The sequence below is a fragment of the Staurois parvus genome, unplaced genomic scaffold (genome assembly GCF_062004578.1).
Source record: "Staurois parvus isolate SC_StPar_1 unplaced genomic scaffold, SC_StPar_1.0 ptg000012l, whole genome shotgun sequence".
NCBI lineage: Eukaryota > Metazoa > Chordata > Amphibia > Anura > Ranidae > Staurois > Staurois parvus.
Window position 1 is genome coordinate 1496552 of NW_028317808.1, and position 144179 is coordinate 1640730.

The 144179-nt window shown below is 41.4% G+C and overlaps 4 protein-coding genes across 8 annotated transcripts in view; 2 read left to right on the forward strand and 2 right to left on the reverse strand.

Moving 5' to 3' along the window:
• The first annotated feature begins 10508 nt into the window (after positions 1 to 10508).
• On the forward strand, positions 10509 to 35808 carry ALDH1B1 (aldehyde dehydrogenase 1 family member B1). 2 transcript variants are annotated; one of them, XM_089674588.1, is made up of 3 exons: positions 10509 to 10581; positions 19735 to 21051; positions 32988 to 35808. In XM_089674588.1, exons 2-3 carry the CDS (start codon positions 19742 to 19744, stop codon positions 33073 to 33075), a joined length of 1398 nt encoding a protein of 465 aa, XP_089530714.1. In that variant the 5' UTR covers positions 10509 to 10581; positions 19735 to 19741; the 3' UTR covers positions 33076 to 35808. The 2 variants fall into 2 exon arrangements, with proteins under 2 accessions (XP_089530714.1, XP_089530706.1); XM_089674580.1 differs by lacking the exon at positions 32988 to 35808 and having other exon boundaries at positions 19735 to 22224.
• IGFBPL1 (insulin like growth factor binding protein like 1) lies at positions 24674 to 117268 on the reverse strand. Its single transcript, XM_089674600.1, has 5 exons — positions 116731 to 117268; positions 54912 to 55021; positions 46763 to 46879; positions 40920 to 41077; positions 24674 to 24819 (listed from the first exon to the last, which is right to left on the reverse strand). The coding sequence occupies exons 1-4, from the start codon at positions 117173 to 117175 to the stop codon at positions 40937 to 40939; spliced, it is 813 nt and encodes a 270-aa protein (XP_089530726.1). The 5' UTR covers positions 117176 to 117268; the 3' UTR covers positions 24674 to 24819; positions 40920 to 40936.
• A 12302-nt stretch (positions 117269 to 129570) lies between these two features.
• Positions 129571 to 137464, forward strand: EXOSC3 (exosome component 3). Its single transcript, XM_089674653.1, has 4 exons — positions 129571 to 129858; positions 134123 to 134272; positions 135061 to 135212; positions 137168 to 137464. The coding sequence occupies exons 1-4, from the start codon at positions 129613 to 129615 to the stop codon at positions 137376 to 137378; spliced, it is 759 nt and encodes a 252-aa protein (XP_089530779.1). The 5' UTR covers positions 129571 to 129612; the 3' UTR covers positions 137379 to 137464.
• A 1438-nt stretch (positions 137465 to 138902) lies between these two features.
• Positions 138903 to 144179, reverse strand: part of TRMT10B (tRNA methyltransferase 10B) — a 24422-nt gene continuing 19145 nt past the window's right edge. For 3 of the 4 annotated variants that reach the window (XM_089674614.1, XM_089674622.1, XM_089674639.1), the window contains one exon: positions 143377 to 143514. In XM_089674614.1, coding sequence (XP_089530740.1) covers positions 143405 to 143514 — 110 coding nt within the window. In that variant the 3' untranslated portion in view covers positions 143377 to 143404. Of the gene's footprint in view, positions 139929 to 143376; positions 143515 to 144179 lie in introns of those variants that run through there. The other variant, XM_089674632.1, reaches the window with a different exon arrangement.

Genomic DNA, 144179 nt, shown 5'->3' on the forward strand with positions numbered 1-144179 from the left:
AGTTTCAAGGGACACTGCCTCTGGAGAGTCATAACCCTAATCTACCCCATAGAAGTAACCCTCTGGCCTGGGAAACATTTTAAAAAATATATTAACATCATGAAAAGCAAAGTGGCAAAAGGGGGAGGGTCAAAGTCATCCCAAACAAGTTAAATTAAAAATATATACCCTCACAAGAGAAAAATATAGAGGGACAGACCCCAGAGAGATAACAAGGAGTAAGTGGAAGATGGGAGATGGAAAGGACCAATGGCGATCGCTCCAGATTGTCTGTGGGAGTATCTAATATCTGTCAAAGTGTAGAAGCTGAAGATATAGAAAATGAGTCGGTTATTGAGAATTCTGAAGAGCAAGAGAGGACCTCACAGATGCCTACTAAAGCTGATATAGCAGACATGTTTACGAGACTGGAAAGTTCTATAAAACAGGAGGCAAAAATACATAAAGATCTGCGACAAGTTTTGTCACGAGTAAAGGAGACTGAGGGGAAATTGGATAAACATGCCCAAGCAATAACAAAAATTAGAAAAACAGATGGAAGAAACAAGAAAGGAGCAAATTAATCTGCTATATAAATTGGAAGATCAGGAGAACAGAGATAGAAGGTGTAATTTGAGGATATGGGGCTTACCTGAGACCTCGCAAGGAGAAGATTTGATAAAAATAATGGTGAAAATGTTTAATACAATGACAGATCATCAACAGAGCACCTGACGACCGATAGAGTGCACAGAATACGAAGACCCCAAGGAAGCGGGAGTGAAACCCTAGGGATGTGATCGTACGATTCCATTATTACAGAGACAAAGTGGAGCTATGGAAGAAGATAAAAGGAAGACCAGTAATAAAATATGGAGAAGCAAATCTACAGATTTTTGTTGATATATCATCGGAAACATTGGCTAGAAGGAGAATGCTGAAACCATAACTGAAACATATGAGAAAACAGAACTTACAATACAGCTGGGGATTTCCAGCATGCTTAATTGGTTGGAAAGATGGTCGCTTTGCAAAAGATTCATGAAAGACTTGAGAGACTTTTGTGAGAGACTTGAATTACAGAATATAGATATTCCAGGATGGGAAGAGGGGGTAAAAGAGAATAGGGGAATGAGAGCTGGCAGTTAGCCCCCAGAGGGAAAAGGCACCAGAGATAAAACAGGGGAAGAAGAGTAGGAACAGGAAGGAGATTTGTGGAAGTCTGTAGATGACTTCCCCCTTTTTTTTCCTCCCCCCCCCCTTATTTTTGTTTCCTCCTCTCCTTCCCCTCCTCCTAAGTAAGGTAGAAAATTTTAGAAGAAATGTGGGAAACAGGCAGGATGTTGCATAGACATCCAGACATGCAGCTTAGGGTTTGGTAATGCGGTCTGGATGGGTGTATGTGGTCAGAGCTCCACCCTAGCTTGGAATTGATGGTAGGATTAGGACTACAAATGATTCAAAAGCAAGCTAAGAGCCTAGGAGGGAGTAGGGGTAGGTTATGGAAAGGGGGAGAGGGGAAGGGAAGGAGAATCTTGTGGGGGATAGCTCTGTGTTCCTTCGGAAGGATGATGGTACTCTCATTAAGAAGAACTTAGGTGGAGAGAAAAAAAATATATATGGGAAATGGAGGAGGTTAACTTTTTGACCTATAATGTTAAGGGGTTGAACATCCTGGAGAAAAAGCATAAGATCCTGAGAGAATTACAACAACGATCTATTACAAAAGCGTTTTTACAGGAGATTTATTACAGGAAACAAATGTGAAGTTAGATTCTAGATATTACCCAATCTGGTATTATGCAGATTCACCAACTAAGCATGCTAAAGGAGTGGCAATTATATATAGGCTAAAATTTAAGATTTAAGTTGGAAGATAAGTTGGAGGATCTCGAGGGGTGTTTTTTTGTTAATGAGGGGGAGACTACAGGAAATAGAGTGTACACTGGCAAATATTTATTGCCCTAACAGAAATTCAATGGCCTATCTGAAGAATATATTGAGAAGGATTCTGGATTTTAAAATGGGTAAATTAATTGTGGCAGGAGATTTTAATTTTTGCATGGACCCTCAGATTGACACGACGTCGCATGTGCAGAGAGGGGGAGGTAGATGTCTGAAATCTATGCGAAGAATGTCATTTTAATGTCAACTATTAGATGTTTGGAGAGTTAAACATCCCATAGATCGAGCCTATACGTTCTACTCTATGCCAGATTAGATTATATATTGATGAAACATAGACTCTTGGAGTCGCTGGTTAAAGTAAATATAGAAGTTACAACAATATCAGACCATGCACCTGTTATAATGAAGTTATCATGGGGAAGAGAGCAGAATAAGATAAATACGTGGAAACTAAATGAGACACACCTTCAGGATCATGAGACGGAATTGAGAATAAAAAAGAAATGAGACTGAAGGAGTTTCAATGGCCACGGTGTGGGAAGCACATATCATGGGAATTTTGATAGCGATTGGGGTAAAAAAAAATGGCAAAAGAAAATGAATGTGCTTTTAAGGGAACTATATGAACTAGAACAGTTACATAAAATGAAAATAACAAAAGAGATACAGCAGAGTATAATAAATAAGAGACAGGAACTACGTAATCGAATGGAGGAAGAAACGAGAAGAACATTTAATATGATGGCAAGAGAGATATGAGTGGGGGAATATACCTGATAAATATTTAATGAGAGCACAAAGAAATAAGAAATCAAAGAATTATATAGAGAAAATTAAAGATAAACGGAGAATTGGTTTACTCAAGCACTGATATTGCCAATGTATTTAACCACCTCCCGCCCGCGATATAGTAATATGATGGACGCAAGGTGGTTCTCTTATTCTGGGAGGACGTCATATGATGTCCTCTCATTCTCACCGCGCATGCGTGGCTCAGGGAGAGATCGGCGGAGCGCTGTGTTCCTCAGACGCAGCGGATCACATGTAAACAGGGAAATGCCGGTTATCGGCATTTCTCTCCACTCAAGCTTTCACGCTGACAGCTCATGAGGAGAGGAGAGCCGGTAATCGGCTTTCCGTGGAGGGGACATGTGCACTTATCAGGGCATTGATGATCAGTGTGCCCTGATGATCAGTGTAGCCCCATCAGTGCCTTGTGTCAGTGCTCATCAGTGCCACATCAATGCCACATATCAGTGCCTACCAGTGCACATCAATGCCACATATCAGTGCCCATCTGAGCTGCCTTTCAGTGCCACCCGTCAGTGCCAATCAGTGCCACCTATCAGTGCTGCCAATCAGTGCCACCTATCAGTGCTGCCAATCAGTGCCACCTATCATTGTTGCCAATCAGTGCCATCTATCAGTGCACATCAGTGCCGCCTATCAGTGCACATCAGTGCCGCCTATCAGTGCCATGTATCAGTGCTGCCTTTCAGTGCCCATCAGTGCCCATCAGTAATGCCTGTCAATACCCATCAGTGCCACCTACCAGTGCCTCCTCATCAGTGCCCATCAGTGCCACCTATCAGTGCAGCCTCATTAGCGCACATTAGCGCACATCAGCGAAGGAGAAAAATCACTTATTTACAAAATTTTATAACAAATACTAAGAAAAAAAACTTTTTTTTTTCAAAATTTTCAGTGGTTTTTGGTTTGTTTAAGAAAAAAATAAGAAACCCAGAGGTGATTAAATACCACCAAAATAAAGCTCTGTCACCAAAAAAATGATAAAATTTCATATGGGTACAGTGTTGCATGACCACGCAATTGTCACTCAAAGTGCGACAGCGCTAAAAGCTGGAAATTGGCCTGGGCAGGAAGGGGGTATAAGTGCCCTGTAGGCTTGTGGTTAAAAAATATTACAGTAAACGATGATGTTAACCTGAAACAGTTAAAAGGGGGGAGGCAAAAAGAACTAGAAAGAGACAGATGTATTTAATTTAGGCGGGACTACTGAGATTGGGAGAATAGTTAATGTTACGGTCTGGGTCAGGTTCAGAGACCAGTCGCTACAGCAGTGTAAGGCTTACCTGAAACACAATTATTCAGAAAGAGGGAAAAGATGGAATACAATGTGCTAGTTTTAGGCCCATCTCACTATTAAATATGGATACCAAATGAAACTAGGCAACTAGGTTGAAAGACCTAATCCTGGAATGGATTCACTTAGACCAAGTGGGATTTGTCCACGGGAGGGAGGAAAGAGACAATGGGCTAAGATCACTATGCCTCATACAAAGAAACAAGAGGGAAAAATCCCCCATACTGATTTTATCAGTGGACTCAGAGAAGGCTTTTGATAGAGTAGACTGGGTTTCTGGTTAGATACGTTGGAAGTTTTGGGAATTGGTCCCAAAATGAGAGAGTGGTTAGGGAAGCTCTATGGTCAACCCTCGGCAGCAGTAAGGGTTACTGGTTTGTTATTAGAGTTTTTTAAGATGTATAATTGGACAAGACAGGGGTGTCAGCTTTCGCCTCTGCTGTTTGTCTTATCCTTAGAACCTCATTTCGCAAGAGTAAGAAATAATATAAATATAAAAGGGATTCAGATAGGAGAGGCACATAAAGAGGCAACGTATGCAGATGACAAGCTATTTTATGTGGTTAATCCTAGGTTGACATTACCCAATTTAATGAAATTACTGAAATATTATGGAGAACTGTCAAATTTAAAAATTAACATGGTAAAATCAGAGATTTTAAATGTTAATGTCCTGACATCTGAGAAGAAAGCTTTGCAAAGAGAATTTCCCTTTTCATGGAGGGAAATAGAACTAAAATATCTAGGAATAAAACTGACCTAGTCTTTAAAGAACCTATATAAAATAAACTACATCCTATTAATAAATGAAATTAAGGAGGAATTGATGAGATTATCGGTAGGACCTCTATCCTGGATAAAATGAATAAATCTGATAAAAATGATAATTGTCCCGAAAATCCTATATAAATTTCATATGCTACCTATACAGATTCCAGGAACCTACTTTAAAGTAATTAAAAAATGATACTGAGGTATATTAGGCGGAATAAAAAAATGAAAATAAGCTACGAAGTGTTGTGTAGAGATAAGGAGAATGGGGGTTTAAGTGTGCCTGATTTTAAAAGATATTTCGACTCAGTAATATTATCATTATATATATTATTATATTTTTGATTGGATGCACAATGCACTAGGGAAAAGTTGGGTGTAGAAAACACATTAAGTGGGACACAATTAAATAGGATGGTGTGGTTGCCACATCAATATCGTGAGTTGGCAGAAAGCACAAGCACTTGTACACGAAATGTAATTAGGGTTTGGGATGTAATTCACAAACAAATGGGTTGGGAGTTCAATTCCATGTTGATGCCATTGGTGGCTACAGATTTCTGCCTGCCAGGGAAAGAAAATATTTCGGGTAATTGGATAAGAAAAGGGAATGCACAGTTAAAAGCTATAATGAACGAAGGAGAAATTTCCTCCTTTCAGGAGCCAAAAAATTAGGTTTTTTTTAGATTAGATGAGTGGCGATATTTTCAATTAAGACACTTTGTTGCAATGCTCCCTAAATCCTTAAGGTCAATGGTGGATTTGAATCCATTTGAACAACTGTTTAGCACAAGTAGGGAATGGATGCACGGTACTTCTAGAATTTATAAAATTCTTACTGTAATAATAGAAGTTAGTTCCCCTCTGTATATGGAGAAATGGGAAAGGGCAACAGAAAAAGAAAATATTTAGATTAGCACACGGGGCGATATACAGTATATGAAGGTGGTGGAAATGAATTACAAATGTTTAGCTAGGTTGTACATTACACCGAGTGTGGCACATAAGCAACAAGTAGACAAATCACCTATGTGTTGGTGGGGATTTGGGATTAAGGTCACAATGGCACATATATGGTGGGAGTGTCCTCAAATTCAGGAATATTGGGGGGGAAATAATTCACCAAATTCAGGAGATAACTGGGGTTAATATCCCAAAAGATCCAGGTGCATGTATATTTCATAAAACCGAGATCACAGTAGAAAAATATAAGAATTTGGTGATATTCCATCTTTTATTAATGCAGCAAAAGGGACTGATACCCACATTTTGGCAGGAACAAGAGGTACTGAAAATAAGATTGCATAAGTAGGGTAGATTATATATATAAGATGGAGGAACTCTACCATGTGGAAGAAGATAAAATGAAAAGATTGTGGGAAAAATGAGATGGGTTTAAAAGATCAAATAAATATGTTGATATGAGAGAAATAGAGAAGGAGGGGAAGAGAGGACATGTATAACTAAGTTGGGAAAAGTGAGATAGATAAGAAAGGAAGAAGAAGAGGGAGTCCCTAGAGTAATTAGGAGAGAAGAGGAACGGGGAGCTAAGGGAGAAAGAATTGGGAGTGGATGGGGTGGGACGGAGGGGAAGGTTGGGTATAGGGGGGATGGTTTTTGGGGGGAAATGTTTAAAGGAAATTTTGTTTTTAATATTATGATAATTTATGGATGTTAAGTTGAAATACTGAAAACGAATAAAATATTTATATATATCAAAAAAAAAATCAAATACCGAAAATGGCTGCTCATTAGTCCTAGGCACACAGCGAACTCTGATCTGGATGCTTGGCTATTACCAATCCTTTTGGCTCTGCACTCAGGGTGACTCTGTTCCTCAGCACTTCAGTCCCCAGGCTACAGACAATGAGTACACACACAGCAGCAGAGATGTGCACTCTGCAGCCCAGGAAAAAACTGTTCCTTTTTCCTCCTGTTAAGTGTGTATCTCATGGAGTTGTAATACATCACTCCATTTACTCTAATGGCAATGACCTTTGCAGCCTATATCTCCCAAACTTCAATGCAGCCTGCATTGAGCCCTTTCAGTTTCTCAAGTCCCACCAGCTCCCCCTGGTGAGTGGAGGCATTGTCTTGTATAGACACGCAAAGCAGCTGCAGCACAATGTTTTAGGGCCAGGTCACACCACATGCATGGAAAGTATGTTATATGGTTTTCAATGGCATAGTTCACACCAATGCAGTCAGTTTTAGGGCATTCCAGTTCCAGAAAAAAAAGTAGAACTTACTCCATTTTACCTGCACTGGACTGTAGTGGAATGCAGTAAAACGCATAAAAAACGCACCACAACGCACCAGATTGCATTAAAAATGCACCAGACAACAGTACAGTGAAAAAAATGGAAACAATTAAGAAAAAAGCATCTAGAATGCATCCAGATCAAAAACGCTAAAAAATCGCATCAGAAATGCGTTAAAAATGTGCATGCAGATACACATCTGGATTGGGATTGTTTTAGAGTTGGGAGTTGCAGAGATGTTTCCAATAACTAACCTGTCTTCCTTTATCCATGGTGCTTTAAATGGAAATATGTGCCAAAAAGTAACTTTAACAGCCAAAGGAAATGGTTTGAAGTGAACCACATTACAGCATTGCTACTAAATCTGCGTTAGCAAGATGAAATGTCAATGTAAGAGTAATTGAGTGCTTGTGGATAGGCAAAGAGGTACTTATGGTAAGGGCACACTATACAGCCTGGCAAATCTATGTGTGATAATAAGACTATCTATCCACATATATTTTTTTCTTGTTTTTATTCTATCTTTATGTATACACACTCATCCATATATTATTAGAGAGTCTGTGTGTAAGTATTTTCAGACAACTTTCACCAAGTATTCACACATTTTCCAGATAAATCCAATTAGAAAATGTTCAAAGGTTTTGTGAATCCTGAGTGAAAACATTTATAATTAGTGTTGCTTTAAGATAATAGCTCCCCTGCTCCCCCCCCCCCCCCCCGCCAAAAAAGAAAAGTGTGATCACCAAAAGCCCCTCTTATGGTGTATAATGACATATGACCAAATCCTAGTAATCCAAAAATGTTAATTATTGTAAAGCAATCTAAAAGCTGACCTCGATACATAGCTGCGAAAAAGCAGATGCCTAGTTTGTCTCCATAGTATAGATCAGCTATTCTCAATCAGGGTTTTGTGGACCACTAGGGTTCCTCCAGAGGCTACTAGGAGTTCATTCAGCTGTGGCTGATTGACCTTAGGTCTACATAGTTCCATGGTCAATACCACTTGGCAAAGCCAGCAGCATGACACCATTTGTCTTTTTTGGTTGTGTGTAAGGTTGGCACTCTGATAACTACTATATTGGATTCTTCCTACTGATTAACAATGTAGCCTAAAGACTGAAATTTGTAACTGTAATTTTGTAACTTTTGCAAATGCCAGTAAAAAGTTGGCTGCACCAGAAAATGTTGGTGTCGTGTCAGTGAATTTCAATCAGGTATGTTGGCAACACTGGGCTAGGGGCGGACTGACAACTCATGGGGCCCCCGGGCAATAGGGGATCATGGGGCCCCTGTGTCCTTGCCCACACTCAAAAAAGCCTATAAAAAAGGTACCAGGGTCATTTTTATGGGGCCCTCTACTGACCCCGGGCCCTCAGGCAGTGCTCGAATGGTCAGTCCACCCCTGCACTGGGCACACCCTGTGATAATGTGTGAGTCCCACCATTCACACAGCCCAAACCTCTGTTTGCAAAATGAGCTTTAGCACTTTAGTGGATCCACTTCTCCCTCATTCAATCCTGCCAGACCTCCAGGCTAGGTGCATAGGCTCCATGTGCTGTGATTCCTGACCCGGAGCTGTGGGGTACCGACCGTTAGGGAGGGGATCAAGCTCACCAACCCTCTTGCTACCAGAGTTGCCATCTCCAATACCAAATATTATGTTCCTGCTGGCTAGCTGCTATACAGTTTTGCTCAAAAGTTTGCATACCCTGGCAGAAATCGTGAAATCTTCACATTGATATTGAAAACATGACTGATCAAGCCAAAAAACTGTCTTTTATCTAAGAATAGTGATCATATGAGGCACTGTTTTATTACATATTTGTTTGGCTCCTAATTCATAATGATAGCAGAAATCACCCAAATTGCAATTAATGTCTGTGTATAAATAGCCAATGAGTTTGTTAGTTCTCTTGTGCATGTACTGAGTAGATTAGATAATGAGCCATGGGGAGCAGAAAAGAACTGTCAAAGGATCTGCATAACAAGGTAATGAAATTGTCTGTCTGTTCATCTGCAAGGTGACTGATATGGCCATTCTCTGGGTGGAGACCAAACCTGTTTTAAACCAGCCTAGCCTACAGTCTCATGCTTGTGATAGAGCTGGTTACATGTGCTCAAGCTGCCTGTTCTGCTCTGCTGTTTGGATTCCCTTGTTGATGACCTTGGATCGGATATCTGCATATTCTCTGAATTTTGCCTGCCTTGTACCTGGGTCTTGCACCTAGAACCACTCTGCCTGTCTGCCAACTGCAAGTACCTGTTTGCATTGCTCAGTTTGCACCTTCCCTGGCATGGTGGCCAGGCACTATAGCATTGTGTATATGTCCTGGGGGCAACTGAGTACCGGTAGTCCTGCTTGCTTAATAGGAAATGGGGCTGCTATAGGTGAAGAACGCTGAAGCCAGCTATAGTGTCTGACCACCTGCATTAGGGGTAGTATAAATATACTGTATGCTTCATTGCCTCAAATGTTGTGCATGTGCCGTTTTGTGATCCATACTCACTGTGTCCTATCCTTACTTACTCTCATATAAAAATCGTAATAAACCTTTCTGTTTAAAAAAAGCGTGATTGGTATGCCATTCAGTGCTATAGTTTGCTCTGACCCATGTGCCTTTTGTTAAACAGCTTGATCTTCATATTAAATTGAAGGACATATGAAATGAAAAAAGAAAAAGCACCATTACAGGTATCAGCCTGCATACAGCATTCAGAATATAAGGTTTTTCATGATATTTTTCTTCTAGGCTAGTTTCACGAATCATGTTGGACACAAGCATTGTATGTGTGTTTTGAAGGTCCTCCCATTAATTTCAAACAGACATCTGCACAGTAAACAACATCATTACCAGCATCTTGAACTTTTTTGTACCACTACATCTAAAAAACAAAACAAAACGTGAATGTTACAGTGTATTGGGAAAAAAAGGGTTAGGTATATTTTTTGGTGTGTGGACACTCACCGAAGAATTGAAATTAATGGATATGGGTACCAAAATGTGATGTGGATCAAGAAATACATATCAGTGATGGAGTGGGCACTTTGGTGTGAAGGGGGCTTTGATGGAACCTGAAATACAATTTCTAGGTAATGCCATCACTCTCTGTATTGGCTGATTGGGTCCAGAGGGCCACACTCCATAAAAATGATTTCTGAGCCTGATATCCACTTGGACAATTAAATGAGAAGCTGAGTCTTTTTGTTGGTAACTACACAGCTACGCTTTACATGCATACAGGGCAGATGTGTTCTTTTTGATGCAAATATCTCAGTGGTCTGACACATCAGACAACTACATGCTGTCCCAACCACTAGTCCAGAGCTTTCTATTTAATAAGACATAACAAATTACTTTCTAAATATAATTTCTTTATAAACAGAGACGAGTGGCAGAGCTGATTGCCATTACTGTTCTTTTGTGCTGGATTATGCACGTAACATGGGGGAGGAGAATGAAACCTGAAATTCTCCTCCCTTTAAAAAACGACTGAGACGTGAGACAGAAATGAGGCCTGGCTAAAACATTCATTCTGCAGCTGGACTTTTATTTGGTAAGTGTTTCCATAGAGCACACTTATTTTCTTGTCAAACCGTTTATTTCATAGAAAAAAATGATGTTCGCTATCTCAACAATGCAGTGGACAGCTGCAGGAAACTGCTCAATTTGCTTTGAGGAGATGTATTTTCCTGGGATACGCACAGAGAACGTTAATGCTTCACGAGTCAGCTACATTTTTCTTCTTCAATGCCTAATTTAACATTTTATTTCACAACCAGCTTCTTTTAGCATCTCAAAGAAAGTGTAAAACTGTTTGTACTGAATACATTTTGAGCTGTCAGGTCAAAGATCACATCAGTTTCCATGCACCCATAGCAACACTTATCTACAGGGCTGTTAAGATTACCTTTGAGTTACAATGAAGGTTGGATTTATGGGTTAGAATTCATACAGCCTATTGCTTCTACCAGTAAACAATATAACATTCTACTACTATAGATTCATAGGCATAGGCACACTACTTAAAAAGTCAGCATTTAAGGTATTATTTATGTGATAGATAGCCCAATATACTACCGTATAATAATACAGGGAAATGTGTTAACCTTTCTTTTTATGGCGCCAACAAGTATGTTATCAGATTACATTACATAAAATATGTTACATGTGTCTCAGAATGTTACAGTATCAAGGTCATCTGTGACATCAAATATCAATACGTATCATTTCTAAACAAGCGACCAAAGATTTAAAAAAAAATTCATTAATTGCTACCTTTTATCTTAAAATGATGTTATAAACATGCTGTTTTTCAAATATATTTACATTTATATATATGTGAACTGCGGTCAGCAGGAGGCAGTGCAGAACACTCTCAAGCTCCTACTGATCACAAAATTAGCAAGCGTAGATGATGGTTGCTACAAGGTGCTCTCTGCTAGAAGAATGGCTTCTGCTATTTTGCCAATATTCTCAGGATATTCTCATAAAACAAGAAGCTCTTGAATTAATTGAGGAGCACATTTATACCATATTTGCTGGCTGAGCATCTGCTTACATTTTCACCAGATGGGCTCATTAAAGTTGATGTTTTTGAAAAGCAATAGGAAGGGTACAGTTATAGTTTAATTTAAAAAATTTCTATAAATAAAAAAAAAGATGAGTGACGCCTTTCTCCCAACCCCTGTCACTCCAGGATAAAAAGCATGCAGCCCCTGCCATGTTGAAACTGGACCGTAAGCTGTGGTAAAGGATGCCTAAAAAAGTGGTTCCCTTTACATAGCATTAGGTCCAATACTGATAGACCCAACTTCTAGGAGAGGATGTCACCAGGTTATTGGTGGGAAAGTTATGTGGCACATATCTACACTGCAATAGGGCAAGTTGGAAGCTGCACCTTAACAGTAATGTGGTGTTAGGTTTATAGTAGTTATAATCAGGGGCGGACTGACCATTTGGAAACTAGGGCACTGCCCGAGGGCCCGTGGTCAGTAGGGGGCCCCATGAGATGCCCCTGGTACCTTTTTCATAGGCTTTTTTGAGTTTGGGCAAGGACACAGGGGCCCCATGATCCCCTATTGCCCGGGGGCCCCATGAGTTGTCAGTATGCCCCTGGTTATAATAAATGATGCTCCACAATACTCCATTTCTGGAATAATTTAGTGTTTGTGAAGTGATGTCAAAGGGAACTCCTGGCAAACACTTATCCAGTAAGCTGCATCCCATAAAGTTCAACTCCCATATGTGTTCCCATGTTAGCTTTAACTCAATAGAGATGACAGAGCACACAGTATTAGCATTTAAAGCGGATTTAATTCTCATGCTATGTCCTTAGTCTTTTCAATCACCACTCTCACAGTGTATTGAAACATTCACTCCTCCTTTCCTCTCTAATTTTCCATGACCTTCCATGTTATCCCACTGCATATTTAAGTGTTAGCCTTCAAGTCCTTGGTACCATGTTGGAGTAACATAAAAGACATCTTTTCTTGTGTAGTGTTTACTTCATATAACCAACAAACTAAAATAATTATAAACATTTAATAAAAATGTACATGTAGGCAGGTAGTGGTTAATACTGCCCCGGTTGAAAAGGTTGCGGTTAATTGTTTTTCCCAGATCTTTCTTAGCGGGTTTTCTGGGTGCGGCCCCTGGGTCCTTGTGTGCTATAAAACCCTGAAGGGGTTCTTTACAAAGGAAAGAATGGGTTCTGCTTGCTTGCCGCAGGTCTGCTCAATGCCGTTGCCAGAGTCTGGCTTCCCAGTGTGTTGATAAGGTTGGAGTTCCCACTACCAAGGGAGATTGGTGGGACTTCCTGAGTAAGCCTAGCATGGACTTTCATCCTGTGCAGGTATACTGGGGCAGCCACAAGCCTAGTTAGGGATTAGAGATGTTAGGAAAAGCCTGTATATTTTGTTCTGTTATGCTGAGAACTCTCAGTAAACCTTTAAAACTTTACCTTTGCCTTGTCTGAAGTTACTGAAGGGGTGTAAGTTACTGGAACACAGCATTGATCAGTAAAGTACATTGGGGTATGAAGACACAAGTGGTTTCCAAGGGTAACAAAGATTTCTCTAGGAGCCTCTTGTAACCGTGTAGCTGTCCCTTCTTGCAGTGACGGTGATGTTGTCTGCACTCCTTCTGTAGCAATCGATCTCTCACAATGAGAGCAGATCTGCACTATCAAGGACCTCTGCCTGCACATAGGTACAGAAGAGTTAAGTGAAGTACACACATGGAGTCCTCAGTAGGTGCATGGTGAGACCCCACACCATTACTGGGAGTGGGGTAGCAGTGATATGCTGGACAGGTGGAGAGGGCAAGGGCTCTGCATGTCCCTTCTTAATACACAAGTAACCGTGGTGGAGTGTAATACATTGAGATTGTTTATTAGAGTTCAATTGTCTGTTCCATTAAAGGTACCCCATGTGTAAAGCAAGTGATCCTGTCCAATGTGCCTAGCGCAGGGCTTGAAGTTTCCACTCGCCTGTTCGCCAACGGCGAGTGGAAATTATGGTGGGGGCGAGTGTGTCCCCGAGGGCTGTCTTGCTGTGCAGGCTCGGGGCTCAGGCTGGATCTGTCATTGGCACTGGGAGCCATCAGACTGCTCAATAGCTGAGCGCAGTGAAAGCAAAACAAGGAGTGTGTGCTATGCTCCCTGCCTCCCCCTAAAGTGCAGTACCCGGATCTGTGAGTGAACAACGAAGTACTGCAACATTTTATGGGAGGGGGGGTGGTGGTGGTGTGTGTGTGTGTGTTTACGTGTACATGTGTGTGTTTGTGTGTGTCTGTGTATGCATGAACAATTGTACGTGTCTGTACATGTATGTGTGTGTGTACATGTGTTTGTGTGTGTGTGCAGGAACAGGATTCTGCCTGTGTGAAGAAGATGGCGCTGTGTGTGGCTCTGATGGACAAACCCATTCCAGTGTGTGCACCCTCCATCTGCAGAACTGGAAGATACAAAGCCAAGGCAAAGGTACCATCCACAAGATCCACGATGGAGAGTGTACATTTGGTAAGTGTTTGATTTGCACAACTAGCTAATATAAAAGTTTCCATCAACTTACAATTGACAAAAAATGTAACCATACATACTGCATAAATTGAACTCAAATGCTTGCTTTGGTTTTACTAAACTGACCAATCTGCTTAATTGTTATTGTAACAATTGGGAAAAGTAAATATGTTTTGTTTTTCTTGAACTGGTAGCTATTTTCAATACATCTTTTCATTATAGTTAACAAGTGTGCATGGGTATCCCATAGTTATGTAACATTTTACGTTCATTAACAGGTTACATTGCTTTGAACACAATAAGACCATTGTTATTTTGTGTATGTGGCAGTTTGTATTGTCTTCCATATAATACAAAAGTACTGCATGGGAACTCTAGTGTCATGTGTGTAAAATTGCTGACAATGTGTATTACAAAAAGAAATTCATGATAAAGACAATGCTTTCTTGACTTTTTTAAAATTACAGATCAGCCTCACATGTGCCTAGGGCATCCCTTGTACAGAAGTTGTAGATTGATAATATGTCTGACATTTCACCACGTGAGCGCTCATGGTGCTGCCTTCATGATATCCCATAGTTCTTTTATTGTTGTTTTAGTGCTTTCATAAGCTGCCTCAGCTACTTTGGTGAACAAGAACTAAGGCTGGCCATATGCTATACAATTTTCTGTCCAATTTCTGCCCAATTTCATTTAGATTTACGTTCAACTATGTAGTGCAAGGGCCTGCCTATTTGGATACAACTGAAAGTGTTGTTTAGGTTTGACCTCATATTATATGGTTTTTGGTAAATCTAAAGCAAAATTCTCAAGAAAATTGTATAATGTATGGCCAGCCTTAGAGCTTTGCACAAAATACTGCTATTCTTTTTCTTCTGATCACATAGCATGATATCTTCATGTTTGATTTCATCTCCTATGCCATGGTATCATTTATAAGCCAAACTACCTCACCGACCTGATATCCAAATACCACCCTACACGTACTCTTCGCTCCTCACAAGACCTCCTACTCTCTAGCTCCCTGGTCTCCTCCTCCCATGGCCGACTCCAGGACTTCTTCAGGTCTTCCCCCTTCCTCTGGAACTCACTACCCCAATCCATCAGACTGTCAACTACCCTCCTCACCTTTAGGCGCACCCTGAAAACCCATCTCTTCAGGGAAGCCTACCCTGCCCTCACCTAACTGCTGATCTCCTCCACTCCTCCTACCACTCCATCCCCCACAGCCACTTCCTCCTGTACCACTATCCCCTCCCTCCTAGATTGTAAGCTCCAAGGAGCAGGGCCCTCGAACCTCTCGTGTATTGTATTGTTACTGTATTGTCTCATGTACTGTCTCCCACTATAATGTACAGCGCTGAGCAAACTTTTTGGCGCTATATAAATACTGTATAATAATAATAATAATGTACATGTGTATGTTTGCGTGTATGTACGTACATGTGTCTGTGTGTACATGTGTCTGTGTATGTATGTACATGTGTCTGTGTGTATGTACATGTGTCTGTGCATATGTATTTCTGTGTATGTACATCTATCTGTGTGTACGTGCCTGTGTGTGTATACATGTGTCTGTATGTGTGTGTGTGTACAGTTGTGACCAAAATTATTCAACCCCCAATGCTGTAAAGGGGTTTAGGGACTATAGTGTACATTTGGAATTGTATTCAGAATCAAATCCTACAAGGACGTTGTAACTACCCAAATGCAACTAAAATGACATCAATTGTTTATGTAATACAGTAGTAAATGGTTCTTATGTGGTTTCTTCATTGCCACAATTATTCAACCCCTTAAAGACTACCACTCTGAAGAACAGAGGTTCATACAGGTGCTTTCCATCAGGTATTGAAAACACCTGTGGATGTCACCGAGCAGCAATCAAGCATAATAAGCACCAATTAGGCAGCTTTAAAATGACTGTGATACTCAGCTCCTTCTAGACATTTACTGGTGTGGTTACAAACATGGTGAAGGCAAGAGAATGGTCCAGGAAGACAAGAGAAGAGGTGATTTCTCTTCACAGGAAGGGCAATGGCTATAAGAAGATTGCAAAGATGTTAAACATACCAAGAGACACCTTAGGAAGCATCATTCGCAAATTCAAGGCAAAGGGCACTGTTGAAACGCTACCTGGTCGTGGCAGAAAGAAGATGCTGACTTCGACTGCTGTGCGCTACCTGAAGCGTAGAGTGGAGAGAAGTCCCCGTGTGACTGCTGAGGAACTGAGAAAAGATTTGTCAGATGTGGGTACAGAAGTTTCAGCCCAGACAATAAGACGCACACTGCGTAATGAAGGCCTCCGTGCCAGAACTCCCAGGCGTACCCCCTTGCTGTCTCCAAAGAATAAGAAGAGTCGACTGCAGTATGCCAAAAGCCATGTGGACAAACCACAAAAGTTGTGGGATAGTGTTCTGTGGACTGATGAAACAAAATTAGAACTGTTTGGGCCCATGGATCAACGCTATGTTTGGAGGAGGAAGAACAAGGCCTATGATGAAAAGAACACCTTGCCTACTGTGAAGCATGGTGGAGGGTCAATCATGCTTTGGGGCTGTTTTGCTTCTGCAGGTACAGGGAAGCTTCAGCGTGTGCAAGGTACCATGAATTCTCTTCAGTACCAGGAGATATTGGATGGAAACGTGATGCAGTCCGTCACACACCTGAGGCTTGGGAGACGTTGGACCTTTCAACAGGACAATGATCCCAAGCATACCTCCAAGTCCACTAGAGCATGGTTGCAGAGGAAAGGCTGGAACATTTTGGAGTGGCCATCGCAGTCACCAGACTTAAATCCGATTGAGAACCTCTGGTGGGACTTAAAGAAAGCAGTTGCAGTGCGCAAGCCTAAGAATGTGACTGAACTGGAGGCCTTTGCCCATGAAGAATGGGCGAAGATACCCGTAGATCGCTGCAAGACACTTGTGTCAAGCTATGCTTCACGTTTAAAAGCTGTTATAACTGTAAAAGGATGCTGTACTAAGTACTAAGATTGAATGTCACTTGGGGGTTGAATAAAACTGATAATGCTGTGAGCACAGAAAAGACATTTGTGGTTATTTCATTATAACTGTTATGTTATATTTGTCTGACCTACAAGTGCCTCTTTAATGTAAATGTAAGCAAGATGACTGAATGATCAAAAGCAATGTCAAACTGGCCAAAACACTCAATTTCAGTGGGGGTTGAATAATTTTGGTCACAACTGTATACATGTGTCTCTGTGCATGTGTGTACATGTTTCTGTGTGTGTATGTACATGTCTGTGTGTGTGTAGAGGTATCTCTGTTTGTATGTGTTTGTTTATGGTGAGTAACTCTAAGGCCTGGCTAGTAGCTCAGGACTTGAAATTTCAAGCCCTGGCCTAGCGTAACCCAAAAGTATCCACCACGAGGTAGGTCTCCTATGTGACCCACACCTATTGGTGCCTGTGGCGCCCAACAAGGAGAAGAGAATGGGGGAAATACCACCCAACTTCCCTGCTCCTTACATACATAGCTCAATGCATTTAATCATTTGTGGACTTTTTGAAGAGCTATACATAGGGCCCACAGGGGCAGGATATGGACATGGGAGTTTGAGGAACAGGAGGTAAAGGGGAGTGATCAGTGCAAATCACCATTAGGCTGGTGTTTGCAAAACACCAGATAATATTACTTTTTTAGTGCGTCCTCCTCCAACAATGACAGGTCCAGTGGCCACTCCATCAATGACTATGCTTTCCCAGCTTAAGCTCATTAACTGGAGAAAAAAGTAGGCCATACAACACATCCTTCTTCCTCTTTTGTCAACCCATAAATACATTTACTGGAATCAAACGTTACAATATGGCACTATGAGAACACTGCAGGCATCTAATTTTATCTTCCTGATCACCCTGGAAGACCCTGAATTTAGGTAGTTCAATATACAAACCCACCTCAGAAGCTAGTGAGCTGCCATGATCTGCCACCCTTTCATCATCAAAAAACACTGCAATCCACTTTTTTACTTACCTGAGTACCTTGATCACCCAAAATGCCTCCTCCAGTAGGGGTGACCAGTGGTCTGTCATTAAGTCCAGGTCCAAGAGTTTGGGGCTTTTATAGTCATTCCATTGAACCATAACCAAGTGTATGTGTTTGTATGGGGGGGGGAGTAGTGTGTTGTTGTGTAAAGTGTGTGTGTGTGGGGGGTGGCAGTAATACAGAAACAGAGTAGAAAAAGACTGCATTTCTTGAAAACAGATATTTCATGTTCCTGTTTTTTTCATTTAAAGATATATTCCAAGTATGGATATTTTATATATAGTTACATTTGTCCACCTCATCCAGTTGGAGAATGCTTTTCCTCAGCATGGGACGCTGAAACAAGTGGAGATCACTGGAGTAGTAGTGTCTATTTCAGTGATTTCCAGCTTCCAGGGGCATTAGACATGTATGATGTATGCATAGTTACATTGGTCGAAGCAGAACCAATGTAACTATGTATAAAATATCCATATCTGGAATTCTTCTTTAAAGTGTATTTTGACTTTTGCAGCTAAATTAGCACAACAGCTACTTAATATTTGTTACCTGTTCCAATTCACATAGCATAACTATATATATATTTAAATATTGCTGCTTATCATTTCTGGTGCTCATTTCTGAATCAGGGGCGGACTGACCATTTGGAAACTCGGGCACTGCCCGAGGGCCCGGGGTCAGTAGGGGGCCTCATGAGATGCCCCTAGTAGCTTTTTCATAGGCTTTTTTGAATTTGGGCAAGGACACAGGGGCCCCATGATCCCCTATTGCCCGGGGGCCCCATGAGTTGTCAGTCTGCCCCTGTTTCTGATAACTCTACTAAAAAAATCTTACTTAGTTCTCTTTGTTTATATGGAGGCTGGAGAGCTCTAATAAATGCTTCTGTACTGTGCTGGCAGATCTCATTATCTGTTTTAACTAGACACAAAAGACTTTCACACAGGTGAAAGATTTAGAAGATGGACCACTACATTGTATGTTAGTGAGAAGAAGCTCAGCAAGGTCTTGGGACATAAACATTCTGAGGTTATTCAGAAATGCTTCCTGTCTGGCATCAAGCTTTCTGTTAAGACACTTTTAAAAGATGTAAATTTTTTAATTTTTAGGTACAATGTGTGAATGGGAACACATAATGAACATATCGTGGGTTCTTCTCATTTTTGACTGCAAAAGTGTAAATATACTTTAAAATGCACATCAGCCCAAACTTTCTTTTATAGTTTTAGACAGAGTAATAGGGCAAGTTCTAGAACTCTTCTTGGTTTTTATGCTATCTGAGGCTCTATTAGAGAGCTTCCCCTCCCTTTCTGCCCTGCAGCCAACAGTTTTACCAGACAAAAAGTGAGGGAAAATCTAAAATGGCAACACAAAGAAAAAGATGCATTTTTATTGCAAGGGAAGGCTAGCTTTTTATTGCCTCCTTTTTTCTTTTCCAAAATTTCTCTCACTTTCTTACCAATTTAGAAAGTGAGAGGAAAAAAGGTTCTTCATAGCAAAAAAAAGTGCTCATCCTTCTCCATCCTATCCAAAACCATTTAAAACATTATAGAAATGATGGCTGGACATTAGTGAATCTCTGTACAGCTAAAATGTTTTACCTCATGTTAATCATATATGTATTATAATATATTAATATTAATATATTATGTATATATTAATAAACATTTTTATTTTGTAGGGAAACCATGTTCCGCATTCAAGCCCACCAACATATCTCTACATTTCGTCACATGGTAGCTTCATACTCAAAAGTACAGAAGCCTTTAGAAGATGTGAGACACACCAAGCTATTCATAAACAATGAATGGCATAATGCAGTCAGTGGGAGGACATTTCCAACTGTGGATCCATCTACTGGAGAAATAATTGCTCATGTGGCTGAAGCAGATAAGACTGATGTTGACCTAGCAGTACAAGCTGCAAAACAAGCCTTTAGACTAGGATCTCCATGGCGTAATATGGACGCATCACATAGAGGTCAGCTTCTAAATCGCCTCGCAGACCTAATAGAAAGGGATAGGGTCTACTTGGCCTCTCTTGAATCACTGGACAACGGTAAACCTTTTTCAGTGTCTTATAATTTAGATGTTGGTGAAACGATCAAGATTTACCGATATTTTGGAGGATTTGCTGACAAATGTCATGGAAAAACGATTCCCATGGATGGAAGTTATTTTTGCTATACCAGACATGAACCTGTTGGTGTATGTGGTCAAATTATTCCCTGGAATTTCCCATTAATAATGCAGTGCTGGAAACTAGCACCAGCACTAGCCACTGGAAACACAGTTGTCATGAAAGTTGCTGAGCAGACGCCTCTCTCTGCTTTATATGTTGCATCTTTGATTAAGGAAGCTGGATTTCCACCCGGGGTGGTGAACATATTAACGGGTTATGGGCCTACTGCAGGTGCAGCAATAGCAAGACACATGGATGTTGATAAAGTAGCATTTACTGGTTCTACAAATGTTGGCCGGCAAATTCAGCAAGCAGCTGGTGAGTCAAACCTTAAACGAGTTACATTGGAACTTGGTGGCAAAAGTCCTTGTATTGTCCTGGCAGATGCAAACTTAGAACAAGCAGTAGAACAATGCCACGAAGCTGTGTTTTTCAACATGGGTCAGTGCTGTGCTGCTGGTTCTAGAACCTATGTTGAAGAATCAATATACAATAAATTCTTAGAAAAAGCTGTTGAGAAGGCAAAAGCAAGAAAGATTGGAAATCCTTTTGAATCAGATACAGAGCACGGCCCACAAATAAATAAGATCCAGTTTAATAAAATTCTTGACTATATTAAAATTGGAAAACAAGAAGGTGCTAAACTTGTGAGTGGTGGTGAGAAATGCGGAGATCAAGGATTTTTCATCAAGCCAACTGTTTTTGCTGATGTTAATGACAGCATGAGGATTGCAAAAGAAGAAATATTTGGCCCTGTACAATCAATACTTAGATTTAAGAAAATAGATGAAGTCATTGAGAGAGCAAATAATTCAAGGTATGGACTAGCTGCAGGTGTATTCACAAAAGACTTAGACAGAGCAATGTATTTAACACAGGCATTACAAGCCGGTACTGTCTGGGTCAACACTTATAATATTGTTGCTTCCCAGACACCATTTGGGGGCTATAAAGAATCTGGAAATGGAAGAGAGTTAGGGGAAGATGGCCTGAAAGCTTATACAGAAGTAAAAAGTATCATAGTAAATATTTCCCAAAAGAACTCATAAAATATAGGTGCACCTTTAAATAAACAACCTACACTCTCCCTCCACCTCTCTGAAGCTGCCAAATTACTCAGCACCAGGGGCGGACTGACAACTCATGGGGCCCCAGGGCAATAGGAGATCATGGGGCCCCTGTGTCCTTGCCCAAACTCAAAAAAGCCTATGAAAAAGGTACCAGGGGCATCTCATGGGGCCCCCTACTGACCCCGGGCTCTCGGCAGTGCCGAGTTTCCAAATGGTCAGTCTGCCCTGTTCAGCACTGAAGTTCAAGTCTCTGCAGCATATGCCTGTACCTTAATTAACAATTGAACAACATATTGGGAACTTTTCCCGTGAACTGTTTGCTTGTCCGTACGTATTGTACTCTGTTGTTTGCTTTGACCACCTGCCTGAGGACTTACACCACTCTAGCATCTGTCCTGTCTGTTCTTGACTATTGACTACTATTGAAACATAGATGGTCTATTGAACTCCATACAGTGCTGAAGGGGGGGGGCAGAAAAGGTAGCTGCCTCAGGTGCAGTTTTTTTATGTGGGATGAGGAGAACTACATAGCAAACTGCATCCTTCTCCTCACTTACATACTTAGAAGCACTAGTAGAAGGTGAGCCTTGGACCAGTGTACTAAAATCCAATCTAACCTTGCTGAACCTTAAAAAGCCACTACCCTACCCTGAAGTTTCAATTAGCATAGAACAGCCTGCAGTGTGCAGAGAACTTACTGACTCCACTGTGCTGCTGAAGTGCCAGATAGGAGTTAAACATGCCTGAATATGTTAACTGCTGAAACCTATTATATTTATATAAACCTCCCGCACTCAGAATGTCAACCTCTAAATATAGCCGCTAACACCCTACCACATACCACAATGGACAATATTGAAATATAGTAACTTGGTACTGCGCTAATAATTAATCCTTTGGAATAAAATAAGCAGAAAAATATCACAAAAAGAGCATATAAATCTCAAAAATAAATATAGAATAGCATACACATGAAAATAATATATAATCGTGGAACCCCAAAGTACTAGATCTAGAGTGTTACCTACATGCACATTAAATAGGTCAAGGCCTACAATTTCAAGTCCTGAGCTACTAGCCAGGCTTTAAGAGTTACTCGCCACCAACAAACACACACAGAGACACCTGTACACACACACAGTCAAGTACATACACACACACAGAAACATGTACACACACGCACAGAGACACGTACACACACACAGGCACGTAGAGACATGCATACACACAGATACATGTACATACACAGAAATACACACACACAGACACATGTACATACATACAGAGACATATGTACATGCATACACAGACACAAGTACACACAGACACATGTACGTACATACACACAAACACACACATGTACATACACACAGACACATGTACACACATACACATACATGTACATACACGCAGACACATGTACAGATACACACATGTACATACACACAGACACATGTACATGCATACACAGATACACACGTACACACACACCCTATAAAAAGTTGCAGTACTTCATTGTTCACTCACAGAGCCGGGTACTGCACTCTAGGGGGAGGCAGAGAGCACAGCACACCTTCCTTCCTTTGCTTTCACTGCGCTCAGCTATTGAGCAGTCTACATCTTTGTATGTAGTGAAGCGTTTATAAGCCACACAGCCTATAAACACAAAGAACAGGAAAGACAAATAAACTGCTTAATGTGACCCCAAATGCAGGGATAAAAATTGGAAATTTAACTTAAAGTGTTTTTTCGGTTAGTTTTCTTAGCAATTACCAGTTTGGCACGGAATATACCTGTAGGTATATTTTCTACATCACTAGTCATCAGTGCAATTTAGCAAAGTAGTGGTGGGATTTTATTTTATCACTCATTTGGCACTTATTAAGGATTGTCCCTTATAAATCACCGATTTAGGGTGTACTTAGGTTACACCTTAGATATATTTTGGGGGTTTCACCATCATATATGATTTTGCACATTCATGTGTATTCTATTCTATATATCTTTTATATATAATTTGATATCCATTAGTCACCTATTTAATGTGCATGTAGGTAACACTCTAGATCTAGTACTTTGGGGGTTCCACGGTTTTTCAGTATTTTCATATGTATTCTATTCTATATTTATTTTTGGAGATTTATATGCTCTTTTTGTGATATTTTTCTGCTTATTTTATTCCAAAGGATTACTTATTAGTGCAGCACCAAGTTACTATATTGCTGAAACCTAGTGCTTGCAAGGTCTGTGATAACAGCTCTACAATTGTGTCAGTACAGTGTCACGGGAACTGCTGCACCCCCACCCCAACTGCACATATTCATTCCTTCTTCCCCTTCACCTTCATGTGACTTACTCTACTTCCTCCCATTTGGTGGCACTGGCATTTGGTGACTGACTGCTCAGACATCTAGTGCTATCACACAACCTTGATCTTACATAGGGCTTCCTCTATTCCCTCCTGGCTGCCATGCAGAGTGAAAGGATGGTGAATATGTGCACCTGGGGAGAATGTCAGTAAATTGAACCTGTAACTTTGGCCAGGCAGGGCATTTTATCCCCTAATTCTCAACCTAACTTCTAACACAAACTATCATATAAATAAAATAGTTTTAATGTATATGACAGATTGAGCTTTTTCATGTGGATAATTTAGTATTTTTTGTTGGCTTCTTGGGTGTGGTGTGAATGGGTGTTATAACTACTAACACAACCTCTAACTATCCAGAACTCCCAAATTTACAATACTAGGAACTAAAATATTAGTGCCAACTTCATACAGTCCTACACTGCTAGCTTCATGCTTCTGGTGGCAAAAAGCATCTCTTCCACCGAAACGATGATTGAAATTAAATGATTTAAACATTCTACAAAAATTCTAGCCATGTGAATGCAGCTAAGAAGGATATTTAAATTACATGCCATATTATTATCTTCTAATCTGACAGATTTAAACAGCTACTTTATTGATCTTCCACATGAACTTTACTAATTTTTGTAATCATATTATTTAATGAAAATTAAAGTGTTAAATGTTAAGTAATTTCATATTACTATAAACTGCTACTTGCATTTGTCTACATATTTTCTTTAATATTTCCTGCCTCTCATGCATACTCTCCAAAGTTGCATTTGGTATGCTTTCATGTCATTATCTTGCATAATTTACATATTAATTTGTTAATAAATGAGCAACTGTTTTCTATTTTAATAAATAGCAATACAAATTGTGTTTGCATACAGCATCATTTGTAAAATATTGTGAGGGTAATTTCAATAAATATTGTTTAGTGTTTCTGGAGGAGCTAAGTAAGGTAGGTTGATGAGTTAGGTTGTTACTGTCAAATTAAAAATAATTTCAGTACAGGGTTGCAGCTATGAAACTTTATTCAGTTTGTTCTAGTAACTGTTTAATATTGTACAAAAATCGTCATAATAACAATATAAAACAAATTTCTACATGCTTTGTACATAATTATGAAACCAAAATGTTGCAAATTGAGTCTTTTTCAGTCCTGATAAAAGATAAAGGGAACAAGTTAGAATTAAGGTATTCTCGAACATATTAATAAATATAATGTATTACTATTATAACATATTATACTACCTTATGAACTTTCTGCATGCACTCCAAACATGAGCTTATAAATTACAAATAATACAGATAGGGCTATATAAGATATAAGACCGTCCTGGGGAATCTATTCTGAAAGTTAAAGTGGTTGTAAAGGCTGAAGATTTTTTACTTCCATGCATTCTATGCATGAAGGTAAAAAACCTTCTGTGTACAGCAGCTCCCCCGACCCCCTCAATAGTTACCTAAGCCTCATCGCGATCAGTGATGTGAATGACAGCCTTGGCTGTCCCGGGTCTCTGCCTCCTCATTGACTGCTGTCTATCACAGCCATTCAGCCAGTAAGAAGAGAGGGGGCTCCATGTGTGAATGGACACACAGAGCAGTGGGTGCTCCCATAGCAAACTGCTTGCTGTGGGGGCACCCAACAGGAGGGAGGGGCAAGGAGAGCCAGTGGGGGACCCAAGAAAAGGATACAGGCTGCTCTGTAAAAAAACACTGCACACAGCAGGTAAGTATAGACATGTTTGCTATTTTTTAAAAAAGAGACATTAGAATTACTTTAAATTGTATCTACAGCCACAAAGGTTAGAACCCCAGTCAGAATTTTCTGCTAAATTAACCACTTCCCGACCGGCCGTTGCATATAAATGGCCGGACGGTGGCACTGCAGGGTCGGGTGGCTGTTTATAAACGGCCTCCCCGCACCCTGCTTGTGCGCGCTCCCTGGGAGCGCACAGCACCGCGATCCGGTGCCCGCTGTGTCCTCCGGACTGGCCAATCAGTGATCACATGCAAAGTAGTAAGCAAGATGTCACTTGTGACATCATTGCTTACTACGTGTGAAATCTGTGAATGATCACAGAGGTCACATGGTACAAGGCTATTCACAACAGCCTTGTACCATGTGACAAGCTGTGACCAATCACAGCTCACTCAGTACTTCTCAATGAGTGCAAGAATGCACACAGAGAGAAAGAAAAATGATTGCTTTTACATCCTATATGGGTGTAAAAGCAATCAGTGTAAAAAAAAAAAAAAAAAATCTTCATCACCCCCCACAAGTAGTACAGTGTCACCATGGTGATACTGTACTGCTAGGGTGACAGTATATAAAAAAAAAAAAAATAAAAAAATAAAAATAATAATATAAAAAAATAAAATAAAAATGTAAAAAAAAAATGTTTAAAAATTATAATTTTTGGTTATAAACTAATTTGGATTTTTTTTTTTTTTACTAAAAAGATAACGGAATAAATTTTGGCCAAGATTTATGATGAAATATTATTTATTAGCAAAATGTTATAAAAAAAAACACTTTTTTTCAAAATTTTGGGTCTTTTCCATTTACATAGCAAAAAAAATAAAAATCCCAGCGGTGAATAAATACCACCAAAATAAAGCTTTATCTGTCTCAAAAAAATGGTAAAAAATTCATTTGGGTACAGTGTTGCAATTGTCATTTAAAGTGTGATAGCGCTGAAAGCTGAAAATTGCCCTGGTCAGGAAGGGGGTAAAAGTGTCCGGTCTGGAAGTGGTTAAGGAAACGTTTGTGCTCCCTCTGCACAAATGCAGCTATAGCAGAGCTCTTCACCTTAAATATATATAACAAAAATGTTAGAAAGTGCTTCTACCTCCCACTCATGACATCCAGATATATGAACATAATACATTTTTCCTAAATTTTAACAAAGTCACATAAACCAACAGCAATTTATACAACCTGTGTATCATAATAACTTCAACAAAAGTATCCTTTTCACAGTTGCGGAGGAATTCTCTAAATGTCTGATGCTGCACAAATAAAATACAAAGTTAGCGATCTGTCCTTCACCTCAATCAGTGAAAGTTTTAGGGCTCATTCACACAGGCATAAGCATTTTTTCTACATGAAAGAAAGGTTCTTGCTGGCAGAGGTGGAAGATCCTGCATAAAATACGTGCCTAAAGCACTTGCGGTTATGTGCTTTTTTGCGCATAGGTGCTAAAATCTGCAAATCTATTGATGTAGAATCTGCAGTTGTGTCCTAAATTTTCTGTGCACGGCTAAACGCAGCACACATTTTTATACGTAGACACAGCTGGGCTGGGCTGTTCTGTTTTGATGCGTACAAAACTATTTGATGTACACAACACATGTGTGATTCATTTCATTATGAATTGAAATTCTATAAAACTTTTATAATTCGCAGATTTTGATACATCAGAATCTCTGAATCATAACAACTAATTTCAACAAATCCGAGCAAAATTTTAATAAAACAACTAATTGATTTGCATTCATTTGTTTAATTCGTTTGCAACTTCAGAGGATTTTGTAGGTTCAACAATACACAGTAATTTCTCAGTTTGCAAACGCCTCGTTTAACGTAATTTTTGGTTTACGAATGAAAATCCATTGAAAATAATGCCTCGGTTTACGAATTTTTTTCGCAATACGAAGTGTATATTGGTGCCAATTTTTAAATGCAATAGCCAGCTTTTTTTTTTTTTCCTCACTATAGCTCACAGAATTAGCTGGCACTTTCCCCGGAGTTAATGGAAACTTTGTTTCTTTTAAAAAACTAAAAGGAAACATTGTTTCTCGTAACTCGGGGAAATAAACTAAAAGAAAACTTTCTTTCTTTTAGCTGGGGGGAAAGGGACAGCTGAATTTCTTAGCTATAGTGAAGAATTAAAAAAGGGGTAATTAAAAACCGACACCATAATAAATAAAAAAAATGGCATGGGGTCCCCCCTCCCATCCATACCAAGCTCGTTGGGTCTGGTATGGATTTTGAGGGGAAATTTAAACATAAATGGCATGGGGGTCCCTCCCAAAATCCATACCAGACTCTTATCCGAGCATGCAGCCCGGCAGGTCAGGAAAGGGGGGGGACAAGCAAGTGCCCCCCCCCTCCTGAACATACCAGGCCACATGCCCTCAACATGGGGGGGTGCTTTGGGGCAGGGGGTCTCCCCCCCAAAGCACCTTGTCCCCATGTTGATGGGGACAAGGACCTCTTCCCCACAACTCTGGCTGGTAGTTGTGGCGGTCTGCGCGCAGGGGGCTTATCGGAATCTGGAAGCCCCCTTTAACAAGATCCCAGCCCCCCCTATATGAATGAGTATGGGGTACATGGTACCGCTACGCATTCACAAGAAACAAAAAAGTGTAGCGTGAAAAAAGACAGAACACGGTCTTTGACATGTCCTTTATTAAAATAAAAAACTAAAAGGATGTTGTCATGGAAATTTTGTATTGTTGGTCGAACTTTAAATGTGTCCTATATTCGTGTTATTCATATGTCTCTCGTGTGGCTTAATTAAAGCTCTGAAGGCTGCAATTGGGCCATGCCATGTACAATGTATGTATTACAGTACTCAGCTTGGTAATGGATGAGATGGCAGATCTGCGCTTATAGACCGGCGTGTATACCACCACGGCATTCCATGCGAATGCTGCTGTCAGTAGCACGTGGGCCTGTATCCACATATCAGCAGCATGGTACCACGTGGGCTTCATAACGCAATGCGCAAGCGGTGTGAACTCCACGTGTAGGCTTATGCATATCTTACAACCCATTACTAATCTGAACTGTACTTTGGATGGATGTGTTTTAATAAAGATCGTATCGGGCCCATCCAGGTACAGACTGATATTTTTAGGGAGTGCTTGTGCAGAGAATTTTACATACCAATAGAAGCTAGTAGGACAGGAAATATGACCTCAGATGGCTCATAGGGGGGAAGGGGAGGAAGTCTGCTGACCTCAGAAGGTTCATGGGGGAGGACCAGTGATAGATAATAGCAAAGGCTATGCTCCAATTGGAATGTATATCCTCTGTATAGGCAATCCCCATTGTATTGTTCGGTGGGAGGGTTTGACTTTATTCATGTGGGGGGCATGTGTGTATTCTTAATAAAAACAGAGAGCTGAGCCTAAAGCGGGCCCTTATGTGAGTTGCAACCAGCCTTAGAGTGTCGTGTGATCATTCTAGGGTAACGGAGCTCCATCACCCACAAATTCAACAGAACCAAAGTATTTGGATGGGCAGGAATCGTGTAGTTTGGCTGCAGTCGTGGTAAGCGAGATTCGCACAGCTTTATGGGGGATTTCTGCGCATCCAACTGCGAGTACTCACGGTAAGGAGAAATTCGTTAAAGCGAATTTCCAAGACAGTTTGGCGAGCCTGGTGGATACTAACGCGTATTCTTGCGTAGCTAACCTAGAACGAGGGGGGAATGGCCATCATGAACTAGCAAAAAGTATGCCGGCACATTTCAGGTCTCTCTGCCATTAAGAGGATCGCTTTTTGCGTGTTCGTGTGGCTGATTTCGCTCTCTGTTAGCTAACAAGAAATACCGCTTAACAAGGACCTCGTTTTTTGTCCTAAACTCTTGATTTTGTGGGTGAAAGACGAGGGTTTGTCTCTGCGGAGAGCAGCAGAGGGGTGGGTTTTGGTTGGCTGGATTTGGTCAAGTTTAAAAATCTTCCAACCAAAAATTAAACGGGTATATGTTTTAGTGGGTAAAAGTTGTTGCATAGTGTTAGGTAAGTATTTGTGGGCTGTAGGTACTGTGGTGATTGCTTTACCCCCCTCCACGTGAGGTAATTATTACAGTGCTGAAAGGCTTAGGTTAATTGTTAACTGTTGTAAGATCTCTGTGTGTATGTGATCTGTACAATGTTTTGTGGTATTACTGCTCCCAGCAAGCATGCAGCAGGGGGTCCTTTCTGTTACATGTGCATGTTAGTGTGATATGTTGGTGTTTTATGTCCGTTCTGTGATTGTGCCCAAATTGTGTTGTATGTGTGCTTCATATTGTTGTGTAATTGTCCAGTGTATGTTCTGTCTAAAAGTCTGTTTTATGTAAGAGGCAATTTTGAGGCTAGAGGCTGCCGTGTGCTTCCCTGTGGGGGGCCATTCTAGCGTTACCATGTGCTTCCCTGTGGGGGGTCATTCTAGTATCTGCCATGTGCTCCTCTGTGGGGGGTCATTTTCTTGACTAAACCACATGGACTCCTTTTGTTTGGTGGCCATTTTGTTGGCTACCAAATGTGCAGTAATCTCTATGCAATGTGCATGAAGTTTCCTATATGCATTTGACCCATATTGTGTTTTTAATCCAAATTTTTTACAGTTTCATTTGTTTGCTTTTAGCTTTAAATTTGCGTATTGCCAGCCAATTTAAAGTGTATTAAGCGAATTTTCCCTTCACGTGTTCCACATTTAATGAGCGCGGTGTAGTCTGGGTTTTTGCACATAGATTTCTTGTATAGTGATTATGTTTTTCTTGTGTTTTTCCTGTTAAAAGTAGTTCCTTATTGTAAAGCGGGTTTGTTTTAAGCTGCTGTGTCGCGTGTTTCACGTCCAGCAGACTTTTTGTGTAAACGGTTCTAGGTGGTTGCAGTAAAGATTGCGTGTGTAGCGCAGATCGTTTAGCGGTGCTGATAGGAGTGATTTTTGCGTCAGCAACAAGGTTACTTTTGGCGCAGTTTTTCGGTTTACCTCTGTGTAATTGTTTTACTGTGAAACGTCCCGTGTTTTTCATAAGGATCCACTTTGTCCTTTTTAACAGTTTTTCAGGTTGAAAAAGGGTTTTTCTGTGTGTATTAGGAAAGTTTTTTTCTTTTTACACAAATTTCCTAAAGGTCAGTTAGCAGGTTTCTGCCCAACCAGTGACCCCTAAGTAACATCCAAGAACCCCTCTTTTTGTTTTGACTTGTGTTAGCTACTGTGTGCAGGGAGAGAAAAGCCACTTTCATCATTGTGCGGTGTGGCCTGCCAAACACAGTGGGTGATGAGAACCACATAAATTACGCTGTGTGAGTGGGCGGTCCAGGGAAATCCTGGTTACCACAAACACTTCGGGTGGTCAGGATCACACAAATTGCGCTGTGGGAGTGGGAGGTGTGCTCTCAGTCTGACCGCCACTTGATGCGCTTCGGGTGATCGATAAGTATCACATAAATTACGCTGTGCTGGGAAAGTGGTGGAATCAGGCCTCTCGGTAGGATCCCACCGAGTGCTCCAGGGGGTAAACAGGTACCCGGACGCGGGATATATACCAGTGACTAGTCACGATGGGCAGTAGTCAGTCCATGAAGAGAGAGGGGGAACCAGCCCTCTTCAGGGTAAGGACAGCTGCACAACTGATGAAGGTGAGTTTGGGGGGGAAGTCTACAGAACCCCTCAAAAGGTGGAATAAATGGTCGAAGGGTACCAGATGGGAAATCCCCCGGGAAGGTACATTTGACGCATGGAGGTGGGAAAAATTCATCTCTGAATTTGAACCACGGATGCAGGCGTCAGAACTAGAGATCGCACAGCTATGGCTTCACAGGTCAATCCGATTAGGGAAGCAAGGCATACATAAACTGGTGTCTGTCCGGAAGAACCAGGTGATGTATACCTGGCCTCCAGAGGGAATAAAACAGGAGGATCCGGTGTCAGAGGTGGAGGAAGCTCTTTCAGGGCTGACTCTACTAAGGCAGGCAGGATCAGGGTCTGCTGGGGTTCCCCAACAACCAACAGTGGCTGAGATAAGTATAACTGCACCTGTCTCTTCTGTTAGTGACGTCACTCTTGATGTACCTTCTGTCTCTATACCTCAGCCTCTACCTCTACCTCTCCTTTCTTCCTGCTTCACCCCAGCTCCTTCTGTTTCCAACTATGAAGCCTTCTCAACAACCGATTTGCAGACTATCTGTGAATCAAGGGGAGTAGACACCCGGTTAAAAAAACAGGGCGGATTGCATCAAAGCGCTACGAACCACTGATCAGACCCCTGCCCCCCAGCTATACCCTGATCTGAGGGACCTCAAACCTGAAGGTGCAGTAAGCGAGGTGGTTAATCTAAGCCCACCGATGATGCTGGGTCAGCCCTTGCACTCTTCCCGGACCGAGGCCTATCCAGTCAGGGTGCAGCAATTTGAAGGTCCTCCCAATGCACGGGGGGAACGGACTTTAGGGGAACGGGTAGTTTGGCATGTCCCCTTCACCCCGGCAGAGATCCGCACTATTCTGGCTGAGCTCCCGGACTATCGAGTCAATCCGAGAGGATTTGCTCGAATGTTTGGACAAAACCAGTTCAGCTATGGTATGAGCGGGTCAGATTGTGCACAGATCCTACGGGCAAAGGTGGGCATGGAAGTGGCCAGTACAGTGATTGCAGGGTGCTCTATAACCACGCATGAGGAGATGACTTCAGGGGGCAAAGAGTTCTGTACACAGCTAAAGGCAAAGCTTCCAGAAATGTATGGTGCTACCTCTACTACGGACATGATGAAGCTCACCCAGGGTCCTAATGAGGAAAGCGCCTGCTTCTGGCGCCGTCTCAAGCAGACGGCACTGGATGCGGATCTGGAAGTTGGACCTGATGCTCCAACTGAAGGGGTAAAGGTGACCGCGACGCACATTCTGTTGCGGGCCAAATTTTTGGAAGGCATCAATATTAAAATTCGGGAAAGGCTGGTTCTGGCCCGACCCGAATATAATGAGATGTCTATCCCTGCTATCCTTTCCACTCTTGCGGCAATAGAGAGGGAAATGGATAGAAGAAAACAAGACAAGGCCAAAGTTCTTATGTCCCAGACCCCACACGAAAAACCAAGGGATCTGGGTCACAGGAAGGATAGGCCCCCACCCAGGTGCTTCCAGTGCCACCAAACGGGGCACATGAGGAGGAGCTGTCCCCAATTACCTAAAGGTCGGTGGCAGTTCATTCCTGATGAGTCCTCCGCCCCTATGACCACCATGGTAAGTAACTCCTATGAATTCTCATAGGAAGTTGACAAATCGGTGTCGGCCCAGATCCATCTTTTTCTAGAGGAATTAAAATATCCCCTCCCTTGCCTCACCGACACCAGTGCAGCAAGAACGGTCCTGCGAAAACAGGACATCCAAGGCAAGGTACCCCTCTCAGGGGAAAACCCTCCTAACCCCTACTAACCTCACTATCAAACGATGCACTATTCTTAACCCAGCTTCTCTTCTTCCTGTGTCGGAAGATGAGAAGGGGGGGGAGGACAGCAATGACAGTGCTGAATTTTGCAACACGACTAACAATACTAACACCTCTTCTGCTAACATGTCTTCTTTGTCCACTACTAATCTCTCTTCCAAAGGACACGACTGCATCTCTTTGGTGGAACTGGAGTCAGCGGCGACACACCCCATATCACCCCGAGAGTAGCGGTGATTGGGTCGTCCTAAAGAAACATCAAAGAACCGGACTCGAGCCACGGTTCACCGGACCATACCAAGTCCAGCTGACGACACCTACCTCACTCAAGCTCGAGGGACGAGACAACTGGGTGCACGCAAGCCACTGCAAGAAGCTTCTCAGCTACACCAGAGAATGAGGGGTGTCATTTTCCTTTTTCTTTTTGTTTGTATGTCTTACATGTGTGTGAACGGAGGAAAAGATGGCAGATACCCCAACCTTTTATTTAAAATGCACCTGCGTTTAGCCAGAACCGCCAACAAAACCAACTGTTGGGTATGCTCAAAGCCCCCACCCAGTCATCACATGTCCGCAATGGCCGCTGTTCATGCCCTATATGACATCCGCGTCGGCATGAAAAAGCAAGGGACCCCTGGTCAGCCCCCACGTAGACATTTGTCGGTAGAACTTAATGACACATTTTTAGCAGGTAACATCAGTTTCAGCACCAATATTAGCTCTAGCTCCTGTAGGGCCCTCGTCAGTCCATTATGGGTAACTGGGCAGCTAGGCAGCCCTCAGGTGTGCTTTAACATCAGCTTTGGCACAGGTAACAAGTTTGTTGGGACTACCACCTGCGAGGGAGGTATAACTGTCAATCTGACTAACCAGACTTCCCTTCTGAGTAACCACACTGACCGACCAGACCACGTGTGTTGGAAGGACGGATGTGATGTGCAGACTGAGGGAGCAATCCCCCAGTCTGTGCAACTGTTGCTCAGTGCCAGAGGCCGAACGAGGAACTCCTCCTGCTCTGCTCTGACAGGTCCATACTATTTTCTGTGTGGTTCGGCAGCCTATAGAACATTTCCCCAGAACGCGAAAGGTTCGTGTGCCCTCATAAAGCTAGTCCCCGCATCCTATGTAGTGATGGACCATGAAGAGTTGATGGTCCACAAGAAGGTAAGGATGGCAGGGAGAGTTCGCAGGGAACTGTTCTCTGAGGGCGACCAGGCATGAGCTTGGTTCCCCTCATGGACAGGATGGGGAATAGAACTTATGAAGCGCCTGAACAATTTTTCTGTCATCGTGGATAGTATGTTTAACGAGACCGTAGAGGCTGTCAGAGAAATTGCCCAAGAACAACGGCAGATGGGAATTTTAGTGCTTCAGGAGAAGATGGCCCTCGATTATCTTTTAGCCGCCAAAGGGGGGTTCTGTGAGTTCATCGGAGAGGATTGTTGTACTTGGATAGAAGACACCGATGACAAGGTCCAGGCCCATATGGACAAAGTTAGTGAACTACAGGGAAAAGCTAGAGCTATAGCTAGTGAGGGTTGGAATCCGTTCAAGGGTTTGGGAGGATTGGGAGATTTCCTGTTCTCCATCGGATCTTGGTTGAAGGAAGTGGGAGTGTATATCCTGATGCTTCTCTTTTTCATCTGCCTTTTATATGCCGCGGTGAGATGTTCCTGTTGCCTCATCGACCGTGTAAGCCAAGCTCGGGCAGACGACCACATCTCCATGCCCGCTCCGGGGATCCCACTCCAACCACTGATCGGGGGAAGACCTCACCAACCAACCACCTTCTCTACAGATTACATCCTGGCTTCCCTCTAATTTATCTCTCTGAAGACCACATTCTCCAAGACCTTCAAGCAAGCTTCAAGCCTCATCATTGTTTGTGTCTGCGATTTGGAAAACTGTCTGGGTCGAGACCAGCCTTGTGTGGCCCCGTCTGCAGGGGCAATTTGAGAATCTATTGCTGGATCTCCCCAGACCACCGTGGGATCACAAGCTTTATTCATACCACAAGTCTGTTTGTGGTTTTTGCAAGAGCCTTCCTGTAGTGAAGGTTCCAACGCTCTTGAGGATCATCGCTTCAATCAAGCCTGTTTGCGTCGAGTCTGCGTCGGGTCTTGTTGTTTCAGGTACCCCGTGGAGCTTTATTCTCAGGGACAACTACAGGAACTCTTTGAAGTTTGAGACTACACCCATCAAGCTGAAGAAGATCAAGAAGAGACACGAGGAGAATATGATAAAACAGGAGGGAATGTCATGGAAATTTTGTATTGTTGGTCGAACTTTAAATGTGTCCTATATTCGTGTTATTCATATGTCTCTCGTGTGGCTTAATTAAAGCTCTGAAGGCTGCAATTGGGCCATGCCATGTACAATGTATGTATTACAGTACTCAGCTTGGTAATGGATGAGATGGCAGATCTGCGCTTATAGACCGGCGTGTATACCACCACGGCATTCCATGCGAATGCTGCTGTCAGTAGCACGTGGGCCTGTATCCACATATCAGCAGCATGGTACCACGTGGGCTTCATAACGCAATGCGCAAGCGGTGTGAACTCCACGTGTAGGCTTATGCATATCTTACAACCCATTACTAATCTGAACTGTACTTTGGATGGATGTGTTTTAATAAAGATCGTATCGGGCCCATCCAGGTACAGACTGATATTTTTAGGGAGTGCTTGTGCAGAGAATTTTACATACCAATAGAAGCTAGTAGGACAGGAAATATGACCTCAGATGGCTCATAGGGGGGAAGGGGAGGAAGTCTGCTGACCTCAGAAGGTTCATGGGGGAGGACCAGTGATAGATAATAGCAAAGGCTATGCTCCAATTGGAATGTATATCCTCTGTATAGGCAATCCCCATTGTATTGTTCGGTGGGAGGGTTTGACTTTATTCATGTGGGGGGCATGTGTGTATTCTTAATAAAAACAGAGAGCTGAGCCTAAAGCGGGCCCTTATGTGAGTTGCAACCAGCCTTAGAGTGTCGTGTGATCATTCTAGGGTAACGGAGCTCCATCACCCACAAATTCAACAGAACCAAAGTATTTGGATGGGCAGGAATCGTGTAGTTTGGCTGCAGTCGTGGTAAGCGAGATTCGCACAGCTTTATGGGGGATTTCTGCGCATCCAACTGCGAGTACTCACGGTAAGGAGAAATTCGTTAAAGCGAATTTCCAAGACAATGTCCCCTGCAGTAGATCCAACATCAATCAAGATGACCGCCGTCACAGCCGCTGCTGCCGCCAACCTGACAAAATATTAAAAAAAAAAAAAAGGCTCTGCTCCCAATGATGGCTTCCAGTCGTCTGCCTGTTCTGGGGGTTTGACAGTTCTTAAATATGTAAGGGGCGGGGCCACCCGGGGACATCACCTGAGTGACCCCGCCCCATGTGACATCATTGATGGGCTTGGTATGGATGGGAGGGGGGACCCCACGTCGTTTTTTAAATTATTTTTTAATTGTGGCAATTCTTTTACATTCAGCTGTCAGTGTCTATTGTACACATCTATATGCAGCATTGTTTTCTGCCTGTGTGAATTAACTTTTAGGGGTAGATTTACTAAAACCAGAGCACACAGAATCTGCTGCAGCTGTGCATAGAAACCAATCAGCTTCCAGGTTTTATTGTCAAAACTTAATGGATTAGCTGAAGTTGGTGGCTGATTGGTTTCTATGCAGAGCTGTACTAGATTATGTGTGCTCCAGTCTTAGTAAATCTCCCACTTAGAGTCAGCTTGTCATTTTGTAGTCAGAGATATGATCTGATGACCAGAGATCTACAAAGCCCAGAAGGTATTCTATTCTGTTGACGGAGGAAGGGGGGGGGGTTAAAAAATACAAACCCCCAATACTCACAGTCTGCAATCCTGAAAGTATAAGCCCCAATGTAGTAAGTACATGGAACACACAGCTCCTCATTGATGTCTGCTGCTTACATTCTCCCCTGCTCCGGAGTTCCCACAGCTCTTCTGCCTTCCACATCTCGATTCAGAAGTCCTTCCTTTCAGACACTCCCAGCAATGGGTGGCTCACACCAGTGTTCTCCCCTCCTCAATGCAGTCTCATCTTCCAGGCATCATCCCCACACCTCCAGACTGATATCTAGAGTTATAATACCACTTCTCCTCTAATATTACCAAACATACTGTATGTGTGCTATTAAAAAATTAGAAAATTACTCAAAAGTAAAATAAATCATGCGTATATCGAAATCACCATCTCTGGGAAAACCGTCAGAGGCTGGCACTTTATTAGTGGCTGTCAAGGTTAACTGGTTCTAAACTGTCACGCTCGGCACTCCATCACAGCCAATGTGTTTCAATGCTTAGTCATCTTCATCAGGGGTGGAGGGCTGAGATTCCTCACTTCTTTTAACCTCTTGTGTGGTTACACCTGTCCTGTTCCTCAACCCTTAAGGTATCTCATATTAGAATTATATCAGCCCTCCAGATGAAGACCATTAACTGTTGAAACATGTTGGTTGTAATGGAATGCTGAGTGTTACCAATTACTATTGACCATTGACTGCTGCTGATAGAATGATGGCCTCTGGATGACTCTAAAACTTTCATTGACAGCTTATGTTTGGCAGACCTGATTGAGCTGAAGGACATCCCTAGCTTTGTATTTTATTTGTGGAACATCACACATTAGGGAACTCCTCTGTAGCTGTGAAAAGGATGCTTTTGTTGACATTATTATGATACACAGGTTGTGATAGTCTGGATAAGCTTCTGTCAGAAATCCAGTTTTAAGCTGTTTTGTTAAAAGGGAGGATCAGTATATTATGCTTATGAGTCTAACTGTCATGAGTGGAGGGTAGAGGCTGTTTCTAACATTTGTAGGTTTTTACTGCTATCCAGGGCTCCGTTAGAGAGACTTTCCCTCACGTCCTGTTCTGAAAATACCATTTTGCCAGTCAAGATGTGAAGGAAAATCTATAAAAGAGAAACAGACAATACCAAAAAGCTGAAAAAGGTTTAAACATTCTCCTATTTTACATAAAAAAAGACTTCTGTCTGTGTTGCGGACATTCTCTCCCACTTCCTGTCCTGGGGACAGCCTTTCTACCAGACAGAATGGGGGTTATTTACTAAAACTGTACTATGCAAAATCTGGTGAAACCAATCAGCTTCCAGGTTTTATTGCTAAAGCTTAATTGAACAAGTTGAAGTTAGAAGCTGATTGGCTACCATGCACAGCTGCACCAGATTCTGAGTGCTCCAGTTTTAGTCTAGCCATACACTATACAATGTCTGCCCAATTTCCTTTAGATTTACCTTCAACTATGTAGTGCAAGGGCCTGCCTAATTGGATACAATTGAAAGTGTTGTTAGGTTTGACCTCCATTTATATGGTTTTTGGCAAATCTAAACCAAAAAATCTCAAGAAAATTGTATAATGTATGGCCAGCCTTGTAAATTTCTCACAAAATGAAGGAATCTCTTCATAGGAACCTCTGACTGCAGTAAAACTTGAAGGAAGTTCTAATCCACCTCCCCCCAAAAAAGGTTTTGGCTATAGATACACTTTAACGCTTTTGAAGAAAACTTGAAAATAACAACACATTCAGGCATCTGCCTCACAGCTGGATAAATGCGGTCAGAGCTCCTAGCTTTTACTGTTTTTTTCATGTTACATGATTTTTGTCATTGCCATGCACAGTTATAAGACTGACCCTCAATTCACACTAGTGTGAGTGGAAGCTGCTGCGGGACCTGTGCTTCATCCCACAGCTGCGACCATCCGCACACAAAACGAGGAACCTGGGGATGGGTGCCATTAGTCTTAATGGAACACCGCCTGCATTGGAAATCACACCCGCACTGTAGTGTGGGCTGCGATTTCTGGAAAGCTGAAGGGACCTTTTCCCTGAATTTTGCAAGGCATGGCAGCCCATTCAAATGAATGGGCTGCTGTGCCGCAGCCTGCAATGCAGCACTAATGTAAACTGAGGGTGAGGGGGGAATTAATAAAAAATGTCTGAGACAAACTTTTTCTCAATTTTGCCGACGTTATTTAGCATTTCATCTTTCATTACTATAAGCTGTGTGGACAAAATGAAACATAGAAACTGATTAGTTGCTATGGCTAACAGAGTCAGTTGGGCCATTCACCTAAAGTTCACAGCACAGCTGGAGGGGGCTATTTACCTCTCATGATGTTTTGCAACCTGGCTATTGTAAATTTAACATGGCATGTCGATTTGACAAGTGGCTACACACCTGTCTAACTCTGCCTTTCAAGTCAATGGGACCGTGTTGCAACTGCCAACCAAACAGTTGGCTGGAAATTGTGGCACATTAGTCCCATTGTAAATTACCGTTCACCAACTAAAAAAAAACAGCCTTCAGGAAGTGGAAGAATCCTCTTTTGAATGCATGACAGTGTCTGTATTCTCTTCAGAAAATGAGCTAGTGTGAACCTAGCCTTAGGGGGATTTACTCTCTCATCCTGTCCTGCTGATAATATTTCACCAGACAGGAAGTGAGGGAATATCTGCAACAGGGGCACAAACAGCAAAAAAGACCACAAAGGTTGTAGCCTTCTTCGTTTTAATAGTATGTTTGTTTGTGTTTGAGATTTTTCAGTGCTTCCTGTCTGGTGAAACCATTGTCACTAGAACAGTAGGTAAAGGTAAATCTCCAGAGCCCCAGATAACATTAAAAAGCTAACAGTAGTTCTACTCCTTTCCCAATTTACCAAAAAAAATAATAATAACTGGGCTGGATAAACCTTTTAAGTGCTTAGTTGACCAATCCATAGCAACCAATGAACCATTTGTCTTCACGGATCTGAAACTGAAATCTTATTGGCTTTTGTGGTTTTTAAATAAGCCTATTGGTATGTAGTAGTTTACCAACTTTACTTATAGCTTAAATTGGAACTTTCCCCTAAAGGGGAAGTTTGGCTTTATGCCCCTCCCCCTCTGTTTTTGGCACTTTTTGATTTTGACAAGTACCCGCTCCCACTTCCAGTCAGATCGCCACTGTGCAGTGGGCAGATGGCTGTTTGTGGAGCCGCAATTAATACCGGCAAAGAAGCTGTTCGGGTGAGCATGGGGACGGACCCCTGGACAGATAAGTGTCCTTCAAAAATCCTGAAGAATCGCTTAAATGTCACAGCTTCTTTACTGACCACTAAGACATCTCTGTATGACTCATTCAGTTGTCTGTGTAAACTGCAGCTTAAGCTACTGAGCTCTGTAAGAGACAGTAAAAGTTGCCAAAAGAGAGAAAAAAAAATAGACATGCAATGTGAAAAATAACCTAAAGCTAAACCCGTTGGCTGGCAATGAAAGCATAAAATATTCATATGCAATATTTCATATTTACCTAATAAAACAAAATATGGATATTTAGTTTTTTTCAGGTATTGACCAAAACATATTCAAGATATAGTTCTATAATGGATATGGGCTGAACCTGTGTCCAAATATATATAGACCTAACTGTATATAATGCCTGCTTAGCTTTGTAAAGCAAGTTAAATGTAAAACATTTTTTTTGTTGTGTTGTACAGTGTAAAGAGATTTGGGTTGCCCAATCCTACAATTCACTTGAATATTTCACCCAGGAGCACAGCTGAGTCAATAATACAGCTCAGACCTTGTGAAGTATAAGGGTGTGATGGCAGCTACCTCTCATCTTTTTTTTTAGCCCTATCTGCAGCACTAGTACCATCCCTTGTTCTTCAATGTGTCTGTGTGTGCGACTCTTGGTAGAGACAGAATTTTTGCTCATGAGAGCCTCCAGTGAGCAGAACAATAGTGACTAACAAATTTTACTACCTAATTTCTGAGACCAGCAGAGGCAGCAGTGCTTTGGATTTCAATCTGCAGATATACAGCTATGAGGTATAGGCACAGGAATGCCTAGGCACCATCATACACCTGGAAGACCTTCTATATTTCAGGAGGAATTCAAGACAATGGTACATTTTGTAGGGTACAATTCAATATTTTGTTAACATTTTTTGTGTAATTATAATGCAAGATCTGTCTTTAATACCTGACAATATGAAAATAAAATAACATTTTTAGGCATACTTCTTTCAGAAAATCTCAAACTCTTGACCCATTACCTGATTACATAGTAATTTCAGTTAAAATGATGGTTTTTCTTCATCCTGCGGGAATTGTGTTCAACAACCCTAATGGATCCTTCTGCAAATGCGTCTCCTATCATATTGGTTGCGTGGCATTGGTAAGTACCTTCATCTTCCTTTGTCAAAGGCTTTATCTGAAGAAAAGCACTGGTTTGTCAAAATTTGCACATAGTATTGCTAAAGAGTCAATTTGGAAAAAATTTGGCTAAAACCTTTTTAATTCAGTTTTATGTGAAATGTTACTAATGTTTTACAAGTGTAGTAATTGGTCCTTTAGCTCACTATTTTATTATGTAGTGCTGAATTCTGAATATTTGCCGGATGATAAAGAAATAAAAATTTACTATTTGTATTCTTTAGGGATGAGCATATTACATAAATTAAATAGGCATAATAATCACTATACAGTGTATCATATACAAATCCTACAAGCACCCTAAATTATCTTTTAAAAACTATCTGTAATACAGAGAAATTCAACATACAAATTCCAAAATATCTGGACCCACTAGAGAGATAGAATACATTTCACTGGATGTCACTGATATCACTGGAAACATTATCTCCCACTAGGTGGCTATTACTGTCTCATGTTCCTTCCATCCAGCAAATTTTCCACTGCTTTCACACTCTGTACTAACATATTCCTTTCAATCTTGTATTATCTCTTCTCCAAAACAGTATAGAGCCCAATTCAACAAAGTCATGTTCCCTATACCAGTGCACATTTTGCTTACCTGTCAGTAGCGCATCATAAACACTAGGCTCCATAAACACATGCAGTTATTCAATACTTAAGTTGATGTAGCACCCTCTTGTGTACATAGTTATTTAGTGTAGCTAGAGGCTTGCTTGAAGCCTGGGTTTAAACAGAGGGTTTACGTCAGGGCAGACTGGAGGGCTCTACAGGTCAGTCCTCTGGTACCTCCCCCTGCTCTGGAAGCTTGAAGAAGCTTCTAGAAGTCAGTAGGCAGAGGTAAGGAGGGGCTGATGTGCATATTAGTAGGAGTCTGACCAATCCCTGTCAGAGGCATGGTAGTGTGGCAGACTGGCCCATAAATATGACAGAGCCTGGCCAGCAAGGGACTTAGGTGGAAGATGGAAAATTTAAGTGCTGCTGTGTAGTCTGGGGGGGGGGACCAGAGAAGGGGGGTTCTGCCTCCAGGCTGGAGGTTGGAGGAAGGATAAAAGCTGAAAGAGGCCAATGGAGAGAGGGCTTCCATTGCGGCTAAGTTTCAGACTCCCCTGGATATGGGACAGAAGGAATCGGGCCCAAAGTAGCACGGGTCGCTGTAGGAGTGCTTGTCAGAGGTACACCCAGGAGCACAGCTGATGCAATGGAATGGTTTCTGCAGACAAGTGGCACCCGAGAGATATATGCAGGCCTTCAGGGTAGCAGAGGACCACAGAGTAGTCGGTTCAAAGCCAAGGGCAGATGCCGGGTGGAGATTGGAGCAGACATAGTCAATAGGATAGCCGGGATCATACACAGGAGAGCAAGTGAGAATATCTATTAGCCAAGCCGAGGTAAGATCAGGAGAGCAGGTGAGAATATCTATTAGCCAAGCCAGGGTCAGATCAGTAGAGCAGGTGAGAATATCCATTAGCCAAGCCAGGGTCAGATCAGGAGTCAGGCAGAGAAGACAGGTCCAGAAACAAGCCAAATTGGTAACAGCAGATCACAGTAGCAAGGGAACACGGACAAAGGTACAGGGGAGCCAGAGATAAACCAGCAATTTGAAGGAGTGATGGGCTTCCTTATAAAGGCTGTCTGGCACCAAACTGAGCTAATGCGTGTGTAACTATGCGCCAGCGCACATGCGTGTTCCAACTTGCGTCCATGCACCAATGCGCATAGAATTTCACCAGCATGCATTTCTGTTGCCATGCAAGGTACTGGCAGGAATGCCAGGTCTCTGAGTACCTCTGCTGTGGACAGAGCCCTGACAACTGCCCTGCAGTCCACTGGGGAAGAACAGCCTGCAAAGTGTGGAAAAGAACCAGGCCAGCAGAAGGCCTGAAAGCAGTTCTATTCATAGCTGCAGGATAAGGACAATGTGAGTACCTCTACATACCCAGGGCCTATAAGGGAGAAGTCTGCTAGATGCAAGTTCTAGGCAAGTCTTCAGGGGACAGTTCAGAGCTTACCTAATCCCTTGTCCTGGAATCAGATAATGTGGCTGCTGTGGACAGAGCCCTGACAGTGCCCCCCCCCCCAAAGGGCAGCCCCTGGATGTGGGCCATCTTCTCTGGATATTTGGAACAGAACTCTTGGAGAAGTCTGGGGGCACGTACATTGCCCTCTGGTTCCCAGGAGCTTTCTTCAGGTGGATACCTTTTCCATTTGATCAGGTTCTGGATTTGTCCCCCCAGCTTCCTGCAGTCCAGGATTGACTCTACCTCATATTCTGTCTCCTCTTCAACTGTTATCGGCGGTGGAGGTGGCTCCACTCTTCCTGCAAATGGAACAGGAACAGCTAGTTTGAGCAGGGAGACATGGAAGACTGAATGAATCCTGTATGATTCAGGAAGAGATAATTCATATGCTACTGGATTTATTCCACCTTTGATTTGAAAAGGACCGATGTAATGTGGTCCCAATTTTTGTGAAGGGCAGGGAAGTTTCAGGTTGACTGTTGACAGCCAAACTTTGTCTCCAACTTTCAGAGAAGGGTTTCCCCTCTGTTTCCTGTCAAAGTACTTTTTATAGTCTGCCTGAGCCTTTTGTATAGACTCTTCGAGAGCTCAATAATTGTCTTGTACAATGGTAGGTTTGTCTTGTACTGCGGGTACTGAAGCTTCAAGTATAGTATCTGGTAGGCAGGAAGGGTGGAATCCATACTTGGTCCAGAATGGCAATTGGTTCGTAGCTGAATGGATTGAGTTGTTGTAGGCAAATTCTGCAGGGATGCCCAGTCATCTTGGGAAGAAGCTGAAAAACATTGTCAGTATTGCTCCAGAGTTTGATTTGTTCGCTCTGTTTGCCCATTACTTTGAGGGTGGTAGGCAGATGATAAGCAGAGTTCTACTTTCAGGGCCTTGGAAAGAGCTTTCCAAAACCTGGAGGCAAATTGCACGCCTCAGTCTGAGACAATGCTACTGGGCAGTCCATGTAGCCTAATGATCTCCTTGATGAAGGCATGTGCAGTCTCAGGCACAGATGGAGTACCCATCATTGGTAAAAAGTGGGACATTTTGGATAGAGGATCTATCACTACTAGGATGGTAGTAAACCCCTCAGAGGGTGGCAAGCGCACAATGAAGTCCATTGCGATCATTTCCCAGGGGCGATTTAGGGATAGGCAGGGGCCTCAATTAACCCCAGGCCTTGGTTGTGTCCCCCTTGCTACGAAAACACACTGTGCAAAATTTTATATAGGCTCTGCAGTCCTGACTCAAGTTGGGCCACCAAAAGGATCACTGGATCAGTTCCATCATTTTACGGACCCCAAAGTGTCCAGCAAGTTGATGGTCATGGAATGTCCTGAAAACCTGGGATCTTACCTCCTGGGGTACAAAGATCTTATCCTGGTGCCATAGTAAACTATCCTGCCTCCTTAACGAGTCCTGTTCAGGTTCAGAGCATACTGTGGAGGCCTATTCGATAGACAACTTTAGAGTTGGATCATTAAAACATTTTGGGCACACAAGATAGTATTGGGGGAAGAAGGCTCAGCTGGGTCAGGAAACATACTGGATAGATCATCTGCCTTCCCATTCTTGGATCCTGGGCGATAGGTTATGTGGAAGTTGAATCTGGAGAAGAATAGAGCCCATCTAGCCTGCTGAGGTCTTACGGATCTTAAATATTCTAGATTTTTATGATCTGTGAAGATCATAATCGGGTGGCTAAATCCTTGCAAGAGGTATCTCCATTCTTCAAAAGCTACTTTGATCACCAGAAGTTCCCTATCGCCCACATCATAGTGTCTTTCAGCTTGGCTCAGTTTCCTAGAGCAGAAGGCTACCGAATGAAGCAGAACCTTTGTGCCCTGGCATTGAGAGAGCACGGCTCCTGTAGCAACCTCAGATGCGTCCACATCCAGAATGAAGGAAAGTGCTGGTTCCGGATGTTGTAACACAGGAGCAGAGGTGAATCGAGCTTTTAATTGCTCAAATGCTATTTGTGCTTCCTGGCTCCAGAGGAAATGTGTATGCTGGTGAGTGAGTTGGGTAATAGGGGCAATGATGGTTGAAAAGTCTTTGATAAACGTTCGATAGAAGTTGGCAAAGCCTACAAATCTTTGGATCCCTTTCCTGTAAGAAGGTGCAGGCCAATCCAAAATTGCAGAGACTTTCTGAGGGTCCATGGAGATCCCTTCAGTGGAGATTATGAGCCCCAAGAACTGGATAGACTGCTTCTCAAACTCGCACTTCTCCGCCTTTGCGTACAAGCAATGCGTCCTTAGAGTAGTCAGTAATTTTCTAACATGGCCTCGATGGAGTTCAAGTGAGGCGGAGAAAATCAAAATATCATCCAAGTAGACGATCAAGAAAAGATCAAGGTATTCCTTGAAAATATAGTTTACTGTACAAAGTGTTGGAACATTGCAGAGGCATTGCATAGTCCAAACGGCATCACAGGGTACTCAAAGTGTCTGAAGCATTTTCTGAAGGTGGTTTTCTACTCATCGCCTTCCCTAATGCGGATTAAATTGTAGGCCCCCCGTAAGTCCAATTTAGTGAATACTCGGGCTGTCCAAAAGCTCTGAAATAACTCAGGAATAAGAGGAAGTGGATACCAATTCTTGATGGTAATTCTGTTGAGTTCTCTGTAATCAACGCAAGGTCTGAGAGACTGATCTTTTTTTTTCAACAAAGAAAATACCTTCCCAGCATGTGAGGAAGAGGGAGTGATGGGCTTCCTTATAAAGGCCGTCTGTCGTCAAACTGAGCTAATACTTGTGTAACCAGTGCGCATGTGTGTTCCGGCTTGCGTCCGTGTGCCAATGCGCATAGATTTTCGCCAGCATGCATTTCTGCAGCCATACAAGGTACTGGCAAGAATGCCAGGTCTCTGAGTAGCTCTGCTGTGGACAGAGCCCTGACAACTGCCCTGCAGTTCACTGGGGAAGGACAGCCTGCAAAGCATGAAAAAGAACCAGGCCAGCAGAAGGCCTGAAAGCAGTTCTATTCATAGCTGCAGGACAAGGACAATGTGAGTACCTCTACACACCCAGGGCCTATAAGGGAGAGGTCTGCTAGATGCAAGTTCTAGGCAAGTCTTCAGGGGACAGTTCAGAGCTTACCTAATCCCTTGTCCTGGAATCAGATAATGTGGCTGGGTGGGCTGGTATTTTGTCACTAACAAGACTGAGGGCTCCTACAAGTTGGGACTTTGTTAAAAATCCACTCAGGGGAACACCAGACTCCTAGGAGGGGATTACTTTGCTAAAGACGGTTGCTGTTCCAGAGGGAACATAGTCAAGTATCTTCTACTGCAGTGTGCCAGAGAATGAGGTTGTCCTCATTTTGTTGTTCTTCAAGTCAAATTAGGCATCCCATAACCCATTTTCCCTATCCAAGTTGAAATTCCTAATAAATACAAAATAACAAGCTCATGGACTGTTTCTTTATGTCTGGACACAAGTTGGAAAATGTGTGTTGCCTGGCTGTGCAGGAAGTAAAGGGGAACCCAAAACCAGCAGCTCTCAAGGGGGTAGTGCTACATTAACATGTACAGATTCGTTTTTCAAATCATTATTTTTACTGCTGTGCATTTTTTTCATCCCACTATAATTTGTTCTTGACAATTTTAATAAAATTGTATTGAAAGGAAATAAGTCATCCAGTACTTCCTAAGTATGTTTTGAACTCACCATTACCCAGCTGGAACTTTCATGACGAGAAGGTCCACCACGTACTTGGACAGCAACATTAACTCTGTCTCCAGGTAACTCTTGAAATAGCCGTACTCCTTTAGGGGACTCAGAAACCTTCAAAAACACATCAAACAGGTAAGCCTGATATTTCAATAACACCCACGTACATATTAGTTTACATCCTGGCTCTTCCATTCAGCGTTACTATTGTGTTTGCCTTTGTTTTTCTTGGCCCATTCATGCCATAACATAATGTGCTGCAACACATATGTGTTCATAAACTGGAGAACATTCTCTTAGGCATTCCACTCATTTTGAAAGGATTTTCAACACATCACAATGCAACAGAAAAAAAAAATAGGCCCTGAATTTTTTTTTTTAGCACAACACAAACATAAATTGCATCTGTGCATTGTGGTATGCTGAAACAGAGCCTGATATTTCAATAATACCCACGTACATATTAGTTTACATCCTGGCTCTGCCATTCAACGTTACTATTGTGTTTGCCTTTGTTTTTCTTGGCCCATTCATGCCATAACATAATGTGCTGCAACACATATGTTTTCATACACTGGGGAACATTCTCCTAGGCCCCCATTAATTTGGAATGGATTTCCAACACATCACAATGCAACATAAAAAAAATAGGCCATGACATTTTTTAAGCGCAGCACAAACAGATATTGCATCTGTGCATTATGGTATGCTATAACTATATAGTTCTCAACTTTGGCTGGAACTAAAGGTTTACATAAAGGTTTCTGTTTATAAATGTTTTCAAATAACTTGCACCCAGGATTCACAATTCACATAAATTATGTAAAAACATTTATAAACAGACTCCATAGCTTGAAACTGCAGAACACAGAAACATTGAAGTACAGTACACCAAGGCACCAAGAAAATAAATATTACTAATTAGGTATGGTAAGGCGTTACTAAACCCCGGACCCTGCATTCACTATATCTGGTCTCCCACAGTACACAGAACATGGAAGTACAATTATTTTAGTAAATATAAACTGCTAAATACCTTTTCTCATCAGCAGTTAGAGCAATCTTGTGACTTCAGCAGAGCACTGGTCAAAGCTTGTAGGAGGAGTTTTATTTCTGCTCTAGGAGGTTGCAAAACCCCTGACTTCTGTCTGGACAGCGCTGACTAGCCTTGTGCTGATCCCATGCACTCTCCCAAGGAAAAAAAAACCTTTCTAGCAATACACACTAAACTGAGCATGTGCATGTGACTATGGGTTCAGTCTGTCTTATCAGGTGGACATTTGAACAAGAGGAGGGGCAGAGAAAACAGGCTCAAATGTCCTTTTTACACAATGCAGAGGATTAACCCCTTAGGTTCCACAGTGAGTATAACAAGCAAGCTTTACTGCATGTACAGACTGATTTTACTGTTGTGGGTTTAGTAACACTTTACGTGTAAGTTCACTTTTTCAGAAAAAATGAAATGGAGAGCTGACGCCATACACCCACCCCACACCCCGATTGCCACTGTACTTACCTCTGTGAGTGATGATCTGTCAGTGCCCATGCAGCTGATGTAGCAGGCCAAGATTTGAAATCCCTGTTCTTCTCACTATTCTTTCTGCAGGGCTTCTGGGTTGGATCAGAGTGATTCTGATTTGTCAGCACAAACGTAGAGCATTGCTCTGATCTGTCTGCAGAAAGAAGAGGGAGGAAACCACTAGACCGGCTACATGGGCAATAACAGCTTATCACCCACAGCAGGGACCAGGGAGGTGGGAAGGTTGTATGGTGTTCACCTTTGAATTTTTTCTGAAAAGGTGAACTAACCCTTTCATGAAACAGTGCCATCATACATAAATAGAAAGCTCTATATACAAAACCATGTTAAAAAAAAACCTAAACAGTGTTCTAATATACAGTATATCTAAATGTATAACATATAATATACTAAGCTGATATTAAAAAGCTTTAAAATACAAGTTTATGCAAAGATCCCCTCAGCCTGCCTCCCTCACTCCCTCAATACAATCAGCTGAGCCATACCTGAGCTGCAGGAACAACATCCCTTTAAAGCCAATGGATCCTTATGTGATGTGATGTGCAGGTGCAGTAAGCCCAGAACTAGTGTTTTATCAGCAGGATTATAGACAGTGCAGGAGGACAATGATTTGGAGGAAGTGTGTAAAGACCTGTGGTGGGGAGGGGCACACCTGATTGTATTGAGGAGGCCAAGAAGGCTTCTGGGAAATGTTTTACATAAACCTGAACTTGTACTTTAATATCTATGGCTTGCATATTCTTTTCCCAATGTAAGATACAGTAGGCATGTAACAGATATTTATATTCAAATATTTTTATTGAAAGAATTTCTACAAACATGTTATCGTACACTGAAAAATAACGGTGTTCACATTGAAATGAAACATGTGGTAAATATACATACAAGAAAAGAAAACAAGTCCCCACCAAATGGCTGGGGACGATGTAAACATGGCCGCGGATAGTTGAGAGGTGTGCTCGGATCAATGTGAACCATAGTTGGTTGGGAGTATGATAAACATTAGGAAGGGGGGGGGAAGGCCCCAGTCAAGTGCGTTGGTCATAGTGTGGTATTAGTATTTTATAGTTGTCATTTAATGGAGCAGCTAGGGCAGGGGTAGGCAACCTGCGGCTCTCTAGCTGTTGTGGAACTACATTTCCCATGAGACAATGCAACATTACAAAACTGACAGTTACAGCTATGACTTGCACAGGCATGATGGAACTTGTAGTCCTGCAACAGCTGGAGAGCCGCAGGTTGCCTACCCCTGAGCTAGGGTCTTGAAGCCACCGAGACCATTGAAATTGGAATTTATGATATGAGAAATTTTGGATTGCCGTTCTCTTTTCCATCTCACAATGGAGGTTAAGATCAGAAATAAGGGTTGAGAACGAGGGGGCTTTGGTGGATTTCCATAATTTAGTGATATTAATTTTAGCCACTGCTAACGTATGGATTACAATGGTACATGAATCTGGGGGAAAGTTGTCTATTCCTATGTGGAGGAGGGCTAGGGCTGGATCTGGGGTTATCTGGACTCCGGATGTTGAGGAGATTAATTGGAAGACTCTATTCCAATACGATTTGAGAGATTTACAAGTCCAGAGTATATGGAGGATTGTTCCTATTTCTCCGTAGTGTCTCCAGTACTTAGGTGAGTGTTGGGAGTAGTAAAGAGAGAGTTTAACAGGTGTTAGATACCACTGATGTAAGATTTTCATGTATGATTCCCAATGGGAGCTACATTTAGAGGCTCTGTAAGTGATGTTGAAAGTTTTCGCCCAAGTGTGCGGAGATATTGGTTGGAGAAGGATTTTTTCCCAGTTAGTTAGGGAAGTGGTGTGTATGGCAAACTGAGTTTTGGTTATAAGCGTATAAAAGGTCGAGATTCCTTTCTTAGGATAATGCGTTCTGTGGAAGAAGAGGTACGCAGTGGAGGGGATTGTTAGTTCTAAAGGCAGGTCCATTGTATGTAACGAGTGGGCTACTCTTATGTATGTGAAGTTTTCATTGTCAGGGAGGTGGAATTTCTTTTGGAGAGTAGAGAAGGAGTCTAGTCTATGGTTTATGTATAAGTCTCAAATATGAGATATACCTCGATTTTCCCATTGTGTCAGATTTAAAGAGGGAATGATGAGGTGTAGAATGGAGATTGGTGTAGGAATTCTTTTTTTTTTCATTTTCTGGGTGGTTGGAGGATAAGAGGTCAAACCAGGCCTGTAATGAGGCTTTTAGACACGGATGTTTGGGTAGAAGTTGGGTTTGGGTATTTTGAGGTAGGAACAATAACTTGTCTAGTGTATGCGGTAGTTGTGGAAGACTGTTGGTCCATCTTTTATCTTTAGTAGGATGCCACCAAAAGAATAGCTGGTCTAGGAGCGTGGCGTTGTAATAAGATTTTAAATGTGGGAGACCTGCTCCTCCTCTAGAGGAAGGTCGTATTAGTAAATTTGTTGTGCACCTAGGTTTTTTTGAGTTCCACGTGAATTTGGTTAGTATCGCTTGGAGTTTGGAGAAAAAGGAGTTGGGAACTGGGATTGGAAGAGTACGGAATAGGTAAAGTATTTTAGGTAATATACACATTTTTATGGTTGCTATTCTACCCATTGTCGATAAGGTTGATGTACGTAGTTGTATAAAGTTCCTGTGGGATAGATTCAAGTAGCAGTTTGTGATTGGCGTCATATAATTGGTTAGTTGTGGTAGTGAGTTTGATTCCCAAATAAGGGATGCTGTGGTGTTCCCATGAGAAAGGGAAATGTTTGGTCAGCATATTTTGGATCTTAGGAGGAGTATATAGGTTTAAAATGGAGGATTTTGGTTCGTTAAGTTTATAGTAAGAGACTTCTGAATAGTTGTGGAGATGAGTGCGTATCGTTTGGAGTGATTTATAAGGATTAGTAACCATTAGGATAATATCGTCCGCGAAGAGGCTAATTTTATGTTTCGTTTTAAGGTGAGTGATACCTGTGAATCTTGGGTCATCACTGAGTTTGGATGCCAGGGGTTCAATTAATAAGGTAAAAATTATGGGAGAACGGGGGCAGCCCTGTCTGGTGCCATTAGGTTTCTGGAAGGGTTGTGAGAGTGTACCATTAGTTAAAACTTTGGCAGAAGGATTGGAATAGAGGGAGAGGATTGCCGATAACATCCAATCTGTAATTCCAAATTTTTGGAGAGTAAGTTTCATAAAGAGCCAGTGGATTCCATCAAATGCCTTTTCGGCATCTAGAGACAAGAGTAATGAGGGTTGTTTAGTGGATTCAAGTTTGTAAAGGAAGGATATTATTCTTCTAATTGCGTCTGGTGCTTGTCAACCATTGATAAATCCCACTTGGTCTGGATGAATTAGTGTGGAGAGGTAGGGAAGCAATCTTTGGGTGATTAGTTTGGCATATAGTTTTATGTCCGTATTTAATAGTGAGATCGGTCTGTAATTTTGGACCAGTTGGGGATCTTTATTTGGTTTAGGAATGGTTGTGATTACTGATTGTAGCATTTCAGAAGGGAATGTACCTGTAGAGGCAACATGGTTAAATAAGTCAGATAAATGTGGTGTGAAGTTTTGAATGGTTGTAGTTGTGGGTTGGGTTGTGTTAGGATCGTCCTTAATATTATATAATTTTTGGTAATATGTCGCGAAGGCGTTGGATATGTCTTGTGGGTTTGTAAGCAGTGCGTGTGTGGTTGGGTGTTGGATTGTGGTGATTTTGAATTTGAGCCGTTTTTGTTTAATTGTTTTCGATAGGAGTGAACTCGCTTTATTACCAAGTGCATAGAATTTGGATTTAGTTCTCTGCAGGTTAAGGTCGTAGTTGTGTAACAAAATTATTCGCAATTTATTTCTATCTGAGGTCAGGTTTGCGGCTGTGGAGGGGTTTGGGTTCTTTTTGTTAGTTTCTTCGTTTAGTTTAATGGAGGTTAGAAGTTGGTCAATTTGTTGGGACCGTTGCTTCTTGATACGGGAGTTTAATTGTATGAGGATACCTCTCATGTAAGCCTTGTATGTGGGCCATATTGTGGTTATGAGCATGTCAGGAGTAGAGTTGGTTTCAGAAAATAAGTTATGTGCTTCTAATAAATGTTTCTGGTGTTCTGTGTTCTTCAAAATTGTAGAGTTTAGTCTCCAGATGGGCGGGATTGCTGAGCGTTGATTGTCGTCTAATAATATGTTAATTGAAGCATGATCTGACCAGGTTATTGTACCAATTTTGGACGATAATATGTGTTGCAGTGTCCATTTGTCTGTGAGGAAAAAAATCGATTCTGGAATATGAAAGGTGGGAAGGAGAGTAATAGGTGTAGTCTCTCTCGTTGCTGTGCTGGCATCTCCAGACGTCGTAGAGGTCATGGTTGTGCAGGAATTGGTTGAAGGCTTGTTTAGGTGATCTTTTGTTGAAGGACGAGTCCAGATGCGGATTGCCAATAATATTGAAGTCTCCTCCAATAAGGAGTCTGCCTTGTTTTAGAGAAGAGATGGTGTTGTAGAGCTTGTTGTAGAATTTCATCTGGTTTTTGTTGGGAACATAAACATTTACTAAAGTGTAGAGATTGTCATTTAGTTGGCAAATTAGGATGTGATAACGACCTTGAGGGTCAGTGACCTTGAGGGTGAGATGAATCGGAACTGGATAGAGTCCTTTATAGCTGTAATGACACCTTTTTTTTTCTTGAGGTTAGTAGCCATAAAGATGTGTGGGAAACGGTTGAGGTGAAGTTTGGGGGTCTTGTTTGTAGCGAAGTGGGATTCTTGTATAAAAAGGATGTCGGCCTGGAACGTTCTAGTTTCTTTTTGGAGCATCGATCTTTTAAATGGAGAGTTTAAGCCACGAACATTAAGAGATGTGATGTTGATCATAGTGTGGGACTTTGAATGCTGAGCAGAATATTTGAGGTGATGCTTGAGAAAATGTGAGGTTGTGCGAGTGCATCCGTATGAGGGAAAAATCCATCAGTATTGTTAAAGCGGTTTAGGTTCGGTCGCGGTTTTAAAGTGGGAGTTCCACAATGTTCGTCGAAGTAAGGTAAATATTAAGGCAAGATTGGACGACTGGTGGTGCTGAGGAGGGAAGTGGTAAGGAAGGTGGAAGGAGGAAAAAAAAAGACTTGCGTAAAATGCAAGTGGTCTGAGTAGCTTGACTTGCTACTTCAGATATGGGGGGTTTGAACAGGCTTTGACCGTAAAGAAGGTCATGCCAAACATTTCCTTGTAGCATAAAACTTTCTGAACATGGCCGATCGCCAGAGAATGGTGAGGTGGGATAACAACTCTGAGGTGATATATTGGTAGTGTAGCAGAGGTGAGTTGCAATAGGATTATTCAGCCTCCATATTCTGGAGATTAGTAGGTGTGGATTGTTGTGCGTCCACAGGGATTATATTCCAAGCTTTGAGTAGGTCTAGGCCCGCTTCGAGGTTTTTGATTGTAAAAACTCCACCGTGTTGTTTTACGGTTAGCTTTGTGGGGAAACCCCACTGATATGCTATGCCGTGGTTTTGTAAGGCTTAATAATAGTAATGGTAATCATCTTTTTGCGGTTAAGTAGCGTGGTCTTTGAGAGGTCTGCGAATAACCGGATATTTGCATGTGATGGAGGGAGTTCAGATGTGTTTCTGGCCGCCGACATAATTTTTTCTTTTATGTGATAAAAGTGAATCCGGGCCAGAACATCTCTTGGGATGGATGCCGACAGGAATGAGAGTTTAGGTAGTCGGGGGGCTCGGTATATAGCAAGCTCCAGGTCAGAGAGAGATGGAATGAGGAGTTTTATATAATGTTGTATATAGGGTAGCAATGCTTCATTAGTGACGCTTTCAGGGATACCCCTGAACTTGATATTGTTACATCTTGATCTATATTCTAGATCAGCTAGTTTCAGATTGATTTGTTCGATGTCAGACATGTGATCTCTATGTGCGTCAATCAAATCATTATGCGCTGTAATGATGTCACCCATTCTGGATTCAATATGTTGTAATCGGTGTTCTTGTTGTTTGACCATGGTGGTGATTTCTACTAGTGATGATGATAAATCGTTATGTAGGGTCTGTATGAGCGATAAAAGCATATTTTTCCTGCATATCTCGGTTATGGGTTGGTCTGCTGCAGGGAAGGCCTCTATGACTGGGAAGTCTGTGTGGATCTGAGGTGCTGGATGGCTGAGGGCCTGATATGCAGGCTGTTGTTCAGGGTCTAGTCGAGGTCTAGACTTGGCCGGGCTACTTGTGGTGGGGGACAGAGGGGGAGACAACTCACCAGGGTCCCCTGGATATAGTGGATATTGCAGCCTGGGATCTCTCTGCTGGGCTGAGTAGTCCCTCTCCTGTCTGCTGTCCCTCATGGTGCTGCCGCCAGCGCCATCTTGGATCCCTGCCGTGATGGCAGGGAGGAATTGTGTTAATTTCCCTGGCTGTCCCTGGGTTTTCCTCCTGCGGGGCATAGCTGGTGAGGTTCGGGCACCTCTTATGCAGGTCGCTGCGGGGTTTCAAATCCCTGGGGTCTGAGTGAGCCGCGATCGCTCTGGCGGATGGACAGAGCCTCTCCCACTGCATGTCCATTCGGGCGCCGGCTGCGCATGCGCCCCCCCAGATATTTATTTTTAAGGCTCATTATCTTTCCCTTACCTTTCTCCAGGAAATACTAGGAGTTGGAATGGCCCTTACTTCACACGATAAGTACACTTGAGCACCGGTAACATTGTGAATTTTTCCTGGTGCTATCGTAATCACAGGAGCTGTGGTTAGAAATAAAGAAGGGATTGACATGATGAGCCAACATAGTTGCCATGTTCCTCCCTAAATCTTTATGGATGTACAACAATAAATAAATATTAAATAACATAACCATTCACCTAAATACTGTAAATAATGGTAATGTAACACCCTCTAGTATAGATAGTTTTTTGTACAGTTAGACGCTTGCTAGAAGCCTGGGCATGAGTGAGTCTGAGAGTGAGTCAGTGAGGTTACCTAAGGTTAAGGCTGGAGAGCTCTATAGGTCAGGTATCTGATACCTCCTCCAGCTCTGGAAACTTGGAGAAGTTTCTAGGAGCCAGTAAGCGAGGGGGTGAGGAGGGGCTGATCTGCAAACTTGGAGTAATCTGGCTAATCCCCAGGCAGGAGGCCTGGCATGGTGGCTAAGTCAGCCCTTAAATATGAAAATATGAGACAGCCTGGTCAGCAGGGGTGTCGGGTGGAAGATGTTGCTGACGTGGAGCCTGGAAGGGAGCCCCATAGGAGGGGGGTCTACCTACAGGCAAGGAGCTGGAAAGAAGGACCTCCACTGCCCCACAGCCTATCGAGGAAAGACAGCCAGTCAGCAGGGAAGGAGCCAGCCCAGCGTAAGCAAGTTTTATACCAAAATATATCCCGCACCCCTATATTGACAAAATGTGTATGTGTATATCTAACAAATAAAATAGTGAAGAAAACTGGTACATGCGTAATGATACCCACCACCATTTACCACTGCGCTCACCTCAAATAATGGACCTGTCAGTCTCCAGGTCAGTGGTCAGTATCACTACACACATACCCATGAGACACAGTGGGAAGAAATGCAGAGTTAAAATTTTCATTAAAATCTGCAATTTATGAGGATATTCACCAATTTTATGGGCATTTATATTGTTTAAATAAGAGGACATCATATTTATCATTTATATTTTTTTTTCATACTGCACAAAAGTTGAGATTTATTAATTGGTTATTTGCATAGGGAAGGAGCTACAATTAGCTCAGCCCAGGCCTGAAAGCTGCTTCAACCTTTAAAGCTACAGGAACAGAACAGTGTGAGTACTGCTACACCCCCTGAGCCAAAGAAGGGAGAGGACAGTCAGGTGCAATACCCAACTAGTTCTCCTTGGGACTACATTATTTGTGTGTCTCGAAATCCTTTGCTCTGGGATACTCCCAAGACAGCCAGGTGGATGAAGAGATTTTCATCTGGAGTCAGAGAAGGTTCATTTAAGGAGACCAAGTGCTCCTTGTAAAGACTGTGCTGATCTTTCAGAAGATAAGAGCCACTCCTGAAGTAGCAGAGAGCCTAAGATTTGTTCATTTTGTGCCTTTGCTGGATTTTTGCCTTTTTGTGTCTAACAAGTTTGTCATCCAAGTTGTTTCAGTTCCATTGGGCATCCCATATACCCCTAAACCCCATCCAAGTTGTTAACCCCTAATAAAAAAACAAAAAACAAGCTCATGGACTGTTTACTGACTGTGGATGCAAGTGTGGCAAATCCATGTTGCCTGGCTGTGCAGAGCTTAGGGGGGGACCCAAAAATTCAGCGGCCCTCAAGAGGGTAGTGCTACAGTAAAATACAGTAATATAGTGTATATAATGTTTGATAATTTATTTTCAAGATATAAGGTTTGCCTAGCAATATGTAAATTAGAAATACTGGCCTGCCTGAGTACAGATCAGGTTTAAATAGACAAAGTTGAATAAAAATAAAATTATAATGTATAATACATAACTAGTAAGTCAAAATACAAGGTTACATAACCAGACTTGCAAGGCATTATAAACAACATCAATTTGACAGATAATGGGTCATTTAGAAATATTTCAAAATAAGAAAGAATAAATAGAGGAGAAAAAAACATTACTGGTAACACCGCCTGGTGTTGGCCTATTATGCTAGAGAATGGCAGTGGCACAGTATGGTGTATTCTGTCAGTATACTGTATGCACAAGGAATAATGAACAGTCCACACAGGAGCCAGAACTCCCACAGACACTTTGGCAGCTGCTGGAGGTCACATCATCTCTTCAAAATAGATGAGAAGGAAGGAGAACCATCTGTTAAAAGACAAGCCTTTTGCAAATTTACCATTGAAACAAGTATATCTACATCTCTAAATGCCTAATTGACAGTGCTGGAAGATAATGCAGCTTGCAGAAAATCCCCAAATTATTCCCCTTGAGCCTCAGCATTAATACCTGCCAAGTGCCTCCTGTTCCTCCTTGTTCTTTGTCTGATGGTTTATTACCCAGGATGCAACTGAAACTCTGAAAAGCTTTGTAAAGGAGATTTAGTAATAAAAGCCACAGTGTAATAACAGTAGTAAAACCCCAAACATAGATAAATGAATAGAAAGAAAGACAGATAGAGAGAAAGACCCTGTGGGTTCAGTTCAGGTTTGAATGAGACATTTCTGCAGGTGTCTAATATATCAAAATTCATGGAATTCTGTGTATTCATATTTATAACCCAGACACCACAGAACCTCAAGCTTCACTCATCATTTGGTAGATGATAATTAGGCAATATCCTTCTTATTCTGGTAAATGTGCAGAGAAATATAATTAGAAATGTATTTTACAATACTATTGGGGAGATTTACTAAAACTGGAGAGTGCAAAATCTGGTGCAGCTGTGCATAGAAACCAATCAGCTTCCAGGTTTTATTGCCAAAGCTTAATTGAATAAGCTGACGTTAGAAGCCGATTGGTTACCATACACAGCTACACCAGATTTGCGCTCACCAGTTTTAGTAAATTCCCCCCTATGTTTAACCATAGCATTACTGCTCATATTTATAAACTAGAAGCAGTTATACTGTTGCTCTATACCTGTATAACAATAATCAACAGCATGTTGAAAGATAAAATCCACAGACCTACATACCTATAAGTTGCTATATATTTTTGAAGGACTTGGGTGTACATGACATTTGGGCCTGGAAGGGCTTCTCACTGCCAAGTTCATTTATCCTCATGAGGTTCAAGATAGGAAACAAAGCCATGCTGTGGGCTTGGAGGTACAAAGGAAACAAAGCGTTGGTGTGCCAAGGTTGAGCAGAGCATGTTTGAAGTCAGTCAAAGTGGTGTATGAGCAGCTATTTTCCAAGGCCACAAATGCTGTAGGTGTTATACTGCCCTAGACACACTTGGACTATGACACCATTTTGAACAAGCTGTAATCCTTGTGTGAGATATTGGAGGAAGTATGCTGTTAACGGTACAATCCACCAAACAAGGGAAAGGAGACTTGGATCCTGTCTCCTGAACTATAAGATTGTGCACATGGGCAAATTAAAATAATTCCATCAACACTGCATCTCTCTTCCAGGACCTGGCAGAAAAATACAGCATAAAAAATGCTTGTTTTGGTGCATAATGAAACCTTTACGTTATGTTCATTTACATGTATATGGTGTTTAGAGGCGTACGCACATAGACTCATTCTATTGGCTAGAAAATTCATTTATTCTAGCCACTAGAATGAGTTAATGTACACTTTTACTCACATATGCATAAATTATGCCAGTAAGCTCCTCTGTAAAACTAGGCAGGTATGGGGCATTTTTATATGCTCCTAAATACTGCTCTAACATATGATTCTAAATGCCACCATGTGCATGTAAACATTGGCTGAAATACAGGCATATAAAAATTTAAATCCCTGTACACGTGGGGTTTTTTAATTCTGGCCCATGTGCATGAGGCTTAAGCAACCTTTCAACTCTTCTCATCAACCACTGCATGCCTCTACAGATGCCACAGATGTTCAGAGTGGTTCAGAATGGTAAAATAAAATAGGAAACAGTTAAGTCCTGATGCTGTTAATTTCTGATCCTGCTGCTCCAGACACTGGCCCACAGTCATCATCATAGTAAATGTTGATAACTGAAAATATTGTCAGGAGATGGTTGAGCATGGTTGGATGTGTAGTTGTGAGGATGCAGCCCTGCTTGAGCATCCTCAGAAAAAGAAACTGATGTCAAGAGGAAACCGCGGAGATGGAGGAACTTGTGTCTACATGGAGTATCCAGATAAAGGCTAGTGGTAAAGTGTAATAGCAGTAATAACAGTAGTAGCCACCTAGTGGGAGATAATGTTTCCAGTGACATCAGGCTGAAATTGGGGAAAGGTATTCTGTCTCTAGTGAGTCTAGATATTTTGCAATTTGTATGTTATTATTATTATTATTATTATTATACAGTATTTATAAATCACCAATGGTTCGCTCAGCGCTGTACATTACAAAGGGGGACAGAACATGTGACAGAACAATACCAATACAATGCAAAACATGAGGGGATTGAGGGCCCTGCTCTTTCGAACTTACAATCTAGTATGTTGAATCCTTCTGTATTACAGATAGTTTTTAAAAGATAATTTAGGGTGCTTGTAGGATTTGTATATGATATACTGTATAGTGATTATTATGCATATTTAATTTATGTAATATGCTCAGCCCTAAATACTACAAATAGTCAATTTGTATTTCTTTTTCATCTGGCAAATATTCCTCTTGCATATGGTAGAATTATGTAGTTTTTTGCTTCTGTGCTAAATGTCTTAAAGGACATTGTAAAGGAAATTTTCCTTTAAAATAAAAATTTCATATTTACCTGCTCTGTGCAATGATTTTGTATAAAGCAGCCCCAATCCTCCTCTTCTGAGGTCCACCACTGGCGCTCCTGGTTCCTTTCCCCCAAAGGAACCCGCTTGCTATGGGGGCACATAGGGTGAGTGCCTATGGGGGTCCATTCACGCACAGTGAGGCTCGACTCCAATATTCACTCACTCCTCACTGGCTGTGATTGACAGCAGCAGGAGCCAATGGTTCCCACTGCTTTCTGGGAGCCTATGAGGTGGGAGAGCGCAGAGAGAACCGCTGTTGGGCACAGCGTTGGATTGAGATTGGATTCAGGTAAGTATAAGGGGGGCTGGTGGGGGGGCGGAGCTGCATACAGAAGGTTTTTTTTTTTACCTTAATGCAGAGAATGTATTAGGGTAAAAAAAAAAACCTTATACCTTTAAAGACACTTTAAGTTCATTTGGCTATGCTTGGAGTATCGGTTTTAAGTGTTACTAAACCCACAACAGTAAAATCAGTCTGTATATGCAGTAAAGCATGCTTGTTATACTCACTGTGGAACCTAAGGGGTTAATCCTCTGCATTGTGTAAAAAGGCTGTTTGATCCTGTCTTCTCTGATCCTTCCCTTCTTCCACAGTCCCCAAACCATCTGCTGATAAAACAGAGCCTTGGGAGGCAAGCTGCAGATGCTCAGTTAGGTGTGTATTGCTAGAGATTGTCTTTTTTCTTAGGAGAGTGCATATGATCAGTACAGGGCCAATCAGCACTGTCCAGAGGATCAGGGGTTATGCTGCCTCATAGGACAATCAGAGGAGAATGAAAATTCCTCCTATAAGCTTTAGCCAGTGCTCTGCTGGACACTGATAGAAGTCACAAGACTGCTATATACTGCTGATGAGAAAAGGTATTTAGCGGTTTATATTTACTAAAATAATTGCATTTCCATGTTCTGTGTACTGTGAGAGACCAGATCTAGTGAATGCAGGGTCCTGAGTTCAGTAACATTTTAAGTGAATGGCTTATTAAGATGACAGGAATGTGCAGCAATCTTGGCAAAACACGAGATTAAAAATTACACTAAGCTTGAAAAAAAAAGGAGCATCTATGGGCAAGAAACGTGTACAGGGCAGCCTATTGAAATGCTTGTGATGCCTTATGCGCGACACGCATTTCCTCATGCAAATTGCCCTTTAAAAATCACAAGAGGGAACTCTCCTGCTACTCGAGGTCTGAACAGGACCTAACTGATTTTAAATTTACTAATGTGTCTATAGGCAATTATAAATTACTACTGAATTGCAAACATTTCTTAGTAGTAAACTCTAAGAACTGAGAAATTGTTTCATATTCCAAGGCTGGAGTATCATTTATCCCTCTATCATCTATCCAATAACTATATGCTTATGTCAGAGCTTTTTTTCAGCGGGAACGTAAGAGAACGCAGTTCCAGCACCTCCAGCACTGAATGTATGTAATGGCAAGGGATGCTGATGTGTGCTGGTCTTTTGATGCTGGCTGCTGGGGATCTATTGTTGTAGGGGGTGTCTTTTGTGCTGAGGAGGTCTGTTATTGCTGGTGGAGGATCTATTGTTGCTGGGGGTATTTGTTGACGGGAAGGATCTACTGTTGAGAGAGGGGTCTAATATTGCTGATTGCTGTAGGATCTATTGATGCTAGCTGAGGGGGGATCTGTTGTTGCTAGGGGAATCTATTGTTGCTGGATGGGGTCTATTGTTGCTGGCTGCAGGGGATCTGTTTTACTGCTTTTCTTGTTATCATAAACAAATTTCATACAAATTATTAAGCACCACAAAATGATACTTGGTTCTGTATTCTCTAAAAGGGCGGTACTGGGAGCGGGTGGAACCAAGGAACAGGAGGTGGGTAGGGGGTAGAGACAAGGGGTTACTTGAAAAGGAGAGTTCCTGCACCTAATGTCTGAGAAAAAAGTCCTGCTTATAGTACATAACAAATCCACCAGCTGAATGCTACACTAGTTACACGGGGCACCTATGGTGATGCATCTGCAGACATATCTTGCTAGAAGTGCCCAGTTACCTATAATACTTGGGTACCTGCAGAAGAAAAGGATTGAAAGAGGTCTCTGAATCTGTCATTACTGTAGATGGTAGGTTATGCTTCTATGTATATCAATTAGTTTCAGTGTTTTTTATGCAAATACAAAGGATTTTTCAATTCGCTGACAAATTTTAATGATCTCCAATTACTCGTGTCTATTCTTCAGTCTCTGGGAATTGGAATTCAACTAGCATTTTATAAAGCTAATTTCTTTTTCATTTAATCCTCAGTATTGCTGTGGCTTAATTACATGTAAACAGTCAGGGGTCACTTATTTTCTTGGCAGGAAACCCTCTCCCATTGTTCTGCCATTAGTCGAGTGAAACTAATCTACACTTATTAACAGTGAATTGCTATTGATGTATTCTTGATAATGGCATCCAGAAAATTTAATTCTTTAAAAAATGAAATAGCAGAGTTGTAAATTACTGAAGGACAAAAACTTATAAGGGAACCTTCACTGTTAATTTTATTCCATAACTGATGATAAAAAGCATTAAACTGTGTTATTGGGTGTGCTGCTGTCCTATAGAAACATAATGACTGGGAACTTTTGGCATTGAGGATAACTCAACCTAGTGATCCTTATTAAACTAGTCCTAGACCTCAAGTCAAGACAGTGCAGTAGAGATCAATGAGTACAGTCAGCCTTAGGTGTATGGGCTTGTTCACACAATGTCCATTGAGCTCTGTTTTTCTGCACACCACCGCACAAGTATGGGGTGAATAGGGAACATAGAAAACAATGGAGTTCTACATACCCTGGTTACACTATACAAGTGCAGTGGTGTGCAGAAAAATGTGGGTCAATGGACATGGGGTGAGGTCTCTCCCTCTCTCTTTTCTCAGAGAAAAGGTGCACAAACTCACCCCCCTTCCCTAGGTCACACTTTTCTCACCCCCTACCAACCCTCTACCAATCCCTTAGAACCATCCATGAATTAGTAAATTTGGGGGGGGGGGGGGGTATGCATATTTATAAGCATACCAGCTGTACTTGCATACAGGGAGGGATACGTACAGGGTGTATGCCCCATATGCAGACTGTGTTCAGAGCATACATTCCTTTAAACATACATGGGGGCAGCACAGTGGCTAAATGGTTAGCACTTCTGCCTGGCAGTACTAGGGTTGTTGGTTCAAATCCCAACCATGGCACCATCTGCCTGGAGTTTGCATGTTCTCCTGGTGCCTGCGTGGGTTTCTTCCCATACTCCAAAGACATGCAGGTAGGTTAATTGGCTGCTGTCTAAACTGGCCTTAGTATGTGTATGTATAAATGTGAGTTTGGGACTTTAGATTGTACACCCCTTGAGGGTTAGGAACTGATGTGAATGTGCAATATATATGTAAAGCGCTGCGTAAATTGACGGCACTATATAAGTACCTGTAATAAATAAATAATAAATGGGGATGTGCATCCATATACAGTTGCTAGAAAAAGTATGTGAACTCCTTGGGATTACGTGGAGTTTTGCATGAATTGGGCCTAAAATGTGCTCTGAACATCATCTAAGTCACAACAATAGAAGAACACAGTCTCCTGAACATAATACTACACAAACATTAGATGTTGCCATGGTTTAATTGCCATAACATGTAAACATTCACAGTGCAGGGAAGTAAAAGTATGTGAGGCCCTAGCTTAATGACTTCTCCCAGAGGTAATTGGAGCCAGGAGTGAGCCAAGCTTGACTCCAATCAGTGTGATGATATTGGATGTGTTGCTGACAGCTGTCCTTCCCTTAAAAAACACACACTTGTTTTGGGTTTACTGGTTTCAAGAAGCACTCTCTGGCACATGCTAACATTTTTGTTGACACATCTACAATAAGTAAAACATTAAACAAGAATGGAGTACATGGGAGGACACCACGGAGAAAGCCATTGCTGTCCAAAAGGAATATTGCAGCACGTTTGAAGTTTGCAAAAGAGCACCTGGATGTTCCACAGCACTACTGGCAAAATATACTGTGGTCAGATGAAACCAAGATTGAGTTGTTTGGGAAGAACACACAACACTATGTGTGGAGAAAAAAGGCACAGCACACCAACATCAAAACCTCATCCCCACTGTAAAACATGGCGGAGGGAGCATCATGATTTGGGGCTGCTTTGCTGCCTCAGGGCCTGGACAGATTGTTGTCATTGATGGGAAAATGAATTCCAGAGTTTATCAAGACATTTTGCAGGAAAACGTACGACCATCTGTCCGCCAACTGAAGCTCCGCAGAGGATGGGTGATGCAACAGGACAATGACCCAAAGCATACAAGTAATTCAACAAAACAATGGCTGCAACAGCACAGAATACGCCTTCTGGAGTGGCCCAGTCAGAGTCCTGACCTCAACCCGATTGAAATGCTGTGGCATGACCTTAAGAGAGCGATTCACACCAGACATCCCAAGAATATTGCTACACTGAAACAGTTTTGTGAAGAGGAGTGGTCCAAAATTACTCCAGATTGTTGTGCAGGTCTGATCTGCAACTACAGGAAACGTTTGGTTGAGGTTATTGCTGCCAAAGGAGGGTCAACCAGTTATTAAGTTCAAAGGTTCACATATTTTTTCCTCCCTGCACTGTGAATGTTTACATGTTATGTGCAATTAAACCATGGCAACATCTAATGTTTGTGTAGTATTATGTTCAGCAGACTGTGTTCTTCTATTGTTGTGACTTAGATGACGTTCAGAGCACATTTTATGCCCAATTCATGCAAAACTCCACGTAATCCCAAGGGGTTCACATACTTTTTCTTGCAACTGTATATGCATACAGCCACTGTGTATTTCAGCTTGCCATTGATTTCTACTGGCAGCTAGGCCTGTACACAAGGCCTGCAACCAAAACAAGCCCAGTTTTTACACTGCATAGTAGGGGTGAACTCGTGCCTGTCCTGACGAGAGTCTGAATTCACTTGAGCTACCCTGCCAGGAAGCTGTCACTGCAGATTGCCGATCATAGGTGGCAGAGGCATTTCCTGCGCTGAAAATGCACGTATACACACCCCTTGTAAACACGTGGCTGTGGGGATTGCCTCTGCCACCTATGATTGGCTGTTGGCTTTGACAGCTTCCTGGCAGGATAGCTTAGACACATTTAAATCCAAACACACATGAGCTCATGCCTACTTTACAGTTCTAAGCATCCATGTGCACGAGCCCTTAGAGTTTGTTAATGCAGTAGAAGCACTATAGTACCACTACAGCAAGAATAGATCCCTCCAACAACAGCAGACAACCCTCCATATCCAGAAAAAATAGCCCCGCACAGTAACAATAAACAGGCCCCCATATCCAGCACAGCAACAATAGACAGGTCCCCATATCCAGCACTACAACAACAGACAACCCCCACCTCCAGCACAGAGACAATAGACAGCGGCCTATTTTTCAGACAGTCCCCTATTTTTCAGACAGTCCCCTATTTTTCAGCACAGCAGCACTATACACCCTCATTTTCCAGCATAGCAACAATAGACAGCACCCCCCCCCCCCCCCCCCCCCCGAAAAAAAAATCCAGCAGTAAATAGTTCCCCTGACTCCCTGTCCAGCAATATTAGCAAATTGCCATATGTACTCAGCAGCAGTCAGGGCAGGCAAGCACACCGCAAGGTAGCTCTTCCTTGTGTAGTTGTGAGTGGCGCCAAAACAGAGGAGAGGTGGATGCAGACCAATACAGAGAGAGGCATAGTGCAGTTGAAATCATTCCTCCTTCCACTCTCTCAGGGCTGCAGCCAGCACTAGAAGAGCTTTTTCAGCTATGCAACCCTGTTCATTCTGCAGCTGGAGCCGACCAAAAAGCAGATGGAACAGTCTTTCTCCCTTACAGTGTCTTCTGGCGGAGGTGCTGAAATGCTGTATTGGCACGTCCCGCCAGAAAAAAAAAAAATAATATAAATATTATATATATAAATCTATATAGGGCGTTCAAATAAAACTGGGATTTTTGAGTTTATATAGTAAAAGAACAAATTTCAAGGAGTGGACATTGCATTCCTTTTTCAATATAATTTCCTGCTATATTTATACACTTATCCCAGCGTTTAACTAATGCCTGGAAAGCTTTGAACATTTTTCTCAATATGCCTGATCCATTCTAGGACAGTCTGCTTCACTTCATCATCATTGTGTTCAATGTTCCCACAGAAAGATTCATCCCCTAGTGCAATTTCACAACAGACTATTATCCAGGATCAGGCGTTCCATGCGCTGAATGTTCACAGGAGTGACTGCTGTGGGCTGGGAACCTCCACAGGCGGGATCGTCACTGACCTACATAAGGCCATCTTTAAAACGTTTACAGCATTCAAATGTTTTACTGTGGCTGAGAGTCCCATCACTGCACTGTGCTTGACGTCTTCTGTAGATATCTCTGGGTTTTATGCCTTCGTTCACAAGAAACTCCATCACCACACGCTGTTCCATGCACGCACTAACACTCTTGTCTGCCATCCAACAGAAATACCAGAATAACAATAACAGTAATAAATACAATGGTTACATAAAAGATGATTCCCTTTAAAGGTTTCTTTTACTTTCAGCATGAAATGGAAACATCTTTAAAATCTTTTAGTGGATTTATTTTAAAAGATGTTACCTGCCATAGTACATTTGCTGGTGTATTGACTCCTTGTCCTGTTCCTCCTTCCACTTAGACAAGTAGTAGGCACCTGTGACATCAGGTGTATGGATGGAAGTAACTAGGACAATCACAAGCCAACATGCCTATGATTCTAAAGTCCTAAGCTTCTGTCCATTGTTAGAACAGATAAGATAACAGAAGAAGGAGGTGAGCACGTTGGGCAATGGCAATGTGGATAGCAATATTTAGATAAACCTTTCACTAGGGTTTACATTTCAAACTTTGGTAAAATAATTGCTTTCAGAACCAAAAATATATTACATATAACATGCTAATTAGCCATTTTCACTGTAAACAACTTTGAGGCTTCTACAGAGACACACACGCACCTGAATAAAGTTACATATAACACTATTCACTTCAGCTTCACTGTACATCTTCTCTATGACATCCCATGACTGTGGTAGTGGAGCTAGACACTCCAGTGCAACTGAAAGGTAGGGCAGCATTTCAGTTATGTGCTGAATGTACCATTGCCACTAGCACCGTTCCTTTACCTTACTGTGTCATGGTTGGTGTAGAAAGTTGCTTCTCAAGCACATACACGAGGAGAAAATGTATGAACTCTTATTCATATCCACTAGAAGAAGGAATTACAGTTCCATGACCAAGAATTATGGAATAAAAGTAAAGCGAGCGCTCAAAGATCAGCTGCTGAAACACTCCAAGGAATCACTGGACCTCATAACAAGAATAATAAGTATATATAGTGCAGCGCTGTGATATAATTAAAAGGTAAACATAATTAGATGAGTAAAAGTAAATAGTTCATAAAGTCCTTCCACAATAAAGTGATCATAGATATGTGAAGGTCTCCTCCTCATTAGGTGACTGGAATCAAACAGAAAAAAATGCGCACTCACCGACCGCACATTTTAAATGCGCATGTGTATAATCTTATCCAGATGACCAGCCAGGCATGCAGATCCTAAGAACACATAGACCATCCCTCTCAAATACTGACATCGGCCTTGGGTGCAGTGATATACCTCCAGGTCCAGAGAGCCCTCTTGCCCCAAAAGATAGGTAGACAGGGGTCCCCCTCATGGTTCCAGGTACCCCAGAAGTGGTAGATGTAGATCTGAAACCCTCTTATTAGTATCCCATAACCCACCGACCATATAGAATGATTGCAAAAGATGGTAGCAGTATGGATAGTGCCAACAAAGTAATCCTTCAAAGTGGTAGGGGATATTCAAGCTGTGTAGGCAGAGCCCGACATGTTTCGCAATGACAGTCGCTTCCTCAGGGTCTAGCAATATATCTGTACCAAATAGCTTATTCTGATTTCACTGCACTCTGTAAGCTTTTCACAATGTGCATTTCCTGGCTGGAGAACACCCAACATCATCTAGCGCTTTCCTCCCCTGGGGCATGCCTGGCTGGTCATCTGGATAAGATTATACACATGCGCATTTAAAATGTGCGGTCGGTGAGTGCGCATTTTTTCTGTTTGATTCCAGTCACCTAATGAGGAGGAGACCTTCACATATCTATGATCACTTTATTGTGGAAGGACTTTATGAACTATTTACCTTTACTCATCTAATTATGTTTACCTTTTAATTATATCACAGCGCTGCACTATATATACATGACCAAGAATTGGTTTCAACAGCTGAATGCTGGAAAATACCAAGGATCTATCAGGACTCATTTTGTTATGGTGCCCCCTGGGAGGTAATGCAGGCCCACCCTAGCACAAATTCAAAGTACTAGATGATTTTCACCAAAGCAACTAATGGTGAGGGGCTGGAAATCCTATTGGTCCCTTTTCTTTGCTGCAAACTGTCACCAAGTCACGGCCCACAGGATCGCCTCACCAAGAGGTTGCTGAGACAGAACTATAGTGTGGAGACTATTCACAATGAGTTAGAGAAGAGAGTAGCTAGGTTCAGACAAAGGTTGCGGCAGGAGGCAAGCAACAGTGTAGTCAGGTCCAGACAGGGGTCATGGCAGACAGCTTGTTAGAGAGTAGACAAATCCTTCTGGGTTGGTAACAGACAGCAACTGGCAGGTATATATTATAGCTCTTTAGCTTTCAGGTAAATGGGGATAACTTTAAATGCAGGAGCTTAAATACTCTTTTGGTCAGAAGACACGCCCATGTCGTTGCTGGGAACAATGGAAGTGCTGGAGGTAGTGGAGGTCCTAGGAATCCTAGAAATGCCCGCAGGGATTCTTTAAGGAATTTTGGAGGAGAGGGAACTGCAGAGATCTGCAGGGAAGAATGATGAAGTAATGCTGAAAACAAAGGGCATAATATGGATCAGGAACTTGAGGTCTGCATGCTCCAGAAGGGACCTGTCTGAATGGCACTACTGATGAGTAAGGGGGGGCAAGTTAGAGATGCTTTGTCTTTTTGCCAGTTCATCCCCTGATATTATCCGAGTTTCCTAAGATATGATAGAAATTGTATTTATATTACCAATTGCCTAACAACACAAAAGCATATTTTTCAACTTGCTTGTCTGAAGAGTCACCTAGGTGATATTTGAAAAATTAATCTGAAAATATAGAAGATGGTTTCTCTGTGACGCAATTAGTAAGAAAGCAGAACATGTGGGGTTTTTGGGATTGCCTCTATGGCCAGAATAATGATGTGTAATATATATTATAGTGTGCTTGTATCTAAGGTATCTTGTTCTATATGAAGTTTTCATACAGCTACATGGCTTATCCTTTTGCAGTATCTACTGGCAGCATCAGGCCTAAACATGGAACATATGTAAACCCACACTGCTTCTAGGTCTTCCAAATCTTTTGTGCCATTGGACAGTTAAGTTATTATTTCCCAAGGAAATTGTTGATCTTTAAATCAAAGTTTAATAGAAAAACTAGTAGGTTTTTTACTAGAAAGAAGATTTTAAAAAACTCCAATTCAAATAACAATTTTTTCATAGTTTCCAAAAGAAGAGCTGTTTACACCTTAAAATGATCTAATTTCTACTTGCCATTTTCATTAGTAATTAAACTGAAATTGAGGGCATTTTACTCACTTTAGAGAGATTTCTGCTTACTTGTTTCTGTGTCTTTAGAACAGGAAGTAAAGAGAAATTCCCCCAATGGAATGGCAAAAAAACTTGATAGGCTTTTTAACCATTCCCTACAATATCACAATGAAAATCTTTTGGCTTTAGATATACTTTCAAATGTTTGTAAAGGCTGAAGATTTTTTACCTTCATGCATTTTATGTACCTGAGACTGACCCAGCGACGTGCACAAGAGCAGTAGCTCTCCCGGGTCTCTCCCTCCTCGTTGGCTGAGACACAGCAGCAGGAGCCATTGGTCAATCACAGCCAGTGAGAAGGGAGTGGGGGGGGGGGGCAAGCCACGCTTTATGTGTCTTACAGAAACACAGAGATGGCTCAGGAGTAAGCACACACAAGTGCCCCCAGAGCAACCAGCCACTGACACTGATGCAGTAGCATTTTCCTTCCAGTGACACCATGATGCAGGAGCATTTTTTCTCCTTCCAGTGATACTTCCAACACAAATGCTGGGGCATATTTTTCCTTCCATTGGCACTACTAACCCTGATGCTGGAGTGTTTTCTCCATTGCCACTTTAACCCATATTTTGCACTGTTATTAAATTGTTAATTTGCTGTAGTGTACTACAACCATTGGAACTATTTTCGTGCATGCCACAACCATAAAATACCTTTTGGCATGGTGCACTGCATACGGCATTATTATCCTGCCCCTTGCCTTGTCCTCTGTCCCACCTCAATTATCACACCCACTGATTTTCAAAAGATGTCAAGTATGCATATCAAACATAGGCTGGGTACTGCACAGAATTAGACATCAGTGATGTTTTCAGTAACAGGAATACAGTACATGTTCTGTTTCAAATTCTGCTTTATGCATTCACATACTTTCATACTGTCTGGACAGTATGGTCATCTGCTGAACTGACACCATCCACAAGCACCTAAACTTTTTAATAAGACACAGGAGTTGAATCCAATGTAATTTTACGTCATATAATTGCAGAACAATCTTAGTCAATCTTTTGACATGTAAGAAGACAATAACTTTCTTAATCCCTGTCTGTGTGAAGTACTAACAATGACAGAGGGAACATGGAAGAAAAATAGAAGGTCTAGCTGGGACTGAACTAAATAGCCCAAAAGATACCAAATCAACTAAGTAAACATGTTGTAGCGGCCCTACTCCTACTAGATGTCAGCATACCACAAAACAATAGAAACCAGACACTGTTCAAAGCAATTATAGAAAAATACATATAAGTGGGACAGAGCAGAACACATGGGTTTTGCAGTATGCAACATCTGGGATACATTTGTGAAACATTCAGCAATCTATATCTATAGTCATTGAAAATGTTATAGGGGTTAGCTTCTGTCTAACCACTTCATTACCAGTATGTTTCTTAATTTTTTAAAAAGATTGTGGCAAAAAAATCAGGTGAGGTTGTCTACTTTCCAAAAAGCTGTATTTTATTTCTTATTTTATTTTTTTTTGGGGGGGGGGGGGGTTGTACTGTCTTGGCATTTTTATTGAACATGTTTCTATAACAAAAAGTAAAAGAACCAGTTTTTCAAAATGTTTGGTCTTTTTTCTGCTATATAGTGAAAATTTTTACAAATACAACCATTGTTGAATACATGAAAAATCTGTCTCAAAAAACAATATAACATTTACAGGGACATTATTGCTTGACTGAATAATTGTCAGTCCAACTATCACAGCACTGAAAACAGAACATTGACTTAGAAAGGAATGAGGAATGAGGTGTAACACGCATGTTCTATGCAGATCTTCAAAACAACTGAGGAAAGTAATTGGAATTGACAGTGCTTTCTTGAAGTACTGTACTCCCACTTGGGAACGTTAATTTTCAGTTTTTTATGCTCTAATACTGGAATGCCAAAAGAATTTATTCTGTCATTTTCAGATTAAGTTTATCTGTGCAGTGCATATTTATCCTGCTGCACAATGTATCCATAAATAAGCAAAGGTTTAAGCTAACAAACCACCCATAAAAATATGCAGGAATGTCTGGAAACCATGCTATGATTCAGACACGTTCCAAATACCAGCAATTTTTATTATATTAAAGAGATCAAAATATTTGCTTCATTAAAATACCAGAAACCAAAATGAATGGTCTTTGGGTGAACAAGCTAACCCAACCCAGGACAGCCATCAGAAATTTTGGGGCCCCTTACACAGCTTTAGGCCTGCCCCCCCCCCCCAGGTCTGACCACCAACATTCCCCAGGGCCTGCCCAATGTCCGTCTTTCAGTGCACTCACTTTTATTTTAACACTCTTACAACTTAATATATGAAAATGAAAAGTGTATTCCAAGTCATCAGTGCTTTCAAGATTTAACAGTAAGGAATTATGTTTTGGCCAAAAAATATGAAGCCTGCCACTACAACAGGGTAGACCCTACACTAACTGTACTACCTTTTCAATGCCCCCCATTTTATCCACACAAAAAAAATCCAAAACAAAAAAACAAAGAGCCCTTAAAATTTAATCTGCCCCCCATGTATTCAGCAAAGAGACATCACAATCCAGCAAAGAGACATCCTCATATATTCAGCAAAGAGACATCCCAATCCAGCAAAGACACAGCCCGTTTCAGCGGAGACATCCCCATATAGCAAAGAGACAGCCCAATCCAGCAAAGACATCCCTATAAATTCAGCAAAGAGACAGCCCCCTATATTCAAAGAGTTATTCCAACCTAGCAAAGAGAAATCCCCATATAGCAAATAGATGGCCCAATCCAGCAGGGACATCCCCATATATTCAGCAAAGAGACATCCCAATCCAGCAAAGAGATGGTCCATTACAGCAAATAGACATCCCCATAGAGCAAAAATACATCCCAATCCAGCAAAAAAGGTAGCTCAATCCAGCAAAGAGACAGCCCTATATAGCAAAGAGACAGCTCAGTCCAGCAAAGAGACAGTTCCATATAGCAAAGAGATGGCCCAATGCAGCAAAGAGACAGCCCTATATAACAAAGATGAACCAATCCAGCAAAGAGACAGTCCCAAATAGCAAACAGCCATCCCAGTCCAACAAAGAGACGGCCCAATCGAGCAAAGAGACAGATTCATATAGCAAAGAGATGGCCCAAGCCTGCAAAGAGACAGCCCCATTTAGCAAAGAGAAAGTCCAATCCAGCAATGAGACAGCCCCGTATATCAAAGTGATGGTCCAATCCAGCAATGAGACAGCTCCATATAGCAAAGAGACGGCTGAGTCCAGAAAAGAGACAGTTCCATATACCAAAAAGACAGCTCAGTCCAGCAAAGAGACAGTTCCATATAGCAAAGAGATGACCCAATGCGGCAAAGAGGCAGTTCCTTATAGCAAAGAGATGGCCCAATCCAGCAAAGAGACAGTCCCATATAGCAAATAGCCATCTCAATCCAGCAAAGAGATGGCCCATTCCAGCAAAGATATATCCACATATAGCAAAGAGACGCCCCAATCCAGCAAAGAGACAGATCCATATAGCAAAGAGATGGCCCAATCCAGCAAAGAGACAGCCCCATATAGCAAAGAGATGGTCCAATCAAGCAAAGAGACAGCCCCATATAGCAAAAATAAGGTCAAATCCAGCAATGAGACAGCCCTATATAGCAAAGAGACGGTCCAATCCAGCAATGAGACAGCTCCATATAGCAAAGAGACGGCTCAGCCAGCAAAGAGACAGTTCCATATAACAAAGAGACAGCTCAGTCCAGCAAAGAGACAGTTCCATATAGCAAAGAGACAACCCAATACAGCAAAGAGGCAGTTCTTTATACCAAAGAGATGGCCCAATCCAGCAAAGAGACAGTTCCATATAGCAAAGAGACAGCTCAGTCCACCAAAGAGACAGTTCAATATAGCAAAGAGATGGCCCAATGAAGCAAAGAGATGGTCCAATCCAGTAAAGAGACAGCCCTATATAACAAAGAGATGGCCCAATACAGCAAAGAGACAGCCCTATATAACAAAGAGATGGCCCAATACAGCAAAGAGACAGTCCCATATAGCAAACAGCCATCCCAATCCAGCAAAGAGACGGTCCAATCCAGCAATGAGACAGCTCCATATAGCAAAGAGACGGCTCAGTCCAGCAAAGAGACAGTTCCATATAGCAAAGAGACAACCCAATGCAGCAAAGAGGCAGTTCCTTATAGCAAAGAGATGGCCCAATCAAGCAAATAGACAGTCCCATACAGCAAATAGCCATCCCAATCCAGCAAAGAGATGGCCCATTCCAGCAAAGATACAATCCCATATAGCAAAGAGACGCCCCGATCCAGCAAAGAGACAGATCCATATAGCAAAGAGATGGCCCAATCCAGCAAAGAGACAGCCCCATATAGCAAAGATATGGTCCAATCCAGCAATGAGACAGCTCCATATAGCAAAGAGACGGCTCAGTCCAGCAAAGAGACAGTTCCATATAGCAAAGAGACAACCCAATGCAGCAAAGAGGCAGTTCCCTATAGCAAAGAGATGGCCCAATCAAGCAAAGAGACAGTCCCATACAGCAAATAGCCATCCCAATCCAGCAAAGAGATGGCCCATTCCAGCAAAGATACAATCCCATATAGCAAAGAGACGCCCCAATCCAGCAAAGAGACAGATCCATATAGCAAAGAGATGGCCCAATCCAGCATAGAGACAGCCCCATATAGCAAAGAGAAGGTCCAATCCAGCAATGAGACAGCCCCATATAGCAAAAAGACGGTCCAATCCAGCAATGAGACAGCTCCATATAGCAAAGAAATGGCTCAGTCCAGAAAAGAGACAGTTCCATATACCAAAAAGACAGCTCAGTCCAGCAAAGAGACAGTTCCATATAGCAAAGAGATGACCCAATGCGGCAAAGAGGCAGTTCCTTATAGCAAAGAGATGGCCCAATCCAGCAAAGAGACAGTCCCATATAGCAAATAGCCATCTCAATCCAGCAAAGAGATGGCCCATTCCAGCAAAGATATATCCACATATAGCAAAGAGACGCCCCAATCCAGCAAAGAGACAGATCCATATAGCAAAGAGATGGCCCAATCCAGCAAAGAGACAGCCCCATATAGCAAAGAGATGGTCCAATCAAGCAAAGAGACAGCCCCATATAGCAAAAATAAGGTCAAATCCAGCAATGAGACAGCCCTATATAGCAAAGAGACGGTCCAATCCAGCAATGAGACAGCTCCATATAGCAAAGAGACGGCTCAGCCAGCAAAGAGACAGTTCCATATAACAAAGAGACAGCTCAGTCCAGCAAAGAGACAGTTCCATATAGCAAAGAGACAACCCAATACAGCAAAGAGGCAGTTCTTTATACCAAAGAGATGGCCCAATCCAGCAAAGAGACAGTTCCATATAGCAAAGAGACAGCTCAGTCCACCAAAGAGACAGTTCAATATAGCAAAGAGATGGCCCAATGAAGCAAAGAGATGGTCCAATCCAGTAAAGAGACAGCCCTATATAACAAAGAGATGGCCCAATACAGCAAAGAGACAGCCCTATATAACAAAGAGATGGCCCAATACAGCAAAGAGACAGTCCCATATAGCAAACAGCCATCCCAATCCAGCAAAGAGACGGTCCAATCCAGCAATGAGACAGCTCCATATAGCAAAGAGACGGCTCAGTCCAGCAAAGAGACAGTTCCATATAGCAAAGAGACAACCCAATGCAGCAAAGAGGCAGTTCCTTATAGCAAAGAGATGGCCCAATCAAGCAAATAGACAGTCCCATACAGCAAATAGCCATCCCAATCCAGCAAAGAGATGGCCCATTCCAGCAAAGATACAATCCCATATAGCAAAGAGACGCCCCGATCCAGCAAAGAGACAGATCCATATAGCAAAGAGATGGCCCAATCCAGCAAAGAGACAGCCCCATATAGCAAAGATATGGTCCAATCCAGCAATGAGACAGCTCCATATAGCAAAGAGACGGCTCAGTCCAGCAAAGAGACAGTTCCATATAGCAAAGAGACAACCCAATGCAGCAAAGAGGCAGTTCCCTATAGCAAAGAGATGGCCCAATCAAGCAAAGAGACAGTCCCATACAGCAAATAGCCATCCCAATCCAGCAAAGAGATGGCCCATTCCAGCAAAGATACAATCCCATATAGCAAAGAGACGCCCCAATCCAGCAAAGAGACAGATCCATATAGCAAAGAGATGGCCCAATCCAGCATAGAGACAGCCCCATATAGCAAAGAGAAGGTCCAATCCAGCAATGAGACAGCCCCATATAGCAAAAAGACGGTCCAATCCAGCAATGAGACAGCTCCATATAGCAAAGAAATGGCTCAGTCCAGCAAAAAGACAGTTCCATATCGCAAAGAGACAGCTCAGTCCAGCAAAAAGACGACCCAATGCAGCAAAGAGGCAGTTCCTTATAGCAAAGAGATGGCCCATTCCAGCAAAGATACATTCCCATATAGCAAAGAGACGCCCCAAGCCAGCAAAGAGACAGATCCATATAGCAAAGAGATGGCCCAATCCAGCAAAGAGATAGCTCCATATAGCAAAGAGATGGTCCAATCCAGCAAAGAGACAGTCCCATATAGCAAATAACCATCCCAATCCAGTAAAGAGATGGCCCATTCCAGCAAAGATACATTCCGATATAGCAAAGAGACGCCCCAATCCAGCAAAGAGACAGATCCATATAGCAAAGAGATGGCTCAATCCAGCAAAAAGATAGCCCCATATAGCAAAAGATTGTCCAATCTAGCAAAGAGACAGCCCCATATAGCAAAGAGACAGCCCAATCTAGCAAAGAGATGCATGACAGCAGACACCTCCCCCTAGCAATATTAACACATCTCAAACACACAAAAACAAAATGTATCAAAAACGTATGTGGAAAAACACAAACTTCAGCGCAAAATGCACCAGAAAACCGCACCAACCGCAACCTGCATAGGTGTGAACCAAGTCTTAGTTCGTGTAAGAACAGTTGTGTTGAGGGTGTGGGTGTTACTCAGTGCAGGAGAAAATGAAAGAAAACAGCATTTGTGCTCTGATAAAAAGATATTTTCAGGCATTTCCCAGCAATATTCAGTCACATATCATAACATACAGGGGTACAAGACTATAAATACACTGCTCAAAAATATTAAAGGAACACTTTTTAATCAGAGTATAACATCAAGTAAATTAAACTCCTGAGATATTAATCTGGTCAGTTAAGTAGCAGAGGGGATTGTTAATCAGTTTCAGCTGCTTTGGTGTTAATTAAATTAACAACAGGTGCACTAGATGGGCAACAATGAGATGATGCCCAAAACAGGAATAGTTTTACAGCTGGAGGCCACTAACATTTTTTTCCCTACTTACCTTTTCTGACTATTTTTCACTAGTTTTGCATTTGGCTAGGGTCAGTGTCACTACTGGTAGCATGAGGCGATACCTGGACCCTACAGAGGTTGCACAGGCAGTCCAACTCCTCCAGGATGGCACATCAATATGTGCCATTGCCAGAAGGTTTGCTGTGTCTCCCAGCACAGTCTCAAGAGCATGGAGGAGATTCCAGGAGACAGGCAGACAATCTAGGAGAGCTGGACAGGGCCGTAGAAGGTTCTTAGCACTGCCAGAGCCCTACAAAATGACCTCCAGCAGGTCACTGGTGTGAATCTCTGACCAAACAATCAGAAACAGACTTCATGAGAGTGAACTGAGGGCCCGACGTTCTCTAGTGGGTCCTATGCTCACTGACCAGCACCACAGAGGTCAATTGGCATTTGCCATTGAACACCAGAACTGGCAGGTCCACCACTGGTGCCCTGTGCTTTTCACAGGTGAGGGCAGGTTCACCCTGAGCACATGTAACAGATGTGAAAAGATCTGGAGAAGCCGTGGAGAACATTATGCTGCCTGCAACAACATTCAGCATTACCATTGGTGGTGGGCCAGTGATGGTCTGCAGAGGCATATCCATGGAGGGAAGCACAGACCTCTACAGGCTAGACAATGGCACCCTAACTGTCATTAGGTATTGGGATGAAATCCTTGGACCCATTGTCAGACCCTCCGCTGGTGCAGTGGGTCCTGGATTCCTCCTGGTACACGACAATACCAGCTGCAAAAACATAGAAAGGGAAGATATTGGCATAGGACCTGACCTGTGGAAGCGGAGCGGCAGTAGGAGACATCCATGGACTCGTTGAGCAGGTGAATATTTTTTTTAAGAAAACCCTGAAGTTACATTAAAATGCATTATTTATATAACTTTCTTGTGGAGCTTATTTAAAATTCTTATTATTTAAAATGCAATGTCATTTTAGATTAAACAAAGTCTATAGTAACAACATTGGTATTCCTCAAAGTCATTAGTTTATTAATTACTGTATATTTGGGTCCCCATTACCTGCACATTTTAAATATGAATTTGTGTAAAAAAAATTTAGGAATTCTTTATAGATGTATTAAAAACAATAACAAAGCCTCCAGCGCTATAATGGATGTCCTACTAGTAGCAGCTCACACTGGCCTTAACCACAAGGTAGATACAACAGTAAAACATACAAATTTAGTGAAGCGCTGATGTTAATAAAGGATATGCATAACACATCATTCAGTGATAGATAGGAATATTTAAGAACAATGTATCAAGGAGAAAAAAATTGTATATATTGTGCAGGTGCTCATAAGCTAATTCATGCTGTGTGAAAAGTCCATATAAATCAATTCCAAGTATAGTGCTCGCATAACACACAGCAAAACACATGGGGTGATCACGGTGCCATATGGTATATAGATCAATCCATAAATGGCCAGACTGGCTCCTCACCTCCTTTTTTGGACCCCATAGGGCCAAAAAAACTGCGTGGGTAGCCCCCGTGTATTCCAGATGACTCTCCTCACCAGCAAGACCACTAAGGAATCGAGCCTCACCACTCCTGGACCTTCTCCAGACTCAAGGGTTTTGGAACATGGATAGTCGTGGCAGGACTTACATTGGGGGTTAAAAAGTTGGCTCTCCGGTCAGCAGGTAGATGATCTCCAGGGTGAAGTTTAGTATTTTCTCAGTCATGTGACTCCGGTCCTCCTCCATCCTCATTGGTGTGGTCATGTGATCTATGTGGGTGTCTCTCCTCTGCTGCCACTTCCAACAACGTCTCTTCTCTGCCTGCCTCTGCAGAGAAGAGACGTTGTTGGAAGTGGCAGCAGAGGAGAGACACCCACATAGATCACATGACCACACCAATGAGGGTGGAGGAGGACCGGAGTCACATGACTGAGAAAATACTAAACTTCACCCTGGAGATCATCTACCTGCTGACCGGAGAGCCAACTTTTTAACCCCCAATGTAAGTCCTGCCACGACTATCCATGTTCCAAAACCCTTGAGTCTGGAGAAGGTCCAGGAGTGGTGAGGCTCGATTCCTTAGTGGTCTTACTGGTGAGGAGAGTCATCTGGAATACACGGGGGCTACCCACACAGTTTTATTGGCCCTATGGGGTCCAAATAAGGAGGTGAGGAACCAGTCTGGCTATTTATGGATTGATCTATACACCATATGGCACCGTGATCACCCCATGTGTCTTTTTATAGATGTATTGTTAATGTTATAGACTAATATCACTATAAAAAGTGATATTAAAGGCAGATTTTTTTCTTTTAAAATAACGAACATGTCATACTTACCTGCTGTGAGCAGTGGCTTTGCACAGAGCAGCCCTGATCCCCTCTTCTCGGGATAGAATGCACAAAGGTAAAAAACCTGGAGCCTTTTCAGCCACTTTAAGTTAATAAAGCATACTCCCTGAATGACTGTCTTTTTATAACCTAAAGCTGACAGAGTGATATTCAATATTGTGTCCCCTGCTGCATATTTCACAGTTTAAGGTCAGAGTTTATCCAGCATGGCAGTGATCCCAAAAGTAGCTTTGGCTCCAGTCTAGTTATTGTGAGAACTAGGAATCCTAAGCCCCCATAATAGCAATGAAAAAGCTTTACTTTTAAAAAATTGCACAATAAAGTGATCAGAACATTTCATAAACTAAATCATCCATTGCATTCCTGGTGTGACCCTCTCCAGGTATGAAAATGTATAAAAATCTACCCGATATGTTTTCCTGCATAGCTATCAAACTAGTCTGCATTTTATAACAGCTACTGTATGTTATATGCTGAGTACAGCAGCTACCAGGTTTTGATATGTTTTTTTAAAGTGAATCTAAAATGGTTTTGTACAAATCTCCTTTCTTTATATAATGCGGTTAGAAAAAAAAAATGAAAGAATGTCAAAATAGTTTTTAGTCAGGTAAATATGGAATCTTAAAAACAAATAATTTAAGGGATTTTTTTTTAGCCATTGGGTAGAGCACTCAGCTAATTTTTGCATCTGTAGCCTTATCCATTTACAGCCTATTGTTTACAGACTCTGTAGATGGGATTTACATGCAACAGTGAAAGTAGATCATTTATCACAGTACAGTATTCTGGTGACCCATCCCTAATCAGTTTCCACAGTCCAAGGTTTCAGTCAGACAAAGAAAGCTACAAAGCAATCAGCATCTGATAAAATGGCTCTTAGGCTCCATGAACACTCGCTTTTTTTTTTAGCTCAAAAAATGCTGGGTAAAAAAATGCTGGTAATCGCATTTTTAGTAGTGTTTTAGTAGCAGTTTAGTAGCATTTAGGAGGGTTTAGCATTTATTAGCATTTTTACAGTTCATGTAGGAAAAAAAAGCTAGAAAAAGCTGTTAGGAGCATATTAGTAGCGTTTAGGAGTATTCAGCATTTGTTTCTGCCAGAAAAACACTACAAAAACAATTTTTTTTTCTGCTCCTAAATGCTGAAGCTTGAAATACGCTACTAGCTTAAAATAGTGTGCATGGACAAATAGGATAACACTATTTAGCTTCTGGGAGCAGAAAATAAATGCTGATGACAGCTTCTAGGAGCTTAAAAAAAAGCTAGTGTGTATGGAGCCTTAAGCTAGCCAATAACTGTCTGAGAATCCTTTTTCATGTATACAAGGTTTATTTGTAAAGCAATAACTGCATATGTAGTAAAATGCAGATACTCAACAGCATTTTAATAATACCTCAGATTGACTGCAAGTGTCCATTAAAGTGTTACCAAACCCATGACCCTGCATTCACTCAATGTGGTCTCCCACAGTACACACTACAAGGAAATGCAATTATTTTGGTAAATATAAACTGCTAAATACTTTTTATCAACAGCAGTATATAGCAGTCTTGTGACATCTATCAGTGTTCAGCACAGCACTGGTTAAAGCTTGTAGGAGGAGTTTTATTTCTGCTCTAGGAGGATGCAGGACCCCTGACTTCTGTCTGGACAGTGCTGATTGGCCCTGTACTGATCACATGCACTCTCCCAAGAAAAAAAAAACTCTCTAGCAATACACATCAAACTGAGCATGTGCATAGTGTCTCCAAATGATATGTCTTATGAGGCGATCAGAGGGGGAAACTGGAAGAAGGGGAGGACCAGAGAAGTCAGGATCAAACAGCATTTTTGCAGCATTGGATCGAAGGTAAGTATAATTTTTTTTTATGAATCCCATATTTCTCTTTTAAATTAAACCAGGTGCAGTAGATAACATTGGCACTCATTGTGTGAGAGGGAAAAAAATATGAACTTTGACATACCTGTAAATTCCATATCTCGTGGAGTACAGTACAGAACACAGGAATTGAGTAATAGACCATGGGCTATATGCCGTTGTCTTCCTGTAATTGGACACTGGCAAAAGCTTTGCTGGCAACTGCCCCCCTAGTGTAACCATATACAGTCAGGTCCATAAATATTGGGACATCGACACAATTCTAACATTTTTGGCTCTATACACCACCACAATGGATTTGAAATGAAACGAACAAGATGTGCTTTAACTGCAGACTGTCAGCTTTAATTTGAGGGTATTTACATCCAAATCAGGTGAACAGTGTAGGAATTACAGCAGTTTGCATATGTGCCTCCCACTTGTTAAGGGACCAAAAGTAATGGGACAATTGGCTTCTCGGCTGTTCCATGGCCAGGTGTGTGTTATTCCCTCATTATCCCAATTACAATGAGCAGATAAAAGATCCAGAGTTCATTTCAAGTGTGCTATTTGCATTTGGAATCTGTTGCTGTCAACTCTCAAGATGAGATCCAAAGAGCTGTCACTATCAGTGAAGCAAGCCATCATTAGGCTGAAAAAACAAAACAAACCCATCAGAGAGATAGCAAAAACATTAGGCGTGGCCAAAACAACTGTTTGGAACATTCTTAAAAAGAAGGAACGCACTGGTGAGCTCAGCAACACCAAAAGACCCGAAAGACCACGGAAAACAACTGTGGTGGATGACCGAAGAATTCTTTCCCTGGGGAAGAAAACACCCTTCACAACAGTTGGCCAGATCAAGAACACTCTCCAGGAGGTAGGTGTATGTGTGTCAAAGTCAACAATCAAGAGAAGACTTCACCAGAGTGAATACAGAGGGTTCACCACAAGATGTAAACCATTGGTGAGCCTCAAAAACAGGAAGGCCAGATTAGAGTTTGCCAAACGACATCTAAAAAAGCCTTCACAGTTCTGGAACAACATCCTATGGACAAATGAGACCAAGATCAACTTGTACCAGAGTGATGGGAAGAGAAGAGTATGGAGAAGGAAAGGAACTGCTCATGATCCTAAGCATACCACCTCATCAGTGAAGCATGGTGGTGGTAGTGTCATGGCGTGGGCATGTATGGCTGCCAATGGAACTGGTTCTCTTGTATTTATTGATGATGTGACTGCTGACAAAAGCAGCAGAATGAATTCTGAAGTGTTTCCAGCAATATTATCTGCTCATATTCAACCAAATGCTTCAGAACTCATTGGACGCCGCTTCACAGTGACGATGGACAATGACCCAAAGCATACTGCAAAAGCAACCAAAGAGTTTTTTAAGGGAAAGAAGTGGAATGTTATGCAATGGCCAAGTCAATCACCTGACCTGAATCCGATTGAGCATGCATTTCACTTGCTGAAGACAAAACTGAAGGGGAAATACCCCAAGAACAAGCAGGAACTGAAGACAGTTGCAGTAGAGGCCTGGCAGAGCAACACCAGGGATGAAACCCAGCGTCTGGTGATGTCTATGCGTTCCAGACTTCAGGCTGTAATTGATTGCAAAGGATTTGCAACCAAGTATTAACAAGCAAAAGTTTGATTTATGATTATTATTCTGTCCCATTACTTTTGGTCCCTTAACAAGTGGGAGGCACATATGCAAACTGTCGTAATTCCTACACCGTTCACCTGATTTGGATGTAAATACCCTCAAATTAAAGCTGACAGTCTGCAGTTAAAGCACATCTTGTTCGTTTCATTTCAAATCCATTGTGGTGGTGTATAGAGCCAAAAATGTTAGAATTGTGTCGATGTCCCAATATTTATGCACCTGACTGTAACACTGCCAACTCTGTGGGAGTCCAGTTTTTTTTAGCAAACAGTAAGGAGATCACAGAAGAAGAGGAGAGGGACCTATGTCCTGTACTGTGCTCCTACGTATAGAATGGACAGGGATGTAAAAATTCCTATTATCTTAATCATACTGTGCAAAACACAGGAGTTGAATTTAGTCCATGTGATGCCCCCAAGCAAAAAATAAAAGGGTGGACAAGAAAACAATCAAAATTGCAGCATCAGACCCACAGGAAGAACAAAAAGGGTCAATGGACCCCTAGAGATAGAAACAGAGTAACATTGTAGCCACAGCAGGGATCAGCAGAGGATATAACAGGAAACTGTCAAAGTAATGGCTTTGAAAAAATGAACAGTAGAATAGGCAGTGGCCCTGCAACCCTAAAGAAGGGCTGATTCTATATGATGTAAGAACCAAAGAACCCCAATCTCTTGGGGGAATGGGTGCAAGTATGGAAAATGGGAGAAGCCTAAAAGAAAAGCAAAATAACCACTCAGCTGGATGGAAGAGGAGGGAGGAATCCCATAGAAGGACCACCCAGTGAGGAACTGAAGTAAGGTTAGTTGGCAAGCAGCCATAAATGGCAGTCCTAAGCCCACACATAAGATAAACTGTAAGTGTTTGACATGTCTTCAAGGCAGAGTATTGGCCGTGTGAATGACATTCACACAGAAGTCAATAAAAAGAGACCCATGAAAGCAGGAAGAACTGGCTTTGAGGATACGTTGAGCCAAGGCAGAACTATTGCTGTTAGCGTTAACGGATAGAAGAAGGTTCCATTCTTGAGGGAGAACCCTTTGAGCATAAGGAGAGAGCTCTGTGTGGCCAACAGTAGCTAAGAAGACCCAGATGGGTACAAATAGTTGCAACTGCAACAAAGAAGAACACTTTCTTGCAAAAGGGAATGCGCAAACAGCTTGAAGCCAAGGTGCTAAGAAGAGAAGATAAAAGGCATAACCAAGACCTACAGGGTACTAAGGGCTAGATGTTTTTGCAATTTTAAACAGACAAAATTGCAGTATGGTGATTGGGAACCGTTTCTAAGATGGGGCCCCCTATCATCACACTAGGTGAGAATTACCTGACATGATAAAATACTGAGTATGGGGGGAACAATCTACATGGCCCATGAAAGATGGGCACCCAACTCTGTAGAGCACTCACAAAATTGAAGATGTTTGATGAAACGGGCAGTGCTGTGGAACCTACAGACTGCATGTGGAGGAAAACAAACATATAAGGGGGGTGCTAAGAACAGAAGCGATGCAACCTTTTCTAATACTAGGTAGGCAAAGTAATCTGCTGATTTTAAGGCCACTTCTTTTGAGAAGGTGAAAGCAGATGGGTTGCTTTGCTCAAAAAATAGGCAGCCCAGTAATCTTTGACCCTGATACAGAGAAGGAGGGCAAGCATCCCAAGAAGACCCACGTAGAAAAGTAGGCTGTGTAATGGAGCTAACCTCTGTGCATAGCATGGAGTAGAGTTCCAGTAGCCTTACGTGGAGAAACCAGGTACTGGCTGTCCCAAATAAGTCCACCAGCAGGACATGTTCATGTGAATTAGAGTAAAACCCACCACATTACAGTTGCTATTAGAGTCAGAGGATCTCTCATATAAGAAATATAGTGATATGTCTAGAGAAGACGCGGTAGAAGCCAGGCTTCTGTGATAGACATATTGACAAGTCTCCAGGAGACCAGCCAGGAGTCTGGTCACTGCAGTGATTAGAATAAATGTTTTTCTGGAGTATGATGGGACATGCATTGTTGAGTGGATAAGGGTCCATATGCAGGATTTTAAAAAGTCCTTGTAATCTTCCCAAAGAGGGGAGGACATGACCATCACTTGTGATTGTGAGCTACAAAGAGGTGTAGGAAAATCATTCTGACTTGTGAAACTGCAAGCAAGAAAAAGCAGCAGAGAAATGTTGACAGCATCTTTCCTTTGGGGTAGAGCAATTGTCAATAGATACCCCACTTTTATCAAAGGGTGGGGGCGAACCTTTAATGTGAAGGTTTTTGAACAAGTGGGCTTAGTGTTCAGGGGTCTGCCACATGCTGAAGGACCTGCAGTAGATGATAATTACCCAAAGGAGGCAAAGAGTTTGTATCCATACAGTAGAGGAGACCCAAGGAATAGGAAAGCATGATTAAGGATAGTGTGGTAAGAACCCCCTTCCTTCAATAATCACATGATTGCATTTAACTAGGGCCTCTCCGAATAGGAGCTCATTTTTGAATGGCATGACATGAGCAAAAGGTACCTTTCATGTAAGTGTTCTGCAGATCAAGCATTAAGCAATCAAATTCTGAACAAATGCACAGAAAGCAAGGGCAATCTGGAGATCTGAAAGGTCTAAAGGATCATGTTCTCCATGTTTTGCACTCAGCATTGCTGAGAGATAGAGTTGTAATCTTACAGCAATATCCAGAGAAAGTTCATTATTGATTTTTATAGTTCAGCTTGCCATGGTCTGGACAACTGACAAAGTGACAATAATGGATTGCAGGCTGGGACTTGCCAGGGCAAAGGAGCTGTTCAAAAGAGTCTCCAAATGAATATCAACTGAATACTTAGGAAAGAGGGAAAGGAGATGGATTGTTTCTACAATGAAAACAGTCAATTTCTCCTTAAACTCTATAGGGTACAAGGCATCAAAATTATCAGGAGGAGAAAATAACCTCTTGGAGCAAATCATTATGAGGCCCAATCAGCTTGATCAAGAATAGGGAAAGGCTTTCTATACTGCACGTAGGCCTCTTTTTTGTGCTCAGATGAATATGTGGTGGTGATTTGCACAAGGTGTATCTATCCAGAGACTAGAGTGTAGTACTTCAACCGAGTCCACAATAGCCAGCTACATATTCAAGTAACTACTACATATCCAACAAGATATGAGTAGCCAGGAGACGGTATATAAAGTTACTGTGAAACCCTGTCATGGGTCCACACTTTGCCCATTATTGTTGGCATACCCTAGAAAGGGGTCTTTAGGGTCTTGGTGCCATAGGAGTAGACCACGGCCCTGGACTTGTATAGCACCCTGCGGCTAACTCATTCCTAACTCACACACCACATACCAAGGTGAGCGCCAAATGAGTGCCCGAGGCAAAAATTACAGACTAGCCCTGCTGTGGCGGGGTCCAGGGATGATTGCCAAGATGTACATCAAGGGTAACCAATTTATAAACTGCTAGTGAGCCATAAGAAAATAAGCAGTCAGATTTTGATAGAGATGCCACTCGAAGAAAGAAGGAAAACTGGTGAAAAATAAAAAACAATCTTTCCCAATAGGAGAAGGAGTTCATCACCTAAGGTCACTAGCAAAAACATTGGAGCATATTGGAGTGGGCGGAGTTATATGGATAGCCTGGGGGGTACCAGTCCAAGCAAAGCTTTTGTCAATGTCCAATCACCTGAAGATAGCAGCATGTAACCTATAGTCTATAAATAAACTCCTGTGCCTTGTACTGTATGATTAGGATAAATTATATTAATTTACCAATGTTTATACAGTATATGCAAATCCAAATATATTATTTAAAGCTGAACTCCTGGCAGAAACATTTTAACAGGTTTAAAAATGAAATTTCTTACTTTCCTCAAATATGGTCTTCTTTTCCAAAGTAATTCTGCAGCCACTGTGAAATTGCTCTTAGAAACCTGCCAACTAAGGGTTTTTCTTGCCTATTTCCTGTTGTAAGACCAGTTGCCACTGTGCACACTCCTTACCAGGTCTTGTAACTTCCCTACTGTAGTTTACTAATAACAACGATGGCATTTTTACACTGTTACTCAATGTAGTGAAAGGACATGGGCTTCCCAGACTCCTAGCCTGTCCCACCCACTCTTACTGCATTTGATTGACAGACCAGGAAACTACCAGTCTATCACACCCACCTTGACGTCATTGTAACTCTACCACAATGCTACTCACATTCACTCCCATTCCCAGCTAAAATTCCCTTTGAATGTTGGGAATTGTAGTTTGCTCCAGTGGCGCCTCTCTGTGAGCAAAAGTGACATTTCCGCTTCTGTATAAACCTCCTCCAGGTAACCAGGCAGATCTAAGCTTTGTGGATACAACTGATTACGTTACACTCTATACCAGTATTTCCCAACATTTTTCAGTCAAAGCACCACTTAAAATTCTGCACAATCTTGTGGCACCCCATTTTAAAATACGAAAAACTAAACATTAAGTTATACATAACGGAGCAACAACCGCACACACGTAGGACACCCAAAGTCAGAGGTGCTTTATTCTTCCACAGCAAATACACTTTTGCACACTGGTACTGACTAGTATTCCAATGCTTCTCTTCTCCCTCAGTTTCTCTCCCTCTTTCAGTTAATATGATCCCAGTGCTGATGGAGATAGGCTAACAAGGATGCTGTGAAAGTACCCAATGTCCTCCTTATCAACCGATGACAAGATTGGTTGTTAGGATGCTGGCAGCTAGAATGTTTTAATGGTGCACAATGAAAACCGGTGGCTTTGTGTAACAAAAAGGCAGGCTTGATCCACCCACTAGCTTGCATACAACTTTTAGGCAATTTAAGGCATTTTCCCAAGGCACCCCCGAAGACACCTGAAGGCACCCCAGTGTGCCTGAGCACCCTGGTTGAGAAAGGCTGGTCTATACAATGGTTGTTTCCTCCAACCTTTCACGTTTTACAAAAAAACATAAAATAGATAATGAATGGAATTTATGTTCGAAATTTTAACCTATCCTGAAGTTTAGCTTTAAACCTGATCATATCACAATAAAATTTGGAAAAGGAAAAATGATTTTCAAATCTAAAAGAGGAACCTTTTATTCTGAACTTTCATTCAATGCACATTAATGGTATAATCCTATATTAAAGAAAAATTGGATGACCACAGTTTGGGGTACAATTCTAGGGCTGTGCCAAATATTGTACATGTATAGTGCTGGGCCAAATACAGCAGATTGTAGTTTTATTTTTCATTTACGTTTCTTTTCTCTAAATCAGTGGTCTCCAAACTGCAGCCCTTGGCTTGCCTTTATCCGGCCCTTGAGAAATTATTCCTGCCATTGACACCAACAGTAGGGCATAATTCATGCCACTGACACCAACAATGAGGCATAATTCCTTTCACTGACAACAAAAATGGGGCTCTATTCCTCCAATTCAAACCAACTATTTCTCCCCCCAATACCAAAGATCAGACATGGTTTACGTCCACTGGGCACAGACCGGCCCCCCTAAAGTCTGAAGGGCAGTAAACTGGCCCTTTCTTTAGAAAGTTTGGAGACCCCTGCACTTCCTGAGGGCCAGGGGTCAGTAGGGAGCCCCATGAGATGCCCCTGGTACATTTCATAGGCTTTTTCGGATGTGGTTTGAGTGTGGGCGGGGACACAGGGGCCCCATGACCTCTTATTGCCCTGGGGCCCCATGAGTTGTCAGTCCACCCCTGACACACATGCACACACATGCTGTATATGTACTCAATGCTGTTTTAAAATTTGGAAGAGTAGAAAACTAGGGCAAGGAGTTGTCCACATCTCCAAAACACTTGATTGTGCATGTGTAATGTGGCAATGATATAATGACAAAAAACAGACACATTTTCAATCATCCTTTATATTCCAAATAAATTCAGGATTTTACTATGTGTCTGTACATTTCACTCTTTTTAGCAAGTGAAGAAATAAAATAAAAACAAAGATTAAGGTTAAGCATTCAGGACCCAGGTGCAAAGTGTAACTAGAACATTTGCAGCCCGACAGCGTCAGGTTGAATTGCATGTCAAAGACACAGACACTTGCTATTCAAAAGTGGATCAGTCTCTGAATAATAGACTTCAGTGCAGCACAGACCACAAATCAGACCAAAGCTTTCCTTAATCCCCTCTGATCTGAGTCAGCTTTAGAAAGAAAATGGGTATGAAAACCTTTGGTGCGGATGGCAGAAAATAAATATTCAGGAGGAGCAATGTAATATGATGGCACTAGCTTTGTCTATTAAGACAGAGGATCAGTAGCATTTTCCCTCCCAAAGGATAATTTAACAAGCAGCCCCATTCCATGTGTGAAGAGGTTAATCAAATCATACATGCTGTCAAAGCTACAGAACTAAATTAAATAGCCAAAATATGAAAAGTATGCACACATCATTCATTTAACAAAAAAGTATGTCTGGCACTATCTATTGAAAAAAATGAATTTTTTTTTCCAGAGTTGTGATCTTCCATCATATTGTGTATTTGGAATACTATTCTCAGTTCATAAAACAAAGGAAAGAACAAAGGCATCATGCAATTAATGTTAAGAAGGCTTGTATTGTGCAGGATGCTCTTGTGTATATTTTTCTCATTTAGTATGCAGGTAGGCTGTATTGGACTCAAACTTTTATAGGTTCAACTGATTTTATTCATATTGTGATAATTTATAAAATCCATAACTGACTGTGATCTAGAACCATGTTTTATATCTAATTTAATGTTATTTACATATACAGTTATACTGTATATTATATATATATATATATATATATATATATATATATATAGTAAAAATTTTAGTTATACAATTGTTATATGTATCTTAGTTCTTGTATTATTATTTTCTGTCCACTGATTGGTATTTTGGTATATTTTAATAGAGTCTATTGTCTGAATACAAATACATTAATTATGTGGATAGCTTCTTTCTCCTCTCTTTGTAATGTAAATGCATTTACTGAGGCTCCCCTGTAATTGCCCCAGCATGAGGTTACACCTGGGAGTTCATATGCAGGGACCTCTTATTAGGAGAACACAGACTGTTTGAAGTGAATCTGTCGCTATAATACCATGAAATGTAGTGTGTTGTGGCGCATAAAATAGTGCTGGTACCTTTTTTGGAACATTAGATGAGCTCATTTAAATGAATGGACTGCCTTAGCGCTCCACACGCCCCTGTGTAGTATAGTGTGCATGAACACGCGTGTAGTAATGCAATATGACCACGTGAACCAAGCCTAACACCATAACACTGGAATGTATAAACTGTCGTAGACACTTTAGAATTTTGTCATGCTTCTGCACAACAATTGTCGGTACCTGCAACAAATTCATGTTCCTGGTGGAAATACGTACATGAATTTATTGAATGGAGGATTGTTGGGGTGGGGCACGTTAAAAAAATGTAATTATGATTACAATTTTAACCCTGGTTCACACTGTCACATTGCATGTGATTCGCACTGCATTCCTGTGCAAATCACATGCGGTTCTTTGCAGTGCTCAAATCACACCCCATCCGCACGAAAAAGGTGCAGGCAGTTTCTATTCTTTGCTGCACTGGAATCGGATCGTATGGGTATTCATACCCATGCGATCCAATTTGTTAACTTTTAACTGAGGCCCACAGCAGATTGCATGAACACAGTGCGATTGCTATGCAGTGCGATGTGATTCAGAAAACACAGTAATTTCTGTGCGTTTCCAGCATCACATATGAACCAAGTCTTATACTACTTAATATTAGATATATTCAAACAGTCATGATGCAATAACATACAATGATGCAATAATTACACTTGCACTTTTATTTTCTCGCACTGAAAGCAGTACTAATCACTTGAGCTTCGGAAGGTTTTACCCCCTTCATGACCAGGCCATTTTTTGCTGTTCAGCACTGCACTACTTTAACTGGCAATTGCATGGTCATGCAACACTATACCCAAATGAAATTTATATAGTTTGTTTTTTTACACACAAATAGAGCTCTCTTTTGGTGGCATTCAATCACCACTGGGTCGAAATATGACCACCATTTTTTTTTTTAAATAATATTTTCTAGTTTCTATTATAAAACAGCCAATAAAAAAAAAAGTAAAAATCTAATTTCTTTATAAATTTAGGCCAAAATGTATTCTGCTACATGTCTTTGGTAAAAAAAAAATCCCAAAACGTGTATATTAATCGGTCTGTGTGAAAGTTATAGCATCTTAACATTCCAGGACAGTACAAATACCCCAAACCCCCCCATGACTCCTTTTTGGAAAGTAGACAGTCTAAGGTATATAGCAAGAGGCATGGCAAGTTTTCTGAAGTCGCAATTTTTGGGAAAATGAAGAAATTAAATTCTATTTTTTTTTTACATACTGTCACAGTGCAGTACAGCATCATCATATGACTGGTGTGGCGGTGATCAGGGATACTGACTGGTGATAGTGGGGCTTATTTAAAGCTGGTTCACTGAGAATCTCACAGAAACCAATCAGCTTACAGGCTTTATTGCTAAAGCCTAATTGAACAAGCTGAGGTTAGAAGCTGATTGTAGTTCAGTGTACTACTCGGGGGGGGAGTGATAAGGGACAATCACAGCTATTATGAATGAAATTCCGTCATAACTTTGTTGACATTTTGTGATGAATAGCGATCACAAGATCCCCCGGAAGATCAAAGTGGCCAGGTACCGGGAACAGCAATCTGGTGTGTCCACAGTACCATGTGTTAAAGGATGTACAGGTACATCACATAGCTTGCAGCTGACACCAGCCCACAATAAATGTACTGCGGGCGTTCGGCAACTGGTTAAACCTAAAATTTAATATACTGCAGCTTACCAATTATTAGATGTTGTTACCGCATTAGTTTTCTTTGTTATGCTTTTTTTACCCCTGTTTACACCTGCTGATCTGGTCAGCAACACACCTCCTGTATTAGAGTGCCCCCACTGTGGATGAAGGAGCACAGGGGACACCTTTGGACAGCAGCATTGTTAATTTAGGGTTAACCTCCCTGGCGGTAATCCTGAGTGTAGCTCGGGGTTAATTTTCAGTACCAAAAGCGGTAACCCCGAGCCACACTCGGGATTACACTGTAGTGTAACATTGTAATCTGTTAGGATTACATTACTGTATCAAACCATTTCACCTCATTTTGTCCCTAGTGCCTTGTCCAGTGCCCTGGCTGCACTTTTACCATTCTTTCTGCCTGGAAACTTGAGAACGTCCATGGCATCCAAAAAGCATCCCTTTAGGTCAAAAGTGATTTTGGACCAGCTAGAGAACAGCGATCGTGAATTAGAATCACTTGCAGAATTGAGCGATAATGATTCGTGGGGAAATTCGTCATCAGACACTGAAAGTGTTGACAGCGACGATTCTGTGACTGAGCTCAGTGATGTGCGAACTTGGTGCTCTATTTAAAAATTCTGTGTTTTTTGTTTGATTACATTATTGAATTAAATGTATTATTATTACTATATTATTTTTTATAATTATTTATTATATTATAATTTATGATTTAGTGTTTTAAACTTTATCATACCCGGGATGTTTACTAGACTCTTGTTTGGACAGATTTAAGTGAGTTATTCCTAAGAATTATAGGCCTACAATGTAATACAACAAATTTCCATGCAAGACAATGTACCGCTTTGACATTCAAAAATATTGACATAATCAGACCGCCAGAGAGATTAAGGGAGTGTTAGATGGACTAGCAGATTTAAATACAGTAACAAATGGAAACTGAACTCCAGCTAATACTTTATAATCAGTTACAGCAAATAGTTTTTTTTCCTTTTGGGAATAAATGACATAAATAAATAAAATCTGACCATTGTAAGCACCTCTGTCAGTAGTAAAATGTCTCATCCCTCTAACTACTACATCTGCAGAACAGCTTGTTCTGTTCAAAAGCAATAGACTTACTGGCCAGTTCATCAGGTGAAAATAAAGAAAAGAAAGCCTAGAAAGGAAAACTAATGCATCCCTCACATGTAAGAATTTTTAAGCTGCAGTACAATAAACTTAATATCCTGGAGGATATTTTAGCAGCTTGAGGAGGTTTTTACAATCAGCCTAAGCACAGGCTTCAGTGAAGAGAGGAGATCGCCAACAGGCTTCATAGCCTGTGTGATGACATCACCTATAGACTTACTATGGAGCCTCCATTGTCGGTTGTCCCTCCTCTGATGCTGGGAGTTGATCATGTGACTGGACCATAGTGACCTCAACACAGGTAAGTATAGACATCTTTCCTTTACAGGGTAGTTTTAATAGGATTATAATGTGGGTGGGAGCAAATTTAAGTATAATTAGTATTTAACTGGAATTCTACTTTAAGCTCTTTTGATGTAATATTACAATACCCGTGCTCAAATATAGATTCTGTGAGTTTTCATGAGTCTCTTGGTCTTTCTTTTCCAACACCATTCTTTAATCTACCCCAAAGGTTTTCAGTGGGGTTTAGGTCTGGGCTGTTTCCTGGCCATTCATCAACATTAAAATGAAGGGATAAATGATATTCGTTTATAGGCTTTACAAAATTACATTTAGAATAAAAGTGTATATAACATGAAGAGTTTATGTACTTCTTTGGGGTGTACATATCAAAATATGTGTTGTGTGGATGTCTTAAACATTCGCACAGTAACCACAAACGATCTCCGTATTGTTTATAACATGATTATCTCATCATGATCATCATCTCCATCTAATGGATATGATGACCATGATCTGAAAATACCTCAATCAAAAGAAAATGCCCCATTATGGCCACTAGGTAGAGCTGATGATCATAAGAGATAATTGTATTAAAAACAATATGGAAATCACTTGTGGCATCTTTACGAATGTTAACATCCATGTGATAATATATATACATTGCTCAAAAAAATTAAAGGAACACTTTTTAATCAGAGTATAGCACCAAGTCAAATAAACTCCTGGGATTTGGGGTTGTTAACCAGTTTCGGCTGCTTTGATGTTAATGAAATTAACAACAAGTGCACTAGATAGGCAACAATGAGACGACCCCCAAAACAGGAATGGTTTTACAGGTGGAGGCCACTGACATTATTTTCCCTACTCATCTTTTCTGACTGTTTTTCACTAGTTTTGCATTTGGCTAGGGTCAGTGTCACTACTGGTAGCATGAGGCGATACCTGGACCTGCACAGGCAATCCAACTCCTCCAGGATTGCACATCAATACAAGCCATTGCCAGAAGGTTTGTTGTTTCTCCCATCACAGTCTCAAGAGCATGGAGGAGATTCCAGGAGAAAGGCAGTTACTCTAGAAGAGCTGGACAGGGCAGTAGAAGGTCCTTGCCCCACCAGCAGGACTGGTATCTGCTCCTTTCTGCAAGGAGGAACAGGATGAGCACTGCCAGAGCCCTACAAAATGACCTTCAGCAGGCCACTGGCGTGAATGACCAAAACAATGTGGTGTGAATTGACCAAACAATCAGAAAAAGACTTCATGAGGGTGGCCTGAGGGCCCAATGTCCTCTAGTGGGTCCTGTGCTCACTGTGTCAGGAATCTAGGAATGACCAGAAAGGTGTGGACTGACACAGGGAAACGCAGGTTTCAGGTATAGTATAATAATACAGTTTATTATTAGCCACCCAGATATATATATATAAACGCACAGTGAACAAACCAACCTTCCACTAATCTTAGTAGGTGCAGGAACACAGGCGTAGTCAGGGATGGAGAGGTGGAACGGTCAGGCCGGCCGTAGGGTTCTGTAATGACCGTTTGGTGGTACCTCTAGTGGTCCCCAGGACAGGATTCCCCAGGGCGCGGAGTCTAAGTCCCAGTCTGCTTATTCACCAGGGCCCCTGATGGTGGGGATGGACTTGGAGCAGACAGGAACCAGGTCGCGGCCCCTGAGTACACCTGCTAGTGGTAGAGGGATCCGCCAGAGGTATGTGCAGGTACGGCTGGATCTGTGCAGGATGGATGGATGGCAGAGTAGTTAGCGTGGTCAGACGGGCCAAGTCAGCAACGTGCGGGCAGCAAGGTACCAAAGGAGCAGGCAGAGAATAGTCAAGGTCACAAGCCGGGTTCAGTAACTCACGGGCAGCGCGGTACAGGGGATCAGGCAGAAGGATGGTCAGGCAAGCCAGGGGTTCAACAGGAGACGGTCAACAGAGGTCAGGATCAAGCCGGGTCAGCAACGAAGCAGGAACACAGGATACCAGGTACAGAGGCTCATGGGAAAACATACACCAAGGCCCAGAGCACAGGCCCGGCCATGCCTTAAATACACCTTTCTGCAATCAGCCCCAGGTTTGGCTGATTGCACGTGTGAGCTTCTGGCTACTGAGAGCACCCGCTGGTCAGCTCTGGTACTGCAGCCCACACGGTAGGTGAGTCCCACCACCAGTGCTGAGTCCATTCCTGACACACTGCCCGGCACCATAGAGCTCGATCGGTATTTGCCACTGAAAACCAGAATTGGCTGGTCCACCACTGGTGCCCTGTGTTTTTCTCAGATGAGAGCAGGTTCACCCTGAGCACATGTGACAGATGTGAAAGGGTCTGGAGAAGCCGTGGAGAATGTTATACTGCCTCTAACATCATTCAGCATGACCGTTTTGGTGGTGGGTCAGTGATGGTCTGGGAAGGCATATCCATGGAGGGACGCACAGACCTCTACAGACTAGACTATGGAACCCTGACTGCCTTTAGGTATCGGGATGAAATCCCTGGACCCATTGTCAGACAATACGCTGGTGCAGTATGTCCTGGGTTTCTCCTGGTGCACGACAATGCACGACAAAGTCATGTGGCAATAGTATGCAGGCAGTTCCTGAAGGATGAAGGAATTGATACCATTGAATGGCTCCCACGTGCACCTGACCTAAATCCAATAGAACACCTCTGGGATATCATGTTTCGGTCAATGCGACGCCACCAGGTTGCACCTCAGACTGTCCAGGAGTTCAGTGATGCCCTGGTCCAAATCTGGGAGGAAATACCCCAGGGTACCATCCATCATCTCATTAGGAGCATGCCCCGACGTTGTCAGGCATACATACAAGCACGTGGGGGGCCATACAAACTACTGAGTACCACTTTGAGTTGCTGCAATGAAATTTCAGGAAAATGGACTAGCCTGCTGCTTTCACTTTGATTTTCAGGGTGCCTTTGAATTCAGTCCTCTGTAGGTTGATAATTTTCATTTTCATCAAACAATGGGGCATCCTTATGTTCCTAACACATTACCCAGTCCATATCAGTATAGATATCCAGCATGATGTTTTTCCTCATTGAGATCTGATGTGTTTTCAAAGTGTTCCTTTACTTTTTTTGAGCAGTGTAAATACCTCTTAGAATATATATATATATATATATATATATATATATATATATATAAATATAAGACATGGTCTATGTTAGACACATCTTACATTTTTCAAAAGTGTCTGCAATTTTGGCCACTAGGGTATAAGATTTGGTCAAGTTCACAGCCGGCCAGAGATGGATCAATTCGATCCATTTATGGGCAGGCTGGTTGTACTGAAGCTGATCCAACGATTATTTGTATGCAATCACTGCCAGCAGCTGTAGCAGCTAGCAGTAATGATTGTGTCCTGCTGGCAGGGAAGGCTACCCACTGGCAGAACACAATAGCTCCGTGGGAGGTATTCCCCCATCAACACTGACTGTGCTGATGGGGGATATGAGTGACTGTGGTGGTGACCTGGCATCAGATATATTTCTTTCATGTTAAGTTTTGATGTAACAATTCTGGGTATTTTTTATAGATCACAGTATTCCCCCTGTCATTGCCTTTATTTGTTTCTAACTTCAGAAGAACAGAGACAATTTTAATAAGACATTATCCAATGTCAGCGTCTACTTCCTGAACTGGGATGCTGGCTCAGAGATGACACAATCATGTAAATCCTCATGCCTGCACAGTTCCTCTTAGTATTCACAAATGTCTGACACAGATCAGTCCCATGCTGCAGCCTCCCACCAGGTGACCTGCTACAAAGTTACAATGTTGCAGTCTGATCACTGCATGTGAGAAGAGTGAGGAAATGCTTCCTACTACTTGTGGCAGACTGATTACCAGCCTAAGCAATGTCACTTGAACTTTTAAATGCTAAAAGGTACAGTATTTTCTAAAATATCCTTTTGCTTTATATTGTGACAAGTCAGGGATGTATACATGCAGATTTGTAAAGTTAACCCCTTTTGCGCCTGCGCCTCCTGGCCTTTTAAGGGGTTTTAGATGCCGGGAGGAGGTGGGGGCAGGGTTTGCAATCATGTTAACACTGTGATTGGCTGTCACAGCGGTCACATGATTGGAAAGCTCTCGATCACAAGTAGACATCCGTTACCCACTTGTAACTGTGCGGGAGCGCACACGGTGCGCAATCTCGGCACAGTTCTGTTTCTCTTGGGTATGCATATATGCGGCCACTCGACATTAAGGCCCACATGTATGCGGCCAGCGGAAAGGAGTTAAATATGTTGTTGTTTTTTACAGTAGTAGTAACTTAGATGAGCACAGAAAGTCAGTAGCTACCTCTGATACTAGAAAGAAAAAGCCTGAATTGATTTTCATTTTTCTCCACAAATGATTCATTTACGGGATAGGTATTTACTCATTTGCCTATAGGTATTGAGAGCACATCAGCACCTCCTTGCAGGTAGCGACTCACTCATTTCTAGCCATTAGTATTCCCACAGTATTCTTAGGGCCTCATTCACAATGGCAATGCCATACCTGGGATTATATGTGTTTTTATGATATTTCAAAATTCATGTACATGAAGCTAATGATTTAAATGGTATAAATCACACTTTTCTTTTAGATGCAATGAGGTGCATTCAGTGGAGGTGAGTTTAGGGAAAACAGAATTCTGTGCGTCCAAGGGCAGATCAGATACTCTCAATGCATTTAAACGCACATACAGTTGTGTTCAAAATAATAGCAGTGTGTTGAAAAAAGTGAATAAAGCTCAAAATCCTTCTAATAGCTTTTATTTCCATGCACACAAATGCATTGGGAACACTACACATTCTATACCAAATCAAAACATGAAGAAAAATATATCAAATTTGTGCTGTTCCTCTAAAAAAAAAAATTGAAGAAAAGTGAATATTAGACTGTTCAAAAAAATAGCAGTGTTTGTATTCTTCTTTACAAACTCAAACATTCACTATATAAACTGAAAAATGTTTGAAGATTTTGCTTTCCTTTGAATCAATTAATATTTAGTTGTATAAGCACTGTTTCTGAGAACTGCTGTACATCTGTGTTGCACGGAGTCAACCAACTTCTGGCACCTGTGAACAGGGATGCCAGCCCAGGATGATTGGACTACATTCCACAGTTCTTCTCTATTTCTTGGTTTTACCTCAGAAACTGCATTTTTGATGTCACCCCACAAGTTTTCTATTGGATTAAGATCCGGGGATTGGGCTGGCCACTCCATAACGTCAATCTTGTTGGTCTGGAACCAAGATGTTGCACGTTTACTGGTGTGTTTGGGGTCGTTGTCTTGTTGGAACACCCATTTCAAGGGCATTTCCTCTTCAGCATAAGGCAGCATGACCTCTTCAAGTATTCTGATGTATTCAAACTGATCCATGATCCCTGGTATGCGATAAATAGGCCCAACACTGTAGTATGAGAAACATCCCCATATCATGATGCTTGCACAACCATGCTTCACTGTCTTCACAGTGTACTGTGGCTTGAATTCAGTGTTTGGGGGTCGTCTGACAAACTGTCTCCGGCCACTAGACCCAAAAAGAACAATCTTACTTTCATCAGTCCACAAAATGTTGCGCCATTTCTCTTTAGGCCAGTCAATGTGCTCTTTGGCAAATTGTAACCTCTTCAGCACGTCTTTTTTCCAACAGTGGGACTTTGCGGGGGCTTCTTGCAGATAGCTTGGCTTCACATAGGTGTCTTCTAATTGTAACAGTACTCAAAGGTAACTTTAGACCTTCTTTGATCTTCCTGGAGCTGATTGTTGGCTGAGTCCTTGCCATTTTGACTATTCTTCTATCCATTCGAATGGTAGTTTTTCGCTTTCTTTCAGGTTTTGGTTGCCATTTCAAAGCATTTGTGATCATTTTAGCTGAGCAGCCTATCATTTTCTGCACTTCTTTATATGTTTTCCCCTCTCCAATCAACTTTTTAATCAAGGTACGCTGTTCTTCTGAACAATGTCTGGAACGACCCCTTTTGGAATTTATAAAATTGTTTTCACACAAATAAAGCTTTCTTTTTGCAGTATTTGATCACCACTGGGTTTTTATTTTTTGCGATATAAATGAAAAAAGAACATTTTGAAAGAAAAAAACTTTTTTTTCTTTCTGTTATAAAACTGAGAAAACATTTAAAAAAAAAAAATCTAATTTCTTTATAAATTTTGGCCAAAATGTATTCTGCTACATGTCCTTGATTAAAAAAATCTCAATAACACTGTTCAACAGGTAAAAAGTTTTGGGCATAAAATTAGCTAATCTTACATAATTTTGGGGTGCTGAAAACGAAAATGACCCTAAAAAATGTTGATTGGCTCTAGTTTCCATGATATATTCACCCATCTAATGACGTAAGCCATTCAAAATTATGATGCAACTTCAGCTGCATATTGCGCAATTGATACTGGTGACCAATAGAAAATTGCATGTATACTGAGATGATGCAATATTAGCCTTTAATTGCATCACTTCACTGCATAAAAGCTGCAGTATCTGTAGCGGATTGTAGTTCGACAGCGTCTTTACATTTCTTTTTATGCTTATATAGGCTACTCAGTAATGCCTCAAACTTGTGTGAATAAAGCAGATAATTTCTGCTATATCTGCGGTGAAATAACTTTTATCTCACAAAAAAGGAGGATAACAGGAATGATTAAGAACGCCTACAACTTGTATTTTGGCTGCAAGATAGGAGACCAGGACAAGAGCTGGGCACCACATATATGCTGCAATTCTTGTGGGACGGCACTGGAGCAATGGTTGAATGGAAAAAAGGCATCTATGCCTTTCGCTGTGCCAATGATTTGGAGAGAGCCAACAGATCATGTTAGTAATTGTTACTTTTGTATGGTGCCTCCAATTGTAAAAGGGCTAAATAAGAAGAAAAAGTTATCTGTGCACTATCCAAATATTCCATCGGCAATACGTCCAGTTCATCATGGAGAGGGGCTACCAATTCCTAAAGCACCAGAATCCTTCGTGGTTGAGTCAAGTGAGGAAGAACCTGAAGCGTGTAGTCACGTGCAGTTGTAAGAGATAGCCCTTTCCTCGAATACAAGAGAAAAGCCAAGAGAAGCAAAACCGACAAAACTAGTGAGAATCCTAAGTATTAAAATGATTCAACTTAGCTTATGGCTATAATTTTTCTTGGTAATCCTATGCAATATATTATGCCATTTAGGCTTTGTTATGTAGTCAATATCACTTGCTTTATATTTGTGGAAAGACATCTATCTATATAATTATTGTGCATTATGTAGTCATTACGCCTATAGTAGAAAACTTTCCGTTTACAGAAAAACTAGAGCCAATTGACAAATTTCATTGTTATATTTGAACTCAGAATGTGAAATTCATTAAGAAATGGATCCTTTTGTTTCCAAAACTGGCAAAAAATAAAAAATTGTTGAACAGTGAAGTGTATATTGATTGGTTTGGGTGAAAGTTACAGTGCCTACGAACTATGGGATATATACCGGATTTTTTTTATACTACTTTTTTATATACTACTAATGGCTGCGATCAGCGACTTATAATGGGACTACGGGAGTGTGACCGGCAATCTAACACTTAACTGCCAATGACATCACCAGTGACGTTAATACAGTATTCAGTGATAATGCTATACACTGTCATTGTACTAATGATACTGGCTGGGGAGGGGTTAACATTTAGGGTGATCAAGGTGTTAAAAATGTTCCTAACTATGTGTAATGTCTGTACAGTGTGCTGCTTTTACTAAACGATCTATCAGTTTTTCATCCCTGCTTTGAATAAGCAAAGGATTCCTCCATCCACACTGTTTAGCACAAATTGTATAGATTTCTTTTGTACAGCCCATGGATTGAACTAGAGAAATATATGTGTGTGAATATCCTTCAGGCTGAATGGAAAAAAGCTAATTTGGGGCTAGTTCATCAGGAACCAGCAAAAATACACCCAGTGTATGTCTATGTATTTAGGTTTTGTGCTGCCCTAGGCAACACAAAAATTGTCTGCCCCAGGGACACAATCAACACCCCCCCTTTCCCCCTCCCACAGAGAGAGCCTGACATTGACCAACAATACCCCTGCCCCCTACCTGGGAGAACATTCCACAACCCCCCCCCCCTCCCCCCGGCAATAGAGAGAAAGACATCCAACATCACAGAGTCAGGCTCTACATACACCATCAAGCAGCCCGCAGCCTCTCTTAGATCCCACCTATTTCCCATAGTGCCTGTGTCCCTTCTTTCATCCCTTCTTCTGGGGGGAGGTGCTGCCTCCCTAAAAAATGCCGCCCTAGGCAAGTGCCTCGTTAGCCTTGTGGTAAATACGCCCCTGAGTGTATGGACAGCTTTAGTTTCTGAAACTGGAAGACTAGATGGATATGTATTTACAGTAAGCTAATTGGTTGATCTCCTTGCCTATCAACTATAATAATTGTTATTGTCAAACCAGCATGTTCTTGTTTTTGCTTTAACTTTTTTTTCCAGCAGCTTCTGAAACACATTTACATATTCTTCTATGGGGAAGAAAAACAGGCATATCCAAACCTGTACTGAGAGAAATTGGTATTGGCTGCCATTGTTGACCCGCTGCTATGAAATGTAGTTTTCTGTCTTTCATACGATGTGGATCAAGCACTTAGCAAATGCAGTAGACAGTCTTGATCTGTGTACTTCTTCTAGATCAAAAGCCAATCTAATGAAACCATTGACCCAGTTCAAAGAATTATCTTACTGAGGTCTCAGTTTTATCTTCTGATGCGTCATGGAACAATATTGCCCAACCTAAACAATATAGCACAGATCCATGCCCCAGAGACATCGAACTAATCCTGCTTCTAGGACTTTGTTTTTCACTATTATTCCAAGATCAGGTTTTACTAAAATAGTGTGTATAAGTAAAAAATGAAATAAAGTGTTTGAATTAAAAAAATATATGGATTAGTCATATCATGGTAGCTCTGGGAGGTAATGTGGATGCACTGGAAACTACCAGCATGGGTCAGCTTTATTATTACAGTTCACATGTTTTTTCAAGCATTTATATAACCTTGTATTTGACAGTGTGTAAGCATAGGTATGGACTTATTCTTGAATATCGTCATTTGGAAATATACACCTCTTGACCTTCTTACTCACAGGTGTCAAACTGGTGGCCCTCCAGCTGTTGCGAAACTACAAATCCCATGAGGCATAGCAAGATTGACAGTTACAAGCATGACTCCCAAATGCAGAGGCATGATGGGGATGGGACTTGTAGTTTCGCAACAGCTGGAGGGCTGCCAGTCTGACACCCCTGTTAAATCTAACTAAATTGGGAAACAAGTGTTGAAGGACTGAAGTGTCAAAATTGTTATTTTAGTGATTCGGTACAACCTTGCTCTAAAGCTTGTCTTGAATTACAAAGCTGCTCTTTTGTTACATCCTTATGGCCCGTACACACGATAAAAAAAATTGTACGAAAATTTCCGTATGAGGAACAGTCGGTCGATTTTTTGATCCTTAGTATAGTGCTTTTGACAGCCGGCTCCAACTTTTCAGATGACAAAAACCGAGGGTGCAAACTAGAAAACACAACGTCTGATTTTTGGTTAATGTGTTAAGTAATTGTACGAAAGTAATCGAAAAGAAAAAAAACAAGCATAATCAGAAGCAAAGAACGACCCTACAATGCCTCTTCTAATATGCTAATACATACAGTAGCTACGTTTGCCTTTGTCGGCTGAGAATTTTCTTACAAGTCAAAACCATTCCAACTACATCATGATATGCATTTTCGTGGAAACTCAGTCAATTGGTCGTCCGATTTTCTCATAGTGTGTTCTAGGCTTTAAAGTTCATTGTTGTTTTTACCAAGGTTTCTTATGTAATCATTTATAACAGCTCTTGACAGACAACTACTCTACGTATCTCTATATACGTGCATTAATGAATACACATGCAGTGGGAAGAAAAATGTGCAATATGGTTGTTTTCTAAAAGGAGACTATAAACTGTCATTGCACTCTGTTTTAAAACCAGCTGTGCTCAATGACTCAGGAAGTGTCTAAAAGTTATGTCAAACATTTTCAGCTAATCATTTGTTAGTATTATTACAGGAGGACCACACAAATGGAAACACAAAATGTTACTCGAAGCATAGCTAGTACTAGATATTTCACTATGTCTTTCAAGTATTTCCATGTACTGCACAGTATACTGTATATAATAAATAATTACAGAGAGCCCATTGAATTCCTTGGGAAAAAAACACAGATTTCTGCAATTTGGGTAGGAGCATTCCTATTAAAGCATATGTACAGACCTTAAAAGAGGAGTTAGTCATTTCTAAAAAAAAAAAACTAAAAGCAGCTACAAACACTGTGGCTGCTGACGTTTAATAAACACACACATACCAGTCTAGGGATTGAGCGCGGGCTTCACCTGAGTTGGTTCTTCTCTGGTCTTCAGGTCCACAGCACCACCATCTTGCTTGTGGGATGTTGGCTGTGACTCCCTGCGGCTTCACAGCCAGCTTCCAACTTTGCATACTTGTGTTGTGCTGCACTTTATGAATGGACCTGCAACCTCCTGAGACCTCTGACATCCCCACCAAATTGTCTAGGCCAGTGGTGGGCAACCTTTTTTTTCAACTGAGCCAAATCTCGCCAAAACCACGATTGAAATTTATTTTGAGAGCCACATTTTTAAAACTGAAAATACATCCCCCATATAGTAATTCATCCCCCATAGTAATTCATCCCCCATAGTAATTCATCCCCCATATAGTAATTCATCCCCCATAGTAATTCATCCCCCATATAGTAATTCATCCCCCATAGTAATTCATCCCCCATATAGTAATTCATCCCCCATATAGTAATTCATCACCCATATAGTAATTCATCCCCCATAGTAATTCATCCCCCATATAGTAATTAATCCCCCATAGTAATTCATCCCCCATATAGTAATTCATCCCCCATAGTAATTCATCCCCCATATTGTAATTCATCCCCCATATAGTAATTCATCCCCCATAGTAATTCATCCCCCATATAGTAATTCATCCCCATATAGTAATTCATCCCCCATAGTAATTCATCCCCCATATAGTAATTCATCCCCCATAGTAATTCATCCCCCATATAGTAATTTATCCCCCATAGTAATTCATCCCCCATAGTAATTCATCCCCCATATAGTAATTCATCCCCCATAGTAATTCATCCCCCATAGTAATTCATCCCCCATATAGTAATTCATCCCCCATAGTAATTCATCCCCCATATAGTAATTCATCCCCCATAGTAATTCATCCCCCCTATAGTAATTCATCCCCCATATAGTAATTCATCCCCCATATAGTAATTCATCCCCCATAGTAATTCATCCCCCCTATAGTAATTCATCCCCCATATAGTAATTCATCCCCCATAGTAATTCATCCCCCATATAGTAATTCATCCCCCATAGTAATTCATCCCCCATAGTAATTCATCCCCCATATAGTAATTCATCCCCCATAGTAATTCATCCCCCATAGTAATTCATCCCCCATATAGTAATTAATCCCCCATATAGTAATTCATCCCCCCTATAGTAATTCATTCCCCATATTGTGTCAATTCACTTACCTTTGCTCCGCGCGTTCCTCTCGCCGTGTTCCCGCGCCGTTCCGGTCTTCAGGGCGGACTGTGAGAGGAGAGGAGTTCGTCACGCTGCCCCGCCTACATCCTGACAGCCAATGTTTGCCACGCTCCGCGGGCCGGATTAAAAGGTCCGCCGGGCCGTAGTTTGCCCATTGCTGGGCTAGCTGCAGAGTCCTGACTTTTGGGGCGGGTACCCGAGGAGGGAGGGGAGCGGGCGCCTGGCACACAGAAGAGCCGCATTAAAGAGTGTAAAGAGCCGCATGTGGCTCACGAGCCGCGGCTTGCCGACCACTGGTCTAGGCGATCCGAGTGTACCCACATGGAAGAAAAATGTGTTTTTATTATAAAATATATGAAAAATATTTGTAAAAATACATTTCAAATATACTGCATGTATATTTTTGGAATGTATTTACGGATATATGTAAAAATATATGTTAACCACTTCCAGTCCAGACACTTTTACCTCCTTCCTGTCCAGGCCAATTTTCAGCTTTCAGTGCTATCACACTTTGAATGACAATTGCGCGGTCATGCAACACTGTACCCATATGAATTTTTTAGCATTTTTTTGAGACAGATAAAGCTTTATTTTGGTGGTATTTATTCACCACTGGGATTTTTATTTTTTTTACTATGTAAATGAAAAAGTCCAAAAATTTTGAAAAAAACTGTTTTTCTTATAAAATTTTGCAAATAAATAGTATTTCATCATAAATCTTAACCAAAATTTATTCCGTTATATTTTTAGTAAAAAAAATAACCCAAATTAGTTTATAACCAAAATTATAATTTTTAAACATTTTTTTTACATTTCTTTATTTTATTTATTTATTATTATTTTTTTTTTTACATAATGTCACCCTAGCAGTACAGTGTCACCATGGTGACACTGTACTACTTGTGGGGGGTGATGAAGATTTTTTTTTTTTTTTTTACACTGATTGCTTTTATACCCATAAAGGATGTAAAAGCAATCATTTCTCCTTCTCTCTAGCTGTATTCTTGCAGCCTTTGAGAACTACTGAGTGAGCTGTGATTGGTCACAGCTTGTCATATGGTACAAGGCTGTTGTGAATAGCCTTGTACCATGTGACCTCTGTTATCATTCATAGATTTCACACGTAGTAACAGTGACATCTTGCTTACTACATTGCATGTGATCACTGATTGGCCAATCAGCGATCACATGATCGGGACCTCGTACATAAGTACTGTCCGACGATCGGTGTTCCACTGTGTCCGGAGGACACAGCGGGCACCGGATCGCGGTGCTGCGCGCTCCCAGGGAGTGCGCACAAGCAGGGTGCGGGGAGGCCGTTTATAAACGGCCACCCGACCCTGCACTGCCACTGGTTAAAATGACTTTTTTTATATATTAAAACGAATTTGAAGAATATATTTAAAAATATATATTTTTTTAAAATATATTCTTTAGATTTTTTTTAACATATAAGAAAGTTGAAATATATTTTGAAATGTATTGAACATGGCCAAAATTGTAGTATTTCAAATATATGGCAATATATTTGGGAATAATATTTTTAAAATATTTCAAATATATTTTTCTTCCATATGAGTAAGTGAGAGTGGGTACCTGTAAGAACTAGGTACCCATTACCAGAAAAATAAATAAACAAAAGTTGCTAAAAGTGGTGGTGTTAAGGGAAGGTGGAAAAGTGGAACTTCCCTTTTTAGGTGAAATTCTGCTTTAACTGTATCCCCAGGCCTCCCTCTCCCAATATAGACTTGTAAAATTATTGGGGGGCTTCTGCTGTGGGCACCTACTGATATAATCATGTCCTCAAAGCTACATCTTCCAGAAGCCCTTTCCCTGCACACACGACGGTTGAATTTGCAAGGGCATTTGCGCCAGGGCATAGTGAAATTTCACTTTGCAAACACTATCCAATCATGTGCAAGGAAAATTTTTAAAATTTTGCTTGCACATGATTGGTTGATGGAAGTCAGCAGTGCATCAGTTCATTCACTAAGCTCTGGGGCAAATTCCCTTACATAAGCAACCCAATACTTTGAACATATTTTCTTTTAGTAAATCAACCCCAGTGTGTGGACAAGCCTACAGAGCTCAAGGTAACATCATTGATTTGCTGGGAAAGAAAAAATTCCTTTGGCCCTTTAAGGGGTTTCAGATGCTGGGAGGCGGGGTGGGGGTTTCTGATCATGTGACCTCTGTGATGGGCTGTTACATGATCGGAAAGCTCACGATTGCAAGTAGAGATTGGGAGCTTTCTGTAGCCGCCGGTAATTGTATCGGACGTGTGCACTGAGTGTACTCTAAGCACAGTTCTGTTTATCTCTAGGTACGCATATATGCAGCCTCTCAGTGTTAATGCTCACACGCAAGGAGGCTGCATATATGCATACGAACAGCGGGAAGGAGTTAATGTATACATGTAGATTAGGACAGAGAGTAGCAAGAATAGGTGAAACTCTGTAGTCCAGCAGGCAGGACTGATGAGACTGGTTGGGATTTCAATGCAGCAGTGGCAATGTGTTATCAGCAGGAAACTAGAAGCATACTGAATTTCTGGCAGGATCAATTAATCTTTTTCTGTACATCATTTTAAAGGGATAAACATAGGAAAATGTGCATGCAATACAGCAATGTACTATATATTTTTTTATTTTGCCCTGACATATACTTTAAATGAGGTGATGTCTGGAATGGAAAAGTGTAGCAGAGACTGAAAATTGTTAGGAAGGTTAGAGGAACCACTACCATTCACTTAAGCTCTGCTTTCCATTTTTCAATCGGCACCACGGAGTAATAAATAGTCCTAATAGCAAAGAATAATACAGAGCTTTTTTACTTTGTTACTGTAATTAGCTTCCCTGTATAAGATATATACTTTAGCCTATAATTATTGTAAATGAGAAATAAAGAAAGTAATGGAGTGTATATGCATACTTTTGGTCAAAAGACGTGGACTCCGTAGGAAGGAGACTACTCCTGCTCACATAAGAAGAGCGGAATGGAATGTCACGTAACCATCGATTTAGGTGAGTAAAAAGCATTTGAATAGATTTTTTTTTTACTTTTTATACCAGTGATTTATTAAAGGGGGTGGGAGGAGGTGTGTGTGTGGAGGGTGCAGCCCGGAGAGTAGTTTAAAGTTTTCACCCTGGAGGCGATTAAAGTGTAAAAGGCAAAGCTTTTGTTTTTTTCATTTTGGATAAAGTAAGGGATGATTATAACCCCCCATCCTCCCCTTGAGTGTTTTTCTGCCATCTGTATCCCCACTATGGAGATTTCCCTTCACTTCCTGTTGCATTATCAGAACAGGAAGCGAGACGAAATCCCTCCAAAGTGAAGGAATCCTAGTGTGTCACCAGGATCACCAGAACTAGTGTCCCCATTGGAAGATTTCTCCTTTATTAGTGTTCTGATGTCAACCAAAACTTTGGGATTTTCTTTTACTTTTGAGAATGGTAAGCAGCACAAATGAAGACGGTGGATCTCACTAATGGGGGCACAGACAACAAAAAAAAAACTGACAGGCATTCAAATCAATTTCTACTCTATTCGAAATTATCTAAAAAATCATTTGCATTTACTTACACTTTAAAGTGGAGTTCCACTCAAAAGTGGGAGCTTCACTTATCTGCCCCCTCTTCCCCTCCGATGCCACATTTGGCAACCTTTGGGGGAGAAGCAGGTACCTGTTTTTGAAAGGTACCCGCTCCCACTTCCGGCTCAGTTTGTCGCATTGAACTGTGCTGGAAATGTGGCCCCCTCTCCCCCCCCCGGGACAATTCACAGGTCCCTGAGGACTGTGGCCCATTCACAAAGTGCTGTGCTTTGTGCATACACAGTATGAAGCCGGCTGTGAAGCCGTAAGGCTTTACTGCCAGTTTCCCTTAGTCAAGATGGCGGTGCCAGCACCCGACAGCAGATTGAAGAATGGGCTCGGGGTGAGGATACCACTGGATCCCTGGACTGGTAAGTACCCTAATATTAAAAGTCAGCAGCTACAGTATTTGTAGCTGCTGACTTTTAATTTTTGTGAGGTGGGGCTGGAACTTCTCTTTAAAGCTGCCCACTGCTTAAAGAAGTTTTACCAGTTTGCAGTGGATGGTCCTAGGTCAGAATGAATTTGCGCTGATGGTGAATAGCCACATCAAATTTCAATTAACAATTGCTTATTTGCACCTCTCTACAGAGCCGGACCTCTTGGTAAGTCCTATTCGCTAAACAATGTTATGCTGTTTCAACATTTTTGTTTTACACAGAACCTATTTTGGTCGTAGGATTTCAAACATTCTGCTAAAAGTATGAAGTTGTTTTTTTCCCCACAATCTCCACCATTGCAATGATGTAAACTTCCTCACTGACTGCTACTGCACTGTCATGCACTTTTCCACTTTCTGCCTGTGCACCGACATGCATCTCCTCAGTTTTCACCAATGCACCAACATGCGCTTCTTCACTTTCTCAATTGCTGCCACTACATTGGCACACATTTCCTCACTTCCTGCCACTGTACCTGTAGGCAGCTGCAGTCTGCTTGCTCCACTGAAGGCGGCACTCTACCGGAGTGGTACTGCAGTGGAGAGGAAGTCAGGAGAAACCTGTTTTTTTATGGTTTTCTAATCCTCCAAGGCAGCATTCCAGTTGGCTACGCTGTATACAGCTGACTTCTGGTGGCCATCTTGGGTCAGCAGAGTCTTTTTAAGTCCATGTCCCCAGGTTTTGGTGTGCATTTTGCAAAGTGGATAGGAGAGGGAACGAGAACCCGCCTGTCAGGGAAAGTGATAGTAGTAGGGAGAGGTTGCTGGTGAGGAGGGACAAGCTACTTCTTTTGCAGCAACTGCACAGACCTGCATACCATTCTATTCAGCCTGTTCTATGAACGGGCACTCTTTTTCTAGTAAATATATATTAAAAAGAGAAAATATATTTTAAGAATTAAACTTACATATACATTTTTAAGAGATGACTACAGCTTTAAAGAATAAAACTTTGGATGCCCCCTTCTACATACCCTGTAAAATATTAAATAGAATGCCAAACCTCAGCTTTTCTGAAATATAGAATTGCTGACTTACCATTACTATTCTTAAAAACCCCAGGAGTTGGCTACTGCCAGTGTTTCTGTGTCCTATCATAAAGTATAACAATTTATGTCCTTACAGGCCTGCAAGCAGGCAGGCTGGCAATTCTTCTCTGAGTAGTCAGCTCCCAGGATGGAGAAGTGTTACCTGGCCATAGAGAGGCCAGATAGAGTGTGTCTGAGGACCTAAGTATTTTGAGCTGGAAAACTGGTAAGGACACCATTCTAAACCACCATCAGAAAATATAAATTTCTTCTTTTGAGCCATTCTATTGAGATACAGGCGTACCTCAGTTTATGAATGCCTCGGTTAACGTAATTTTTGGTTTATGTATGAAAATCCATTGAAAATAATGCCTCGGTTTACTAATTTGTTTTGCAGTACGAAGTAAGTTTCCCCAGGATGCATTGCACCTGGGAGGTTTATAGCGGTTGCCCCGTGCCTTTAAAGTGCACTTTATAAAGAGTTTTGAACAGATAAGACATTTTTTTTACTTTTTTCTGACCTCCGAAACGGATTAATTGGTTTTCAATGCATTTACGATTTTTTCGCAATACGAAGCAAGTTTCCCCAGGATGAGTTGCACCTGGGAGGTTTATAGTGCCGGCCCCGTGCATGCTAGAGTTTGTGGCTAGCACGTGGCGTCGAGTGTGGAGGTGTTGGAGTGGTTTTTGCATTGAGTTTTGGAGCCATTCTGGACATTTTTAATCATGTCCCTGTACAGTATATATGCATTTAAAGTGCACTTTATAAAGAGTTTTGAACAGATAAAATACTTTTTTTTTAACTTTTTTCTGACCTTCGGAATGGATTAATTGGTTTTCAATGCATTCTTATGGGAAACCGCATTTTGGTTTATGAATTTTTCGCAATACAAAATGTCCCTGAGAACGCATTAAATTCGTAAAACGAGGTACGCCTGTAATCTGAAACCTCTGTAAAATGTAACTCTATCTTTTTTACGTGATCAGTTACAAACTTTGTATCCAAGATTTATTTACCTACTTTCTTATGCTTGAATAAGGTTTTTAAAATGTTCAGTGTGCCCTGTAAAAGAGATTTTCTTTCATTTAAAAACCCTTTCTCAGATATACTATGATAGGTATTTGTTTTTTAATTTATACATCTGAGTGTGCCTAGAATTATCTATACTATATTATATATATTAGCTAAACAATTCATAGATAGAAATAAAAACCCACGTATCTTTAGTTCTCCCAACATTTAAATATGTTTTGATGCACATGGATATGTCAAAAAGAAGGATGTGTATGTCAGTTATTTGGATGCCCTTCCCCACCTTGCTTTTAAAAAAGCTTGTCACTTGATTTTTTTTTTGTAAACTCTTATACCTCTGCCAAACCAGCATTATCATATCAAATTCACCAGAGGTGAAGATACAACAATTATTTTTGTGCAAGAGAACCAACACAGGCATTAAGGACAATCATCAGAATAATCCAGTCACTTTTCTTTTTGTAGTAACATAAAACAACAATCGAGTAAAAAAAAAAAAAAAGGGTTAATTGGCAAGAGCATGACATACTGCTTACCATAGCAGGATCAATAAGCTACACCCATCCATTCAATTTCATTTAATGTAAATAAATACTTGGTTTTTTGCTTAGCCACAATAAAATAACTGTATAAAGCTCTTAAGAGACTTCGAAGATTACATATAAAAGATAAATCAAACAGGAGTGCCAGGTGAGAAGGCCTGTGTATCTGTGGGCACTAATAAGATGGCAGATGGCAAGTTACATAACCCCGTGTTCACTGTGTTCAGACACCATGTCCCAAAGGATATATGCCAAAGTTAGTACACTCATCAAATTAGCATATATAAACGCTTTTTTAGGTTTTGATTGAATGCTACTATTTCTCGGCACAATGATGAAGAGCCTATATTGTGTTTAAAAACATTACGGACTATATTTGACAAACAACATTGCTCAATTACTCATTGCCACCAATATTGTATATTTTAAGGTTAGTGAATATTTATGTATAAATCACCAGAAAGGAGGGTAACAGGATTCTGGCTCTTTTATCCAGTATTTGCTGATACACACAGAACAATTAGGGATCAAACAAAAGTTGTTATTGATGCGTATGAAAGGTGTAATTTGTCACTGAGATCATCCTATATGCTGGAAAATGTTTGCTGCTCCAGAGCGAGACTGTATGATAAAAACAGAGCTGATCAGACAAGGAACAAAATGATTTCCTCATTATCAATAATATGTTTATGAATGATATGACATACCTTAATGTTAATGAACAATTAGGATTCGGTATGATAACCATTATTAGGTCTACATCCTTAGCACATGCTCACAGATGAGAGAATGTTAATGGTTGTATTGTAAAATGTTTCTTGCTATTGTATTGAAGATTGATTGGGTTGTAATTGTTGCTGTAGGCTGTCCCTTTATGCCAGTAGGCAATGTATTGTGTTCTTAATGAGTTGAATTTCACTGTATACAAAATTAAGGGGCAGTGGGGTTTATTCATAAAGCTGAAGAGTGCAAAATCAGGCTCACTTCTGCATAGAAACCAATCAGCTTCCAGGTTTTTTTTTTTGGCAAAGCTTAATTGAACAAGCTGAGGTTAGAAGCTGATTGGTTTCTATTAGTGGTGCACCAAAATGAAAATTCTAGTGCCGAAGCTGAAAATTCAAAATGCACTTGGCCGAAAACCGAAACCGAAATGCGCAGTTTTTAAAAATGAATATATATTTTTTGGAAAAAAATACACTTTGATTAAAAAAAAAAAAAAAAAAACATTATATACCCCAATATTTTGTAAAATATGAAAAATGTTACGGCGAGTAATTAGATACCCAACATGTCATGCTTTAAAATTGCGCACGCTCGTGGAATGGCGTGAAACTGCAGTACTTAAAAATCTCCATGGGTGATGCTTTAAAAATTTCTACAGGTTAGCAGTGTAAAGTTACAGAGGAGTTCAAGTGCGAGAATTATTGCTCTTGCTCTAACATTTGTGGTGATACCTCACGTGTGTGATTTGAACACCATTTACATATGTGGGCATTGCCTACGTATGTGTTCACTACTACATGCGTGCATGGGGGGACGGGGGCATTTTAAACTTTTTTTTTAATTTATTTAATTTTTTTTTTGCACTGACCATTTAAAAAAAAAATGTAATCACTTGTATTCTTATCACAAGAAATGCATGCATCCCTTGTGATAGAAATAATTAGTGACAGGTCCTCTTTATGGAGAGATATGGGGTCAATAAGACCCCACATCTCTCCTCTGCAATGTAAAGCATTGGATCAAAAAAAAACTGATCTAGTGCTTTAAAAAACAACGGAACCAGAAGTGCCATCGCTCCGGTCCTCCAAGGGGATAGAGATGAGTGGAGGCCATCTTTCCTTCACTAATTTCTATGCCCAGTGCCGGGATCGTTCGATGGTTTCTCAGGTAAGGCTGAGAACTACCGAGCGGCGACCGATGGCAGCAGCGGTGGGCAGGTGGCGGCGAAGGGCGGGTTTTTTGGCACCTGTATCTGTGCTTTTTTTCATTTTGGCTGACGGCCAAAAGGGGTGTTTTCAGCCGAAACATTTCGACCACCGAAATCTCGGTGCATCCCTAGTTTCTATGCAGAAGTGAGCCTGAGTTTGCACTCTCCAGCTATAGCAAATAAACGCCAGTGTCTCTTGCACAAAAAAATGCGCAAAAGAGATGAAAATCTGAGAACTGTTTTGCTTTTTCCCTGGGCCAAACAAATATGAGAAAATGCTGCCACTGATGTAGGGAAATTAACACTGATCACACACACTGTAAATGTGTCAGCAGTTTGATCTCACACATGAATAAGCTTACTGTAGGATTTACTGTCTCACTGTGATCTAGCAACCTGGCCTTCAATGAAAAGTATCTTCATAGTATGTCAAGCCAAAACTAATACATGTCAGAAGTCACCACAGTACATGTTTTGGTTAGTTAAAATATATCAACCTGAAAGATCAAGATCGTATCTACTAGGATTGCAGTAGAGGAATAGATATCTTCCTGAGATCATTATGGAGGAAGATGTCTAACCATCCATAAAAGTGTCATGAGTGCCAGGACCCATGACGTCTCTCAGCTGACAGTGACCGTGCCACAGACACAGTACTCTGAGATTTTCTTCTGCTCCATAGTAAAGGAAAAGATCAGATCCACTCATACTAAGATTTTCCAGCAAGTTGGATAATCTCACTGTAGGATAATGACCTCCAACTTCCTGAAGTTATAACTCTCTTTGAAAACAATTGATTATCATTATGCTAAAAATCAGGAGTGTCAGCTGTAAGTATGGGACAGTCTAAAGCCAACCATAAGATAGCCACCTGCTGACCAAGTGAATACAAGTAGCCTGTTCTCAAAATGAATACTGAATGCCATGTGACTTACCTTACAAAACTGATGCATTGGGGTTGATTTACTAAAAGTGAAGAGTGCAAAACCTGGTGCAGCCATGCATGGTAGCCAATCAGCTTCTAACTTCAGCTTGTTCAATTACGCTTTGACAAAAAAAACAAAATTGGAAGATGATTGGTTTCTAAGCAAAGCTGCACCAGATTTTGCACTCTCCAGGTTTAGTAAAACAACCCAATGTGACATGTGGCAAGAGCACAGTATAAAAAGGAGAAGGGAGCAATAAAGTGATTTTAGGCAGCTAATTTTTGGCTCTCAGTCAGGCACACATTATTCTCCAAACTGCAGCTTTTCAACCAGTGGTAATTGCACTCCAATGGGTGCTTCTGGCACCTTCAGAAATGGTGACTCTGGCACAACTTGTTAAAACAATTCAATGTAGAGTTTTGGCAAATAACAATTTGGAAGTAAATTAGGTGCTGCCAAATATTTTCAGTTATTTAAAAAAGAGATAGTTTGTAAAGCAGTTAAGCGCAGTTCTCTGGAAACTAATATATGTACACATATCAGGGAGTATTTGTGATAAGGTGATCCTCATCAAACGAAACCTGGCAAACATTGGCTTTTATAAATGGCTATACACTGTAGTTTAAGTCCTCATGTACACTGGACGTTTTTACAGCTGCTATTTTTGGATTTTGGCGTTTTTTCTACAGCCAATAAACCCCCCCAGCAAGTTATCCTATTTCTCCATGCACACATAGACTGTAATCAGCATTTTTTGGCAGGGGTGTTTTTGGCTGGAAAAAAACCCCAGAACTAGTGGGTTTCTAGAGGATTTTTTTAGCTGTGAAAACACTCTAATGCTGAAAAACATGGCAAAACGTGGTAAAACACGGCAAGCCGGCATTTTTGGACTTTTTTTGAGCAAAATAAAAAAATTGGGGGGTAAAAAAAACCTGCTAAAAACCACAAACGTGAAAAAACGCAGCAAAACGCTAATGCAAAAATGCTAAAAAATGTTGAAAAACTCAAATTTTTTACATGACTTTACACAGCTAATGTTACCAGCGTTATTAAAACACCCAGTGTGCATGGAGCCTAATACACTGGAGAAACACTACCCAACACTACTTCTAGTGAAGATCATGTTGATTACATAGCTATCAAATAATGTGTTATATATGGCAAACCTAACCTGCATAATGCTTGCCATACATTGGTTTCTACCATAATATGCACAGAAACTCCTGTATCCATGTTTTAGAGTAGACTATTCAGGTTCTGAACTGTGATTCAAGGCAGACAATATCCAATAAATGGTGACTACTCAAACATATAAGGTATTAATTGTAACCTCAAAAACGCATTAGTGGGGTCATTAGGCATTCTGACATTCCATGAAACGTAGGATTGACTTTTAGACTGTACAGTGGCTGGACTGGAAGAGACCATATAATAGAGTGTAACTGAGGTTAATTGTGATACAGGCTTATTATTATTATTATACAGTATTTATATAGCGCCAAAAAGTTTGCTCAGCGCTGTACATTATAGTGGGAGACAGTACATGAGACAATACAGTAACAATACAATACACGAGGGGTTCGAGGGCCCTGCTCCTTGGAGCTTACAATCTAGGAGGGAGGGGATAGTGGTACAGGAGGAAGTGGCTGTGGGGGATGGAGTGGTAGGAGGAGTGGAGGAGATCAGCAGTTAGGCTTCCCTGAAGAGATGGGTTTTCAGGGTGCGCCTAAAGGTGAGGAGGGTAGTTGACAGTCTGATGGATTGGGGTAGTGAGTTCCAGAGGAAGGGGGAAGACCTGGAGAAGTCCTGGAGTCGGCCATGGGAGGAGGAGACCAGGGAGCTAGAGAGTAGGAGGTCTTGTGAGGAGCGAAGAGTACGTGTAGGGTGGTATTTGGATATCAGGTCGGTGAGGTAGTTTGGCTTATAAATGATACCATGGCATAGGAGATGAAATCAAACATGAAGATATCATGCTATGTGATCAGAAGAAAAAGAATAGCAGTATTTTGTGCAAAGCTCTAAGGCTGGCCATACATTATACAATTTTCTTGAGAATTTTGCTTTAGATTTACCAAAAACCATATAATATGAGGTCAAACCTAAACAACACTTTCAGTTGTATCCAAATAGGCAGGCCCTTGCACTACATAGTTGAACGTAAATCTAAATGAAATTGGGCAGAAATTGGACAGAAAATTGTATAGCATATGGCCAGCCTTAGTTCTTGTTCACCAAAGTAGCTGAGGCAGCTTATGAAAGCACTAAAACAACAATAAAAGAACTATGGGATATCATGAAGGCAGCACCATGAGCGCTCACGTGGTGAAATGTCAGACATATTATCAATCTACAACTTCTGTACAAGGGATGCCCCAGGCACATGTGAGGCTGATCTGTAATTTTAAAAAAGTCAAGAAAGCATTGTCTTTATCATGAATTTCTTTTTGTAATACACATTGTCAGCAATTTTACACACATGACACTAGAGTTCCCATGCAGTACTTTTGTATTATATGGAAGACAATACAAACTGCCACATACACAAAATAACAATGGTCTTATTGTGTTCAAAGCAATGTAACCTGTTAATGAACGTAAAATGTTACATAACTATGGGATACCCATGCACACTTGTTAACTATAATGAAAAGATGTATTGAAAATAGCTACCAGTTCAAGAAAAACAAAACATATATACTTTTCCCAATTTTCCCAATTGTTACAATAACAATTAAGCAGATTGGTCAGTTTAGTTAAACCAAAGCAAGCATTTGAGTTCAATTTATGCAGTATATATGGTTACATTTTTTGTCAATTGTAAGTTCATGGAAACTTTTATATTAGCTAGTTGTGCAAATCAAACACTTACCAAATGTACACTCTCCATCGTGGATCTTGTGGATGGTACCTTTGCCTTGGCTTTGTGTCTTCCAGTTCTGCAGATGGAGGGTGCACACACTGGAATGGGTTTGTCCATCAGAGCCACACACAGCGCCATCTTCTTCACATAGGCAGAATCCTGTTCCTTCAGAATTAGAGGATGACCCTCTTCCCAAACTAGAGTGGCTTACACAGACCATCCCAGGAGCACAGCGGGCTCTCGTCTCATCTCGTCCACCACATTTCTCTCCTTCTATACTGAGGCAGAGGTCACAGCAGTCACAGTCATCTTTGGTGAGCAGCTCAGGTGCTGCACAGGTAACAGACCTACAGGCATCCTTGTTGCATGGACCACAGAGAGAAGTGCTTGCCCCTACACCAGGTATCAGGTGGAGGAAGCCAAACAAAGGCAGCAGAAGCAGAATAGGATGCATATCTGTCTATGCTTACTTTTGACTTTGTGCTCAGTTGTTCACCACTGACTGACTGCCTCTCATCCCAAACAAACTGCTAGAGCTAATGCACTTTGACAGTAAAGCCATGGACAGCTGCAGTCCATAAGCCACTCCTCCACATACAAATGTGCCAGAGAAGTTTGGAAAAGGGACAGCTCTTTGCATCTTTCATTCAGCTGGTGCTCTCATCAGTTATTGCTTTACATGCAAGGGCATTAGATAAAGTGATGTGCTTAAAAGGCTTGCCCCTGAATTCTGTTATCTTCTCTGCCCTGTAACTAAGGGGCTATAATACCACTTCCACAGAAGCGTCTCGTGAGAAAGAATCCTTCCAGGCTGACTGGTTTCATTCAGTAGCTGCAGAGACAAAACAATAGAGCTCACAAAGGATGCAGAGGCACAACACAACCCCGCTTTCCATTCACAGTTATACAACACTATGCAGTTAGATACAAAGTAAATAAAAACAATATATATATACATTTTATATATATATATATATATATATATATATATATATATAATTATTATTATTTTTTTTTTTTACTTATAAAACAAAGCTGGGCACTAACATGCCAATAAGTATAGTACTTTGCACTGGAATTTAAACTGTGAACCCTTCATGACTCCATACATCAAATATATATATACATTTTATATATATATATATATATATATATATATATATATATATATATAAATTTTATATATATATATATATATATATATATATATATATATATATATATATATATAAATTGTATATATATATATATATATATATATATATAGATATATATAGATATATATATATAATAATTATTTTTTATAACATATTTTATTAATTTTCCAATTTCAGCCTATTTTGTACAATAAGAATAAGCTCTCATATCATTATATCTCAATATTAAAATACAAAAACAAAATTCAATTTTATCTTCCGCCATGCAAAACCCACCTCCACATTTAAATGTTATTATTATTAAATTGTGAAGCTTTACCTTATAACCTTCCATGACTCCATACATCAATAATTGGTCTTTAGAGTGAAGATTTTTGAGTACATTTTAATAAATATCATAATCATTATCATCAGTGTTGCCCAACCAATCTGCGATATAATTTTTTCTTAAACACTATTCTTAGTATTATGAAAATGCATGGTATAACTACCGGTAAATACTATGCATTTAGGATTGTATACAAAACAATATTGCTTGACAACAAAATTTTACATTTTTAAAAATATGAAAATAAAAGTACTTTTTAAAGTGGATTGATCTTTAACATTTTTTTTTAAATATCACATTAAACAGGGATACTAAAGTGCTTTAAAAACTATAAGTACAGCACAGACTTATTAAAAAAAACATTGCAATGAGTACAAAGTGGCTTAATCCAGAACATCCAGTCATAATTTACTTTGTCTCAGCCTCATCAGTACAAGCTGGATTCTTATTGGTTGCTGTTGCAAATATACTTTGCATTATTTTATGAAATATCATTGTGGGGGAAAAGCCTCCATACACAAGTACCCTTCATCTCCCCACCAACACCACCATTTCTCAAACATTAAAGTGTTACTAAGCCCACAACAGTAAAATCAGTCTGTATATGCAGTAAAGCATGCTTGTTATACTCACTGTGGAACCTAAGGGGTTAATCCTCTGCATTGTGTAAAAAGTCTTTTTTTTTCTCTAATTCTTCCCTTCTTCTACTGTCCCCATTCCATCTGCTGATAATACAGAGCCCTAAGAGGCACTCTGCAAATGCTCAGTTTTTAGTGTGTATTCTTAGGGAGCTTTTTTTTTTTTGGAGGGTGCATGCAATCAGCACAAGGCCAATCAGCACTGTCCAGACGGAGGGTCAGGGGTTATACAGCCTCATAGGACAGTCAGAAGTGAATGAAAACTCCTCCTACAAGCTTTAACCAGTGCTTGGCCAGACACTCATAGAAGTCATAAGGCTGCTTTATGTGTTAACACTGTAAAACACTTTTTGATAGATAAATAGTGTATTTTTAATAAAGGTATGTACATCACAGCAAAATGAGGGACAAAGGAGGAGGAAAGAGGGACAGTGGGACCGACAGAGGGACTTTATTCCAAATGAGGGACAGTCCCTCAAAATCAGGGAGAGTTGGGAGCAATGCTCAAAGCATGTCACACAGCACAAAAGATGAAATACTTCTTTCATCAGATGCATCTTCAGAGCCGCTATGCCTTTCATTATATGATATAATTATACCCTTTGTAATATCTCTGTGTTTTTTGATATCAGAAAGAGAAAACACAATTTAAAGCCAAACAGTAAATAATAAATGGTGCAAAAAGAATAAAAACAATGGATTAGTATTGATGGGAAAAAAAGGCTATTCTCTGCTTTATGTGTTGGGTTTTTCAGAACAACTGTGTGCCCGAGGGGCTCTTATATAGGATCAAACACAAGTTTGCAAAATGAACCAGGCAATGTATGAAATCCAAGAAAACAGATGATGCCTTTCCCGCTGATACAAAATAGATAAATAATAGATGATGGTTATTTATTTTCTTTTCACAGGGGCTTAAATTATACTATATATATGAACAGTATACAGTATATGTGAATATGTATATACAGTATATGTACACAGGGACTTTGACACTAGCTGCAGCACAATAATACATTAAAATATAAAAATTACACCAACATCTATAATTAGCATGACTACAAAAAGTAAGACTTTGGGGTTAATTTAGTAAAGGAGCAAACGCTGCTCATTTTGTGAACATCTTCTATTCCTTCAGTAAACCAAACCCATTGTCTATTTATAAAATTGATTTGTTTTCACATCCATGAGAGAACATGGTCAAATACTGTAAGCCCAGAAAGATTCATTCTTTGTCAAAATAAAACCTATTTTCAACCCACGTATTTTTGGCGCTGTAACAATTGGGTGCAATAGAGACATGGAAGCTGTACGCGACAGCCATCTTGTTAAGGTCTCAGCCATTTTTGTTTTTCATGAACAATATTCTTCCTCCTGAAAACTGGAATTTGTAGCTGTAACTTGTAACGAACTTCAAAAGAGCTTCTTATCTCAATTAAAACACAAATAGACGCCAGCTCCAGGGCTGTAAACAGCTAATTAGTCTTGGCAGAATGTTTGTTTTCCATGAACCATGGAAAACACTTTCCTCTGCCCTATCTTAAAACAATAATAACTCAGTCAAGCTGTCACACATGACCTGTAAGGTCATTAGAACTTGAGGAATGTAGAGCGTGCCATAAAACGTCTATTCCACATGTAACAATTCCACATACAGTTCATAGAATTCAACAGAAACAGGGCACATCAATAATGGGTATATATTTGAATAGGGAATATCATACCGAACAAATCAAGGTCATATATGACTTTGTTAGCACATACGAAAGGGGAGCAAGCAGTCTCCTCCCTCCTGAGTGACAAAGGTATGCTGTGTTTGGTATCCCTGGGTTCGAAATACAATTCTGAATATTAGTCTGCATGTTACCACAATACCACCTGCACATATTGGAGGTTATTAATATTAATGTAAAACTGTAGTTGGGAATTGAAATAAATATGTTACGGTATCCAAATCTATATAAACTACACCCTAAAGCATAAAGGTCTACCTTTCACCCTTGAAAGTATAATAATCTGAAATTCATCCTAAGATGCTCTGAACATTCTCCAATAAATAAACAAACAAATAAATGTGAAAGGGGGACTATACTTGGTGGGGAGGGGGGTCTATACTTGGTGGAGAGGAGGTGTGTACTGGGGGGTCTATATCTGGTGGAGAGCAGGAGCGTATTTACCACGAGGTGGCATTTTTCAGGGGGGGGGGGAGCGATCAATACCACAGGGGCAGGGAAGTGGGGGGGGGGGGTGGCGGCAGCGGTCAATTTTTGTGTTGCCTAGGGCAGCACAAAACCTAAATACACCAGGGCATATTCCACCTAAACAGAAGTTTCTACAAAGTGTTAATTGTTGACTATATGCCCACATCCAACTGTGGGTATAAGATTCTGTAAGTTGTGGTTGGTTATTTATTTTCTATTGTTGAACTAGATGGACTTGTATCTTTTTTCATCCTAACTATGTAACTAGTGTTCACACAATCTAACTGCCCCAATCCATGTGCACCCTACATCCATGTAAAGCAGTGCCTGTGCATTCCCTTATTCCTTTTTAATCTTTTGAGTTAGGTTTTAGGAATATCGACAACACTGTGATTTCATGCTGTGTATATGTTTCAGAAAGGGAAGAAATTTTGTCCCAGAATCCTCTAATTTTGTAGTGATTCCACCAAATGTGTAGAAAAGATGCCTTTCTCACTGTGGAATTTCCAACCTAGATCTGAAGAGGCAGAATAGTAACTCTTAATGTTAGCAGGGGTTTGATATCACCTAGTCAAGATCAGATCATTTTTCCCTTGAAAATGAAAGGATAAAGATCATGGGGGAGATTTACTAAAACTGGGGTATTTAGAATCTGGTGCAGCTGTGCATGGTAGCCAATCGGCTTCTAAATTCAGCTTGTTCTATTTGGCTTTGGAAATAAAACCTGGAAGCTGATTAATTTCTATGCAGAGCTGCACCAGATTTTGTACTTTCCAGCTTTGGTAAATAACCCCCCATGTGTGAATGAGAGTGAAGGTGTTTTCTGAATCTTCTCTGGAAAAAAAAATCCTCACTCATTTTTCAAAGTCTGCCTAATGCAGGCCATAGATGGGGAGAAAAACTGCAGATTTTTCTTTTAAAAAACGAAAAATCGGTTGTTCAAGTGGCCGACGTTACCATCAATGGTAAAAAAAATCGGCTGATTTTCTACCCGTCTAGAGCCTGCAAAAAGTGTCCCTGCAGAGAGCTCTGCTATTTCTTTGACAGTTCTCTGACAGTTCCTTGACATTTATAGAAGTTGCAACAATGTATCTATTTGTTTCCATTTAGGATACAGATGTTTTTATTCGGAAACAAATAGATACAATGTTTCAACCGCTGTAAATGTCAAGGAACTGTCAGAGAACTGTCAGAAATAGCGGAGCTCTCTGCAGAGACACTTTTTGCTGGACTGGAATTCTTCTTATTTTCATCCTACTTCTTCTTCTTCTTCTTCTTCATCCTCATCCTCTTCTTCTTCTTCATCCTCATCCTCTTCTTCTTCTTCTTCTTCATCCTCATCCTCTTCTTCATCCTCATCCTCTTCTTCTTCATCCTCATCCTTTTCTTCATCCTCATCCTCTTCTTCTTCTTCATCATCCTCATCCTCTTCTTCTTCTTCTTCTTCTTCTTCTTCATCCTCATCCTCTTCTTCTTCATCATCCTCATCCTCTTCTTCTGCATTCTCATCCTATTCTTCTTCTTCATCATCATCCTCATCCTCTTCTTCTTCTTCATCATCATCCTCATCCTCTTCTTCTTCATCCTCATCCTCCTCTTCTTCTTCATCCTCATCCTCTTCTTCATCCTCATCCTCTTCTTCTTCATCATCCTCTTCTTCTTCATCCTCATCCTCTTCTTCATCTTCTTCTTCATCCTCATCCTCTTCTTCTTCCTCATCCTCTTCTTCCTCATCCTCTTCTTCTTCATCATCCTCATCCTCTTCTTCATCCTCATCCTCTTCTTCTTCTTCATCCTCATCCTCTTCTTCTTCATCCTCTTCTTCATCCTCATCCTCTTCTTCATCCTCATCCTCTTCTTCTTCATCCTCTTCTTCTTCCTCTTCTTCTTCTTCATCCTCTTCTTCACCGTCTTCCTCTTCTTTTTCTTCTTTTTGTCTTCCTCTTGCAGGTCACTGCTCATGCGCAGATTTTTTATCGGTAAAAGATCGGCCGATTTGCCCACTAATTGCCGCGAAAATCGGCCGATCGGCAAAATCGGCCGATTTTTTTCCAACTTTACCGAAAAAAAAACCGGCCAAAATACCGAAAAACGGCCGACCAAATCGCCCACTAACGATCCGAAAATCGGCCGATTTTATTTTCGGCCGAAAAATCGGCCGATTTTTGACCCATCTATGGCCTGCATTACAGTCCAAATTCTTAGGACAGGGTTCAAAATTTCAAGTCCTGAGACTAGCCAGACCTTAAGAGTTACTCGCCATCAGTTGCCCCACCCAACTCCTACTCGGCCCTGCCATGCCACTAAACATGTCCTCATAAATTATCCCATGCCACAACTTCCACAAACTGTCCACTTCAAATAAAAGTCTGTGGTGAGGCTTTGTTGCAAGGTCCCTCGGCTGCTCCCTGTGGCCAGATACTTCCTACAAAAAAAACCTCTTCCCCTTTTGTTTTAACTTGTTGGGGGGGTTTACAAAAACTGGTGCACTCACAATCTGGTGCAGCTGTGCATGGTAGCCAATCAGCTTCTAACTTCCGCTTTTTCAAATACGCTTTGACAAAAAACCTGGAAGCTGATTTCTATGGTTTCTATGCCAGATTTTGCACTCTCCAGTTTTAGTAAATACCCCCTTATTGTGTTAAAAGTATCTATTGTCAGCAGGCTGTAGTCATATAGTTTTGCAAAGTTTTACTGATAATGGCATGTAAAAATTCATTAGTTATGTTAAGTGGCACACCTACAAAACACATTTATATTTAGACCTCAGTTTACCCCAATTCCTGCACATCCACACATCATACCACCCCAATTCCTGCACATCCACACATCAGACCACCCCAATTCCTGCACATCCACACATCAGACCACCCCAATTCCTGCACATCCACACATCAGTCCACCCCAATTCCTGCACATCCACACATCAGACCACCCCAATTCCTGCACATCCACACATCAGACCACCCCAATTCCTGCACATCCACACATCAGACCACCCCAATTCCTGCACATCCACACATCAGTCCACCCCAATTCCTGCACCTTCACACCTCAAATCGCCCCAGTTGATGCACCTTCAAACCTCAGATAAACCGCCCATTCAAGTATCTTCAGGCCTCAGATCATTCCAATTGCTGCACCTTCACATCTAAGATCACCCAAAATGCTGCATCACTGTAGCCCCCTGAACACCTGCTCCACTGCTGTACCACCTTGCACACCTGTTCATCACTGTACCCCTGTGCACACCAGTTTCCCACTGTATCCCCCTGCAAACCAGTTCCCCACTGTGTCCCACTGCAAACCAGTTCCCCACTGTATCCCACTGCAAACCAGTTCCCCACTGTATCCCCCTGCAAACCAGTTCCCCACTGTATCCCACTGCAAACCAGTTCCCCACTGTATCCCCCTGCACACCAGTTCCTCATTGTACCTCCTACATACCCCACTGTACACTTGTTTCCCACTGTATCTCTGACATACCTGTTCCCCACTGTGCCACATGGCACACCCAATCCCCCTCTGAACCCACCGCACTCCTGTTCCCCACTCTACCCCCCACCACCACACCTGTACCCCCATACCTCATACATACCTGACCCTCCCCCTTCCGAACACCTGTTCCCTGCTGTACTCCCCACCACCACATCTGATCCCCACAGTACCTCCTACATACTGGTTCCCCACTGCATCCTCCTGCACACCTGTTCCCTGATGTACCCCCCCACCACCACACCTGTTCCCCACTGCACATCTGTTCTCCGCTGTACCCCCCTGCACACCTGTTCCCTGCTGTAACCCCCTATACACTTGTTCCCCACTGTACCTCGGATATACCTGTTTTCCACAGTGCCACATGGCACCCCTGTTCCCCACCATACCCTACCTGCACACCTGTTCCCCACTGTACCCCCCCGCCCCACCTGTTCCCTACTGTACATCCTATATACCTGTTCCCCACTGTGGCCCTCCATGCACACCTGCTCCCCACTGTATCCCCCTGCACACCAGTACCCAATTGTACCTCCTACATACCCATTGCACCCCTAAAATAATCTGGTGCCACAATAAGCTTGATAGCAGATTCCAGGTTTTCAACAGGTGACTGGGCACAGGCTGAGTGTGACAATGCTGCCTGTTTTCCTACTACCTGAGCTGATGGTGGTGGTGGTGGTGGTGGATGCACCTACAGATCCCTGCTGGTCCAGGAGGAGGAGGGAAGGAATATCTCCATGACTTACATGTAGGGCAGCCACCCTGGTTTCCTATATCATGCTGCACATCTGGCTCACCAGATGGCTGCTCTTTGTCCCGTTCTCTCACCTCCTGCTCTCACTGCTGCTGCTAGAGTCCCAGCGGAGCACTCTGTTCCAGCAGGGAGCCCCTGCACTCAGCAAGAGCTCAAATGGGGAGACACCACTCTGGGGGAGGAGAGAGGCAAAACACTGCGAGGAGAGGAAGGTGCCCCAGAGAAATGTGAGCAGAACCAGGAATGAGGGGAGCGATTTGTGCATAGAGTCTGGGACATCAAACATAGGAATCTGTCTACACAGGTGAATTTTACCGCCCCCCAGCCTGCTCGCCCCCATGCTATTTTCACTCGCCAAATGAGAGCAGGCAAGTGGAAATTTTCAGGCCTGTGTTAAGGGACCAATGAAGAAATAGTGTGGATGGTCAATCCTTGTTTAAACATGACTGTTCAAAACTAGTTAGTGCCTCATTATTAGTGAGAAACCCCTTCCTTACAGAGTATGTAATGTGTAAACCACAACTTTCACTTCTTTTTTTATTTTTAATAGCATAGGAAAAGGTTATCAAATTTTTAAGGTTTTGAATTGCTGTCTGTCTCTGCTGGAGAGATTCATCCTCTCTGTCTGTGCTAATGAACACTGTCCCTAGGTTTCAAAGTGACAGAATGGGAAAAAAGACAAAATCTTTCCATAAGGAAGCCTGCTCCGGTGACAACTGTCTAAGAGAGGATTTACCTAACATCATACAAATTTCCCCTTCCTGTTGTGTCTCCAGGACAGAAAGTGACAGAAAATCTGTCCACATGAGAGATATAGCATGAAAAAAAAACTTCCATGAGTTTTATCCCTTTCCTAATGTATTCAAAACTTTTTTTTTGGCTTTAGATATGCTCGATCCTTTATAAACATGAAGCATGTCACAGACATTGCAATCTAATTTTACAAAATACTTAAGTTTATCATTCTAGTCATAATCATAGCAAATTTCTAGCAATTTTAACAAGCTTTAGATTGATCAGATTGATCTAGGCAGTCAATTACCAACAACATATTATTTAATTTTTATTTAAACATCTGGAATGATGGTAGGTTGGCTTGATCTAATTAGTCATTTGTGATCAAAAGTTAGTTGAAACTGCCAGGAATTACATTTGGGCACTATGGGCTATAGTAGGCTGCATAGCTTCCATTGGGCTATACAAAAGGTGGAAGAACTTGTCCTACACCAGGGGTGCTCAACCCATGGCCCGTGGGCCACATGCAGCCCTTGGAGCCCTTTGATGTGGCCCTCCATCTCAAACTGAATGCAGGAGTTTGGGTGCGCTTCCAGATAGTGCACCACACCTACAAGATTTAGTAGAAGTCTACGACAAAGGTATTATTAGTGAAAAACCCATTGCCTACAGCGTATGTAACGTGTAAGCCACAACTTTCAGAAAGTGCACCACACTCGCAAGATATAGTAGAAGTATACGGCAAAGACAAAAGGAAACCCGAAGGTGCACTGTGCTGCACCCATGGTATAGGTATACCGCAGTACATCAGTGAGAAAGCAGCCTTATAGGGGGCTTAGGACAGTAAGCCGTTATTTATATTTGCGGTTTGAGGGGTGGTAAAACCCTGTAGCTGAGATGTATAGCGTCAGGATCCCAATGGCGACTCTGTCCCATACTGTAGTTTTCAATGACAGAAATGGCTGAACAGATCATCTTGCAGGCTTCCATTACTGATCTATTTCTGAAAATCATTCGGTGATTTGACAGTGTCAATCACAGACTGTGAGTTACAGTGTCTCAGCCAATGAGGAGGGAAAGAACTGGGAGAGCCGCTGCTCCTGTGCACATCATTGAATTGAGATCGGGCTTAGGTATTAGGAGATGCTGAGGAGGGAAGCTGCATACAGAAGGCCTTTTACCTTCATGCATAGAATGCATGAAGGTAAAAAACCTTCAGCCTTTAGAATTACTTTAATGCTGAAGGGAAAAATTCTGGATGAGTTAGGCTGCATGTCAAGGATTAAAAATACTCTGAATTGCAAGTACCATGTGCTGCCGAAAAGGACAAAAGTTTCCAGGGACACTACACTGCTGAAGGAAGAAATTGCAGAAGTGAAAGTGTGGCTAGAGGAAGGGGGAAGGGTGTGCACCCCAACCATGCATATTTTTACTTTTAATACCCACTTTCCCTCCAGAGGAACGGTGCTGCATTACTTTACAACTGCGCAGTCATGCAACACTGTACATAAATGACATTTTTGTAATTTGTTTCTTTTGGTGGTATTTAATCACCTCTGCAGTTTTTATTGTTTGCTATAAAAAAAAACAACAATTTTGAAAAAAAAACAATATTTTTGACTTTTTGTTATAAAACCTATCCAATAAAAAATAAAAAAAATCAAATTTAGGCCAAAATGTATTCTGCTACATCTTCGCTGAAATAAAATCCCAATACATTTAAATTAATTGGTTTACATGAAAGTTATAGCATCTACAAATGGTGTTATATGTAATGGAACTTTTATTTTTATTATACTAGTAATGGCTGTGATCAGCAACTTATAGCGGGACTGCGGCGGGCATTCTGACACTGGGTGGGAACTAACTGCCACTGACATCGCCAGTGACACTAATAGTGATCAGTGCTAATAAAAAGCACTGACACTGTACTAATGACACTGGCCAAGAAGGGGTTAACATCTGGGGTTAATAGTGTGCTGTGTGTGTTTTACATTATGTGCTGTGTGTGTTTTACTTGGGAGACATGCTGCTTTGTATTTCTTTGCTGTGCAGAGATACAAAGCAGCATGTGCATGCTGACAGGAGAGAGACCTGTGTTGTTTAAACACAGGTCTCTCCCGTCAGCTTTACCCGACGATAGCAGAGTGCCTCGGTGGTTGACATATCTAGCCGCCAATAGCAACGTGGGCAGGGCGGCCCCTACCCGGAAAAGCAAACCACGTATATATGTGATTTTGAGCAGCCCTGCCACCCTGAAGCAGTACTTCTGCTATAGGGCGGAGGTCAGGTGGTTAAAGTAGAACTATTGGCAAAACCTTTTTTTGGATAAAGGAAGGTTATAACCCGTCAGTTTTTTGCCATCTATGTTCCATTGGGGAGATTTACCTTCACTTCCTAGCCCATAGTCTAAAGAGGAAGTGAGTAAGTCGCTGCACATTAGGGGAATCCCAGGTGCACATTAGGGGAATCCCAGGTCACCAGAACCAGTGTCCCCACTGGTTCTGGTGACCTGGGGTTCCCCTATTGTGCAGCGATTTTCTTACTTCCTCTTCCTCCAAATATGCAGCCTCACAGAACTGTGGGGCCACATATTTGCTTACCTTTCTTTGTGCTGGGAGCGCGCCGCACAGCGCGTTCCCAGCACAAAGACCGGGGTGTCATTGAGAGCCCCAGGTCCCGTTATAACGATCAGGACCCAGGACGCCAGATTCCGGGTCACATGATTGCTGTGATAGCCTCTGTACAACCCCCTTGTGGTTTTTTTCTCTCTATGAATGGAGGAGAGAGATACATTGTATCTCTCTAACTCCTGGCATAGAGGGGAAAAAAAGGTTTGTAAAAAAAAAAAAGATAAATATTAGAAAATAAAATGAAAAAATAGAGAAAATACCTAGATCAAGGTTTGATCTAGTTCAGTGCCAAGGTAAGTATTTGGGTCAAGGTCAGGATTAAAAAAAAATTGGTATCAGTGTGTGTTTTAGGTTAAATAAAAAAACAACAAAATGTGCACTATTGTTTTTGAGCTGTACTACGGGTACAAACAACAAATAACACACATATATGTGGTATCACTGCGATCGTCAAGAGCTGGAAAATTTATTTTGGGTTGTTCTATGGAGGTAGGTTATGATAGTAACAAGAAACACAGCTATATCTAAAAAAATGATTTTTTTTTATTATTTTGGGCCAGTTTTTCTAATAAAAAAAAAATCAGATTTCCATTACCATTTACCACCAAATGAATACCCAATTTGTCCTGAAAAAAACCAAGGTATAATCCTCCTGGATGTACAAAGCAGTTGTGATACTTTGTAAGGTTTTACTAACACATATCAAACTCTGTAGTCCTTTAGACTACACAAAAGGACTCCTAAAACCGAGCTCTATACACATGATAATATCCCCATGCCTTATACGTCCCCTGCAGCCCTGGTGCACGGTAGACCACGTGTTTCCTGTCCCTTTGTACACAGTAGCCCCACGTGCTTCCTGTCCCGTTGTACACAGTAGACCCACGTGCTTCCTGTCCCCTCCCACCTGTTCTTTCCACTTCCGGGATCGTCTCCTCTTCCCCAGCATGTCTTCTCGAGCAGTCAGGGATGCGGTGGGTCAGGTATTGTTACCTGGAGATGTACTCGCTCTGCCGGCACAGACAGGGGACGGCTCGCTATCGCTGATATCTTCGTCTCCTTCCACCGGTCGGGTGAGGGTGGTGTGCGGTCCGGGGCTCACTCGGCATGGAGACAACCTTCAGGTCACGAAGTGTGGAATGCTGAGGCTGAGGGAGCCGACGCTGTACTGGGTGGACTCCCAGCAGAAGAGGGTAAGGGCTGCTCTGTGTGCTCATGCCTAATGTTAGGAGAGATACTAAGCGGATGTGCAGCCAATCAGCGTTTCACTGTCATCCCTGCTGTGTATGGTATGAAAATGAAACGAGGATTGTGATTGGTTATAGTACAGGACGGGGACCTGCCATTTCTAGTGCTCTTCTTATATATTTTTTGGTTGTTCAGACTTGTGGTGGGGTGAGGGGAGGTCTTGTTTTTATATTTCACCCAACCACTCCCTCCTAATCAATATATAAACCCAACATTTCATATTCTTGATATGCGCCTGCTGTACCATGTACGTAAAAGTATCCTGGTCTCTCTGGGAAGGGGTGCAGAGCAGACAGTGGTGACCGGCGATCAGGGGTCATGTGATCGCTGAGTTCTCGCTCTTAGTCCTCATGCACACTGGACGGTTTTACTAGCAGTGCACCATAATGAAAATTCTGGTGACGAAAACTCAAAATGCACATGGCCAAAAACCGAAATGTGCAGTTTTTAAAAATGAATATATACTTTTTGGGAAACAAAATACACGAAAAAAAATATGTACCCCAATTTTTTGTGAAATATGAAAGAGGATGTTATGGCGAGTAAATAGCCAACATGTCACGCTTTAAAATTGCGCACACTCGTGAAATGGTGTGAAACTGCAGTACTTAAAAATCTCCATGGGTGATGCTTTAAAAATGCCTACAGGTTAGCAGTGTAAAGTTAGAGGAGGTCTAGTGGGAGAATTATAGCTCTTGCTGACGTTTGTGGCGATACCTCACGTGTGTGGTTTGAATACCATTTACATATGTGGGCATGGCCTACGTATGCGTTCACCACTATGTGGGGGGACGGGGGGCACTTTAAACTTTAAAAAAAAAATTGTTTAATTTTTTTTTTTTGTACTGTCCCTTCAAAAAAAATCACTTTTATTCTAATCACAAGAAATGCATGCATCCCTTGTGATAGAAATAATTAGTGACAGGTCCTCTTTATGGAAAGATATGGGGTCAATAAGACCACACATCTCTCCTCTGTAATGTAAAGCATTGGATCAAAAAAAGTATTGATCTAGTGCTAAAAAAAACCCCCAATGGCCAGAACTGGAAGTGACATCACTCCGGTCCTCCAATGCCCGGCACGGGGATCGTTCAATGGTTTCTCAGGTAAGGCTGAAGAACTGACGAGGGGCAGGGGGGTTTTCGGCACCTGTATCGGTGCTCTTTTTCATATCGGCTGAAAGGGGTGTTTTCAGCCAAAATTTCAGTGCATCCCTAGTTTTTACAGTTGCTGTTTTTGGCAGGTTTTTTTTTCCTACAGCCAGTAAACTCCCCTGCATGTTATTCTATGGGTCCATGCACACATAGGCTGTAATCAATGTTTTTTTGGCTGAAAAAATACCCTTTAACCACTTAAAGGGTATAAGTGAATATAAAGTTATTTTAGTGACATCTTCGTTTTTAGTCTCCCCATACTGGAGCTGAAAGGTGCTTTGATCTTTGGGCACAAGAAAAAAATGACCCTTGCAGTGGGAGCTCAATAGGTCTAGGGGTACAGAGATAAGGAGTAATATTTTACACCTTGCCCCTGCAGGCTTTCTGTTTGACTGGTCCCCTGAAGCCCTCTCTCTAAGGTGCTCCAGGTTGTGGTCACATGCTTGTCTCCTCCCATGTAAAATGCAGGGTTATTATAATACAGTATTTATATAGCGCCAAAGGGTATGCTCAGCGCTGTTCAGTAGCAAGGGGGACAGAACATGAGACAAGACAGTAACAATACACTACACGAGGGGTTTGAGGGCCCTGCTGTTTTTCGAGCTTACAATCTAGGAGGGAGGGGAAGGTGGTACAGGAGGAGATGGCTGTGGGGGATGGAGTGGTGGAAGGAGTGGAGGAGGTTAGTTGTTAGGTGAGGTTGGGTGTTAGGTGAGGTTGGGGTAGGCTTCCCTGAAGAGGAGGGTTTTACCACCTCTATGCTGACAACACCCAAATTTACCTCTCCACCCCCCACCTGTGGTGGCAGTGTTGTAGGTGACGCTGAAGGAGCGTTGGGAGAGGTAGGAGGAGAACCAGGAGAGAGCAGCGTCCTTGATGCCAAGGGAGTGTACTTTGGCAAGGAGGAGTGGATGGTCAACAGTGTCGAAGGCCGCCGAGAGGTCGAGGAGCAGGAGGATAGAATAGTGGCCATTGGCTTTGGCGGTTAGCAGGTCATTGGTGATTTTAAGTAGGGCGGTTTCGGTAGAGTGCAGGGGACGGAAGCCAGACTGTAGTGGATCAAGGAGGTTGTTATCAGTGAGGTGGGCGCTTAAGCGATTGTAGACCAGGCGCTCAAGGAGCTTGGAAGTGAAGGGCAACAAGGAGATGGGTCTATGGTTGATAAGGTTAGTAGGGTCAAGGGAGTGTTTTTTGAGTATGGGGGTGATGTGTGCGTGCTTTAGAGGGGAGGGAAAGGTGCCGGTGGAGAGGGAGAGATTGAAGGTGTGGGAGTGAATGATGGAGGGGGGGGGGTGACTGGAGGAGCTGTGAGGGGATAGGGTCCAGGGGGCAGGTGGTGAGGCGGGCTTCAGTGAATTCCTTAGAGACCTCCTCGGGGGTAGTTGGGCTGAAGGAGCGGAGTGTTGGGGAGGTGATGATGTGCGGGGCATTAGGTATAGTGGGGGGTAGTGCGACTATGAGGGGAGGGTTGAGGGGTTGAAGAAGGGCAGGAGGCTGGGTGGAGAGGTGGATTGTGAGTTGACAATGTCCTTACAGATTGCGTCAATCTTGTTTTGGAAGTGAGTGGCAATCTTGTGGGCGGTGAGTGAGGTGCTGGGTGGGGGGGGGGGGAAGAGAGCAGGGATTTGAAAGTGGAGAAGAGCCGACGAGGACAGGTGGAGAGGTTGTTAAGGGTTATGAAATAGGCTCTATTTAATATCTCTGCATTGTACATGATGATGCTGGTGACCGTCTGGAGCCGAGGAGAGATGTTCACAGCACCAGAACATGTCAGAACTGTGTTAAAGGAAAAATTACAACCTCTTCAGCCCACTAAATTTAACAAGCATTTACCCTTTGTGGTGGAGGAGGGCCCCACTGAAGGGATTTGTTTCCCTCTATCCCTGAGTTGGACTTTAAGAAGTGTTCCCTAAGCTGGCTTGGTTTTGTAAAAGCCATATACATTGCACTTTTACAAGCTAAACCCATATTTACAAGGCCATGGGCACAGAAGGCCTATACCTGCTGGGGGCAGAGGCAAAAACGTGTCTCTTGCCTGCTTAGTTATCAGCAACATGATAGCACCAGTAAAGCAGGAAGAGTTCTGTGGAGGGGGGGGGGTGTTTTGGAATATGGTTGCCTGCCAGATTCAGCGATGGAAATCTGTCCCTGCTTGAACCAAAAGTGAACTGATTCTAATGACTCAACTCATTAGACTGCTTAGTAAAGTGTTTGTTTTTCTGTATTATAGTATAATATAGAAAACAAAACCATTTCATAGCTTTAAACTAGTTAAATCTGAAATTTTGGTATGGCAATTTTTACATAGTTGCATTGGTCCAGCTTTGACCAGTATGCACTACTAATCTTCGCTTGCTTCCAGGTCCTATGCTTAACAGCTGCCCTTTCTGTAAAGTGTTCTCTGACCTCTTGTGTTCACAAAACATTTTCTCAATGAATGCATAGTGTTACAATACCCCCACTGCGAAAGGCCTTGTCCGAGGAATGGTATGTATGCCGATGCCTAACCCTAAATATTAGGGGAGGCGCATCCAAAACAAATGCACTACAGAAAAATCCCAAAGAAAAGGATTAGCCTTTGAGGTGCTATATCGTTTTCTTTGGGGGGGGTTTTCTGGAATGCAAAGTGTTCTCTGATTGGGCAAGTTGATGTTGTGGCATTGCGATTCCTACCTCATCCAATCGGAGAAAGCGTCACATTTTCTCAACCATCATTGAGAAAATGCTAAGCATTCTCTGAATGGTGCCTGTGAAGTATGGCAACCTCCTTAGTCCAGTAAACAGCAGGGCAATCACAGTAAAAGAAGTGCCTGCTACAGTGATCTACAGCTTCCACAGGGATCCCAGAGGTATGGTACACGTGTAAGCTGCAATAATATAACTGTAAAAATTGCCATACCTTAACTTCAGCTTTGATCTCCTCCCTGTCAAGTGCTGTGAAATTCAGATGGGTGTTGGGTGCACTGTAGCACCTGAAGCATATGTGTAATAAAAGTTTATAAAAAAAAAAATGTTCTCTTTTGTGATCACTTATGGTTATTTTTTCCGAATATAGTATGTGCCTGTTAAAGGGGACCCTGTGATTGGAATTGTCACCACCAAGGCTGGAGATATTTTTAAAGTTGACATTGGAGGAAGTGATCAAGCTTCATTATCATACTTGTCCTTTGAAGGTGCAACTAAAAAAAACAGACCCAATGTAAAGGTAAGTTTTGCTTGCCTATTGTGTGCTCCTGCAACAATACCTTCATATGGATTAAAAATTCTGGCATACCATATACAGGACAGAAAAGAGACAATCGCAAACTACTCACATTTTTGTGTTTTTAGATCTCCACTTTACCAGGGATTTTCATACAAATGACAGGTGTACTTATGTGATTTTACTAATAGGGACACTTCCAGCAATGTATTTTCAGAAACATTGTAATTTTTAGGCCCTGTACATGTTGGGAAAAGAGGGGAAAGCTGTGCTTGCATTCTTGCAGTAGGCTGAGCACACAACTGCAGCCTACTTCTTATTACATTAGAAGTTCAAAAAGCATTGCCCCAAAAATATGAGTGTTTTTGCCTGTATTGGTGTAGCTTGCTTGGCAGTTGATGTATTTGGACATATTTTGTTCAATTTGTGGCCAAAGTGATAGCATTAGTCCTGACTACTCTGGACCAATGCAAATAAATAGTTTGGAGTGGAGACCTTGATCTCAAAAGGTACTACTATGCCAATTGCCGAAACCTTGTCTTTTTATGGGCACAAAACATTGAGAATCCTTTTACCAACTCTGTTTACAGAACGGCATGCTTACAGCCAGGAGCATGGACTTTTATTGACTTATAGTTAGATGGTTGGATTGGTTAATGTTTACCACCATATAAATTACATTATGATCTGCTTTTTTTTTGGTTGCTTCACTACACAATGCATAACTGCCGTAGAATGTTTTCATACCTCCAGAATGTAAATCTAACCTTGTTTTATACTTGTTTTGGAAGGTTGGAGACCTCGTTTATGGTCAGGTTATTGTGGCCAATAAAGACATGGAACCAGAGTTGGCATGCATCGACAGCTATGGAAAAGCAAATGGGATGGGTATCATTGGACAAGATGGCCTTATGTTTAAAGTATCCTTAGGACTAGTAAGAAAGTAAGAAATTGTTTTAACTCTGTCATGAATAAATGAGCTCATTTTGAAGTAATTCTAATATATAAAAGGGGCCTTTGAGTTTTAACAGAAGTGCAGTGGGTGAGTAATGTTTTTCACATTTTACTTTCTGTGGCTGAATCCTACAGGTGAAACTCAAAAAATTAGAATATCATGCAAAAGTTCATTTATTTCAGTAATGCAACTTAAAAGGTGAAACTAATATATGAGATAGACTCATTACATGCAAAGCAAGATAGTTCAAGCCGTAATTTGTCATAATTGTGATGATTATGGCTTACAGCTCATGAAAACCCCAAATCCACAATCTCAGAAAATTAGAATATTACATGCAATCAATATAACAAGGATTGTACATAGAACAATATCGGACCTCTGAAAAGTATAAGCATGCATATGTACTCAGTACTTGGTTTGGGCCCCTTTTGCAGCAATTACTGCCTCAATGCGGCATGGCATGGCATGGAAGCTATCAGTTTGTGGCACTGCTGAGATGTTATGGAAGACCAGGATGCTTCAATAGTGTCCTTCAGCTCTTCCGCATTGTTTGGTCTCATGTCTCTCATCTTTCTCTTGGCAATGCCCCATAGATTCTCTATGGGGTTCAGGTCAGGCAAGTTTGCTGGCCAATCAAGCACAGTAATCCCACGGTCATTGAACTAGGTTTTGGTGCTTTTGGCAGTGTGGGCAGGTGCCAAGACCTGCTGGAAAATTGAAGTCAACATCCCCATAAAGCTCGTCTGTGGAAGGAAGCATGAAGTGCTCCAAAATCTCCTGGTAGACGGCTGCGTTGACCCTGGACTTAATGAAGCACAGTGGGACCAACACCAGCAGATGACATGGCTCCCCAAATCAACAGACTGTGGAAACTTCACACTGGACTTCAAGCATCTTGCAGTGTGTGCCTCTCCATTCTTCCTCAATACTCTGTGTCCTTGGTTCCAAATGAGATGCAAAAGTTGCTCTCATCAGAAAAGAGGACTTTGGACCACTGAGCAACAGACCAGGTCTGTTTTACTTTAGCCCAGGTAAGACGCTTCTGACATTTTGTTGTTCAGGAGCGGCTTGACAAGAGGAATACGACATTTGAAGCCCATGTCCAGGATCCATCTGTGTGTGGTGGCTCTTGATGCACTAACTCCAGCCTCAGTCCACTCCTTGTGAAAGTCCCCAGCACTTTTGAATGGCCTTTTCCTGACAATCCTCTCCAGGCTGCGGTCATCCCTGCTGCTTGTGCACCTTTTTCTTCCACACCTTTCCCTTCCACATAACTTTCTATTAATGTACTTTGATACAGCACTTTGGGAACATCCAACTTCTTTTGCAATTACCTTTTGAGGCTTTCCCTCCTTATGGAGGGTGTCAATGATGGTTTTCTGCACAACTGTCAGGTCAGCAGTCTTTCCCATGATTGTGATTCCTACTGAACCAGACTGAGAGACCATTTAAAGGTTCAGGAACCCTTTGCAGGTGTTATGGCTTAATTAGCTGATTAGAGTGGGACACTTTGAGCCTAGAATATTGCACCTTTTCACAATATTCAAATTTTCTGAGATTGTAGATTTGGGGTTTTCATGAACTGTAAACCATAATCATCACAATTATGACAAATCAGGGCTTGAACTATCTTGCTTTGCATGTAATGAGTCTATCTCATATATTAGTTTCACCTTATAAGTTGCATTACTGAAATAAATTAACTTTTGCATGATATTCAAATTTTTCGAGTTTCACCTGTAATATTTATACATTGGTTTATGTTGAAAAGGCATGTGGTTACTAACTTTTGCCTTGTCCACTTTGTAGTCCAGCATAGCCTGAGCCTTTCTCATGTTCCCCTTATGTCCAGTAGTCCCCACATTGCTGTCATGACAGGTGTACTTTAATACATGGCCAAAATGAAATGGTACTTACATTGTTTTCTATTCTACTTTTAGGCTTTTAAGACCCCAGAATGACATTGTCCAGGAACTGATAAATGTATTTCCATTTGAAATGGTCATTGGAATGAATGGAAGAATATGGGTTAAAGCTAAAACTGTCCAACAAACTTTAATTGTAGCCAACTTACTAGAAGCCTGTGAATTTTTGACTGCCGCACAGAGGAAGCATGTCTTTTCAGAGTTCTCAAACAGCATGTATGGATGATCATCCAGGTGGAAATGGACTATATAGAATTTGTTTTATGGTATTGATATACAAATTTTAATTAAAAAAAAAGAAAACTTTTGTTACACAGCGTGTTCTAGATGGTACCATCTTCATTTTTTTTTTATCCTTACGCATCGGGTATATCTTATACTCCAACAAATCCATTTTGGTTCATGTGCAGTTTAAAAGAACTTTCTTTTGTTTCATAGTAAAATTTTGGGTTGCCAGTAATCAGAAGACTGCGTAAAACAGGGGTGCTCAACCTGCTCTCTGATGTGGCCCGCAACCTCATGCTCTAGGATGGCGGGTTGACCATCCCAGAGCATCAGCATGTATGGAGCTGGTACCAGCAGTGGAGGAGGCAAGCAACGACGGACGCAAAACAGAAGGTGCATAAGCTGGTATTTCCTCTGTAGCTCCAGTTCCTGTCTTTTTAGCGGAGTTATACTAAAGTATACTTCACCTGGGACCTTTCTAGAAGCCTAGTGAAGCTGGAAGAGAAAAAGCTTTTATTTGTTCATTAACTTCTTCCTAACTGCGCTATAGCCAAAAGACTGCTATAGAGTGGTCGGCTAGTTCTGGAATGGCGGCCATGGACGTCCTCCCAGAACCACACCCCTTGCGAGCCCCCTGGGGTGAAATGTGATTGCTGTGTTCTTGGAAGACAGCTAATCACGTGTCAAAGTAGGGGGCCAATCACAGCTGATCACATGTAAACCGGAAATGCCAGTTGTCGGCAGTCATCTCCTCACGCTGACAGTGCTTGAGGAGAGGAGAGCTGGTAAGCGGCATTTCTTATGGATACATCAACACTGATCATCAGTGCCCTGATGAGCAGTGTAGCCCCAATAGTGCCCATCAATGCTAATCTGTGCTGGCTATCAGTGATGCCTGTCAGTGCAGCCTCATCAGCGCACATCAATGAAGGAATAAATTCCCTTATTTACAAAACTTTTAACAGAGACTCAAAATTGTATGTTAGTGCAAATAAAAAAAAGTATCACGTCAGTACTCAATTGTTTCTGTAACAGAAACTGCTATTTTATTTATTTTTGTGTTTGTTTAGCAAAAAATAAAAACCCCAATGGTGACTAAATACCACTAAAAGAAAGCTCTATTAAAATTTCATTTGGGTATAGTGTTGCATGACCGTGCAATTGTCAAAGTATGACAGCACTGAAAGCTGAAAATTGACGTGGCAGTAAGGGGGTGAAAGCGCCCGGTAGGCAAGTGGTTAAACATCAGTTTTACAATGGGCGTATTAGCACTTTTAAAAAAGGGTTATTAGGCTTCTATCACACTGGCTTTCCTATGGATTAGCTGCACTGGACCATAGCCTTCTGTTATACCCTGTGGGTTTGATGCACTTTCTGAAAGTGTACCACACCTTCAAGATACAGTGAACACCCTTCGGTTTTGCAAGTTCTCCCACATAGAAATCATGGAGGGTCTGAAATTCACATTGTAGGTGCATTCCCACTCTAAGAGACAGAATTTTAAAAAAAATTTCAGGAAATCACATTGTATGATTTTTAAAGAATTTATTTGTTTTGCACTGCTGAACATAAGTATTTGAACACCTGAGAAAATCAGTGTTAATATTTGGTACAGAAGCCTTTGTTTGCAATTACAGAGGTCAAACGTTTCCTGTAGTTCTTGACCAGGTTTGCACACACTGCAACAGGGATTTTGGCCCACTCCTCCACACAGATCTCCTCTAGATCTGTCAGGTTTCGGGGCTGTCGCTGAGCAACACAGAGTTTCAGCTCCCTCCAAAGATGTTCTATTGGATTTAGGTCTGGAGACTGGCTAGGCCACTCCAGAACCTTGATATGCTTCTTACAGAGCCACTCCTTTGTTATCCTGGCTGTGTGCTTCGGGTCGTTGTCATGTTGGAAGACCCAGCCACGACCCATCTTCAATGGTCTGACTGAGGGAAGGAGGTTGTTGCTCAAAATCTCACAATAAATGGCCCAATGTTGCCCTGGAAACAACTTTCTGATGCTGTATTCTTTAAAGATAATGACTGACTAAAACCACTATCCTCTCAGCCAGCTGTTCCTCTGAAATACTTTTTTTTTTTTCTTTGTTTCCAAACAATTCAACAAACTGAAGTCTCATGTATTCATCTGATCTTACCCAAGCCTCTGCTCTGTTAGAACAAAGTCCTAATCCTGGTTATCTGTATTTTCTTTGAAATGTCCATTCTTTCTGCATCTTCTCTAAAACTTGAGGAAATTAGGCTGAGGAGTTTACAGAATAAATAGCAGCTACAGCACTAGCTTATAGCTGCAGTCCATAACCCAAAAAGAAATGTAATTTACAAACCACGCTTTTCCCTAATTTTCCATTCTATAGTGTGTACATCACTTTAAATATGGCAGGGCAGCAGGTAAGGTAAATAGGAATTCCCTGCTTGGCATGATCTAAAAAAAATGTGTCCCTCCATGCATATATGCACATTTTGCTAACGTGCTGTGGATAAATCTGCAGTTTTCCAGCAAAAGTAAAAGAATTCTCTTCTGAAAAGGTTGCTCCACTCTGTTCCTGTCGATGTAGTAAAGCAAGTATTATCCTCTCAAATTACAAGATGCGCTTCACAACTTTTTGCATCTTCAAAAAACAGTTGCAGTTCCCATATTTCTTCTTGACACATTCCTTTTGTGGATTTCAGGTACTACTTAAACTAAAGGCATTTTCCAAAGTGTGACGCTGTAGATAACTAAAACTGTACCTTTCACTATGTAAATGGTACTTGACAATAAGCAGTACCATAATGTAAGCTCCCAAAAGAAGCCTATACATAACTTTAAACTCATTCACGCATAGCTTTTGTGCCCACATTCTGGGTTGCTGTACTAACAATGTTCCTGGCGACTGTACATTACTCTTTGATCATAACTCTGATGGTGACCTTACCGAGCACTGCAAACATTCAGGGGTTGGGTCAGCATTATCCGAAAGTGACAAACACTTTTGGGATACTTGGTTACAGAAAGAATGCTTCTAAAGTTGGGTTCCACCTTTGCAGTTTTAAAACAAAATACCCCCTCCACACACACTAAACATGGCACTGTATACCTACACACCAGTGTAGTTATAAGCAAGGACTTTTAATGATGCTCCTTTTTTTCCCCTGCCTCTAAACGTCTCCACGTTAGCATTTGTGTCCATGCACTTATAATCTTTTAGAGGCAGGTAAAAAAAATTGGCAGTGCGTATAGGAGCAGCAGAGTTTTGGCAGAAAAAAAAAAAACAACCTTGATGCTTGTAAACATGTGAACGCTAGGCATGTTCAGCACTTGAGCATTAATTCATTTTGATGGCCCGAATAATTTATTTATTCTGGCCAGTGATATGAAAACACCCAAATGCTTGATGCACTAAACATTTTTACAAGCGTCAGGCATTTTGTCTGCCAAAATGCTACTTCTAGGAGAGTTAGGAAAACGTCCAGTGTATATGAGGCCTAACTGGTATTTCTGGGTATGACACATAAATGTATGACTTCCCACAATGCAATACAATTGCCAAGCCAGAGCACTGTGTGGGGAGAGCTAGCCTGTAACTTCACTTCAAAAGTTAAACCGCTATACAATATAGGGGACGAAGCTACGTAATGAGGTAAGAACATGCGCCTCAGAACTTGGATAGGCAGGTATGCTTTTCTTTATACATTTGAGATGGCTTGTTTACATTGCCATTGACTTGTTTGGAAGAAAAGTGGTTGTGACATATTACAATGAATTGTATTGTTTTGCGCAGTATATCAAAAATACGGCATTCAAGAGGGCAACTAAGGCTTTCTTCACAGGGTTGGTTAGGTGCATTCTCTGAATTCCAGTAGAACATTTTTGTGGCTGGAATGACTGGGTCATGTGAATAGCAGCAGCCGCTCAGCCTAAATACACTAATGAAAGCTGGCAGCCACTGCCACTATTCGCATATTGAGTATTTACTTGCGGATATCCAAGCTATTTGCCTGACTCTTTCACTGGAATCAAAAGAATGCATCTAATCAGCAGTGTGAAGGAGGCCTAAGGATTTCAGTTTGTCAAAAAGGCATGTATATTTTTTAGAATGGGCTTCCTTTGATATGCTCAGGGTGGCAATAATGACGTTACATGATTGTCTCCACCTCAACTAATCAGAGGAAGCCTTGTATGCATTGACAAAAATACAAGGAGTCCTCTGGCTGAGAAGCAGTCAACTTGACTTGGTCCCTGCAGTGTATGGGACGTCGCTTATACTGCTGCTGTAACAGTGCTGCATAGTGTATGTAGCTGATGCTACTATAGCATGATACAGTGTGTAAAGCCTAATACTTTAGTAATGGGAATACTTTGTTTGGGCCAGCTTTGGCCTAAACAAACTATTGAAAGTGACAGGAAAGTTACAAAAATTCTTGTTTGACAGAATAGAAAATTCTAAAGTTAAGTACTGTATTTGTGGACAAAAACTATACTGCTTAAATGAAAATCATATGTAAAAAATCTTCATACTTGTCCCTTCAAATAATTTTAGACAAAAGCTGTGTACTTACAATCGCTTTGAAAGTGGTATTTTTTTTTGTATGATTCTCTGATTGCCTGTAATGACTTTAAGGCCAGTACACACAGAGTTTTAAAAAACAAGCAGTACTAACATCATGGGGAGACTTTTAAGTCTCCCTATGATGCCAATACTGCTTAGTTCTTTCAGCGCATGGTCATTACCTTATGTGAAGAGTGATCCTCTAAGCTTGGGCTACCCTAGCTGTAACACTCTGCTTTCAGGAGCTGGGAAAATGTGGAGTGATCTCCTCTCCTGCAGTGGCATGATTTCTGACAGGAGCCTCTGTCAGTCATAAATGGGACAGCAGGCATATCATTATGGGATTCTGATATAGAGAATGGAATTTGTCTTCCTCTAGGAAGAAAAATTGGCAACAATTGCAGTTTTTACCTTTTGGGCTTCAGCTGCAGTGGTGAGAAGTTGAACTTGGTCATCAAGCTTTTTTTCAGCCTTGACTGTAATGCCAAGAAATGTCCATTTGAACAAGCCCTTGTAATAGTGCCTGATTTTTTTTTTTTTTACATATACAGTGTATTCAGACCCCTTTCACTTTTATGTTGCAGCCTGTTCCTACAGTTTAAATTCATTTTTTCCTCAATCTACACTCAGTTCCCCGTAATAACAAAAAGGGAAAACAGAATTTTAGGAATGTTTACAAATAAGGAAAAGAGAAATATCACATTGGCATAAGTATTCAGACCCTTTGCAACAACACTTGAAATTTAGTACAGGTGCCTCCCATTTCCCTTGATCATTGCTGAGATAATTCTACATCATGATTGGAGTTCACCTGTGGTAAATAAAATTGGTCATGATTTGGAAAGGCGCACAGTGCTCTATAAAAGGCCTCAAAGCTGACAGTGTATACTGTACAGGAACAGCAAAAGTCATGAGGTCAAAAGGAACTGCCTGCAGAGCTCAGAGACAGGATTAAGGCACAGATCTGGGGAAGGCAACAAAATATTTCTGCTGCACTGAAGGTTCCCAAGAGTACAGTGGCCTCCATTATTCTCAAAGTTTGGCGTAACCAGGACTCTTCCAAGAGCTGATCACCTGGCCAAACTGAGGAATCGGAGGAGGGCTTTAGAAAGAGAGGTGAACAAGAACATGATAGTCACTCTGATTGAGTTTCAATGATCCAGTGCAGAGATGGGACAAAGTTCAGAACAACAACCATAAATGCAGTCCTCTGCAGATCTGGGCTTCATAGCAGAATGGTTAGATGGCTTGTAGTTCCCGATGACCTACGAGGATAACCTCTCAAGTAACTGCTTGCCCGTATGAGGTATGGGCATACAGCTATGCAAAGTCTGCAGGGACCTGAGATTGCACCCATGATCTGCAGGCTTAGAAAAAATATTATCTGCAAAAAGGTGAACCTATCTAAAAAATGCCAACCTTATTCTAAAAAAAAAACACAAACAAAAAACAAACTAGTAGATGTTTTTTAAAGTTTATAACCATTTATGTTATAGTTCATCATGATCACGAAGTATAAAGCCTTTTCCTTGGGAGACACCAGCTTTTAATGCTTTTGGCCAGCTTCTAGTTTCATGGTATGTGCATAACACATCAAACACTAAAGAAAAGTGTAAACAAGATCATGTTCATTATACATTCAAAATAGACAAAAAAAACAGGAGTTTCACTAACAATTTAAATACAGACTCTGTATGAAAATGCAAGGTTTGCCTATTAGCTAGGCCACTCTGGAAGGAAAAAAATGCTAGGTTAAAGCAAATAAAAACAAAAGAAACAACCTCAAAAGGTGGTCAGACATGCCTTACACTCTTCGCCTTGGTGATGGTGACACCACTAGGCCTGCTGCTGGGATTCCAAGAAAGCCGAGGAGCCCAAATCCATCAACAATGTGCTCCAATAAGTGGACATTCAATAAAATTTTTTTGTTATAAGGGGAACTCAAGCCAAAAAAAATGTAATTGTGCAACCTACCACAAACAATTTTTGATGTCAAAAGAAACTGGGTGGTAGGTTGCATTTTTTTTGGGGGTTTTTGTGATCAACAGCTGGTTGGCTATTGCTGCGTGTAGTGAAATACAAAAAATGGACTGTATTTACAGAGTCTGATGGAAGACTGTGTTTAGTTTGCACTAATAACAAATTCAATTCTGCACTGAAAAGTGACAGCTGGAGATTCAATGTTTGAATCTACTTGGTTGGTATTTATCAATATATGTCAAATAATAAACCCCAAACTCCACTGATTGCACACAGAAGTACTAA

Bases quoted from the DNA above. Each gene is read 5' to 3' on its own strand.
- ALDH1B1 (XM_089674580.1), top strand. From the start codon at position 19,742: ATGTTCCGCATTCAAGCCCACCAACATATCTCTACATTTCGTCACATG.
- EXOSC3 (XM_089674653.1), top strand. From the start codon at position 129,613: ATGTCTTCTCGAGCAGTCAGGGATGCGGTGGGTCAGGTATTGTTACCT. The intron at 129,859-134,122 runs GTAAGGGCTGCT...TTCCGAATATAG, and splicing joins TGGACTCCCAGCAGAAGAGG to TATGTGCCTGTTAAAGGGGA. The intron at 135,213-137,167 runs GTAAGAAATTGT...TTCTACTTTTAG, and splicing joins TCCTTAGGACTAGTAAGAAA to GCTTTTAAGACCCCAGAATG.
- IGFBPL1 (XM_089674600.1), bottom strand. From the start codon at position 117,175: ATGCATCCTATTCTGCTTCTGCTGCCTTTGTTTGGCTTCCTCCACCTG. The intron at 46,880-54,911 runs GTAAGGGAAAGA...GTGTTTTTGAAG, and splicing joins CTAGTATTTCCTGGAGAAAG to GTTTCTGAGTCCCCTAAAGG. The intron at 41,078-46,762 runs GTGAGTTCAAAA...GCTTTTCTTCAG, and splicing joins AAAGTTCCAGCTGGGTAATG to ATAAAGCCTTTGACAAAGGA.